Genomic DNA, 144,179 nt, shown 5'->3' on the forward strand with positions numbered 1-144,179 from the left:
AACATTTCTCAAATCTGACTCCATGTCAGGGAAATTGCTGTAGAATGGGCTCTGTTCCACTTAGAGACAAAATTTCAACTCCTATAGAAACTATAGACTGTTTTCTATCCAATAATAATAATAATATGCATATTGTACGATCAAGGATTTTGTGGGAAGCCGTTTAAAAAATTAGCCACATTAGCATAAATAGTCTAAACAGCGCCCCCATCCCCAACAGGTTAAAAGAGCTTGGCTGATTTTCTTTTGTGGCTGGCAGTTGGCATGAACCAATTTATTGCGTAAATTGCGACCTCTCCTATACACAATAAGTGGTGGATTTTTAAATTCAGCCGGCAAAGCTGGGTCCAATGATAAAACATGCCAGTGTTTCTTGACCATACCACTTTCTCAAATTCAAAGTATATGTAGTTGTGAACATTATGGAGTGTTCTTTAGCTTTAGCGGGTCTTTTTTGTAGCAGTTCATCTCGTGTTTTTTCCAATGACAAATGATGAGCTTCATCCACACATTGTGACGAATAGCCTCTTTTTAGAAACCTCATGCGCATCTCCGCTGCTTTTTCTAGATAATCCTCTGTGGAGTGGCATATACGGCGCAGTCTAAAAAATTGGCTTCTTGGAAGTCCTCTTTTTAATGGCTCAGGGTGGAAGCTGTCCCCTTGCAATAGAGTATTTCTGTCCGTTTCTTTTCTATACAGAGTTGTAAACAGGGTTCCATTTGATTTCTCAATCCACATATCGAGATAATGAACACATTGAGTGTCACGTTCAATAGTGAATTTGAGATTGGGGTCAATGTCATTGAGTAGTGCCATAAAAACTGACAGCTCTTTTTCAGTTCCTTCCCATATACAAAAAAATGTAGGCAATATATCGATACCACTTCAGGACTTTATTCAAAAATGAATTTTTGTTTTCATTATTAACAAAACGTTCTTCAAAAAGACCCATATAAAGGTTAGCATAGCTCGGAGCGAATGTGGAGCCCATCGATGTTCCATTCATTTGGAGGTAGCATTCATCATCCAACCTGAAATAGTTATACGTCAAAACATATTCAGCCAGCTCTAGAATGAAGTTTGTTGGTGGATATTCATTAGTATCTCTGTCTCCCAGATAGTGTGCTAGTGCTGCCAGCCCCCCCCCACATGGGGAATGCTGGTATATAGACTCTCGACATCTAATGTGACCAAAATACAGTCTTCTTTTAAACCCGTTATTGGTGAGATCTTGTTTATGAAGTCTATAGAGACTTTTACATATGATGGCAATGATTGCACATGATATTTAATAAAAGAGTCTACAAAGTTCGACAATGGCTCTAGCATTGAGCCTATTCCTGCAACCACTGGTCTGCCTGGATAGTTGCCTTGCTGTGTTTTAGGTTTGTGTAATTTCTGTAAAATGTACAAGCATGGACGTATGGCACATTTGCAGCAAAGATATTCATATTCAGGTTTTGAGATAATGTTGTTTAATAGGGCTTGCTCCAGATTGGAGCATATATCCCTTTGGAACACCTGTGTGGGATCAACACTCGTTGATTTTCTATAGAAACATTACTGAGTTGTCTCTGAATTTCTTCTTTATATTTTTCATAGTCTAAAACAACCACAGCACCCCCCTTGTCTGCAGGTTTTATAACCAAAGATTAATCTTTCATTAATTCATTGAGTGCCTTTTCTTCTGTTCTAGTGAGATTCTTCTGAATGTGGTTTGTTTGTCTCGTATATACTGACATGGCTTCTTGTTCGACTAACCTACAATAGGTATAAATCGAGGAGTTGTTAACCATGGGACAGAATTTGCTTTTGGGCTTAAAATGGGTGCCAGTTCTTTGATGTGTTACTAGGCCCGAATCAGTGTTTTGCAAAAACACATGCTTAAGTTTAATCTTGCGAAAGATTTTAAACAGATCTACTTTCGTATCAAATGGTTTATCTGTACAAGTAGGTACAAAAGAGAGGCCCCTTAGATAAGACTGAGGCCCTTAGATAAGCGTTCAGTTGCCCCCATGGCATCATCCTTGGGTTCATTTATGGTCTTTATCACCCCTCATAGAACTCTACAAGAGAAGTGTGTGTGTGTGTGTGTGTGTGTGTGTGTGTGTGTGTGTGTGTGTGTGTGTGTGTGTGTGTGTGTGTGTGTGTGTGTGTGTGTGTGTGTGTGTGTGTGTGTGTGTGTGTGTGTGTGTGTGTGTGCGTGTGTGTGTGTGTGTACGTGTGTGTGTGTGTGTACTGGAGAACAAAACTGCAGAGGAAGCTAGTGCCAGCGGCACTATTACAACCTGTTGAAAACAACTACTGTGCTACTCAGGCAAGGTGTGTGTGTCAGGAACTGCACACATACAAAAACAGCCAGAGACTATTCATTTTCATGAAGTCAGTTATCATTATCCTTCTATTGTCAAACTACAGGTGTGGAGATAGCGTTCATAATTCACTACTGCCATCTACTGGCCAAATATGAATACTACAGAAGTAGTCCATAGCAGAGATACAGTACCAGTCAAAAGTTTGGACACCTAATCATTCAAGGGTTTTTCTTTATTTTTACTATTTTATACATTGTAGGATAATAGTGAAGACATTAAAACTATGAAACGACACATATGGAATCATGTAGTAACCAAAAAAGTGTTAAACAAATCAAAATATATTTTATGTTTGAGATCATCCAAAGTAGCCACCCTTTGCCATTATTACAGCTTTGCACACTCTTGGCATTCTCTCAACCAGATTCACTTGGAAGGATTTTCCAACAGTCTTGAAGGTGTTCCCACAAATGCTGAGCACTTGTTGGCTGCTTTTCCTTCCCTTTCCAACTCATCCAAAACCATCTCAATTAAGTATAGGTCGGGTGATTGTGGAGGCCAGGTCATCTGATGCAGCACTCCATCACTTTCCTTATTGGTCAAATAGCCCTCACGAAGCCTGGAGGTGTGTTGGGCCATTGTCCTGTTGAATGACAGTCAAACTAAGCACAAACCAGATGGAATGGCGTATCGCTGCAGAATGCTGTGGTAGCCATGCTGGTTAAGTGTGCATTGAATTCGAAATAAATCACAGACAGTGTCACCGGCAAAGCACCCCCCACACCATCATACCTCCTCCTGGAAGCTCATGGTGGGAACCACACATGCTGAGAAAATCCGTTCACCTACTCTGCGTCTCACAACGACACAGCGGTTGGAACCAAAAATCTAAAATCTGGACTCATCAGACCTAAGAACAGATTTCCACCGGTCTAATGTCCATTGCTCCTGTTTCTTGGCACAAGCAGTCTCCTCTGAACAGTAGATGTTGAAATGTGTCTGTTACCTAAACTCTGTGAAGCATTTATTTGGGCTGCAATCTGAGGTGCAGTTAACTAACAAATGTATCCTCTGCATCAGAGGTAACTCTGGGTCTTCCTTTCCTGTTGCGGTCCTCATGAAAGACAGTTTCATCATATTGATTTATGGTGTTTTCGACTCAACTTGTGGAAACTATCAAAGTTCTTGACATTTTCTGGACTGACTGACCTTCATGTCTCAAAGTAATGATGGGCTGGCATTTCTCTTTGCTTATTTGAGCTGTTCTTGCCATAATATGGACTTGGTCTTTTACCAAATAGGGCTATCTTCTGTATACCACCCCTACCTTGTCACAACACAACTGATTGGCTCAAATGCATTAAGAATGAAAGAAATTCCACAAATTAACTTTTATCAAGGTACACCTGTTAATTGAAATGCATTCCAGTGTAACGGTTATTCTCCTCCTCTTCCTCTGAAGAGGAGGAGTAGGGATTGGACCAAAGCGCAGCATGGAATGTGGACATAATGAAATTTATTAAAGTAAAGACGAAACACGAAAACACTTCAACAAACTACAAAATAACAAACGACGTAGACTGACCTGAACAAGAACTTACATAAACACGAAGAACGCATGAAACAGGAACAGACTACCTAAAACGAACGAACAAACCGAAACAGTCCCGTGTGGTGCAACATACACAGACACGGAAGACAACCACCCACAAACAAACAGTGTGAACAACCTACCTTAATATGGTTCTCAATCAGAGGAAACGTAAAACACCTGTCCCTGATTGAGAACCATATCAGGCTAAATAACAATGAACCTAAACATAGAAACACATAACATAGAATGCCCACCCCAACTCACGCCCTGACCAACTAAACACATACAAAAACAAGAGAAAACAGGTCAGGAACGTGACATCCAGGTGACTACCTCATGAAGTTGGTTGAGAGAATGCCAGGAGTGTGCAAACCTGTCATCAAGGCAAAGGGTGGCTACTTTGGAAAAATTCTCAAAGTTAAAATATATTTTGATTTGTTTAACACTTTAACACTTTGTTTAACACTAACACTTTGATTACTACATGATTCCAAGTGTTATTTCATAGTTTTGATGTCCAGACTTTTGACTGGTACTTATATATATAATGACGGGATGTTCATGTCTCCGCCCTAACAAAGAGAGTTGTTGTCCCAAAGGGGGAAGGCAGGCGACAAGCTTAGGTCCAAAATAAGCTTTGCCTTTTTTTCTCATTCCATACACACTGATCAAAATATGAAGAGATTCTCAAATGCATTTCCTTGAGAGGTCTCTCCCCTCTAACCTTCTCATCCAATTGGCTTTAAGCAGAAGGAGAAGAGAAAGGAAGCGAGGAATCAAAGAAATGCAATTGAGATTCTCCATTTGTTTTTCCCCCACCTACTGGTTTAGGTAAGGATTTGAAGGTTAACCAATGCCAGATCTGTGCCTATAGAGGCAGCTTTGACCCAGAGCCCAGTGAATGGTTTGTAGTCAGTCAGTCTCGACAAATGTACCAGTGCTAAAAACCCATTCAGCCATAGTCCCGTCGGTACTAGATTGAACATTGCGGCCCCTCCTCCCTGTGGGGAAAACAACCTGTAGTTACCTAGGTTACCCCATTGGCTCACAGCAAAAACTTTTTCCTCTTTGCTGACCTTTTTCAAATGCAGTTTTCTTGTTGTTTGCTTGTCAATTACAAAACTACATTTAAGAAAAGTAAAACATGTCTAAAGATTACTTTTCAACATTGCCAGCTCCTGAGCTTTGTCACCACTTAGTAAAATGTAATAATGTAGGGCTTCCCTCATGCCCCATTTCATGAAGGTGCAAGCAGCCAAGTGAGTGAGTGCTAGCTAGCTACCGACCGGAACATTAATCTAGCCAAGACCAACAACACAAGCAAACGCACTATAAAGCTACAAGTAGTGAGTGGAGTTGCAAACGGATTATACTAAACAAGTTAAATGTCTTACCTACGTTGAAATCCCAGGACGGTTCTAGGGAGAGAACAGCTCATAATAATGGCCAGAACAGAGCAAATGGAATGGCATCAAACTCCTGGAAACCATGCGTTTGATGTATTTGATACCATTCCACCAATTCCGCTCTAGTCCTTACCACGAGCCTGTTCTCCCCAATTAAGGTGCCATCAATATCCTGTGGATGAAATGTTATCCACACATAGGTACGTGTAGCCGTGCAGTAAATAGTCCGGTGGCCACTTGATTAATTGTTCAGAAGTCTTAGCAAAGGTCCCCCTTCCAACTTTGCTCTCTTATTTGAAAAGCCCAACACCGTCTGGGCATACTTCTGAAGTTTCTACTTCTTTAGCATATTCACAAGGGTCACTTTCGCAATGATTTGCTTGTTCTTCTGTTTCCTTGCATTTTTGTATTTTGTTTTGATATCTTTAATGAGAGATGTGTGAAAGAGAAGAGCCCTCTCAATAGGTACTATTACTACTACTTAATAGTCACATTCTTACGTCTCATTAATGCTTTGACTGTTGAACGAGGCGATACCGATGCCTGTTCTCCCCTAATCCTTGCATACCTCTTCCTGTATTTTTCCTCTTATTTGTCACTTCTGATTTTAAATGCTCTCTCTTTTTGGAGACTTCTGTGAGTTTTTTTATAATGCGTTCCCCTTGCTGGCGTTGCCCAAAACACATTAAATGCATAGTTAGGATTGTAGGGGTAGTCAGAGATAAAGTTAAGGATAAGGGTTAGTAGATCGGGATTAGGGTTATGGTTAGGGCTTACGGTTAGAGTTACAAAGTTTAGCAACTAATAATCTGAAATGCCTTATCTTTAGCATATGCTAACCTTGAAGGCCCAGGCTGATTTTCAGGACTTGAGGTGGGTGTTTGGGACTGCAGCAACGCACTAGCCTTGGCCCTGGCTCTGAGTATCCTTTTTGAATCTCTGTCACTGAGTTCAACTATTGCCTTCTTCTTCCCTGTCTCTTTATCTTTCCTCCATTTCTCCTTCTCTTTCCCTAGATGCTCTCTCCTCTCTGGGTCAGCATTACATTGTTCTCTGTATTGCCGCTGTCTTTCAGCTGCACTAAGAGGAGGTGAAATTCCTTCAGAGAGACCTGATTCAATTGATATTTATTATTCTTAAAAATACTATACATGCTGTAATTATGTAATACAATTTATGAACAAACACATATTTTGAAACACATTACTGCAAGATATCCATTTGTCCACCCTTTTGAGGACATTTGTCCAAAAAGTATGATCTTTTTCCCAATGTTCAGTTGCAAACCGTAGTCTAGCTTTTTTATGGTGGTTTTGGAGCAGTGGCTTCTTCCTTGCTGAGCGGCCTTTCAGGTTATGTCGATACAGGACTTGTTTTATTGTGGATATAGATACTTTTGTACCTGTTTCCTCCAGCATCTTCACAGAGTCCGTTGCTGTTGTTCTGGGATTGATTTGCACTTTTCGCACTAAAGTACGTTCATTTCTAGGAGACAGAATGCGTCTCCTTCCTGAGCGGTATGACGCCTGCGTGGTCCCATGGTGTTTATACTTGCGTACTATTGTTTGTACAGATGAACGTGGTGCCTTCAGGCGTTTGGAAATTGCTCCCAAGGATGAACCAGACTTGTGGAGGTCTACAATTGTTTTCGGAGGTCTTGGCTGATTTCTTTTGATTTTCCCAGGATGTAAAGCGAAGAGGCACTGAGTTTGAAGGTAGGCCTTGAAATACATCCACAGGTACACCTCCAATTGACTCAAATGATGTCAATTAGCCCATCAGAAGCTTCTAAAGCCATGACATCATTTTCTGGAAATTTCCATGTTGTTTAAAGGCATAGTGTATACAAACTTTTGACGCACTGGAATTGTGAAACAAGTGAAATAAGTGGAATAATCTGTCTGTTAACAATTGTTTGAAAAATTACTTGTGTCGTGCACCAAGTAGATGTCCTAAAAGCTTCTTGATGATAGGGTGCAGAATTTTCACTTAGGGAAAAATAGCGTGCACAATTTCAACTTCGTGCTACTCATCCCCAGAATATAAGATATGCATATAATTAGTAGATTTGGATAGAAAACAATCTGAAGTTTCTAAAACTGTTTGAATCATATCTGTAAGTATAACAGAACTTATATAGCAGTCAAAACCCTGAGGACTAACTTTTTTATTGTTAAGTTCCTCTATGTTCAATGGATTGTTTTGGGCAAACCAGAATTCTAATCAGTAAATGCGCAGTTTCTACTGCTTCCACTGGATGTCGCCATTGTATGGAAAATGGTTAAGGTTTTTTCTTAGTGAGGTGAACAAGATATTGACCCGGAAGTGGAGGGACGTCGTTTGTTTATGTTTGAGATTTGGGCAAGACGTGAAATGTTCCGTGAGTTTGTTGATATCCTGTATTGAAAACAGATTGACCTGTCTTCAATTTGATCCATTATTAACGTTTACAAATACCTTAAGCTGTATTACAAAAGTACTTTGAAATGTTTTGGCAAAGTTTAGAGGTAATTTTTTTTAGATATTGTGTCGTGATTTTGTTCAAATTGAACGCTGTTTTTCCTGGTACAACGGCGCCAAATAAATGGACAATTTGGATATATATGGATGGAATTAATCGAACAAAAGGACCATTTGTGATGTTTATGGGACATATTGGAGTGCCAACAAAAGAATCTCGTCAAAGGTAATGCATGTTTTATATTTTATATTAGCGTTTTGAGTAGCGCTAGCATGGTTGAAATAGGCTACACTCTCTTGTTTACATTGGGCTATCATCAGATAATAGCATCTTATGCTTTCGCCGAAAAGCCTTTTTGAAATCTGACATGTTGGCTGGATTCACAACGAGTGTAGCTTTAATTTGATATCTTATATGTGTGATTTAATCAAGTTTAATTTTATATAATTTTTTTGAATTTGGCGCTCTACATTTTGACATGGCTGTTGGGACGCAAGCGTCCCATCTATCCCAGAGAGGTTGTCCTAACCGACTTGCCAAAACTATAGTTTGTTAACAAGAAATGTGTGGAGTGGTTAAAAAACAAGTTTTAATGACTCCAACCTAAGTGTATGTAAACTTCCAACTTCAACTGTATATGCTCCCTTCCCATAGTCAAAAAGAAAAAGTCATTGGTTAGGCCATCAGAAGGTAGATAGAAGGCTTCTGCCTTCTAACTGTACTAGTGCAAGATTTGGTATGGCAGTGGACTTAACCAATCACATTAACTTGGAATGGGTAGGAACGTTAACATTTTTCTTTTTACTCATTAAACTTCTTACTTCTCAAAGGCTAACAGGTCACTGCCCAATAGCGAGCAGAAGCAAAGAGGATGTTGCTAATTTTTTAGCTTCTACCTTTTCAAGAATAACTTTCAACAATAAGTAAAGCTTCAAATAATCGTGGAACTGGATTTTTATTGCAGTTTGCATGTGCAAAGCATTGTTCCATTTAAACTTTAGGTCACCGGTTACTTTGTGTGCTAAATGTGGAATGTTTTTTGCAATGGGACATAATAATTGTACATTTCGATTAGGAAATGCTAAGCCTAAGGGTTGGGTTTCGGTATTTTTATGACTGGGACCTACTGGCTTATTATGTCAGAGGGAATGGACTGCTTATCCTTTAACACCATGCTGTGTGTGACTGCTGTCTTACCATCACTTACCAACACTATGCAGTGTTGTCTGGAGAAGTGGGTATACTCAAATTTCTCTAAAAAGTTCAAACGGCCCGCCCAGCGAAGGAAAGCACCCTGTGTCAAATATCCTATGTTTTTGTTATCCTGTATGTTTAGGGCTGACGGCATGGGCCGATGGTAAGACAGTCACACACAGCATGGTGTTAAGCAGTTCATTTGAATAATGTTGCCGGGGGGGGGGGGGGGTTGCTGATGTTTTTTCACATTGGTTGTAACTCATTTGTGACTCACAACCTGGATTTGTGTTATGTAACAACATTTGAATTTCTGTTTTCTTACATTGGATAAAAGTAGAGACTCCGATCTACAAAATGGCATAGCATACACTGCATTGGAGGAAATTATGGGAAAGTAATTCTGCTTTGAAAGTTGATCAACTTGGAAACTCACTTTTGAAAAAAACGTCTTTCAATGTGTTGGTACTACTATTGGGAGAGCCCTTCTTTGTCTATACCCATTCAGTATTGTTCACACCCTCTTAAGCCTTAGCCTCACCTATCTCTTTAAGGGTTGATCTGTGCATTCTGTACTAACTTGTCAGCTACTTCCAGACATATAAGAGAGAGAGAGAACAGCTCACTGAACATTACTCGCCCTAGCAGAGCTTGTTAGACTGTTACAATATGTTATCCAGAGCATTGGTGACTGCAACTGTGCTGTCAGATTGTTCCTTGGTAAATTCAGAGCGTTTTGCGTTCAGAGCGCACACTGAATAAGTAGGCCAATAAGTAGGATTGTTCCGAAAGCTCTGACCTCACAACGACAGTCAAGCACCCATTGGCTAACATTGGCTAGCTACTTCCAGACAGATAATGAGACACCCCACAGTGACCATTTTACTCCCCCTAGCAGAGCTGGATAGGCAGCTTTCATGTTATGCAGAGCTTTGGTGGTTAACAGTGCTGAAAAACAATTGAATTACGCTTTCTTGCTGACATTAACTGACACCGGACATATTCAATGGGTGTTGAGCTTTCAACAATTCATCAGTTGTACTGCGCTCTGGCACACTTAACGCAAGAGTCTTTTTGTTAAGAAATGTAGCTAGATAGCTAGCTAGGTAAACAATGAATCCCAATGCATTATGTAATGTTAGTTAGCGAGCCAGCCAGCTAACGTTAACTAGCTAGCTAATAGTGCACTAACTTGAAATTAAAATACATTGTCAAAATTAGAGTGGAGTCTTTTGTTAAGACATGTAACGTACGCTAACCCCATTCCGTACAAATGTGCACAACCGCAACATTCACATGCATGTGAAACATATGTCTTCGGTCTGATTGAACCTGCATTCATATTCATATTCATATTCATATTCATTCATTCATTCATGCATAGACAATATATGGTTTATGTTTAGCCGGGATAGACTGCCTGGAGGAGCAGATTAAAGGCCTCAGTGTTCCTAATTATCCTGGCATCTGGGAAGCTAAGACAAAGTGGGTTTAAAAATAACACCAGAGGCAAATAACCAGGAGATGAACCCAGAGTGGTTTATGGTGCTCCCCAATCTATATGGGATGGAACCAAGCATTCTAGGTATTAGCTATATAAACTTTGCATTGTCTGTAAAGGGAAGGTTGTCAGCCTAACAGTCAGTCAAGATTGTTGTGCTGATGATTTCATTATTGCAATAATTAAATCGATATTAAATAAAGATGATTGTTTGAAGAAATGACCAAGTCTTTCTCAGTACTGAATTTCTACACTGGCTAGCATCTTCACTGACATTTTTAACCTCGCCCTGATCGAGTCTGTAACACCTACCCATTTCAAGCAGACTACAATGGTCCCTGTACCGAAGAAAGCAAAGGTACCCTGCCTAAATGACTACCACCCCGTAGCACTCACGTTGGTAGCCATGAAGCGCATTGAAAGGCTGGTCATGGCTCAAGATTCAGTCATCCAGGAAATCCTTGACCCACTCCAATACGCATACCGCCTCAACAGGTGACGCTATCTCAATCGCACTCCACACTGCCCTTTACCAACTGGATGAAATGAACACCTATGTGAGAATGCTGTTCATTGACTACAGTTCAGCGTTCAACAACACCATTTCCACAAAGCTCATCACTAAACTAAGGACCTTAGGACTGAACACCACAATCTGCAAATGGATCCTGGTCTTCCTGACGGGCAACCCCCAGATGCCTGCATAGGATATTCTGATGAAACTAGGCTGTGTGTGTGGCACCCATATCAATATATATTTCACATGCTTTACAATTGTGTAGGTTACTTGGTGCATGATTTCTCTATTGTTATACATAATTTATAGGCAACAACACATCTGCCACGCTGATCCTCAATACGGGGGCCCCTCTGGGGTGCATGCTTAGGTCCCTCCTGTACTCCTTGTTCACCTACAACTGCGTGTCCAAGCAAGACTCCAACACCATCATTAAGTTTGAAGACGACAAAACGGTGGCAGGCCTGATCACCGACAACGATGAAAGCCTACAGGGAGGTCAAAGACCTGGCAATATGGCCAAATCCTAACCCGGACGACGCTGGGCCAGTTGTGCGCCTATGGGACTCCCAATCACGGCCGGTTTGGATACAGCCTGGAATCGAACCAGGGTCTGTAGTGATGCCGCTAGCACTGATGCAGTGCCTTAAAAAAAAATTCTACCTTCTCCTGCCTAGGCTGTTTTCCTATCCTGTCCCAATCCCACTGAAACTCAAAATTCTGAATTTATTCTGTAATCCATAGGTTGCATTATCAAAGTGCAAGTCTCTCGCCTAAGCATGTGAAAATACTGCTATAACATTCCCCCTGCTGTCTCGTACTTGATGCCCATATGAGAACTTGGTAGAAAATGTGTGATCCACAAACGGTACGGTACGGTATTTTTTTTAAACAGAGTTGGTCTCTGTTACGATACCTTAATATTTAAACTATTTCCACTCTTTATTTCCCCGTTATTTAGAAGTGGATCTGCCATCTGTATAATCAACTCAATTTAGCCAAAAATAGGAGATATGTCTTTAGTTGAAGGAGGTTATCTAGCAAGCTTGGCAACTTTGGTAAGTTGACTTTTGACTGCAGTTACAAAGCTTGTATGATTCGACAACCTTATACTCGGGGTGCACTCTGTGCATCCTGAGCTCGCTCAGTGTCGAGAGAGCCAACTTGTGTGTGTGCTTAAATGTGCTGAATTAATTGGGGATAACTCTGAATTTATGAAAGGCCTGGTTCGCAATTCACAACATCATTGTCGATCAAAAATGGTTACGCCATCATTATTAAATATCAGTTTAAATTGCTCTGAAATCTTTCTATTGTGGTGCAGTGTCCCTCTTTATTTAGGGAGAACCCTGGCATAGTGACTATCCTGGTTTTAAAATACTTAAAAAATGTGGAGTTCCTGGTTCACCCGGGATAAAAATGATTTATTCCCGGTTGAAATTTTATCGATATTCAAGAAAATGTAAATCCCTACTACATAGCTTACTCTGGTTATAAAGTGATGTCATGAACTCAATATTGAGAGGTGAGAAATAAATTATATGCTCACTGAAAGCTGTGAGTAATCAGTCTTTTTCCTGCAATTGCATTTTGTGCAAAGGTCATCGGAATGCAGGCTTATCGGAATGCATCTCTCCCTCCTCCGTGCGCGTACTCAGATCAAATCCAATTTTATTTGTCACATGGGCCGAATACAACAGGTTGAGTGAAATGCTTACTTACAAGCCCTTAACCAACAATGCAGTTAAGAAAAAAATGTAACAAATAACAAAAATAATTAAGGAGCAACAATAAAATAACTGTAGCGAGACTATATACAGGGGGTTCCGGTACAGAGTCAATGTGCGGGGACACTGGTTAGCAAAGTTAATATGTACATGTAGGTAGAGGTAAAGTGACTATGCATGGATAATAAACAGAGAGTAGCAGCAGCGTAAAAATGGGGGGTGGGGACAATGCAAATAGTCCAGGTAACCAGGACTATCCCTCAGGGATCTGACAGAAGAACACAGGGCCGCAATAAGTAATAGCACTCCATTCAGACCTCTTCAAATCTAAATGACACAGTAGGTGTAGCAAGCCTGTTTGGAAATTTCTGATCAAGTAAATGAGAGATCTTTTCGTGTGTGACCAAAACTGTTGATTTTGTTTAAGGTTAGCTATATATTTAACCTCTCTGGGGTAGGGGGCAGTATTTTGACGTCCGGATGAAAAGCATGCCCAAAGTAAACTGCCTGTTACTCAGGCCCAGAAGCTAGGATATGTATATAATTAGATCTGGATAGATCTGGATAGAAAACACTCTAAAGTTTCCAAAACTGTTAAAATAATGTCTGTGAGTTTAACAGAACTGATATGGCAGGCAAAACCCAGAGGACAAACCATCCCAAAAAAAAGTACATTTCAACTTACCACTATTATCAATGGCTAGTATTTTAATAATAAGGCCAAGTCCTCATAGATTGCAGCTCCTAGGGCTGCCACTAGATGTCAACAGTCTTTAGAAAGAGTTTCAGGCTGGTTTTTGGAAAAATGACCCAGAAATTGTAGGTGGCTCCCATTTTGGCTGTAGTGTTTCCAAGCGCGTGGAGGAAAGCTCGTTCTTTCTTATTTATCTCTGATAATGAGCATACTATTCTCAATCTTAAATTTTAGCGTTTATTTGCAAATTAGGATACCTAAGTTTTTTTTTTACTTGTTTGGAAAAGTTTATTAATAACGTTTGCGATTAATTTTGTATGCATTTTGATGGAGGGAAACTGAGTGGATTATTGACTGAAGCGCGCCAGCTAAACTGAGTTTTTATGGATATAAAGAAGGACATTATCGAACAAAAGGACCATTTGTGATGTAACTGGAACCTTTTTGAGTACCAACAGAAGAAGATCATGAAAGGTAAGGCATTTTTTATATTGCTATTTCTGACTTTTGTGTCGCACCTGCCTGGTTGAAATATGATTTCATGTTTCGTATGCGGTGCGCTGTCCTCGGATAATCGCATGGTTTGCTTTCGACTTAAAGCCTTTTTGAAATCTGACAAAGCGTTTATTTCTGTTGGTGCGACGCACAAAGAATCATGGTGGCTCTGACAGCATATCCCGAGAGAGCCATGTTTCCGTGAAACAGAGTATGTTACGATACCTGATGTCTCTCTGGAAAGCAATCCTTGCCCTGATTTTGTCTATCTTATTTTCTAGAGACTTGACATCAGCAAGTAATATACTTGGAAGCGGTGGTTGGTGTGCGTGCCTCCAAAATCTGATCAGAAGGTCGCTCCGTCTACTTCTTCTGCAGCAACATTGTTTTGGGTCAGCCTCTGGAATCAGTTCAGATGTCCTGGGTGGTTCGGACAAAGGATCCACTTTCGGAAAGTCGTATTCCTGGTCGTAGTGCTGATAAGTTGACGTCGCTCTGATATCCAATAGTTCTTCCCGGCTGTATGTAATAACACTTAAGATTTGCTGGGCTAACAAAAAAATAATACAAATACATAATAAATAATACATAAAAAAACGAAATACTGCAAAGGTTCCTAAGGACAAGAAGCGAGGTGGCCCTCTCTTTTGGCACCATCTGTAACGGCTTTCTTCCTGGGGTGAAGGAGAGGACCAAAATGCAGCGCGGCTAGTGTTCAACATGATTTAATAAAGAAGAGACAATAACGTGAACACTATACAAAATACAAAATAACAAATGTGAAAACCGAGACTGTCCTATCTGGTGCAGAACACAAAGACAGAAGACAACCACCCACAATCCCCAACACAAAACAAGCCACCTATATATGGTTCTCAATCAGGGACAACGATTGACAGCTGCCTCTGATTGAGAACCATATTAGGCTGAACACAGAAACAGACAAACTAGACACACAACATAGAATTCCCACCCAGCTCATGTCCTGACCAACACTAAACAAGCAAAACACATAAGAACTCTGGTCAGGACGTTACAGTACCCCCCTACTGAGGTGCGGACTCCGAACGCACCCCTAAAACTCAAGAGGAGGGTCTGGGTGGGCATCTGTCCGCGGTGGCGGCTCCGGCGCAGGACGAGGACACCACTCTACCACTGTCTTTGTCCCCCTCCTTAGCGTCCTTTGAGTGGCGACCCTCGCCCCCGACCTTGGTCTAGGAACCTTTACCAAGGCCCGCCCTATATAGAGGAGATAGCTCAGGACAGAGAGGTAGCTCAGGACAGAGAGGTGGCTCAAGACAGAGAGATAGCTCAAGACAGAGAGGTAGCTCAAGACAGAGAGGTAGCTCAAGACAGAGAGGTAGCTCAAGACAGAGAGGTAGCTCAAGACAGAGAGGTAGCTCAAGACAGAGAGGTAGCTCACGACAGAGGGGCAACTCCGGACTGAAAAGCAGCTCCGGACAGAGAGGCAGCTCTGGACTGAAAAGCAGCTCCGGACAGAGAGGCAGCTCTAGACTGAAGGGCAGCTCCGGACTAATGGCAGCTCCGGACTGAGTGGCAGCTCATGACTGGAGGGCAGCTCATGACTGGAGGGCAGCTCATGACTGGCGGGCAGCTCATGACTGGCGGGCAGCTCATGACTGGCGGGCAGCTCATGACTGGCGGGCAGCTCATGACTTGCGGGCAGCTCATGACTGGCGGGCAGCTCATGATTGGAAGGCAGCTCATGACTGGAAGGCAGCTCATGACTGGAGGGCGGCTCCTGACTGGCTGGTGGCTCTGGCAGATCCTGACTGGCTGGCGGCTCTGGCAGCTCCTGACTGGCTGGCGGCTCTGGCAGCTCCTGACTGACTGACGGCTCTGGCAGCTCCTGACTGACGAACGGCTCTGACGGCTCGGGACAGACGGGCGGCTCGGGACAGATGGGCGGCTCAGATGATGCTGGGCAGACGGATGGCTCAGATGGCGCTGGGCAGACGAGCAGTGCAGGTGGCGTTGGGCAGGCAGGCAGTACAGACGGTGCTGGACAGACGAGCAGTGCAGGCGGCGTTGGGCAGACGGCCGACTCTGACCTGCTGAGGCGCACAGTAGGCCTGGTGCGTGGTGCCGGAACTGGTGGTACCGGACTGGAGACACACACCTCAAGGCTAGTGCGGGGAGCAGGAACAGGGCACACTGGACTCTCGAAGCGCACTATAAGCCTGGTGCGTGGTACCGGCACTGGTGGTACCGGGCTGAGGGCACGCACCTCAGGGCGAGTGCGGGGAGAAGGAACAGTGCGTACAGGGCTCTGGAGACGCACAGGAGGATTCGTGCGTGGTGCCGGAACTAGAGGCACTGGGCTGGAGACACGCACCATAGGGGGAGTGCGTGGAGGAGGAACAGGGCTCTGGAGACGTACTGGAAGCCTGGTGCGTGGTGTCGGCACTGATGGTACTGGGCTGGGGCGGGAAGGTGGCGCCGGATATACCGAACCGTGCAGGCGTACTGGCTCCCTTGAGCACCGAGCCTGCCCAACCTTTCCTGGTTGAATGCTCCCCGTAGTCCGACCAGTGCGGGGAGGTGGAATAACCCGCACTGGGCTGTGTTGGCGAACCGGGGACACCATGTGTAAGGCTGGTGCCATGTATGCCGGCCCGAGGAGACGTACTGGAGGCCAGATACGTTGAGCCGGCTTCATGACACCTGGCTCAATGCCCAATCTAGCCCGGCCAGTGCGGGCTAGATTGGTGGAGGTGGAATAATAACCCGCACCGGGCTATGCACACGTACAGGAGACACTGTACGCTCTTCCGCATAACACGGTGTCTGCCCGTACTCCCGCTCTCCACGGTAATCACACACCTCAGGGCGAGTACCGTGTATACTACGCCAAACCAACATCTCTCTCTCTTCGCTCTCCTCCAATATCACCAACAACTCATCAAATGTCTCATAATCTCCCATCCTTTCACTTTCCTCCAATCTGTCCAATAACTCCTCCACATTCTCCGACTCCTACCTCAATTTAGCCAACTGCTCCGTATGGTAAGCACGGGAACTGGCTCAAGTCTCCCACTTGACCCAGCCACACTCCCCGTGTCCCCCCCCAAGAAATTTTTGGGGGAGCCTCTCGGGCTTCCAGCCACTCTGCCTTGCTAGCTCCTGCTGCTGCTGCTGCCGCTGCTTCCCGTAGCCACGCTGCTTGGTCCGAGTTTGGTGGGTGGTTCTGTAACGGCTTTCTTCCTGGGGTGAAGGAGAGGACCAAAATGCAGCGCGGCTAGTGTTCAACATGATTTAATAAAGAAGAGACTACTAATAAAGTGAACACTATACAAAATACAAAATAACAAATGTGAAAACCGAGACAGTCCTATCTGGTGCAGAACACAGAAGACAACCACCCACAATCCCCAAGACTCATCTTTATCCTGACCCTCGGTGCAAGCCTCGGGCTCCGAGAACTTCACCACACCTACCACCTCCAATACTTTGCCCTCATTCACTTCCATTTCTCCTCCTGCCTTCAAATCACTCTGCTGATACTTTAGACCATTCTTCTTCAACAAACCATCTCCCTTTTTTCCGCCATCCATTTTTAACTGACTCAAGCTCATTGTCTTCCTCCCTCTTTCTCTTAGACCTCCTCGCCTCTCCTTTTCCCTCCATTCCTCCTCCGTATTCCAAGTATACGTCTCCTTATGATAATACAGCACTTCTCCTGACGTACATCTTGTTCTTGCTTTCTCAAGGGAAGCCATTTATACGGCTATCACAATCTCCGTACAATCAGCACGGACCACTTGGGATGTATCGCTCAACAGTGCCTTCCACTTATAAAGCAGCTGCTTCGTCTTGATGTTAGTCTTTATTAAAAGCTACCGCAATATTTTTTCATTTCAAACAAGCGCACTTCGATTGGTTCAAATGTATTGCTAGTTAGCCTATCAGCGCTCCGCTATGATGCTCTTGTTAGGTGGCGAAGCCTTTTAGAATTGTCTATTTTTTAGCAACTAATTGGAGCTGGCTGGTGTTTGTTGAGGTTTTTGCGTTGTAGTAGTAGTTTCCCGCAGGCAGCTTTTGTGGGAGTTCTGCATAATACGTTTTGCAACAGGACTGTACTGTCTCTGGTTTTGCTTTCTTTCACAAGATCAGGGTCACGTTCAGTTGCAAACGTTGCAGGTAGAAAACCATGAATAGAGCCGACGTGGCTCCATATTCTGAATGTCGGAGAGGCGCTTGCTCTACATAGCATATTTCTGAAAATATCATTTTAATTAACAGAAATCTGTATATAATGACAAGATGCTTACGTCTCCGCCCTAACAATCGGAGTCATTGTCTCAAAGGTGGGAAGGTAGCACAAGCTTAGGGTCCAAAATAAACCCATTGGAACGCATTGAGCTTGAGAGTTCTGCTCTGATTTTAACCACAGCATTTTTAACCACAGCATTTCTAAACACAGAGGGACAACATAATGAGACTTCTGGGATGGCTTGTGCAACAGATCAAGCAGACCAGGCCGCGGTTTGGGGTTTGAGAAGTCAAAGAGAAAACAGAAAAAGTATTCCTTAGTTGTTAATTTTCTCAAAATCTAAAGCTTCAACCTAGATTCGAGCCAATGTCTTAAGTAGCTGAACATGTTTTCTTCAAAAACAGCTTCATAACGAAGGAGTGCCTTTGATTTGACGGCCTGCACAACGACCGTTAGACCCAATGCCGTGTTTCTGCGCATGAGCTTAGCTAGTCAATGTCGCCATGATATCCCCTACAACAAGCATTACCTGGTGATTTTGCCAAGACAGACAGATATTTACCTACACAGCACCCTTAACCTTTTTTTAACTGACTACAATTTTTGTTGATTAAATCTGACTTTATAAGTGTAATGAGTAATCCAGGAATGCCATGAGTTAATTGACATGATAAAACTCAAAATTATTTCGGACAAGCTCCAATCTTTTGGAAAAGCAGTTTCTGCCTATATATTTTTTTACTGTTGAAACACTCCTATTTGAAAGTCAAATTTATATTACAAAAAGTTCCTAGGGTTCTTTGAACAAATTTCATGTGCTATAATTATTTTGCATTAGAAAGAAAGGGTTAGAAACCACTAGAAACCTTTTAATATCTCGCTCTCACTCGCTCTCATATCTCTTTCTCATATTACACACACAGGAAGTGAGTATATGCTCATAACAGTATACCTATTTCCTCATCATGGCCATTTGCATCTCAGCTACAGCAAACCTGTCTTGTCTTCTCTTGCCTGACGCTTCTTTCGCAGATAGAAAATGGTGAGTAGCCTACAGGCCTAAAAAGGTTTTCTTTACTATCTTTACTGTCTCTTCTCTAGAACTAGTCTCTTCTCCAATCTCTTAATTTATCTATCCTTTATTTATAGAAATAATATACAGTCAGGTCCATAATTTTTTGCACCCTTGATAAAGATAAACAAAAAGACAGTATAAAAGAAATACAAATACTGAGTTATATTGCATGCTCAGAAAAAGGAAATTATATTATTTTATGCTAATACAATTTCTCAAAGAAAGAGATTTTTCTTAACATGTAATACAAATTATTGGCACCCCTGTCTTCAATGGCAGGGATAATGACACTGAGTCTTTTTCAAAAAATGTTTTATGAGATTGGAGAACACGTTGGGAGGGATCTTAGACCATTCCTCCATACAGAATGTTTCCAGATCCTTAATATCCTTTGTCAGCTATTATGGACTGCCCTTTTCAATTCAAACCACATTTTTAATGGGGTCAAGTCCGGAGACTGAAATGTTGATTTTGTGGTCAATTAACCATTTTTTGTGGATTTTGATTAGTGCTTGCGGTTATTGCTTTAATGGAAGATCCACTAGCGGCCAAGTGTCAGTCTCCTGGCAGAGGTAACCAGGTTTTTGGCTAAAATGTCCTGGTAATTGGTCAAATTCATGATGCTGTTGACCTTAGCAAGGGCCTCAGGACCATTTGAAGTAAAATAGCCCAATAACATCAAAGATCAACCACCAGATCTGTTTTTCAATGCCAAACCCACTACTGGTGTGCGTGGAAAAATAGCTCTATGTTCATGTCATTTGACCATAGCCCCGGTTCCAATCCAAGTGCCAATGCCGTTTATCAAACTGCAGACGGTGCTATGGTCAGATGACATGAAAATAGAGCTCGTTGGCAACAACAACAAAAAATAAAAATAAGCAAATGCACAAAATGACCTCAAACTTACGGTAAAATGTGGTGGTGCATCTTTGATGTTATTGGGATATTATGCTTCCACTGGTCCTGTGGCCCTTGTTAAGGTCAACGGTAATTAACTTTACGAAGTACTTTACTTTTTAAACAAAATATTGTATTAGGATAAAATCACTAAAAACATATATTTTTTGGAGCATGCAAGATATTTGGCACCCTATTCTGTACATGGTGCATTACTTTTTAACAGGGCCTGTAGTACTCTTGTCAGAAGTAATGCACTACATAGGAAATAGGGTGCCATTTGGGGAGAAGCCTGTGCCTACCTCCTCGTGTCTGAATAGCCAAAGAGTTATCCCTGTCTGTCTGATTGGTTCCACATTACTTCGCTCTGCATCTGCTCTGTCTGCGTAAGACTTTGGTCAAAAGTAGTGCACTATATAGGGAATAGGGAGCCATTTGGGACTCACATTCACCCTTCTGAACAGAACGGATTAGTATTACTATAACATCATACTGTATCTGGAGACTGTAATTGTTTAGTAAAAATATACCCCTGTTTTCTTATAGCATCATCTATGTTTCGTAGGCAGAGGCGTGTGTTTTAGCCTTGGATAATAAACTATAATCGCACACACACAGATACACACACACACACACACACATAGAACACACACACATAGTGGTGGTCAGTGCCGTTTAAGATTAGGGAGGACAATTTGTATTTTTTATGAGCATGGCCTTATTTCTATTACAGCATATTGAATGACTGTCATTCATGTTCCATTCACCCAGTTCAATGTTACATCGCTAGGTTTATGCTACTATATGATACTCATGAGGTTGCTACAACCTAGCCTATGAATAAAAAGTTACAATGTAGGTGCACACAGGTCGAGAGAAAATATTGAGGTGACAGACAGTGACGCATGGACAGACATTCAATACCGCCTTGCACACTCTAGACTGCATCTAGCTGATCTAAGGTGTAATCATTAGTCCAAAAGTTGAAAATGAGAGTTTATATTGGACAAAGTCAGGTATGTTTATCCCCTTTTCGTTCCGTTTGCTTCCGTTTAAGAAACGTTTTTCAACAGAATCGGCGGAACGAATACACCTCTGGTCACACGTAAACACAGTTCACATTCATAGCAGCCACCTTGTATTCCTTCTCGCATCTATGCACACTCCTCCTCTCACCCTTTCCCTTCATTTGTGGACTTCAATGCACAACACATCAGCTCTATGTGATCAAGCAAAAAAAACTTTCCAAGCCAAACCATATCTTAACTGCTACACACAGCCTACATCGTTGTCACCATATTAGCTAAAGTAACATCATAGTCAGCATAGCTAATAGGACTAATGCGTTAGTAAACCTGCTACAATCATGCACTAACTTTACAGTGCATAGTCAGATAGCAGTTTAGCAGTTACACCGGCAGGCCCCATTGGCAAGACATTTGTAAAACCAAAAACGTACCTTTCCTTGGAAAACTCCCAATGTTTTGTTGGATAGTCATAGCCAGCTAGCTAACATAGCATTCCTCTCTTTGAGCGGAGTGTTTTGAGTATGCTAAACTATCTAGCTGCATTTGCTAGCTAAGTAAGTGACACTGAAAGTGAAAAGAAATGACAATCTTTCTCTTGCTTCTCCTTCATTTAAAATGTTTTATATGTTCAAAACTCTTCAAGTATTGTCTTTCTCTAGTCAACTACTCACCACATTTTATGCACTGCAGTGCTAGCTAGCAGTAGCTTATGCTTTCAGTACTAAATTCATGGGGCTCCCGAGTGGTGCATCGGTCTAAGGCACTGCATCTCAGTGCTAGAGACATCACTACAGACCCTGGTTCGATTCCAGGCTGTATCACTATTGGCTGTGATTGGGAGTCCCATTAGCCGGTGCACAATTGGCCCAGCATCGTCCGGGGTAGGCTGTCATTGTAAATAGGACTTTGTTCTTAACTGACTTGCCTAGTTAAATAAAGGTTAAGTAAAATAATGTAAAATATTCATTTTCTGATCCTTTGCTTGTGTGGACAACATGTCAGTTCATACTGCAAGGGCTCTGATATCTTGGAGGACATCCTCCAGAAGTTGTCATAATTACTTTGTAAGTTATGGAAGGGGGTGAGATCCTAGGTTTTGTATTGAAGTCAATGTACCGAGAGGAGGACGGAAGCTAGCTGTCCTCCGGCTACACCATGGTGCTACCCTAGTGCTGTTGAGGCTACTGTAGACCTTCATTGCAAAACAGTGTGTTTTTAAATATTATTTGGTGACATGGGAATATATTTAGTATAGTTTATCTAAAAATGATAACTTTTTATTTTTATGAAATTCATTGAGGAGGATGGGTCCTCCCCTTCCTCCTCTGAAGAGCCTCCACTGCACACACATTCAAACCAAATACATTTCACATGTGGATGCAGTTATCCATTAGAACACCCTGACACACTGTTGCCACTGTGAACTATCCTTTATTGAGCTGTATTTCATCTGTCAAATTATCCAACACACACACACACACACACTTCATCACCTATCAAAACACATCCTGGGTTTCAGGTCAGTTCTCTGTAATAACATAGACGGGAATAAACGCCTTGACTTTGTGCCAGTTCAATTATGTGTTATAGACATGCTCTGGCAGTGAGAAAGCCAAGAAAGCCATCGTTTTTTTTGTACTTGTAAGTGAAGGTAAGTGATGTGAAATGTTTCCTAGTACTCATAGTTATCTAAACGTACTTGGTGATGTTGTGAAGCTTAAAATGCCAATCGAATTTCCCAAGTTTGGGATAATAAAGGTCTTCTAGTCTAACTTTGTAAATCTTTTTTCTCACTTTCTTGTAGTAGCCTAATATTGTAGAGCATGCAAAGGCAGAGAGAGTAGGTATTGGTTTTACAATGTATCATAGAAGACATGCTCTGGCAGTGAGAAGCTCTTATAAAGTCAGACATTCAACCACAGTAAAAGACTGAAGAACAAAGCCAAACGGTTTCTCTTTCATCTCTGATCTAAATAAAACTGCAATTCCTGTCAGTCTGTCATGTGACTCACTGACTTCCTGGAACCTTGACAGCTGTGGTGATTGGCTGGCTCGCAGTGGGTTTCCAAACTCTGTCTTTTTCACGCACAACACACATACACACTGGTTGTGGTTTCCAACCACTGAATTTTCCCAACCCTACTCTAGTCTGTGATGTTAGAAACACATGAACACACAGACAACATAAACTTAAACTTGAACAGTGGTGGAAAAAGTATCCAATTGTCATACTTGAGTAAAAGTACAGATACCTTAATAGAAAATGACTCAAGCAAAAGTGAAAATCACCCGGTAAAAGTAAAGATCATTTGAAATAGCTTCTTAAGCAAATCAAACAACAAAATGTTTTTCTTTTTTTAATCTACAGATAGCCAGGGACATACTCCAACACAATTTACAAATAAGCATTTCTGTTTAGTGAGTCCGCCAGATCAAAAGGCAGTAGGGATGTCCATGGATGTTCTCTTGATAAGTGTGTGAATTGGACCATTTTCCTGTCCTGCTAAGGAATCAAAATGAGTACTTTTGGGTTTCAGGGAAAATATATGGAGTGAAAAGTACATTATTTTATTTAGGAATGTAGTGAAGTAAAAGTAAAAGTTGTCAAAAATATAAGTAGTAAACTAAACTACAGGCACCCCAAAAAACTACTTAAGTAGTACTTTAAAGTATTTTTACTTTAGTACTTTACCCCCCTGAACTTGAAGTCAAAATAAATAAAAAATAATGTAACTGTGTACCACAATACAGCTCTTAGCTCCCAAATGTGTACAATAAACTCAAACTAAATGTGTCTTTTGGATTTTTATTTTTTATTAACAGGTTCCAATGGAGGTATTGAATGGGGTCCAGAAAGTTCCAGAACCCAGTCCAGAAAGGGTGAGCCTGAAGGTTCTAGATCCCAGCCCAGACAATGAAAGAACCATTCACTGTTTCGCCCACACCATGGCTGAAGACATAATGTACTCAGCTACATATGAGTCCTCATCCGGGTGTCCTCCAGTCCAGGAGAGACTGGCAGAGAAGTTAGCCTCTCTGGCCATCACAGCTGCCTTGAAGGAAGCAATTAGAAGTGAGATCTTTTGGTCTAATACAAGATCTTGGTCATACTCCAACCCCATCCCATCCTCAGATAGAAGGGAGCAGGGACTACACAATACAAGACATGGGGAGGTTCATATGCACACAGAGATGAGTGGCAACGGTGAGAAACCTCAATATAATCCCAATGTGACCATCAAGTCCCACAGCTCTGGATCATCCACCTCCACTTCACAACCCTCCAAGCACACCCACTCCTACTGCTCCTTCTTACCCCAGTCAGGGCTTCCTACAGTGGGATCACTGGACTACCCAGATGCCCCCCCAACCACCCCTCTTTTCCCAGAGATGGTCCAGAGCAGGGCTAGCTTTACCCAAAAACTAAAGGGGCGTTTGGCTAAAGAGTTCCTCCCCTCTCCCCCTCCCCCTACCCCTAAGGAAAAGCACAGAGAGGGGGGGCTCGCATTGGAGACTGTGGGGGAGATTGAGGACAACCGGGAGGGGGAGGATTTCATGGGGCGTCTATGGAGCTCTCTTTCTCTAGAGTGTTCTGAAAGAGAGGAAGTTTGGAAAGAAGAGGAAGAGATTGATTTACCAACAGGTATTTTGATGGACGGTTATGAAGAGCGAGGACCCCATGGAAGGAGAGCCAAGCTGATGGCATTTGTGGATGCACTATATGTGGATGCACTCTCTGATGAGATCACCACCTGGATGACAAATAACATGACAAATATTGACAACCTCTCTCTGATATGTGATCAAATGGTTGATCAAATCATCACATCCTCCATGAGTGAGGTGAGGCTGAGGAAGTACGTTGGAAGGCTGGTCTCAGATGCACTCTCCCTGGGATGGGAAGCGCAGAAGGCGGCCTCTCTCCATGACTCCCTGGTTCTCCGGCAGGAGCAGATAGGGAGAAGGGAACCAAACCCAATGGACCCTGAGGCTCATCTAATTGTCTATCCCTATCCAACCAATCCCAACCAGTCATCCAGCATCCAACTTTGTTCACCCAAAACCAATGAGATGGATCTGGATCTGACCACCAACACAGCCCACCCTCCAGCCCACTCGCCAACCTCTGTAATCAGTCAATCCTATGCTGAAGACTTGGCCCGAGCTGTGGTGAGGTGTTGAGTAATGGAAGCCTCCAGGAAGCAGTGTATGTAGCTCTCCAGGGTTGCATCCCAAATTACACCCTACTCCCTGTATGGTGGACTACTATTGACCAAATCTCTGGTCAAAAGTAATGCACTATATAGGGAATGTATGTAGTTTTCCAGGCTGGTTGGACAGTGTTGGACGGCCTGGTGGTAAAAAAAACCTAACTGACCCCAAGAGGGCGACATTAGAGTAATAAACAGCTCCTGAAGAAAGTGTTGGCGATGGAAAACAGTTGGTAATGTCAAAACTGATGACCTTGATGTAAGACACAACCTTAAACCCACAATTATGATTAGGTTTGTTTACATGACCTATAGACCTAATTAGGAATGGACTTTGAATTTGCTAACTTCTGATGATATTGCCACAAGGTTGGAGTTAGTGGTCAAAATGACATGCTACTATTGCCAGAACCGATGAGGTTGATGTACATGGACTATAACCTAAACACAAAATTAAGAATGCATTGTTTATGTATATTTGCTTTCTGACAATATTCCCTGCCACAAGGTTAGAGTTAGTGGTCAGACAATGTTGTCGTGCACGTGAACCTGAACCATAGCTTGAACTGAAAGAGAAAATTGACAATGTTTGCCTCTTCATTAATTCACATAGAAGTAGTCCATTTCACCCCCTTCAATATGCATACTATAAACAGACCAATCTCATCTTGTCACCTCTTATTATCTTTGGTTGATGCAAAAAAAACAAGCATGTCGGAGTGCACAAACTACCCATCACCGGATTACTTTCGATTTCTAGAAATTGTTTTACTCAATTATTTCGCTCACCCATGATGTGATTAATTATAAATAGTAATTGCTAATAGCTAATTCATTTTGTAGTTTCTGTCAGCCGAGAGTTCTAAAAATATGACCACTTGTGATATATCAATCTTTCCTCAGTTAGCGCTAGGACAAATGTAGCCTACATTTAACCGGTTTGGATGATTGTGTTCTGCTGTAGCTACTTCTGTGAATGTCTGAACATTGCATCCAAAAATAAACTGTTCACATTCTGGACATAACTTTGTAAGGACTGTGTTTGTGTAAACAGTTTCTGAAAAAAAGTGTGGCCAGCTTGTTGCGTGATTCGAAATTTGAGTTTCCAAATAGGTGTTCTAATCACACCGGTTTGATTGTATGCTACAGGGAAGGTGGAAAGGTTAATAACAGTAAATACAAAATGCTTAATAAATATGTGACTGGTGAATTGTATGAGTCAGTGCCTGGTCCCAAGCACGTACTGGGCACAAATATACTGTATTATAATAAAAAATGTATCACACCACACAATGTTCAAAATACACCAAAGAGAATAATCTAGCCACAGAGGGTCAAAAATAACTGTGGATTAAGTTTTATTACAAGCACGTACAGGTATCAGCCAAAATTAAGAAAACAACAAGTGTCTTAAAAGGGTGTTGCGCCACAACAAGCTGCCAGAACAGCTTCAATGCACCTTGGCATAGATTCTACTAGTGGATCTAAGCCATGCCAGGAAAATACACCCCACTTCTATTAAAAAAAAGAAGCCCCCTGGTTTATGATTTCTTAACCCGGCCCTGGGAGAGAGTGGGAGTAAGGATGAGGTCAGCGTGTGTTTTTTTTCTCTCTGTTGAGCTTGTGTTAGGGTGTGTGTGTGTGTGTGTGTGTGTGTGTGTGTGTGTGTGTGTGTGTGTGTGTGTGTGTGTGTGTGTGTGTGTGTGTGTGTGTGTGTGTATTTGGGTGGAGAAAGGGAGGCATATTGAGACGACAAGAAAACTCTGACTAGAAAAACAAGTGATTTTAGTGTGAAATCCAAACTCCTGGGTTGCAGTTGAATCAGTTAAGTTAACCTGTAGTGGACTTGTGATATTCGTTTCTGTTTCTTCTGACCAGAAGTAGCAGGCGCTCCGTGTCACGCATCTTGGGTCAATATCTGTTTTTTGCTTTGCTCTAAGGAATATGGGCACCTTTGAAAGGAGTGATTTCTGGGGTAGTCTTAAGTCCCATTCTCCTTATAATACGAGCTTTGTTTCCAGAAGGTATCAACATCATCAATAAATGATACACTTACAGAGCTGCAATAGTCTCGTAGCCAGTTATGGAGTGCTAAAAGTCTGCTGAACCGTTCAATGCCACGATTTAGGGAGGGCAGGGGGACAGATATGATGGGGCGTTTGTTGGGGGTCAAACAGTTACCCAATCAGTAATTTAAAATCCATCTTCAGCTGTTATGAGCTGCCCTTCATAATGTCATTGCATCAAACATGAACTATGATTGATTCAGTTTCCTGATGCTGGTTTAAAATGTTTGGGAACAGCTTATTGATGTCCTGTACTTTTGCTTCAGGGACTAAGACATTTCTCACTATTGAATTGCCCAATACAACTGCCAGAGAAGGGAATGGCAAAATCCGCCCAGTCCCACCTCTTACACAATTAGTTGAGTTTTTCACGGGCCCACGAGAAGCAGGAAAGTGTACGCGCGCTGCTCCCGGCGAAAGGTCCAGACCTCCCACTGCAGGTAGTGCCCCGTCAGATCCAGAGAGAGGAAAAGGAGCCCAACCCGACAACGAAGCCTCTGCTGGAGTTGGAGTCAGCACCACCATCCAGACACAGGCAATCCCAGCAACTTCCGGCTCCGACAGAGATGGCCGCCTTGCTTCGCGTTCCTAGGACACTATGCAGTTTTATTACATACATCCGGAAGGAACTATTGGAGATAAGAGCAACGTCAACTCACCAACATTACGACCAGGAATACGACTTTCCCGAAGCAGATCCTCTGTTTGGTCCACAACCCCTGACAATGGATCGGATTCCAGCCGGCAACTCAAAACAACGGCGCCGCAGTTGGAGCGGTCTTCTGGTCAGGCTCCGTGGACGGGCACATCGCGCACCGCTCCCGAGTACACTACTCGGCAATGTCCAGTCTCTTGACAACAAGGTCGATGAAATCCGAGCAAAGGTTGCCTTCCAGAGAGACAGAGATTGTAACGTTCTTTGTTTCACAGAAACATGGCTCACTCGGGATATGTTGTCAGAGTCGGTACAGCCGCCTGGTCTCTTCACGCATCGCGCTGACAGAAACAAACATCTCTCTGGTAAGAAGAAGGGCGGTATACATTATAATTAACGGGATGTGGTGTGATCATAACAATATAAAAAAACTCAAGTCCTTTTGCTCACCTGACCTAGAATTCCATACAATCAAACGCCGACCGCATTATCTACCAAGATAATTATCTTTGATTATAATCACAGTCGTGTATATCCCCCCAAGCTGACAAATCGACGGCCCTGAAAGAACTTCATTGGACTCTATGTAAACTGGAAACCACATATCCTGAGGCTGCATTTATTGTAGCTGGGGATTTTAACAAGGCTAATCTGAAAACAAGGCTCCCTAAAATTTATCAGCATATCGAATGCGCAACCCGGGCTGGTAAAACCCTGGATCATTGTTATTCTAACTTTCGCTACGCATACAAAGCCCCCCCCTGCCCTCTTTTCGGAAAATCTGACCACGACTCCATTTTGTTGCTCCCAGCCTATGCTCAGGTCTGTTCAACGCTGGTCCGACCAATCGGATCCCACGCTTCAAGATTGCTTCGATCACGTGGACAGGGATATGTTCCGCATAGCGTCAGACAATAACATTGATGAATACGCTGATTCAGTGAGCGAGTTAATTAGCAAGTGCATCAGTGATGTTGTACCCACAGTGTCTATTAAAACCTTCCCCAACCAGAAACCGTGGATTGATGGTAGCATTCGTGCAAAACTGAAAGCGCGAAGGCGACCGGAAACATGACCGAAAACAAACAGTGTAGCTATTCCCTCCGCAAGGCAATCAAACAAGCTAAGCGTGAGTATAGAGGCAAAGTAGAGTCACAATTCAACGGCTCAGACACGAGAGGTATGTGGCAGGGTCCACAGTCAATCACGGACTACAAAAATAAAACCAGTCCCGTCGCGGACCACAATGTCTTGCTCCCAGACAAACTTAACAAATTCTTTGCTCGCTTTTAGGACAATACAGTGCCACCGACACGGCCCGCTACCAAAACCTGCGGGCTCTCCTTCACTGCAGCCACCATGAGTAAAACATTTAAACGTGTTAACCCTTGCAAGGCTGCCGGCAAAGACGGGATCCCTAGCCTCGTCCTCAGAGCATGCGCAGACTAGCTGGCTGGTGTGTTTACAGACATATTCAATCAATCCTTATCCCAGTCTGCTGTTCCCACATGCTTCAAGAGGGCTACCATTGTTCCTGTTCCCAAGAAAGCTAAGGTAGCTGAGCTAAATGACTATCCCCCGTAGCACTTACTTCCGTCATCATGAAGTGCTTTGAGAGACTAGTCAAGGACCATATCACCTCCACCCTACCTGACACACTAGACCCACCCTGGGTCTCGACCCCGCCCTGTGCAACTGGGTCCTGGAGTCCTGACAGGCTGCCCCCAGGTGGTGAGGGTAGGAAACAACATCTCCACCCAGCTGATCCTCAACACTGGGGCCACACAAGGATGTGTTCTCAGCCCTCTCCTGTACTCCCTGTTCACCCATGAATGCATGGCCATGCACGCCGCCAACTCAATCATCAAGTTTGCAGACAACACTACAGTGGTAGGCTTGATAACCAACAATGACGAGACGGCCTACAGGGAGGAGGTGAGGTCCCTCGGAGTGTGGTGTCAGGAAAATAACCTCACACTCAATGTCAACAAAACAAAGGAGATGATCATGGACTTCAGGAAACAGCAGAGGGAGCACCCCCCTATCCACATCGATGGGACAGTAGTGGAAGGTGGAAAGTTTTAAGATCCTCGGCGTACATATCACGGACAAACTGAAATGGTCCACCCACACAGACAGCGTGGTGAAGAAGTTGCAGAAGCGCCTGTTCAACCTCAGGAGGCTGAAAAAAGTTGACTTGTCATCAAAAACACTCACAAACCTTTACAGATGCACAATCGAGAGCATCCTGTCGGGCTGTATCACCGCCTGATACGGCAACTGCTCCGTCCACAACCGGAAGGCTCTCCAGAGGGTAGTGAGGTCTGCACAACGCATCTCTGGGGGCAAACTACCTGCCCTCCAGGACACCTACACCACCCGATGTCACAGGAAGGCCAAAAAGATCCTCAAGGACAACAACAACCACCCGTGCTGCCTGTTCACCTCGCTATCATCCAGAAGACGAGGTCAGTACAGGTGCATCAAAGCTGGGATCGAGAGACTGAAAAACAGCTTCTGTCTCAAGGCCATCAGACTGTTGAACAGCCATCACTAACATTTAGTGGCTGCTGCCAACATACTGACTCAATCTCTAGCCACTTTAATAATAAAAAATTGGATGTAAAAAATGTATCACTAGCCACTTTAAACAATGCCACTTTATATAATATTTACATAACCTACATTACTCCATCTTATATGTATATACTGTACTCTATACCATCTACTGCATCTTGCCTATGCCGTTTGGCCATCGCTCATCGAAATATTTTTATGTACATATTCTTAGTCATTCCTTTACACTTGTGTGTATAAGGTAGTTGTTGTGAAATTGTTAGATTACTTGTTAGATATTACTGCATGGTTTGGAACTAGAAGCACAAGCATTTCACTACACTCGCTTAAACATCTGCCAACCATGTGTATGTGACAAATAAAATTTGATTTGATTTTTGACTTGATGATGGCGCAGGTAGATCAGGCACCGGTGCAGCTAAGCTATTATTTTTGATGTCAATCTGCTCCGAACCTCTCACAGTTACTCCCGTCTGCTTAGCAGCATGCTGCTTCCTTCGGTTTCCTTGGCAGGCAAGTTCCAGGTAGCACAGGCCATTCAGATAGGGACAGATGACAAGGCGTCATTGAGAAAGACAAACATTTTTCTCCATAAATTTGCACAGAATTGAGATTTGTGTTTTAAGCATAGCCGCATTGGAACTTCGGATTGTTAATACTGTCCTGAACAAGTGCGTAATAAACAGAGCTTCTACAGTGCTGGAAATGTTCGTTAGCTATTCCAGGCTAAGCGGGCTCCATTGCAACCTAGCTATGGCCGGCCGGGATATCGTTGTCCCATTGCTCACTAGCGACTCCTGTGGTGGGCCGGGAGCATGCATGCTGACACGGTCACCAGTTGTACAGTGTTTCTTCTGACACATTGGTGAGGCTGGCTTCTGGGATAAGCGAGTAGTGTGTCAAGAAGCAGTGCGGCTTAGCAGGGTCGTGTTCTGGAGGACACATGGTTTTCGATATTCGCCTCTCCCTAGTCAGTACGTGAGTTGCAGCGATGGGACAAGACTGTAACTACCAATTGGATATCATGAAGTTGGGGAGAAAAGGGTTAAAACATGTATACAATTATTTCCCTTCACTGGAACTAAGGGGCCTAGCCAAAAACAGACTATTATTCCTCTTCCACCAAACTTTACAGTTGGCACTATGCATTAGGGCAGGTAGCGTTCTCCTGGCATCCGCCAAACTCAGATTTGTCCATTGGACAGCCAGATGGTGAAGTGTGAGTCATCACTCCAGAGAATGCTTTTCCACTGCTCCAGTCCAATGGCGGCGAGCTTTACACCACTCCGACCGACGCTTGGCATCCGACGCTTGGCGCATAGTGATCTTAGGCTTGTTTGCAGCTTAGGCTTGTTTGCAGCTGCTCGGCCATGGAAACCCATTTCATGAAGCTCAATACGAACAGTTATTGTGCTGACATTCTTTCCTGATGCAGTTTGGAACTTGGTAGTGAGAGTTGGAACCGAGGACAGAAGATGTTTTATGCGCTATGTGCTTCAACACTCGGTGGTCCCCATTCTGTGCGCTTGTGTGGCCTACCACTTCACTGCTGAGCCGTTGTTGCTCCTAGACATTTCCACTTCACAATAACAGCACTTACAGTTGACCGTGGCAGCTCTAGCGGGGCAGACATTTGAAGAACTGATTTGTTGGAAAGGTGGCATCCTATGATATTGCCACGTTGAAAGTCACTGAGCTCTCCAGTAAGGCCATTCTACTTCCAATGGAGATTGCATGACTGTGTGGTCGATTTTATACACCTGTCAGCAACGGGTGTGGCTGAAATAGCCAAATCCACTAATTTGAAGGGGTGTTCACATACTTTTGTATATATTGTGCATGCCATGTTCATTTGATATCGCAGTGAGAGTGACTAACAAAATCAATGGGGGCCCCCTAGAGGTCAGGGTCTTGTGTGTCTGGTCAGTAATTCAGCCATGATTACTAGAAGGTTTAGATTGCTGGCTAGACTAATTTACCTAGCAATCTATAAAGTGCTGACATGGGCTAATTGAGTGACTGTCAGTGACTGACATACAGTCTAAAGAGAAAAACTGCTGATGCACTACCAAATTTCCAAATTGCACGTTGTGTATTCTACTATACTAACTAACAGTAAGCTGAAAATACTTTTTGAGTTGGGGGGCCCCCTAGCTGTAACGGCGATCCTCCTCCTCTCCATCTTCGGAAAAGGAGGAGTATTGAGGGAACCAAGGCGCAGCGAAGTTTGAACACATATTTATTAAACAAGGCGAAAACGAACACGAACTACACTTGAAATGATTCAAAATAACAAACGACGTAGACTGACCTAAACATGAGAACTTACATAGACACGAAGAACGCACGAATAGGAAACAGACTACATAAACCGAAACAGTCCCGTGTGGTACGAAATAACATACAGACACGGAAGACAATCACCCACAACGAACACTGTGACAACGCCTACCTAAATATGACTCTTAATTAGAGGAACGCCAAACACCTGCCTCTAATTAAGAGCCATACCAGGCAACCCAAAACCAACACAGAAACAGAAAACATAGAATGCCCACCCAACCTCACGTCCTGACCAACTAACACACATAACAACTAACATAAATAGGTCAGGAACGTGACATTACCCCCCCCATAAGGTGCGAACTCCGGGCGCACCAGCACAAAGTCTAGGGGAGGGTCTGGGTGGGCATCTAACCACGGTGGTGGCTCAGGCTCCGGGCGAGGTCCCCACCCCACCATAATCCATCCTAGCTTCCTCCCTCTAAGAATGTCCACCCTCCTTTTACCCCCACAAAATCCTCTTAATAACATCACTGATAGGGACAGCACCGGGACAGAGAGATAGATCAAGACAGAGGGATAGATAAGAATATAGAGGTAGATCAAGATAGAGAGGGAGATAATGATAGAGGGGCAACTCCGGACTGAAAGGCAGCTCCGGACAGAGAGACAGCTCTGGATTGATGGGCAGTTCTGGGTATCTAGCCGTTTAAGGCTGAAGGGCAGCTCATGGCTGACTGACGAATCTGGACGCTCATGGCAGGCTGACGGCTCTCGACGCTCATGGCGGGCTGACGGCTCTCGACGCTCATGGCTCTCTGACGGCTCTGGCTGCTCATGGCTCGCTGGCGGCTCTGGCTGCTCATGGCTCGCTGGCGGCTCTGGCAGATCCTGTCTGGTTGGCGGCTCTGGCAGATCCTGTCTGGTTGGCGGCTCTGGCAGATCCTGTCTGGTTGGCGGCTCTGGCAGATCCTGTCTGGTTGGCGGCTCTGGCAGATCCTGTCTGGTTGGCGGCTCTGGCAGATCCTGTCTGGTTGGCGGCTCTGGCGGATCCTGTCTGTTTGGCGGCTCTGGCGGATCCTGTCTGGCGGGCGGCTCTAGCGGCTCCTGTCTGGCGGGCGGCTCTAGCAGATCCTGTCTGGCGGACGGCTCAGTAGGCTCATGGCAGACGGGCGGCTCTGCAGGCTCATGGCAGACGGGCGGCTTTGCAGGCTCATGACAGACGGGCGGCTTTGCAGGCTCATGGCAGACGGATGGCTCAGACGGCGCTGGGGAGACGGATGGCTCAGATGGCGCTGGGGAGACGGATGGCTCAGATGGCGCTGGGGAGACGGATGGCTCAGATGGCGCTGGGGAGACGGATGGCTCAGATGGCGCTGGGGAGACGGATGGCTCAGATGGCGCTGGGGAGACGGATGGCTCTGGCCGGATACGGCGCACTGTAGACCTGGTGCGTGGTGCCGGAACTGGAGGCACCGGGCTAAGGATAAGCACCTTCCTACTAGTGCGGGGAGCAGGGACAGGGCACACTGTATTCTCAAAGCCCACTCTATACCTGATGCGAGGTACCGGCACTGGTGACACCGGGCTGAGGACAAGCACATCAGGATTAGTAGGGGGAGAAGATACAGTTTGTACAGGGCTCTGGAGACGCACTGGTAGCTTAGTGCGTGGGGCCGGAACTGGAGGCACCGGGCTAGATACACGCACTACAGGGAGAGTGCGTGGAGGAGGAACAGGGCTCAGGATACGCACTGGTGGCCTAGTGCGTAGTGTAGACACTGTAGGTACTAGGCTGGGGCGGGGAGGTGGCGCCGGAAATACCGGACCGTGGAGGCGTACTGGCACTCTTGAGCATTGAGCCTGCCCAACCTTACCTGGTTGAATACTCCCGGTTGCCCGACCAGTGCGGGGAGGTGGAATAACCCGCACCGGGCTATGTAGGCGAACCGGGGAAACCATGCGTAAGGCAGGTGCCATGTATGCCGGCCCGAGGAGACGCACTGGAGACCAGACGCGTTGAGCCGGCCTCATGACACCTGGCTCAATACCCAATCTAGCCCTACCAGTGCGGGGAGGTGGAATAACCCGCACTGGGCTATGCACTCGTACAGGAGACACCGTGCGCTCTACTGCGTAACACGGCGCCTGCCCGTACTCCCGCTCTCCACGGTAAGCCTGGGAAGTGGGCGCAGGTCTCCTACCTGCCCTTGGCCCACTACCTCCTAGCCCCCCCCCAAGAAATTTTTGGGAGTTACTTACGGGCTTTTTGGGCTTCCGTGCCAGACGCGTTCCCTCATAGCTCCGGTTCCTCTCTCCGGTAGCCTCTGCTCTCCTCAGTGCCTCCAGCTGTTCCCATGGGAGGCGATCCCTACCAGCCAGGATCTCCTCCCAAGTGTAGCAACCCTTTCCGTCCAATATATCGTCCCATGTCCATTGCTCCTTCTTTTCCTGTCCCTTACTCCGTTGACTCCGCTGCTTGGCTCTGGTATGGTGGGTGATTCTGTAACGGCGATCCTCCTCCTCTCCATCTTCGGAAAAGGAGGAGTATTGAGGGAACCAAGGCGCAGCGAAGTTTGAACACATATTTATTAAACAAGGCGAAAAACGAACACGAACTACACTTGAAATGATTCAAAATAACAAACGACGTAGACTGACCTAAACATGAGAACTTACATAGACACGAAGAACGCACGAATAGGAAACAGACTACATAAACCGAAACAGTCCCGTGTGGTACGAAATAACATACAGACACGGAAGACAATCACCCACAACGAACACTGTGACAACGCCTACCTAAATATGACTCTTAATTAGAGGAACGCCAAACACCTGCCTCTAATTAAGAGCCATACCAGGCAACCCAAAACCAACACAGAAACAGAAAACATAGAATGCCCACCCAACCTCACGTCCTGACCAACTAACACACATAACAACTAACATAAATAGGTCAGGAACGTGACACTAGCGGGGTAGCTGCTTATGTCGGTTATGCCTACAAACGCACTGTGTGCGTCCGGTGTGTGTGTGTGTGTGTGTGGCTAAGGTATGTTTTTTTGTGTGTGTGTGTGTGTGTGTGCACGCGCATGTTTGGCTGAGATGTGTTTCTGCCTGCCTGCAGTGCATGCGTGCGCGCGTGTGTGTCTGATGTATTACCCCAACTCAGATATCTAACATGGCAGGAATGTAGATTGTGAACTTTTGCCTCCCACATTTGGCCACGGGCAGCCCCTTCCGCGGGACACAATACGGACAGGAACATACACACACACATAGGCAGAAACATACACACATGCGAAATATATATACAAAGAGGAAATATAGACGGATACATGCACAGAGTTTCAGAAGCGTAGTCTTCAACAACGTTGATTCAACAAGTGTGTACCCAGTGGATAGTGTAGTGGTAGCCTATCTACTGTGCAACTGGGACTGCAGAAAATTATCAATGTATGTAATCCACATGTGTTACTATACAGACAAAAAGGAGTAAACTGCCTGGATGGAAAAATAGGTGATTGCAAAGTTAAACAAACCATACAACTCTATGCACGAGGTACAGATACAACGTTTGGTAACAAAATGATGGCAGAAACAGCACAAACCTTCCTTCTTACCGAACTTTGCATGTGCACTGTTCAAGTAAATGTTTTTTTGTTACATTTTCCGTGGAAATTATTAAAGGTAGTCCTTGTGCATAGAGTTTTATGATTTGTTTAACTTTGCAATCATGCGTTTTTGTTTGACATACATTTTAAAGGGTAAAATCTGAGTCTCAGTATCACTCTGTTACTGTGGAATTGCCCAGTAGAGCAAGCAAGCACTTCTCTCACTCACTCACTCACTCACTCACTCACTCACTCACTCACTCACTCACTCAGGTATACATTAAAAGCCTGACTCAAGAAAAGGTACATTTGTCTCTCAGAGACATATACTGTATATAATTTCATCTCTGTAGGTCATTGGTTGAAACATGTTTTTTTTTTCCCGAGTCCCCCTATCATTTGAATCAAATGATTGCAGCCAGCTCTGTCATATGAATGTCTGAATGGTTTATTGTTCCTCTTCAACGCAACCATGTTGAACATCTCTGTGAAGAGTTTATTTCTCCTTTGACATCAGCAGCAGACCTGTGGTTTCACCTCTTTACAGGGATGGGAGCATCAAAGCGACAGGGCCTTCCTTCCCCTGCTTCCAGGAATTATGAGAGAGAGATGTCACACTAATTTGGAGAGGTAGAGAGGAATAGGCCAGCCATACTTGTTTGGAAAAGGGATCACCACACATCTGTGCCCTACTATGAAGTGTACGAATCAAAGTACCTGTGCCAAACTATTTGGGCGAGAAAACACCCAAAACAACTGACCTTAGATTAGTAAGTGTCTGTGTCTGGATATGATTTATTCATAAACCTAGGCTACTCCCTTTCTCCCAGGGCTCTGTTCGGTCAGTCGGTCGTATAACAACGTTTGAGGGGGAGAGGTCCTCAGTATCAGGGCTGTCTGTCTGGCGGGGTCCCAAAACCACTGTCTCCCCCACAATCTGTCTCCCATTTCAACATAGAGCATACACTCATGGAGCAATGAGACAAGCAGTGGTCCCCTTGGCTCACACATGACGACACAGCTGTAGAGACGAGAGACAGAAAGTGGGAGAGACGGAAAGGAAATCAAGATTATTAATAAAGATAGTCAGACATATTTACAGCGCTAAAAGCAGTCACTTATCTGTTCCCATCTATCTGCTTCTTTTACAGTCATTTCAAATGCAACTTAATGCATCTTCATTGGGAGTTTGTGTTTGAGATGAAAGTTGTTTATTTTACCATAAACGCTTCCCTTTTAGTTTCACAAATGTCATCTATTCTTAATAATAAATATAAGTCAGATGAAAAACACTTTAGTTAGGTTTGAATTTTTCATGATAAAAAAAAGTACCATTCATTTCAAATACACATTTCCATAGCCATACTAACAATAAAATAGACGATTGCCAAGGGAAAGTTCAAATATTTAATCAAGGCTCAGTTTTCTAGAGTTTTGGCTAAATATTTGTCCTATTCTGTTCAGTGCAGTGGCGGTGGACTCGCTCAGGAGGTAACTGAGAGGTTAACACCACGCACGCATCTCTGTTTGAAGGAACTAGAGCGGAGGCAGGCTGCGCACACTCTCTGTCTGCAGGGTTGGAACGTGGTTACCCCAGTCAACTTTCTCTCAAGTCGTCGGGGCAAAGAGGAAGGAATACAAGGAATAGGATAAAAGACTGGAGTGGTTACCCTCCTTCTCTCCCTCCCACGCTAAATTGAATGAAGGGGCTCTTTCCGTCTCGAAAAGTAGGAGACAAGCTCATGTAGCGTGGGCATTGATTTAATATACCCGTCCCGTCCTTGACTTCGTTGTTGTTTTTCACGGATACTCATGTGTCAGGAATGCTACCATGGCCACGCCGAACAGTCTTCAGCAGCAGCAGGATTACTTCAGAAGCGTCAGCAACGAATCCACAACGTATATGATGGTCCCGGCCACGGCGGCTGCGGTAAACGCGCGTCGCGATGCCGCGCCATCCAAGATGTGGATCGCAATGGTGGTTATTGTGGTGATCGTTCTACAGATTGCCTCGACCACCGGACTGTTCGTGTACCTAAATATGTCAGTATCACAGGTAAGGAATTGGTTTTTGTTCAGTGGATTGGAGAAGGAAGAGGGAGAGAGGATGGTGTTAGGTTGGCCGCAGCAGCAGTGCAGTTTTGGAGTTTAACGAACACTTTGAATAAAGTTTCATGGCGAGACGTGCTTGATGATATTCCAACACTGTTGTGGACGAACTTTATGCACGATTTGACAAAGTTTTAGGAAATCGTGTGACTGAAAATGTTAACTGGCATGTCGCCTGTCTGACAACAGGGACCAACCATGTTGTTTGTGTTAGATTGTGCATCAATAATGTAACAGTTGTGGAACCCTGGTGTAGCCTTACACATTATTTGTGGTTTTATTTAGCACTCACGTTTTCTGACCCCCCAAAAATAGTACCAGTCAAAAGTTTGGCCTCACGTACTCGTTCAAGGTTTTTTTTTTTTTTTTTTTAAACCATTTTCTACATGTAGAATAATCGTGAAGACATCAAAACTATGAAATAACACATATGGAATAATGTAGCAACCAAAAAAGTGTTAAACAAATCAAAATATATTTTCGATTATTCAAAGTAGCCACCCTTCGCCTTGATGACAGCTTTGCACACTCTTGGTAATCTCTCAGCCAGCTTCATGAGGTAGTCACCTGGAATGCATTTCAATTAACAGATGTGCCTTGTTAAAAGTTCATTTGTGGATTTTCTTTCCTTCTTAATGCGTTTGAGCCAATCAGTTGTGCTGTGATGTGGTAGGGTTGGTATAATGAAAGCCCTATTTGGTAAAAGACCGAGTCCATATTATGGCAAGAACAGCTCAAATAAACAAAGAGAAATGACAGTCTATTATTACTTTAAGACATGAAGGTCAGTCAATCCGGAAAATTTCAAGAACTTTGAAAGTTTCTTAAAGTGCAGTCACAAAAACCATCAAGCGCTATGATGAAACTGAATCTCATGAGGACCGCCACAGGAAAGGAAGAGCCAGAGTTACCTCTGCTGTAGAGGATAAGTTCATTAGAGTTACCAGCCTGAGAAATCTGCAATTAACTGCAGCCCAAATAAATGCTTCACAGTTCAAGTTACAGACACATCTCAACATCAACTGTTCAGAGGAGACTGCGTGAATCAGGCCTCCATGGTCAAATTGCTGCAAATAAACCACTACTAAAGGACACGAATAAGAAAAAGAGACTCGCTTGGGCCAAAAAACACGAGCAATGGACATTAGACCGGTGGAAATCTGTCCTTTGGTCTGATGAGTCCAAATGTTCGATTGTTGGTTCCAACCGCCGTGTCTTTGTGAGAAGCAGAGTAGGTGAATGGATGATCTCCGCATATGTGGTTCTCACCGTGAAGCATGGAGGAGGAGGTGAGATGGTGTCAAGTTGCTTTGCTGGTAATTCAAGGCACACTTAACCAGCATGGCTACCACAGCATTCTGCAGCGATACGCCATCCCATCTGGTTTGTGCTTAGTGTTTCTATCATTTGTTTTTCAACAGGGCAATGACCCAACACACCTCCAGGCTCTGTAAAGGCTATTTAACCAAGAAGGAGAGCAATGGAGTGGTGCATCAGATGGCCTGGCCTCCACAATCACCCTACCTCAACCCAATCGAGATGGTTTGGGATGAGTCGGACCGCAGAGTGGAGGACATGCAGCCAACAAGACTGCTGGAAAAGCATTCCAGGTGAAGCTGGTTGAGAGAATGCCAAGAGTGTGTAAAGCTGACACTGAGGCAAAGGGTGTCTACTTTGAAGAATTGAACACTTTTTTGGTTGCTACGTGATTCCATATGTGTTATTCTACAATGTAGAAAGTAGTAAAAATAAAGAAAAACCCTTGAATGAGTAGGTGTGTTCAAACTTTTGACTGGTACTCTGGAACCCCGTATGGTGTAATTTATGAATTAAGGCTACTACTAATAAATATTGTTTTTTTTAGCCAAGAATATAATAGAATAAACATACATAATGGAGAAAAAGACCAGCATATTTTTTTTATTTCATTTTCATTATATGTTTGGAAGTATGCTCTGGTGGCCTGGGTGGCATCCCTTTGTTTGAATGATGGCCCATGTCAATCTTGGTAACAACTCTGACTGACTTCTTTATGGAACAGTACATTTTGGGTGGTTGCCTGGCTGGTTCCTGAGAATACAAAGAAAGGAGCAGAAGCATGAATTAGTATACCAAAATGAAGAAAAAATGCTGCGTAAACATATCATTATGATGTAGAAGAACAATTTGCATGCAGCTGTTGTCAGCAGCAGCCAAAAGAGATCCTCTGCCTCTGATAGTTAGGTTACTGCCAGACTGAGAAAAACATAGATTGTGTGTTAAAAGTCAATTCATGATTAACTAGGCTATTGAATCACCAAGACTTATTATAGCATATATAATACTGTAATAAATCATTTAAATACATACCTCCTCTCAGTCATCCCACTGGCCATCACGTAAGTTCAACAGAGGTCAGCAACAGTCTTCTTTGACTTCAAGAAAATAGTCCCCTCACTGAAATACTCAAATAAAATGAACAATTAGCTAATTTCCAATGTCAGGCTGGGTCTGTAGCTTTATTTTTCATATTCCATCATTTAAAAAGTTAATTTATTTGTAAGAGTAAGCTAGCTAGCTTGTAAAGTGGTTTATTAAAGTAGCCTAGCTTTTTCGGCTAGCTAGCTAGCTAGCTAGCTTACAAATGGTGCACAAATTCTAATACAACATTATCTATCTAGCCCATAGTTCATCATATGACTTTGGCTTCATATATTTGAATTAAATAATCAACTTTGTTTACCTTTTAATAAATTGAAAAATAGTATATTTGCAAGTTCAACCACCTTCCTCTTGCGTCTTCATGCTTTTATGGCAGTTGGTTTTCGATTCTGAAGGGAAGTTAAAATTTGAAATGATCACAAAGGTTCTATGTAGAACCCCTTAATTTGTATTTATTTTAAAGCAAGAGGAAATCATGTGTTTATAAAAGCTAGCATTTAGTTTGCAACAGCGCAGGTTTGTATGAATCTTTCTCTATGAACCTTGCTGTTTTCCACTCTGACCTCGGTAACAATTTTGTAAAATACAAATTCGATCTCCCCCTGCCATAGAGAGTTAAGGTGTCGGATGTCCGCTAGCCATTTCATGATATCGACAATGTCTAACAAGGTTTAGCTTTTGTTAGCTGTTTGCAAAAATCCACATTACACTCTGGGGTAGGGGTAAAACCCTCAAGGTCTTTGCCCTCATGGGGTATATAAATGTATAACCTTTTTTAGTGAAGTCAACTTTAATATCATCCAAGAAGCCAAAGGGTTCTATATAGAACCCCAAAATAACAATATTTTCTAAGAGTATAGGCTACATAGCCAAATAACAGCGTAAGGTTGCCTATTCATAGAGCATCTACAGATGGACTATCAGTAACATTTCAACTAGCTATCTACTAACCCTAACCCTTTTCTAACCTAAAACTTAAACCTAACCCTTACCCTAAGCCCTTTTCTAAACCTAACACTAACCCAGAGGTTCCCAAACTTTTTGGGCCTACGACCCAATTTTGATACAAGAACTTTCTCGAGAGCCCAACCACGTGAAAGAAAATTATGTAATTAACAGTGAATAAAAAAAGTTATGGCAGTCAATTGAAAAACATTCTAACTCTACTTCTGATTGTATTCTCAATTCACCATCATATACTTATGTGGGGCTATGACATTCAATTGCAAATTAGTCTGACATAATTTCTCTTATCTCACCACCACAACTGAGATGGGTGTGCTTGATGCATGTCGCATCGGAAATTCTCAAAGTCAGGAGGCGTGGTCGACAGTGCGTACCTCGTACGTGCCGTTTCTTGCTCGGGAATCGTGAGACAGAACAATATGTCTTCGTGAATAGCATCCGCCAACACGTAGCAAACAAAAGTCAGTGTATCTTGGCCCTCACAGCTAACATCCATTTGGAGAGCATAAGGTGGGGAGTTTGAGTCGTTCCTCAGTTTCCTTTTGATTGCTAGCTATATCATTAATTCTTAGTTTGACAGTATTATCGGACAAAGGTATTGATGTGAGTTTCTATGCCTCTGCCTCCCCTCACATTGTTTTCACCATATCAATTGTGGCCGGTAATATCAAAGTCTTTGCAATAGTGTGTGGTTTGTCGTGGAAATTCATACTGAGACTTTGTAATTTCTTCAAACAATCATCTTTATTTAATATCGATTTAATTATTGCAATAATGAGACTAGGCAACCCAACACTCTTGACTGTTGGGCCGAGCAGACCCCCACCTGGCTTAGTCTCCCAGATGCAAGAATGATTTTGAGACAGTTTAGGAGTAGAACAATCCCTCATTATCTCTGGTGAAATCCATTCTTGACCATACGACCAGATTAGCTGCAGGGAGCTTGAGTGGAGTCCATAAAACACAGCTTTAGTAGAACAGAAATGTCTTACTATTTGTTATTATACATTTTTAACCATTAATATCAAATAAATCAGGTAAGTATGTAATCTTTCTATCACAGGTTTCATAGCGTAGCGGGCTTAGCCATTAACTAGCAATACTAGGCTGTTTGAGATGCAAATAAGATTACTACACAGATTGCTTGCTAGCTAACAGTTCGCTTGCTAGCTAACAGTACGCTTTAATTTACAATGAAAACGACTATCTGACAAAATTAGAAACTTATAATATCTGAAAATATAGTTAGTCTTACCCGTCCATATATATGGATGAACACTTCACGGGAGCGTGTCTTTTCCATTTGGTTTGTAGCTAGCTAAAACTTGTTTGGCCGTTGTGTCACGTCATCCCGGTTCACACTGATCGTGTGCAGAAAGTAGACCATCACAATTTGTTCCCACTGATCTTCAGGGCAGCAATATTGTTGAGAGCAGTAGCAACACTTTACAGTTCTCCATGGTTAACACTATATATTTAACATGTTATAGACAGAAGCGTGCTACATGGCAGACCAACCTGAACTAATCTCTTGGCATGTCCAGCCCATCCATTATCTCAGTCAATCACGGTTAGTGGGAAGGTTCGTGGCTTTTTCCTGGAAACTACGCTCGTAATTTAACAATTTTATTCATATTTACAGATGGCATACAAATTTGTTATTAAGGCACATGAAAGTTCACATGTTCCAGAAGGCAATTCTGCCAAAAACCCATTTTTGTAAAAATAAAAACATTCAAATGCCTCTCCTGTGTAGTAGTGACGTGCGACATTGGCCTAGCTTCTTGAAACGGGTCACATGTTATGTTTTATATATACAGTTGAAGTCGGAAGTTTACATACACTTAGGTTGGCGTCATTAAAACTCGTTTTTCAACCACTCCACACATTTCTTGTTAACAAACTATAGTTTTGGCAAGTCAGTTAGGACATCTACTTTGTGCATGCCACAAGTAATTTTTGCAACAATTGTTTACAGACAGATTATTTCACTTATAATTCACTGTATCAGTATTCCAGTGGGTCAGAAGTGTACATACACTAAGTTGACTGTGCCTTTAAACAGCTTGGAAAATTCCAGAAAATTAGGTCATGGCTTTGGAAGCTTCTGATAGGCTACAGTAAAACGAGTCCTATATCGACATAACCTGAAAGGCCGCTCAGCAAGGAAGAAGCCTCTGTTCCAAAACCGCCATAAAAAAGCCAGATTACGGTTTGCAACTGCATATGGGGACAAAGACCATACTATTAGGAGAAGTGTCCTCTGGTCTGATGAAACAAAAATAGAACTGTTTGGCTACAATAACCATTGTTATGTTTGGAGGAAAAAGGGGGAGGCTTGCAAGCCGAAGAACACCATCCCAACCGTGAAGCACGGGGGTGGCAGCATCATGTTGTGGGGGTGCTTTGCTGCAGGAGGGACTGGTGCACTTCACGAAATAGATGGCATCATGAGGTAGGAAAATTATGTGGATATATTGAAGCAACATCTCAAGACATCAGTCAGGAAGTTAAAACTTGGTCGCAAATGGGTCTTCCAAATGGACAATGACCCCAGGCATACTTGCAAACAAAGTTGTGGCAAAATGGCTTAAGGACAACAAAGTCAAGGTATTGGAGTGGCCACCACAAAGCCCTGACCTCAATCCTATAGAAAATGTGTGGGCAGAACTGAAAAAGCGTGTGCACGCAAGGAGGCCTACAAACCTGACTCAGTTACCCCAGCTCTGTCAGGAGGAATGGGCCAAAATTCATCCAACTTATTGTGGGAGCTTGTGGAAGGCTACCCAAAACGTTTGACCCAAGTTAACTTCTACTTCATCACAATCCCGAATCCGGAAGCACCCCCATCAGTAAAAGAACTGACTAGCATAGCCTAGCATAGCGTCACAAGTAAATTCTAGCATCTAAAATCATTAAATCACAAGTCCAAGACACCAGATGAAAGATGCACATCTTGTGAATCCAGCCATCATTTCTGATTTTTAAAATGTTTTACAGGGAAGACACAATATGTATTTCTATTAGCTAACCACGATAGCAAGACACAACTTTTTTCCCCCACCATTTTTTTCCTGCATAGGTAGCTATCACAATTTCGACCAAAATTAGATATAAATAGTCACTAACCAAGAAACAACTTCATCAGATGACAGTCTGATAACATATTTATTGTATAGCATATGTTTTGTTAGAAAAATGTGCATATTTGCCACCGAATCGCTTGTTCACAGCCTCGAGCACTTTTGTTTTAACCCCACGGTCTGTGTTGGCAATTCTGTTGAGCAGGCGTTTTGATGCCATGACAGGGTATCCCGTCTGCTGAAGACGCAGTTGAGTCAGTTGTTCGAATGGAGCTAGGAGTGTTCATATTTCCAAGTTTCAAACATGTTCTCAAATGTCATTTGAAATGGCAGCAGCGGTATGAGAACCTGCACATTCTTGAGCTTTCCTCAGTATGAAATCCTCATCGACCCACTGTGCTGTCAGACTCATAATGCTCATGAGGCTGACACCGCTGGTCCAAATGTCAGTCGTGAAGCTAATAACAGTGACGCTCATGGATGTGAGTTTCAACAATACTGTATAACTCCGGTTGGGCAACATCTGAAAAATAGTGTGTACTGGGGCTCGACCAGTCGGCGAAAGCCAACATCATCCGCGACAGAGCACTGTTGGTTGTCAAGGGCAATGAATTCCATTATCTTGGCACTAATGGATTTCGCCTTTGAGTTGTCTCGTTGGAATGTTCTTACTCTTAAAAATGACTGCTCGAATTGAACTTGTTTAGTTGTTGGTAGTGTGCGCTTAGTATTTTTCTGCCTTTGTTCTGTGTAGCGCTGTTTTTTTTTGTTACGTCCTCTACTTACGTTATATAGGTGTGCACGTCAGCTTTGACATCAGTTTTGCCCATCGGCGTTAAACTAGACATCGGTCCGATGCCGATGTTGACATTTTTAGCTAATATCGTCCGATTCTGATATGCTCACCGATATGTTGCGCATCCCTATTAATAACATAGAGCTGGCAGGTTATACACTCTATCGGCAGGATAGAACAGCAGCCTCTGGTAAGACAAGGGATGGCGGTCTATGGATATTTGTAAACAACAGCTGGTGCACGATATCTAAGGAGGTCTCGAGGTTTTGCTCGCCTGAGGTAGTGTGGTCTACAGCTTAGCATGAGATACTCTATCTACCTAGAGTTTCCATCTGTATTTTCCATAGCTGTCTACATACCACCACAGCCCAATGCTGGCACTAAGACCGCACTCAATGAGCTGTATACCGCCATAAGCAAACAGGAAAGCGTTCTTCCAGAGGCGGCGCTCATAGTGGCCAGGGACTTTAATGCAGGGAAACTTAAATCAGTTTTACCTAATTTCTATCAGCATGTTAAATGTGCAACCAGAGGGAAAAAAACTCTGGACGACCTTTACTCTACACACAGAGACGCGTACAAAGCTCTCCCTCACCCTCCATTTGGCCAATCTGACCCTAATTCTATCCTCCTGATTACTGCTTACAAGCAAAAATGATAGCAGGAAGCACCAGTGACTCGGTCAATAGAAAAATGGTCAAATGAAGCAGATGCTAAACTAGCACAAACTGGAATATGTTCCTGGATTCTTGCGATGGCATTGAGGAGTACACCACATCAGTCACTGGCTTCATCAATAAGTACATCGATGACGTCTTCCCCACAGTGACTGTACGTACATACCCCAACCAGAAGCCATGGATTACAGGCAACATCCGCACTGAGCTAAAGGGTAGAGCTGCCGCTTTCAAGGAGCGGGACTCTAACCTGGAAGCTTATAAGAAATCCTGCTATGGACACTGGCACACTGGCAATTCTGACTTCCTCCCTGTAGGCTGTCTCATCGCCGTCAGTGATCAGGCCTACCACTGTCGTGTTGTCAGTAAACTTGATGGTGATATTAGAATTGTGCATGGCCACACAGTCGTGGGCGTACAGGGAGAACAGGAGGAGACTAAGCTCACACCTCAGAGGCCCCTGTGTTGAGAGTCAGCTTGGCAGAGATGTTGTGGTCTACCCACACCACCTGGGCCTGTCAGGAAGTTCAGGATGCAGTTGCAGAGGGGAGTGTTCAGTCCCAGGGTCCCGAGCTTGGTGATGAGCTTGGAGGGGACTATGGTGTTGGATGCTGAGCTGTAGTCTATGAACAGCATTCTTATTAGGCCTGGGAGGTATCCATATTTTCATGTTGCTATACCATTCTTCTCTCGTACCGGGATTTACGGTATTACCGGCATAGCACACAAGGGGGCGATTAAAAAAGTAAGAAATGGCCATTGGGCCTCTCTTACGAGAATGCTATAAACATTTGCACAAACTAATAGCGAAATCACATAGATATTGTTGGCTAAATGCTAACAAGTAAAAACGGCCATAAACTAATTGCAAAGAGAGGCAAATCAAGCACATAAAGTGATACAAGCATAGCTAATAGCAACTGAACTAGACATTTTTTTCAAATTAACATAGTTGTGACGTATGCTTTTCTGAAGGAAGAGGGAGAAGAAAAAAACGGGGGGAAATGGCAGCTTTACAGAACTCATCCAGAGCTCTTTGACTTCTGACAGAAAGCCGTTGTAAGATATCTGATTGCAAACATTTTGTAGTGAATTGCGTACAATTGTAACTTCATCACCTCATGTGCGCCACACAACAGAGACTCGCCGATAGATATAGAAGCTATGGACTCACCGGCTCTCGCTTTCTCCCGTTGTGCTATTTAGAAATAAATGCGTGACAGGCTCAACTGTTCTGGGTAACTACGGTAAGCTTCATGATGTAAAATAATGTGACTGGTGAAATGAAGAACGCAATCTGCTTCATCTCCTAACATATTGCACGAGTTGACTGCAGGTATTAACTTAAAAGGTAGCTACAAATATTCAAATTTATTGAAAAAATTCAAAGAAATTGTTTTGATATTGACGGTATTGAATAACCATCCTGTGGCTTTTTCCAAATACCCTCGGTTTATGATATATACGGTATACCGCCCAAGCATAATTCTCACATAGTTATTTTCCCTCTTGTCCAGGTGGGAGAGGGCTGTGTGAAGTGCAATTAAGATTTCACCATCTGTGGGTCTGTTGGGGCGGTATGCGAATTGGAGTAGGCCCAGGGTGTCTGAGATGGTGTTGATGTGTGTCATGACCAGCCTTTTAAAGCACTTCATAATTACAGATGTGAGTGCTACAGGGCGATATAGGCATGCTACATTGGAGTTCTTGGGAACAGGGACAATGGTAGTCACCTTGAAACATGTTGGGATTATAGACTGGGACAAGGAAAGATTGAAAATGTCTGAAGACACTTGCCAGGTTGTCCTTGCATGCTCTGTGAACGGGCCGGTCCTGGTATTCCATCTAGCCCGGAGGCCTTGCAGGCGTTAACATGATTTAAAAGTTTTTCTCACATCCCATGGAGAGTGAGATCACACAGTCATCTGGAACAACAGAGGCTTTCATGTTTTCGCCAAGTGAGCATGAAAGGGATATAACCTACACTACTGGTCAAAAGTTGTAGAACACCTACTCATTCAAGGATTTTTCTTTATTTTACTATTTTCTACATTGGAGAATAATAGTGAAGACATCAAAACTATGAAATAACACACATGGTATCATATAGTAACTAAAAAAGTGTTAAACACGTCCAAATATATTTGAGATTCTTCAAATAGCCACCCTTTGCCTTGATGACAGCTTTGCACACTCTTGGAATTCTCTCAACCAGCTTCACCTGGAATGCTTTTCCAACAGTCTTCAAGGCGTTCCCACATATTTTGAGCACTTGTTGGCTGCTTTTCCTTCACTCTGCGGTCCGACTCATCCCAAACCATCTCAAATTGGTTGAGGTTGGGGATTGTGGAGGCCAGGTCATCTGATGCAGCACTCCATCACTCTCCTTCTTGGTAAAATAGCCCTTACACAGCCTGGAGGTGTGCTGGGTCATTGTCCTGTTGAAAATTCAAATGATAGTCCCACTAAGCCCAAACCAGGTGTGATGGTGTTTCGCTGCAGAATGTTGTGGTAGCCATGCTGGTTAAGTGTGCATTGAATTCTAAATAAATCACTCACTGTGTAACAAGCAAAGCACCCCCGCACCATCATACCTCCTCCATGCTTTACGGTGGGAACCACACATGCAGAGACAATCCGTTCACCCACACAGCATCTCACAAAGACACAGCGGTTGGAACCAAAAATCTCCAATTTGGACTCATCAGACCAAAGGACATATTTCCACCTGTCTAATGTCCATTGCTCATGTTTCTTGGCCCAAGCAAGTCTCTTCTTCTTATTGGTGTCCTTTTAGTAGTGGTTTCTTTGCAGCAATTCGACCATGAAGGCCTGATTCTCCTTTGAACAGTTGATGTTGAGATGTGTCTGTTACTTGAACTCTATGAAGCATTTATTTGGGCTGCCATTTCTGAGGCTGCTAACTCTAATGAGCTTATCCTTCGCAGCAGAGGTAACTCTGGGTCTTCCATTCCTGTGGCGGTCGTCATGAGAGCCAATTTCACCGTAGCGCTTGATGGTTTTTGAGACTGCACTTGAAGAAACTTTCGAAGTTATTGGCACACCTGTTAATTGAATTGCATTCCAGGTGACTACCTCATGAAGCTGGTTGAGAGAATGCAAAGAGTATGCAAAGCTGTCATCAAGGCAAAGGTTGGCTATTTGAATACTCAAAATATATTTTGATTTAACACTTATTTATTTCATAGTTTTGATGTCTTCACTATTATTCTACAATGTAGAAAATAGTACAAATAAAGAAAAACCCTTGAATGAGTAGGTGTTCTTAAACTTTAGACCGGTAGTGTAATTGATTTTGTGTATTGATTTAAACTGAGTAAACTTTAACACTAGACTGGTCAATATCATGGTGATACAGACAAGCCTTTATAATGTAGTTTCTAACTGATGATGCAAGGCTATGCTCGATCCAGCAGAAAGGGAGAAGGAGAAAGTGGGAGTTGGAGAAAGAGACACAGAGGGGAAACAACACACTTTTGGGAAAGACTTTGGAAAGATCAACATACTTTAATTGTCTCCTATAGTATAAGATTAGTGTGTGTGTATATATGTGTGTGTATATATACTAATCTTTTAGCGGTTTATCTTAATAGCACAATGCATGACATTTCCCTCAAAGCTACTATAATAAACCTCACACACATTCTCTTCTGCCAAAGTGCACACACTATCTCTTTGTTTCTCTCTTTCCTTCTCACTTATTTTCCTATTTCTCTCTCTCTCTTTCTCTCTCTCTACCCATCTTTCCGCTCCTTCTCGCGCTCTCTCACCCCTCTCTCTTTCTTCTCTCTCTCAATTCATTCTCTCCTGCCAATGAGTGTTGTGCAACTGACTTGCATAACGCAAACCTTTTTATATACAGTTTTTGTGCGTTATAGAGAGAGCAATAGGTCAAAATCAGTCAACAAATGAGCGGGAAGAAGAGAGGATAGTGTCACTGCTATAGATTGTGTCAGCGTGTACTACAAATATACAGAGATGGAAACACACACGCACACCCTATGGCCCCTTGGTCAAAAGTAGTGTGCTTTATAGGGAGTAGAGTACCATTTGGGATGCGTAACACTGCATGTGAGACAGTGAGTGGGTCGGTCTGTCAGTAGGTAGGTCAGTCGGACTGATGGGCTGGCAGACGGATACACACACACTTCTGGCAGACGGATACACACACACTAATATATATATACACACACACACTAATCTTCCCAATTTGTACTTGGCTTCCTAGACTAGCGAATCTCCTTTCCCACAATTCTGCGTTGTGAACACACACACACACTCCATTCACTTGAAAGACATTTACAATAGGGGGAAAACAACTGTAGCTCTTGACAAATACTAAATAAAGATCATATGAGAACACTTTTCCATCAAGCAATTATCTCTGCAGTTCATATAAAACACTGCATCAATCAGAATGAGAGCATGAGAGCACATTCTTAAAATAAAGTGGTGATCCTAACTGACCAAAGACAGGGCATTTTTACTTGGATTAAATGTCAGTGAATTCAAGGTTTCAAAGACCTCTCTGATGAGGATAGGCTACCCGTTCTGTTGCGGGAGGACGCAGAGAGCTGTGGGTTGACAGCGCACTACATTGCTGCCTGCCATAAGTTGAGGGACAGTGTCTGACAGACCAATCAACCTGCACATGTACTCTACTGTATGGTTATTGTTGAATGTATGGTTATTTTGACCCTTGGTTATTGTTGTTACTGTTGTCCCATTGACAATTTTGATTCTTATTTTTATATTGAAAATATCCAAAATAAGCTTTGGCAATATGTACATTGTTACGTCATGCCAATAAAGCGAATTTAATAGAAAATTGAGAGAGAGAACCTTTAATTTGATTTGACCTTGAGATTGACACACTCCAAAGCAAAATAAATGTAGAAATTGGACCCTCCTGTCCCACAGTCAACTCTCATTTCTCGAGCTATTAATTCAAGCTACTGGAAGAACATTCCCCTCTTTTTCTCCTCTCTCGCATTCTTCTTCTCTCTCTCCCGACTCGAGGCCTCTATTTCTCTTTACCCTCCTTTTCCCCCTTCTTCGTTCTCCTTTCTGTACTCTATCGCTTCTACTCCCGTCTCTGCTGTCCTCTACCCTCTTTCCTAACCTCTTTATCGCCTCTTCCTTCTCTCTCTGCTCTCACTCCCTTCTGTCTTCTCCCCTTTCCCTTACCCCCTCCCACACCTCTTCCCTATTTTTTTTTAAACTTCCCAATCTCTCTCCCTAAAACATATTTTCCCACTCACTCCTCCATGACAAAGAATCCAGTGGCTTCAGGCTGTTCTATGAAAATTATCCTAGCTCTTGTGTTCCTTAGCAGGAGGTTCAGATGAGAGGTCAGAGGTTAGAGACAACGTTAGCGTCTTGGACGCGCTAGGCGTTTGGAGGCGGTAGCCAATTGGATGCATGAGCGATTTTGGACACAGTAGAATGCGATGAGTCATAGATGGAAGTGGAACCCTGGGACAGAACCCAGGAAGCAGCGGGTTCTGTCTGTTAGTTGGCTGAACTGAAGCCCCATATTGTTCTGATGTAGGAATATATTACCATAACTGCTAACCTTAACATTTGTGGCAACGCCAAACTGACCGTGAGATCAGCAAGGGAATCATTGAAATAACACACATAGAACAGATCTGCCGCTTCCTAGACTTGCTTTAAATAAGATTGACAGATCTGTAACTCACATTTCTATGTGAATTTGGTCAAGTCGCCCAAAAAGTTACAAATTGCAGCTTCAAATTAACCCTGGTTTAAAGTGAATGAAAATCTGTAATCACCTGTTCTACTTAATGTGTGTGTGTGCTTCATTGTGTTATCGTAGCTAATCATTACAGCATGTGTTTAAAAGAACAAGAACAATGTTCTCAAGGACATGAGAAGGGGACCAGGGGAATGGAGGGAGGAGACAGGGAGGGAGAGAAAAAATTACTCTTGGCTGTTTGGTTACCATTCTGTTTCTGATTTATACAATGACTGTGTCCCAAATGGCATCCTATTCCATACACAGGCCAGTTTTATTGCTTCTTTAATCAGGACGACAGTTTTCAATTGCAGAAGGGTTTTGTAATGATCAATTAGCCTTTTAAAATAATAAACTTGGATTAGCTAACACAACGTGCCATTGGAACACAGCAGTGATGGTTGCTGATAATGGGCCTCTACGCCTATGTAGATATTCCATTTAAAAGAATCAGCTGTTTCCAGCTACAATAGTCGATTACAACATTAACAATGTCTACACTGTATTTCTAAACAATTTTATGTTTTTTAATGGGCAAAAAATGTGCTTTTCTTTTAAAACCAGGACATTTCTAAGTGACCCCAAACTTTTGAATGGTAGTGTATATCTTTTTTTAAATCGTTGGACATAAATGACTGTAAAAATGCCAGCAAATCAGCTCCGAGTGGTTTTAGTTTTGGAAGTATTCCCAATCGTAATAGAGAGATATACACTGTGTGTACAATTCTTTCCATAACATAGACTGATCAGGTGAATCCAGGTGAAAGCTATGATCCCTTATTGTCAGGTGAAAGCTATGATCCCTTATTGTAAGTTCTTAAATTCACTTCAGTCAGTGTAGATGAAGAGGAGGAGAGAGATTTAAAGAATGATTTATAAGCCTTCAGAAAATTGAGACATGGATTGTGTGTGTGCCATTCAGAGTGAATGGACAAGACGAAATATTTAAGTGCCTTTTGAACAGAGTATGTTAGTAGGTGCCCGGCGCACTGGTTTGAGTGTGTCAAGAACTGCAACGCTCAACAGTTTCCTGGAGTTAACATGGGCCAGCATCAGGTTTGAAATGATTATGTTTTAGTCAAATATGTGTGTTTGGGCTTCTTGCGCTCAATTTGCAGTCTACAAATTATTTGTAATTATGTTCCAGCCACCTGACCATAAGCTCAAGAAAATAATCAGTCTGAGGCTGAATCTAGTTGATGATGGCTGAACTTGGCTGAACTCCTACACTCCTCTTTTTCCTACCTCCTTTTCCTCCTTTGCGCTCTTGTACTAACAGTGTAGGGAGGAGTGAAACACACTTACACACTTACAAAATGTAATGTACAGAAGCGCTTAAACATAGACACATACATGACACACACAGACACACTCCCTCACGCACACACACTCCAGGTCTCTGGGCCCGGATTTGAGTTACATGGCTGGCCTCTCTTCCATAATCACCTTTAATAAGACTTGGTAAAATCCTGCGTTGTGAACACACACACACACACACACACACACACACACACACACACACACACACACTCCCTGGGCCATGGCCGGTGCTTGGTGTCCGGGTCTCCGGAGGTAACACTGCTACATTGTTCCCCACTTCCTTGATGGCGTTCCTGAGATCTGTGGGGCTTTGTCGATTTGTGTGTGTTCCTGTCCTCTCTGACCCCTCCACCTGGCTATGGGAAGAGTTAATGACATATTAATCCTGTAATAGGTTTTTTTCTAACGGGAGGGAAGGATTACACACACACACACTTGCACACACTGCAGTCTCCACTTCCCTGCTGTAAACATCTGTTAAAATAACTGTACTTTAAGACTTTTTAATTATCCCATTATCTCTTCAGTGCCCTCAAGTAGATATTATCTCTATTATAATAATGAGGTATGGATTCACACACACACACACACACACACACACACACACACACACACACACACACACACACACACACACACACACACACACACACACACACACACACACACACACACACACACACACACACACACACACACACACACACCCACACACACCAATCCAGCCACTCCCTAACTAGCCCTGTCAAAACTAATACCCCTTAATAACAAATAATTTGGCCATGGCCTACAAAGACACCAATAGCCCACTTTTACTTTTTCTCTTTCATGCCATGCACACTCATGCACGAAACATCAACTCTCACTGATATCACAAAGACAATGCAAAGTCAGCAGTCCAGCCAGACATATACTTTTGAGATGCACCCTAACGTGGCGTCCTTTTCCTTATTTTCCTCGTCTCCTCTTCTACATTAGCACTCATCTGAAAACACAGCAATACGGTGAAAATATTTTAAAAAGCAATCGCTCTTGTATTTTTACAAATTAGTCATGCACTTTAATAACGTTTTAGACTAAGAAAAGGAGATGAGAGGATGCTACTGTCAAGAGTATGGAGATGCACCCCATGTCTGGCTATATTGGATTGAGGCGCAGCCAGCCACTGTTTTGGAGAACCCAGACACTTCCCGTAAGTAGAATGTGCCAAAATCTTGTTTTATACTAGTGATTCCTCATGAAACACAGACCATGATTTTGAGGATTTTCACAAAATGTAATCCATGTAATCCATGGAGAAAGCATTGTTGACATATATTTGACATTTGTATCTAAAAGCATAATTGAGAAATAATTTATAAAAGTTGGCATATTTATGACATTTTGGCCTTACCCGGGCCTCTTAAGACTCCATAGTGTTTAGTCTGTAAGTGCTACATAGCAAACATTTGTGTCATATGGAACTTTTAGAGTAAGCATTACCAACAGAGTGAATGTGAAAATGGATTCAAAATGGCCGCCGTCTGCTGGTGATTTACAGAATGTGCAATGATACAAGTAAAAGGAGGGCTGTGATTGGATACATTGTCTAATATACTAATTTCTGTTTATAAAATGGGCCATAACTTTTTAAAACTAGCAAAGATCCCACTCTGGAACATTGATATGCCCGTAGAGTATATTGTGTTAAACAATATATTGATAATTTTGCCAAATCCAAATGGTATATTTTCTATATTTATGTTTCTATATTTCAATATTCATAAATTAACCTTTTCACGTGTGAGTTCCAAATATCTCCAATGTGATGTCAGAATGCACTCAACCGTTCAAAATGTGATTGTTACGCAACATGAATGTTAACCCACCCTGCCCTCAAACCAAGACACACGCTGCCTGCAAATTATCTACAGGCTATATTTAAACTTGTCAATTTGAAATTATTTTACAACAAGTTTTATCTTCTAACAACAGTTTGAATTTACATATGTTCCGCCTCCTCATTATTTCAAATAGATGTAGCCCATTTCACTGTTGTGGACAATTTTTTTGAAGCTCCCACAACAAGTTGGATGAATTTTGTCCCATTCCTCCTGACAGAGCTGGGGTAACTGAGTCAGGTTTGTAGGCCTCCTTGCTCGCACACGCTTTTTCAGTTCTGCCCGCACATTTTCTATAGGATTGAGGTCAGGGCTTTGTGGTGGCCACTCCAATACCTTGACTTTGTTGCCTTAAGCCATTTTGCCACAACTTTGCTTGCAAGTATGCTTGGGGTCATTGTCCATTTGGAAGACCCATTTGCGACCAAGCTTTAACTTCCTGACTGATGTCTTGCTGTTGCTTCAATATATCCACATAATATTCCTACCTCATGATGCCATCTATTTTGTGAAGTGCACCAGTCCCTCCTGCCGCAAAGCACCATCATAACATGATGATTCCACCCCCGTGCATCACGGTTGGGATGGTGTTCTTTGGCTTGCAAGCGTCCCCCTTTTTCCTCCAAAACATAACAATGGTCATTATGGCCAAACAGTTCTATTTTTGTTTCATCGGACCAGAGGACATTTCTCAAAAAAGTATGATCTTTGTCCCTGTGTGCAGTTGCAAATCGTAGTCTGGCTTTTTTATGGCGGTTTTGGAGCAGTGGCTTCTTCCTTGCTGAGCGGCCTTTCAGGTTATGTCAATATAGGACTTGTTTTACTGTGGATATAGATACTTTTGTACCTGTTTCCTCCAGCATCTTCACAAGGTCCTTTGCTGTTGTTCTGGGATTGATTTGCACTTTTCACACCAAAGTACGTTCATCTCTAGGAGACAGAACGCTCCTCCTTCCTGAGCGGTATGACGGCTGTGTGGTTCCATGGTGTGGTTCCATGGTGTTTATACTTGCGTACTATTGTTTGTACAGATGAACGTGGTACCCCCAGGCATTTGGAAATTGCTCCCAAGGATGAACCAAACTTGTGGAGGTCTACAATTTTTTTGTTGAGGTCTTGGCTGATTTCTTTTGATTTTCCCATGATGTCAAGCAAAGAGGGACTGAGTTTGAAGGTAGGCCTTGAAATACATCCACAGGTACATCTCCAAATTACTCAAATGATGTCAATTAGCCTATCAGAAGCTTCTAAAGCCATGACATCATTTTCTGGAATTTTCCAAGCTGTTTAAAGGCACAGTCAACTTAGCGTATGTAAACTTCTGACCCACTGGAATTGTGATACCGTGAATTATAAGTGAAATAAACTGTCTCTAAACAATTGTTGGAAAAATTACTTGTCATGCACAAAGTAGATGTCCTAACCAACTTGCCAAAACTATAGTTTGTTAACAAGACATTTGTGGAGTGGTTGAAAAACGAGTTTTAATGACTTCAACCTAAGTGTACGTAAACTTCCGGCTTCAACTGTATTTACTGTTTTCATAATGTATTTACGTTTTCAAGTTCTTGTGGCAAATCATGCATTCCTATTCATGCATAGATTGTAATGGACACATATGATGTGTGTAAAATACTTTTTTGAAGGTTGTACTGATTATGATGAGCTAATGCTAATCTATATGCCAGGTATGTGGGGCGCCATGTTTGTTGACATTATACAATGCATTCTGGTTGTCACGTAAACATCTGTCAAACCAAAGATGTTATAACAAAATGAGGTGAGGGATGGTTCACTCATCTTTCGAGTAAACTTCCGGAAGTGAATGACGGGAAGTGAGTAATGGTAGACGACACACCCCCTTCAACATGCGTACCGCAAACAGATCAAACTCATCTAGTCTCATTTTTTATCTTTGGTTGACCAGAAAAATGAAACATGGCGGTGTCCACAAACTACCCATCGGATTACTTTCGATTTTTGGAAAGAGTTTTATGAAATTATTTCCATCAATGGTAAACTCACCCGTAATTTCTATTGTCTAATTGAAATTATGATTTCTGTCAGCCGAGAGTTAGTTGAATATGACTGCTTGTGTTTAGGTCAATCTTTCCTCAGTTAACGCTAGGACTAATGTGCCCTTCATTTTCCGGTTTGGATGATTGTGTTATGCTGTCGCCACTTCTATTTGCATCCACAAATAAAGTGGTCACATTTGTAAGGACTGTTTGTGCAAAGTGTTTGTAAAAAAACAGTGTTGCCAGCTCAAACGCTGACTGTTGCGTCAATTGAAGCTGGACGTTCTTAATACATTGTAGTCACTGGGGTTTGAGTGTACGCTGCAGGGACCACTGTAGAATGATCACACCCTGTTTTGGTACGCGTCAAATTCATGTAAAAAAAAGTTTTCTTGAAATCAAAACGGATGAAACATTATGGAGTCCTGGGAAGGCCAAAATGTCATAAATATGCCAACGTTTATCAATTATTTCCCAATTATGCATTTAGATACAGTATATATGTTAACAACATGCATTTAGATACAGTATATATGTCAATCATGATTTGGGGATTTTTCATGAAATATAATCCATAGATCTTTTTTTTGTTAACTGGGTTTCGTGAGGAATCACTCCTATGTCTCCTCCCTCACTCCCCTTTTATTAGGAGGATAGAGAACCATTCAAACGTCAACAATAGGTCTGAGAGAATGTGAAGAAAGCAACCCCCCCACACAATCACCCACATACACACATATATACTGTATACTCGCATGCACACACACCGCAGTCATACCCCGCAGTCATACCCCTGTTGGGCCTTGTTAAAGAGTCAATAGTACAACCCCCCCCAACCGTGATGCTGAACGGTTCCATACCCCTGGCCACAAATTACACACACACTCAATTACATACAAATTACACACAGACTCAAACGTAATACAGAAATTAACTCAAGAGTCTCAGATGGAGAGAAAGACAAAAAGAGAGCAAGAAAAGAGAGACATTTTGTATTTCCTGTGTGCCCTGGAGGAGTGGTTGGTTTATTGGCCCATTAGATATCTGGGGATCTGGGTGTATGTTCGAGTTCATTCCAGGAGAATCAAACCGCTAGTTAAGCAGTCTGTGAATGTCATTGAAACTGTTATTAAGGACAACACATTCCAGACATAATGAAAGCACTAACATTCATAAAATGACCGATCCTTTGTTACAATCTTGTTCTCATCTTGCTGTTGGTCTGCCATCATCGACGGAATCGCTCATTGATTGTGACATTCAAAGTGCCTATGAATGCCATATGTCACACTTATAACACTTACACTACCTCTCCTAAAATATGTTTTCCCTGTTCCTTCCCTGTAGGTGCGTAGCCAGGGCATAACAGAGGATCTAAAGTTTCTGTCTGTTGAATGCTCTATATCAATCTATGCATTGCTTATATGGCTTTATGTCACTCTAAGTCTTTTATATTCTCTCCTCCCTGTAGATGCATCACATTCCAGGTCAAAAAGCCCTTATACAGCCTGGATGTGTGATGGGTCACTGTCCTGTTGAAAAGCAAATGAAAGTCCCACGAAGCACAAACCAGATGGGATGGTGTATAGCTGCAGAATGCTGTGGTAGCCATGCTGCTAAAGTTTGCCTTGAATTCTAAATAAATCACAGTGTCACCAGCAAAGCACCATCACACCTCCTCCTCCATGCTTCACGGTGGGAACCACATATGTGGAGATCATCCGTTCATCTACTCTGCATCTCACAAAGACACGGCGGTTGGAACCAAAAATCTCAAATTTGGACTCATTAGACCAAAGGACATATTTCCACTGGTCTAATGTCCATTGCTCGTGTTTCTTGGCCCAAGCAAGTCTCTTCTTATTATTGGTGTCCTATAGTGGTGGTTTCTTTGCAGAAATTCAACCATGAAGGCCTGATTCACGGACTTGAGGTCGGGTGATTTTGCAGAGGCACGTAGCCTAGTAGTTAGAGCGTTGGGCCAGTAATCGAAAGGTTGCTGGATCGAATCCCCGAGCTGACAAGGTAAAAATCTGTCGTTCTGCCTCTGAACAAGGCAACAACCCACTGTTCCAAGGCCATCCTTGTAAATAAGAATTTGTTCTTAACTGACTTGCCTAGTTAAATAAAGGTGAAATACACTCTTTTTTTCCCGCCAGGGCATTACAGAGCAGTTGAAGTGTATCAGTCTGCTGAATGCTTTGTTACTGCTACGTACGCTTATAACACTTATACTATCTCTCGTAACTCAATTGTTTCTATTCTCTCCTCCCTTTAGGTGCGTAGCCAGGGTGTAACAGAGGAGCTGAAGTGTCTCAGTCTGTTAAATGCTCTGGATAAAGACCAAGACATCCCAGAGAACCTGGCTCAGCTGTTTGGAGAGCCCTGCATCAAACTGGCCGAGGGCATCAAGGCCTACATCTCTAAGGTAAGAAGAACACAAATGTAGTTCTCAATGGCAACCTATTCCCTAGATAGTGCACTACAATAGGACCCTGCATCAAACTGGCCAAGGGCATCAAGACCTACAGTACCTGTCAAAGTTTGGACACACCTACTCATTCAAGTATTTTTATTTATTTTTTACTATTTTCTACATTGTAGAATGATAGTGAAGATATTAAAACTATAGTTTGCCCTGAATTCTAAATAAATCACAGAGTGTCACCAGTTAAGCACCATCACACCTCCTCCATGCTTCATGGTGGGAACCACACATGCAGAGATAGTCCATTCATCTACTCTGCTTCTCACAAAGACTGTTGTTAAATTTGAACTCATCAGACATATTTCCATTGGTCCATTGCTCGTGTTTCTTGGCCCAAGCAAGTCTCTTCTTATTGGTCCTTTTATTAGTGGTTTCTTTGCAGCAAATCGACCATGAAGGCCTGATTCACGTTGTCTTCTCTGAACAGTTTATGTTGATGTCTGTTACTTGAATTTTGTGAAGCATTTATTTGGGCTGCAATTTCTGAGGCTGGTAAGTCTAATGAACTTATTCTCTGCAGCAGAGGTAACTCCGGGTCTTCCTTTCCTGTGGCGGTCCTCATGAGAGCCAATTTCACCATAGCGCTTGAATGGTTTTTATGACTGCACTTGAAGAAACGTTCAAAGAACGTTTCCCGCATTGACTTTGCTTATTTGAGCTGTTCTTGCCCTAATATGGACTTGGTCTTTTACCAAATAGGGCTATCTTCTGTATACCACCCCTACCTTGTCACAACACAACTGATTGGCTCATACGCATTAAGAAGGAAAGAAATTCCACAAATTAACTTTCATCAAGGCACACCTGCTTAACTCGCGTGTTTTCCATGTTTTTGTTAATTACCCAATGTTCGCGTGTCTGATGGACGCACAACATTATTGGGTTTTTAAAACAATACAGCCATAACAATTTACGTAAAAATACTGAGATGTTGACTGATATCAATTACAAGAAATATAGACAGCATACATGGTTAATATTTGCCATTTACCTCTGCAAGATTCACATTTATCAATAAAAGCGCTATTAATTTATTTCAAATTAAAAAACGTATAATCAAGACATCGGTAGAATAAATCATGTTTATCTTGAACATATATAAATGAAACAAGGTTTTCATCACTATTGATGTTTATTGCTTGGAACTGAACTAACTGGAAGGACACATTTTACATACAGTATTTTATGGAAATTATAAATGAGCCCCATTGAACACAAATTAAGGCCTGTCTACATACCACATGAGGGACAGAGTTTTTTACTGTGTGTGTTACGAATGTTGTTCTTGCACTTGATGCATGTGTACTGTCTTCCTGTCCTTCTTGGGTCCACACACATCACAGCGCTTCTTGTTGTTGCTACAATCTAGAATGATGAAAACACTTCAGGAATTTTACTAACATCTCACTCACATGTATAGTTACTTCAGGCCAAGGTAAGAGAGTCAGACACACACACATGCAACATCACTCACACTTTCTTCCGGTATTGGAGGTGTTGTTTCTATGGGGCACCAGCATCCTCCTCCTGAATCCTCCTCACGATGGCTGCAGAAGCTGGGGTCCTTGGGATATGTTGCCTCTGAGGTCTTACCAATGCCTTGCCCAGCTCATCGAGAAAGAGCAATATCCTCTGGAGCTTCCCTCTGCTCCAATCTTGGTTCAACGCCATCCAGATGACAAATGTGTTGTACGCCGAGATGTCCAAGATATTGAAGAATATCACAAGTGGCCAGCGTAGGGTTCTTCTTTTGCAGCTGTAGCCAGTCACCAGCTTGTCTAAATTGTCCACCTCTCCTTTTGTGACATTGTAATCATTATGATTTCTGTTTTTGATCTCGCTGAGTACATATTCTCCTATTCCTATGCAGCGTACTCATGACTACCTCATTTTTGCCTTTTTTTGGTACGCTGGACACTAGGGACGTGTAGGCCGTGAACACAAACTTAGAGGAATTATTCAACCTGTTCCGTGTATTCAACAGCTGAGGTGTGAGCTCTGGCTTGTTTTTTTGTATGGTTCCTACCATCGTCAGCTTCCTCTTGAGGAGCTGCTGTCCCAGCTTGTGCGAAGTAAAACAGTTATCACATGTGATGTTGTGGCCACAAAGTCCCTGTGTCATGTCCAGGACTACCGCATCCCTTGGTTCTTCTCAGGGGCTTCTCCATCTGGCTTCCCCGTATACACTTGCAAGTTCCACGTATATGATGAAGCAGCATCACAGGCAGCCCAGATCTTGATTCCATATTTTGCGGGTTTAGACGGTATGTTCTGCCTGAAGCGGCCACTAAATGGCATAAGCTGCTCTTCAATTGTAACGTTGGGCCCAGGGTTGTAAAACAGGGGAAGGCGGTCCACCCACTTTTCCCACACTGACCTGATTGCAGCTAGCTTGCCTCTCTGCCGTCAAGCTGGTCTGGTGTCTCGGTTATCGAATCGGATAATCCTGGAAATAATGTGGAGGTTTTCCAGAGACATTGTTGCACGGAAAAGTTCTCTGCCAGTTGCTGCATCCCACAGGGATTCTGTGGATTTCCCATTGGATCTGAAAACACCAGCAAGGATAAGAATACAAGATGGCGCCAGAGGGAAGGGCTGCTGTCTTATCGGCTCTTAACCTGTTGAGGATAGAGGGCGCTATTTACACTTTGGGGGAAAATCGTGCCCAATTTAAATGGCCTCGTACTCTATTCTTGCTCGTACAATATGCATATTATTATTACTATTGGATAGAAAACACTCTCAAGTTTCTAAAACCGCTTGAATTATATCTGTGAGTAAAACAGAACTCATTTTGCAGCAAACTTCCTGTCAGAAAGTGAAGAATCTCAAATCGAGGCTCTGTTCCAGGCCCTCCCTATCATTTTGCTTGAGATTTATGACTATACATGCGCTTCATACGCCTTCCACTAGATGTCAATAGGCTGTGAGAGGTGAAATGGGGTCTTAATCTCTTTCTCTTTCTATGAACGAATTCGTTTGTTCAGGAAGCGCATAAAGGTCACCAGTATTGGCTTCTGAAAAGCAATCGTTATAGACGTCTTATATCTTCGGCTTTGATTTCATTTGATAAATGTGAAGATATCATCGTAAAGTATGTTTTTTTCAATATAGTTTTATTAGATTATTGAAATTTTTTCGGGAATTTAGACGTGTTGCGTTCTTTGCGTTTGGTGACGAAGGAGAGCTTAGCGCCACTTGGCTAGTTTTGCTTGCTCATTCGAGAGGGAAAAATGCCATTCTAAAACCAAACAACGATTGTTCCCGACAAAGGACCCCTTGTACAACATTCTGATGGAAGCTCAACAAAAGTAGGACCCATTTATGATGTTATTTCATATATCTGTCGAACATGTTTACTATTAGTTTGCGCCCAGATTTTGGGCGCTCTCTCGCCATAACGTAAGCTGCATGTCGTAATAAAGTTATTTTTAGAATTCTAACACGGCGATTCCATTAAGAACTAGTGTATCTATCATTTCCTATACAACATGTAATGTTTATGAATAGTTATTTGGTCAGAATAGGTGTGTCAGAGAAATATCCGGACATTCTGGGAAAAAGATGCTAAGTTTTCAGAATGTATAACCACGGATATCAGCTCTAAATATGCACATTTTCGAACAAACCATATATGTATTGTGTAATATGATGTTATCTTCTTATGGCTGCAAGGCAAAGTGTTGAGTAGCCAGTGAAATCGTGCCAATTTCAAACGGCCTCCTACTCAAATCTTGCTCGTACAATATGAATATTATTATTCTTTTTGGATAGAAAACACTTTCTAGTTTCTAAAAGAGTTGGAATTATTTCTCTGAGTGAAACAGAAGTCCTTCTGCAGCACTTTTCCTGACCAGGAAGTGAAATGTTAGAAATCGATGCTCTTTTCAACTTGATGCCTATACATGGTCTTAACACTTAGGAGTCTGCTGACACTCTCCATACGCCTTCCTATTGGTGTAAAGAGAAATTTTTGTGCTCCTCTTGGTCTGTGGTGGAAAAAAAACTATTTCTTTGACGTGACCGTCCACTTCCGGTACTCTGAAGGAAGTGGGATTGACTTCTGTTTTGCCTTGGTAACGAACGGCTAACGTCTCCGGCTCGAATTTTTTTTTATACATGTGACCATATCATCGTAATGTATGTTTTTTCAATATAGTTTAATCAGATTATTGAAACTTTATTCGGGAGTTTTGCCGTGTTCCGTCCTCTGACTGTGTTTACGTTGGAGAAATTTATGCCACTCGGCTAGTGCCAATGCTAATTGAAGAGGGACATTTGCCATTCTGAATCGAAACAACGACTCATCTGGACAGAGGACACGTTCTTCAACATTCTGATGGAAGATCAGCAAAAGTAAGACCCATTTTATGATGTTATTTCATATATCTGTCGTGCATGTGAACTGGCCGTGGGCGCCCAATTATTTCTGTCTATTGTAGCTACGCTAATATAGCGATACATTTTGTTTGCGCTGTAAAACATTTAATAAATCGGAAATATTGTTTGGAATCACAAGATGGCTGTCTTTCAATTGCTGCAGACTATGTATTTTTCAGAAATGTTTTATGTTGAGTAATTAGCTATTTGACGTTGGTGTCTGTAAATATTATGGCTGCTTTCGGTGCAATTTCGGATTGTAGCTGAAATGTAAACTATGGTTTATACATGAAATATGCAAATTTTTCGAACAAAACATATGCTATACAATAAATATGTTATCAGACTCATCTGATGAATTTGTTTCTTGGTTAGTGGCTATTTATATCTTTATTTGGTCGAATTTGTGATAGCACCTGATGGAGTAAGAAACTGATGGAGTTAGAAAAAGTTGTGTCTTTTGCTAACGTGGTTAGCTAATAGATTTACATATTTTGTCTTCCCTGTAAAACATTTTAAAAATCGGACATGTTGGCTTGATTCACAAGATGTGCACCTTTCATCTGCTGTCTTGGACTTGTTAATGTGTGAAAGTTAAATATTTAAAAAAAATAGATTTTGAATTTCGCGCCCTGCACTTTGAGCTGGATGTTGTCATAAGTGTACCGGTGTCGGGCTGCCCCCGTAAAAGGTTATAGGACTGTCATCTGATGATGAGGTTAGTGAAAAAATGTATATCTTTTGCTGGTTTATTCGCTATCACTAACGTGCCTATTGCTATCGCTAACGTGCCTTGAATGAATGAATGAATGCGGTTGTGTGGTAGGCTATTGTAGTAAGCTAATATAATGCTATATTGTGTTTTCGCTGTAAAACACTTAAAAAATTGGAAATATTGGCTGGATTCACAAGATGCTTGTCTTTCATTTGCTGTACACCATGCATTTTTCAGAAATGTTTTATGAGTATTTAGGTATTTCACGTTGGTCTCTATAATTTCTCTGGCTGCTTCGGTGCTATATGTGACGGTAGCTGTGATGGTAGCTGCAATGTAAAACAGATTTATACCTCAAATATGCAAATTTTTCAAACAAAACATAGATTTATTGTGTAACATGTTATAAGACTGTCATCTGATGAAGTTGTTTCTTGGTTAGTTTGGTTGGTTCTTGGTTAGTTTGGTTGGTTTTGTGCATGCTACCTGTGCTGTGAAAAATGGTGGTGAGCTAACATAAATATACGTGGTGTTTTAGCTGGAAAACTTTTAAAAAATCGGACATGTTGACTAGATTCACAAGATGTTTATCTTTCATTTGCTGTATTGGACTTGTTAATGTGTGAACGTTAAATATTTCTCAAAAATAATTTGTGAATTCCGCGCTCTGCCTTTTCAGTGGAATGTGGGAGGAGTTCCGCTAGCGGAACCCCGGGGCTAGACAGGGTAACCAACCTTGCTATTTAAATTAATTAGTTTGTTTTGTACATAATGTTGTGCTACCGTCTCTTATGACCGAAAGAGCTTCTCGACATCAGAACTGGGATTACTCACCTCAAATTAGACAGAGTTCTTCAATGAGTAGGACGCGAGGGATATACAGTTGAAGTCGGAAGTTAACATACACTTAGGTTGGAGTCATTAAAACTCGTTTTTCAACCACTTCACCAATTTCTTAACAAACTATAGTTTTGACTAATTGTTTACAGACAGATTATTTCACTTATAATTCACTATCACAATTCCAGTGGGTCAGAAGTTTACATACATTAAGTTGACTGTGCCTTTAAACAGCTTGGAAAATTTCAGAAAATGATGTCATGGCTTTAGAAGCTTCTGATAGGCTAATTTACATAATTTGAGTCAATTGGAGGTGTACCTGTGGATGTATTTCAAGGCCTACCTTCAAACTCAGTACCTCTTTGCTTGACATCATGGGAAAATCAAAAGAAATCAGCCAAGACCTCAAAACAAATGTGTTGACCTCCACAAGTCTGGTTCATCCTTGGAGAAATTTCCAAATGCCTGAAGGTACCACGTTCATCTGTACAAACAATAGTACGCAAGTATTAACACCATGGGACCACACAGCCGTCATACCGCTCAGGAAGAAGGCGCGTTCTGTCTCCTACAGAAAAATTTACTTTGGTGTGAAAAGTGCAAATCAATCCCAGAACAACAGCAAAGGACCTTGTGAAGATGCTGGAGGAAACGGGTACAAAAGTATCTATATCCATAGTAAAACAAGTCCTATATTGACATAACCTGAAAGGCTGCTCAGCAAGGAAGAAGCCACCTCTCCATAACCGCCATAAAAAGCCAGACTACGGTTTGCAACAGCACATGGAGACAAAGATCATACTTTTTGGAGAAATGTCCTCTGGTCTGATGAAACAAAAATAGAACTGTTTGGCCATAATGACCAATGTTATGTTTTGGAGGAAAAAGGGGGAGGCTTGCTAGGCGAAGAACACCATCCCAACCGTGAAGCACGGGGGTGGAAGCATCATGTTGTGGGGGTGCTTTGCTGCAGGAGGGACTGGAGCACTTTACGAAATAGATGGCATCATGAGGTAGGAAAATGATGTTGATATATTGAAGCAACATCTCAAGACATCAGTCAGGAAGTTAAAGCTTGGTCGCAAATGCGTCTTCCAAATGGACAATGACCCCAAGCATAATTGCAAGCAAAGTTGTGGCAAAATGGCTTAAGGACAACAAAGTCAAGGTATTGGAGTGGCCACCTCAAAGCCCTGACCTCAATCCTATAGAAAATGTGTGGGCAGAACTGAAAAAGCGTGTGCGAGCAAGGAGGCCTACAAACCTGACTCAGTTACACCAGCTCTGTCAGGAGGAATGGGACAAAATTCATCCAACTTATTGTGGGAAGCTTGTGGAAGGCTACCTGACACATTTGACCCAAGTTAAACAATTTAAAGGCAAAGCTATCAAATACTAATTGAGTGTATGTAAACTTCTGAACCACTGGGAATGTGATGAAAGAAATAAAAGCTGAAATAAATCATTCTTTATACTTTTATTCTGTCATTACACATTCTTAAAATAAAGTGGTGATCCTAACTGACCTAAGACCGGGAATGTTAACTATGATTACGTCAGGAATTGTGAAAAACTTTTAAATGTATTTGGCAAAGGTGTATGTAAATGTCAGACTTCAACTGTACTACGGACTCCCGACCAGGCCCAGACCTCCGTAATTCGCCGGAAAATGAAACATTGGTTTTGCGGAAAGATATCAGGATGCCTTGGGGGATCAGGAGACGATTTGCTAATCTGCCCTTGCCTTCCGTTCTGCTCGCTAATGTTCAATCGCTGGAAAATAAATGTGACAAACTGAAAGCACGTATATCTTACCGACGGGACATTTAAAACTGTAATATCTTATGTCTCACAGAGTCATGTCTGAACGAATACATTAAGAACATAACACTAGTGGGTTATACACTATCGGCAAGACAGAACAGCAGCCTCTGGTAAGACACGGGGCGGGGCCTATGCATATTTGTAAACAATTGCTGGTGCACGATATCTAAGGAAGTCTCAAGGTTTTGCTCACCTGAGGTAGTGTGGCGTACAACTTATCATGAGATACTCTATCTACCTAGAGTTTTCATCTGTATTTTTCTTGCTGTCTACATATCACCACAGACTGAGCCAGGCACTAAAACCGCACTCAATGAGCTGTATTCCAGCCACAAGCAAACAGGATAATGCTCATCCAGAGGCGGCGCTTCTAGTGGCCGGGGACTTTAATGCAGGGAAACTTAAATCAGTTTTACCTCATTTCTATCAGCATGTTAAATGTACAACCAGAGGGAAAACAATTCTAGACCACCTTTATTCCACACACAGAGATGCGTACAAAGCTCTCCCTCGCCCTCCATTTGGCAAATCTGACCATAACTCTATTCTCCTGATTCCTGCTTACAAACAAAAATGAAAGCAGGAAGCACCAGTGACTCTGTATATAAAACAAGTGGTCAGATGAAGCAGACGCTAAACTACAGGACTGTTTTGCTAGCACAGACTGGAATATGTTCCGGGATTCTTCCGATGGTATTGAGGAGTACACCACATCAGTAACTGGCTTCATTAATAAGTACATCGAGGACGTCGTCAGCAGGCAACATTCACACTGAGCTAAAGGGTAAAGCTGCCACTTTCAATGAGCAGGACTCTAACCCGGAAACTTATAAGAAATCCTGCTATGCCCTCCGACGAACCATCAAACAGGAAAGCGCCAATACAGGACTTAGATGGAATCGTACTACACTGGCTCCGACGCTCGTCGGATGTGGCAGGGCTTGCAAACTGTTACAGATTACAAATGGAAGCAGCGCCGAGAGCTGCTCAGTAACACGTGCCTACCAGACGAGCTAAATAACTTATATGCTCGCTTCGAGGCAAGTAACACTAAAACATGCATGAGAGCATCAGCTGCTCTGGATGACTGTGTGATCACGCTTTTCGCAGCCGATGTAAGACCTTTAAACTGGACAACATTCACAAGGCCAAACGGATTACCAGGACGTGTACTCCGAGCATGTGCCGACCAACTGGCAAGTGTCTTCACTTACATCTTCAAACTCTCCCTATCTGAGTCTGTAATACCAACATGTTTCAAGCAGACCACCATAGTTCCTGTGCCCAAGAACACCAAGGTAAACTCCCTAAATGACTACCGACCCGTAGCACTCACATCTGCAGCCCTGATTTTTTTTGAAAGGCTCACATCAACACCATTATCCCAGAAACCATAGACCCACTCCAATTTGCATACCGCCCCAACAGATCAACAGATGATGCAATCTCTATTGCACTCCATTCTACCCTTTCCCACCTGGAGAAAAGGAACACCTATGTGAGAATGCTATTCATTGACTACAGTTCAGCGTTCAACACCATAGCGCCTTCAAAGCTCATCACTAAGCTAAGGACCCTGTGACTAAACATCTCCCTCTGCAACTGAATCCTGGACTTCCTGACAGGCCACCCCCAGGTGCTCAGGATAGGTAACAACACATCCGCCACGCTGATCCTCAACACAGGGGCCCCTCAGGGGTGAGTGCTCAGTCCCCTCCTGTATTCCCTGTTCACTCATAACTGCACGACTCCAACACCATCATTCAGTTTGCAGATGACACAACAGGGGTAGGCCTGATGACCGACAATGACGAGACAGCCTATAGAGAGGAGGTCAGAGATGTGACAGTGTGGTGCCAGGACAACAACCTCTCCCTTAACATGATCAAGACAAAGGAGTTGATTGTGGACTTCAGGAAAAGGAGGACCGAGCACGCCACATTCTCATCGACAGGGCTGTAATGGAGCAGGTTGAGAGCTTCAAGTTCTTTGGCGTCCACATCACCAACAAACTAACATGGTCCAAGCACACAAAGTTAGTCGTGAAGAGGGCACGGCAAAACCTATTCCTCTTCAGGAGACTGAAAAGATTTGGCATGGGTTGTCAGATCTTCTAAAGGTTTTACAGCTGAACCATCGAGAGCATCCTGACGGGTTGCATCACTGCCTGGTATGGCAACTGCTCGGCCTCCGACCGCGAGGCGCTACAGAGGGTACTGCGTTCGGCCCAGTACATCACTGGGGCCAAGCTTCCTTCCATCCAGGACCTCTATACCAGGCGGTGACAAAGTAAGGCCCTAAAAACTGTCAAAGACTCCAGCCACCCTAGTCGTAGACTGTTCTCTCTGCTACTGCACGGCAAGCGGTACCGGAGCGCCAAAGTCTAGGTCCAAGAGGCTTCGGAATAGCATCTACCCTCAAGCCATATGACTCCTGAACAGCTAATCAAATCAAATAGAATGTATTTATTTAGCCCTTCTTACATCAGCTGATATATCAAAGTGCTGTACAGAAACCCAGCCTAAAATCCCAAACAGCAAGCAATGCAGGTGTAGAAGCACGGTGGCTAGGAAAAACTCTTTAGAAAGGCCAAAACCTAGGAAGAAACCTAGAGAGGAACCAGGCTAAGAGGGGTGGCCAGTCCTCTTCTGGCTGTGCCGGGTGAAGATTATAATCAAATGGTTGCCCAGAGTATTTGCATTGCCTCCCCCTTTTACGCTGCTGCTCTCTGTTATTATCTATGCATAGTCACTTTAATAACTCTACCTACATGTACATAATTACCTCAATTACTTTGACACCGGTGCCCCCTGCACATTGACTCTGTACCGGTACCCCCTGTATATAGCCCCACTAATGTTATTTACTGCTGCTCTTTAATTATTTGTTATCTCTTACTTTTTTGGGGGGATTTTCTTAAAACTGAATTGTTGGTTAAGTAAGCATTTTACTGTATGGTCTACACCTGTTGTATTCGGCGCATGTGACAAATAAAGTTTGATTTGATTTGAACCCCAAAGTGTGCATGTAAATGAGGCTGGTCCTGGGGCTCGCTGCTGACGGGGAGGTCCTGGGGTTGGCTGAGGGTCAATCTCATCCTCTTCTTCCAACTCACTGTCAGACTCCGAATTGACAGAGATATGGTCCTCATATTCTGAAAATTCTTCATCTTCCAAAGTGGGAGACGCTCCTTCCACACAAGCTTCTCTCTTTGCAAAAATATTTCTCAGGCCCTCTGAGCAGAGATTATTTTTGCCATACCGATTGATTGTGGTAAGGACCCACACATGCAAAGTATTTATTTGTTGTGTCCCTCCCCCAATTTGCACCTGGCTGGGGTAGAGTGTGGGAAATGCAGAATTTTTTACAATGTATCGAAATAATGTATTGTAATAAGTGTGCAGGTTCCCCAAAGACATTTGTGTAATTTCACACACTACAAAGGGTAAAGAGTGCGAGAAGCGGAAGACAGGCAGACAGGCAGGGAGTGAGACAGGTTCTTGGTGCTATGTTGAAACAGCAGGCCCAGAGAGGAGGAAGACAGAGTGAAGGCAGACAGAAATCCTTTTTGTTTCATTTTTACTTGTTTTAACCTACACACACACTTTTCCACAGTTTCAGAACTTTTATTTCCGTCCAGTGGACCCGAACACCACATATTTAATGTAAATATGTAGAGGGGTGCACAGTGTGCACTGAATGACGATGTGTTATTTTACATGTTATTCACAGAAAATTAGCCAAGGCCAATGCGTCTCAGGTTGAAAAAAAACGTTTTACTTTAGTAAACATTGAAAATTGGTCCCACAGACCCGAACAACACACAAGGGTTAATTGAAATGCATTCCAGGTAACTACCTCATGAAGCTGGTTGAGAGAATGCCAAGAGTGTGCAAAGCTGTCATAAAGGCAACGGGTGTCTACTTTGAAGAATCTCAAATATATTTTCATTTGTTTAACACTTTTCTGAGTTACTACATGATTCCATATGTGTTATTTCATAGTTTTGACTACAATGTAGAAAATTGTACAAATAAAGAAAACCATTGAATGAGTAGGTATGTCCACACTTTTGACTGGTACTGTACATCTCTAAGTTAAGATGAACACAGACGCACCCTATTCCCTAGATGGGGCCCTGTATCAAACTGGCCAAGGGCATCAATGCATACATCTCTCATACAAGGTAAGACCTCACAGATATATGCTATGCCCCCTATCCCTACAGATGTTTAATGTCCCCTATCCCTACAGTAGATATTTAAGCAATAAGGCCCAAGGGGTTGTGGTATATGGCCAATATACCACGGCTAAGGGCTGTTCTTAATCACGACGCAACGCTGAGTACCTGGATACAGCCCTTAGCTGTGGTATATTGACCATACTGTATACCACAAACCCCTGAGGTGCCTTATTGCCATTATAAACTAGTTATCAATGTAATTAGAAGAGTACAAAGTAATATTTTTTCATACCCAATCATTCAGGGCTCGAATCACCCAGTTTATAATAGATCATGTACTACTTTGTGAATGAACATCCCAATAGCTAGCACAGCCAATAGAATGGTTAGATAAGAGGACATTCCATATTTAAAAGCAATATACCTTGGTACAGTGCATTTGGAAGGTATTCAGACCCCTTGACTTTTTCCACATTTTGTTAGTTTACAGACTCGTTCTAAAATGAATCTAAAATGTGTTTTCTTATCAATCTACACACAATACCCCATAATGACAAAGCAAAAACAGGTTTAGAAATGTTTGAACCCCCCCCCCCCCCCACACCTTTGGCAGCGATTAGAGCCTCGAGTTTTCTTGGGTATGACGCTACAAGCTTGGCACACCTGTATTTGGGGAGTTTCTCACATTCTTCTCTGCAGATCCTCTTAAGCTCTGTCAGGCTGGATGGGGAGTGTCGCTTCACAGATAATTTCAGGTCTCCAGAGATGTTCGATCGGGTTCAAGTCCGGGCTTTGGCTGGGTGACTCAAGGATATTCAGAGACTTGTCCCGAAGCCACTCCTGCGTTGTCTTGGCTGTGTGCTCAGGGTAGTTGTACTGTTAGACTAGGGCAAAGGTTCACCTTCCGATGTCCTGAGCGCTCTGGATCAGGATTTCATCAAGGATCTCTCTGTACTTTTCTCCGTTCATCTTTCCCTTGATCCTGACTAGTCTCCCAGTCCCTGCCGTTGAAAATATCCCCACAGCATGATGCTGCCACCACCATGCTTCACCGTAGGGATGGGGCCAGGTTTCCTCCAGACCTGATGCTTAGCATTCATTTTATGCCTTTGTCATCACCTGTAAAAAAGAAAATATATATTTTTGAATTCTATCACGCCAGAGTTCTATTGTGCGGCCAAGTCAAAGGACTGTAAATAATCATGTAGATTGACACCTGTGTTCTACAAATACATAGTGGATTGGTCTGAGAAAGTGTGTGTGTTTGTGTGACATGAAGCGGTAAATAGTTCTAAATTATACATTGTACAACTGACGAGACAAATACAAGGTGCAGATTGGCTGACTCAGACCAATCCACTATTTATTTGAAGAACACTGGTGTTCAGGGAACATTCCACTGGCTGTCAGCATGAAGGTTCTCTACATACATTCCATTCTGTGTGAGAGCACAGCAAATTTACGGGTGTTAAATCTAAGTGTTAGGGTGAAAAGTGTTTTGAGTGTTGTATCTGAGTGTTGATTCTAGTGGGGTTTCCACCAGTGGGATTGAAATCGACACCACCTGCAGTGAATAAGTTAAGTGTTATTTGAATCACAGTGGAATCACCACTAACTCGACTGTGTTGAGTTAATTTACGTTAATTCTTTGATTTTGGAAAAGAAATGAGAGGCACCTCATTATCACATAAATCAACTGTTATCGGTTGCATTCACATGCTTTGTATTTTGCAGATGTTACTGCTGGTGTAGTGAAATGCTTGTTTTTCTAGCTCCAACAGTGCAGAAATATCTAACATTACACACAACTATCTAAGTAAAAGAATGGAATTAAGAAATATGGAAATGTTAGGACCAGCAATGTCAGAGTCCGGAGTGTAAATATATACAGTGCATTCAGAAACTATTACGAAAGTATATACAGTATACCGGGGTATTTGGAAAAAGCCACGGATGGTTTTTCAATACCATTGAAACGATTACTTTTTGATATTTGTAGGTACTTTTAAGTAAATAACTGCAGTCAAGTTGCGCAATACGTTAGGAGATAAAGAACATTGCGTTCTTAATTTCACCGGTCACATTATTATGAAGCTTAAAGTAGTCCCCAGTCACGTGGTGTTTGTTTACAAGCACACAAAGGCGAGAGACCGGAGCCTTCTGAGTCACTCATTGTTGTGCAGCATGCGCCAGGTGATCTAATTACAGTATGGAATTCACAACTAAATGTTTGCCATAAAGATATTTTATAGCTATTAAGTTAACTGTCTAAAATGTACTAAATGCTTTGCAGTTGTGCATTTGGTTTGCTAATTTAGTAGCTAGTTAGCTTTCTAGCTAAGGGTTAGCGTCTTCCAAAATCAAGCATTCGCTTGCTGACAGCAAAGAATCCGCTCCTGGATCAGGAGCCTTGCTGGCAAATTTTTATTTATGCGTGCAGCAAACTGTGTAGCATTTTTGAATTACTTGTATAGTTTAGGTCAGAAACTGTACAAAATGTTTGCAATGCGCTCGTTAGCATTTAGTTAGCATTCTTTATGGGATGTTACATGTATTTGTTACTCTGTAATCCGAAGGATAGCAATGCTATCAGTGGGGTTCGAAAACAGCGCCCATTGTGTTCAATGCCAGTATTACAGCATATCCTGGTATGGCACAAGGTTGGTATGTAGGTATGACAATCTGGATACTGCCCAAGCCTATTAGGTAGTCTTATTTATAAATCTTTCCTACCTTGGCAGTCATTCTAACTGCAGTTGCGGGTGATTTTTAAAGTTTCAATTGTTGGCTATCCTAACTCTGGCTGGATTCCAATAGGAATTATATAACACTTTGTCAGCCAGTATAATGTGACTTGCTGAAACTTCTGGTTTGCAGGCCACATCAAACAACTGTGTTAGGGTAAAGCTAGGCTGTCAAAGTATAGTATTGTAAAAAAATATATAAATAAATGTATTGTCATAAATAATAAAATATTTATGATAAAATATTCACTTAGGCACTCACTTGGTTAAGGCTACAGGTTGAAAGCCATCGCATGCAACAATCATGTCTCTGTCACGAGCAAACATAGTCATGGGTGGAACTGGTACCTCTAAAATTCACTCTAAAGGCACCCTAGGAAATAAATGCAAATTTACACCCCAAAAAAGTGTTAAAACAACACCCCAAAAAAGAGTTACTGTAACACCACATTTTTTGATTCAGTAACACTGAGAAAGTGTAACAGCATCAGCTCCAATGATTTGAAATGTGTAACACCCATTGTATTATCTTCCCAAGACTCTTGGGGTGTTGGTTTATCACAGTATGAAATGGTCACATATTATTTCTAAGAAAGTGTTACATTTAACACTGTGGGTGTTAAAAATCTGATCGCAAATTTAGTGTGAGGAGAGCATTGGGTTTGACAGCATTGGGTTAAAGTGTTTGGATTTAGTTCTGTTTTTGTCATGTTTAGGGTTCCTTCATAAAGCAATATGGTGTCTTCCATTTAATGGGGTTTTCAACACCCACGTAACATGTACATGTGAACAAGCGCGCGCACACACAGTCAAAAGCCACACATAACTACACACTCGGTTGAGCTCCCTTGCCCCTAAACTATGGGGCACCATTCACAGAGTCTGACCATCATAGATCAACACAACCTAAATCAGCCATCTCTCGTAGTACAATGAGTCACATAGATCTCGGGCCATCTATATCGGAGATCAGTTTTGCCTTTTAGATCACAATGAATATCATTACATGGACAGGCAGGACCATATCCTAGATCAGGACTGCTTGAGACATATGGACCCTGGGTCACATAGGTCTGCTTTTGGTTCAGATTACCTTGATTTCTACTGAGTCAGTGAGTTTAATGAGTCATAGTCTGTACCACACAATACCTTAACACAGACACCACCACAGGCATTCCTCATCTGTGTTGGTATCTGATTATTTCTGCATCCCCCTCATTTCCTTACTTCTCCGCTTCAATACAGACACACACACACACTCTGACAGTCACCATTCCACCACAATTATACAATTGTCCTATCGCCAGTACTGTCGCCAGTTGTAATAGAAATGGAATGTCTTATTTCTTGTGGTGTAAATTTACTTGGATAGTGTGCATGTATATATTTGTTTGTGCATTCATGCGTGTGCATGTGAATGTATGTGCCTGTTAATTGACTTGGATTGAGGATGTATGAGACTGAGCTTGTCCAAAGCGAACCCCCTGAGACTACACAATGTCTCGTTCAGATTGAACATCTGCCTGACTGCACACACTGTATTGTAGCCCAAGTTCTTGGAGAAGAAAAGTAGATACTTGTAAAATCATACTTTCCCTCTTGAAAACTGTATTGTATATTGCTCTCCGTTACAATTTTTTTATAAGGACATTAGCTGAGAATACATGATCCCAATTTTAGCTTCAAGACGCAGGCAATATGAAAAACCGAAAAGGTATTTTGTGCTGATTTATTGGCACATTGAACCATGTCGCGCAACGTAGTTTACAAACTCAGTGGATAGTACCAAAACAATGTCGTCATATCTGAATTCTGCCCTCTTTATGCACATTTGACATTATGCCCTTACCTAAGGAACGTTTAGGGGCTCTATGCAACGCCCTTAAAGTGGAACTGACAGCGTGTTAACTACTTTGCAGATATGAAATAGACAATTATAATATTTGTTAAAAATATGAAATTCCCAGCTTATGCTTCAAAACTAACTTCATAAGAGGTTTTAAAAATAGGTTATATTTGACAAAAAATTCCAATGACATTGTTGGCAGAATGTGGATGCAGTTCAATACATGATTAATATAAATTGTGGAGTTTAATATAAACTCAGCAAGAAAAGAAACGTCCCTTTTTCTGGACCCTGTCTTTCAAAGATAATTTGTAAAAATCCAAATAACACAGATCTTCATTGTAAAGGGTTTAAACACTGTTTCCCATGCTTGTTCAATGAACCATAAACAATTAATGAACATGTACCTGTGGAACGGTCGTTAAGACACCAACAGCTTACAGATGGTAGGCAATTAAGGTCACATTTATGAAAACTTAGGACACTAAAGATGCATTTATACTGACTCTGAAAACACCAAAAGAAAGATGCCCAGGGTCCCTGCTCATCTGCGTGAAAGTTCCTTAGGCATGCTGCGAGGAGGCATGAGGACTGCAGATGTGGCCAGGGCAAAAAATTGCAATGTCCGTACTGTGAGACGCCTAAGACAGCGCTACAGGGAAACAGGATGGACAGCTGATCATCCTCGCAGTGGCAGACCACGTGTAACAACACCTGCACAGGATCAGTACATCTGAAAATCACACCAGCGGGACAGGTACAGGATGGACACAACAACTGCCCGAGTTACACCAGGAACGCACAATCCCTCCATCAGTGCTCAGACTGTCCACAATAGGCTGAGAGAGACTGGACTGAGGGCTTGTAGGCCTGTTGTAAGGCAGCTCCTCACCAGATATCCCCGGCAACAACGTTGCCTATGTGCACAAACCGACCATTGCTGGACCAGACAGGGCTGGCAAAAAAGTGCTCTTCATTGACGAGTCACGGTTGTGTCTTACCAGGGGTGATGGTCGGATTCGCATTTATCATCGAAGGAATGAGCGTTACACCGAGGCCTGTACTCTGGAGCGGGATCGATTTGGAGGGGGAGGTTCCGTCATGGTGTGGGGCGGTGTGTCACAGCATCATCGGACTGAGCTTTTTGTCATTGCAGCCAATCTCAATGCTGTGCGTTACAGGGAAGACATCCTCATCCTGACATGACCCTCCAGCATGACAATGCCACTCACCATACAGCTCGTTCTGTGTGTGATTTCCTGAAAGACAGGAATGTCAGTGTTCTTCCAAGGCCAGCGAAGAGCCCGGATCTCAATACCATTGAGCATGCCTGGGACCTGTTGGACCCCCCCCCCCCCAGAATGTCCAAGAACCTGCATGTGCCTTGGTGGAAGAGTAGGGAAACATCTCACAGCAAGAACTGGCAAATCTGGTGCAGTCCATGAGGAGGAGATGCGCTGCAGCACTTAATGCAGCTGGTGGCCACACAAGATACTGACTGTTACTTTTGATTTTGACCCCCCCCCTTGTTCAGGGACACCTTATTCCATTTCTGTTAGTCACATGTCTGTGGAACTTGTTCAGTTTGTCTCAGTTGTTGAATCTTGTTATGTTCATACAAATATTTACACAGTTTTCTGAAAATAAACGCAGTTGACAGTGAGAGGACAGTGAGTTTAATTCACCAATACATTTCTTGGTTGTCACAAAAATATTGCTATCAGGTTGTAAATCACAGCTGGCCTTGTTTACATTGTTTGCTGCCTCCACCCATTTGGGATGCACCGTTTCAGCATGACTCAATATTTTGAAGAAAAATGGACGACTGTACCTAAGGCTGGGAATGTCAATACAATCAAACTAGCAAGGGCAATGATCACAAGTCAGTCATAACATGGCTAATAGGCTAGCACACGTGTAAAACACAAGGCCCCGCAGGCCGAATAGAACACACAAGCGAGCATAAATGAGTCAACGGTTGAGTCATCTACTATATGAAATTACAGCCTGATGCGCACGTATCTGTGTATGGAAACTTAAATGATGCTGCTTTTGTTTGTCCCATTTACATCATGCAGCGGGGGGGAAGTGTACATGCGATAGTACTAGCTAGGCTATGAAAATGTTGCAGTCTGGCTTCGGGTTTAAAAAGTTTGAGTGGGTTTATCTCATGTTCCCTGGTTAGATTTTAGCTTATCTCTCTCTGTCTAGCATTAGTTGGTGATCTCGTAGTTCGTGTGTATAGTTAGCTGAGGGGGAGAAAGCCTACCTTTTCATTGTTCTTTGATCAATAGAACTGTGAAGTTACCGAACGTGGTATTCACATATTTGCTGATATCCATGCAGGTGGCTTTTGGCAAATGCGTTCTAATGAGCTGAAGTCAAACTGTTGCTACTGCCTGTAAACACACATTCCAGTTCAAATGATTGATTTCAGGCCCTTGTGGCAAATGTCTTATTTGCATATAGGCCTATTGTAGCTATGATTGGCTATGGCACACCGGTCTGCCTAGACTCCGGTCCTGGACAAGACAGATGTTTATGTTAGGTTTTATTTACTGCAGTGTCTATTAATTGTCCAAACGCATGGCCGCTTTCCCACTCTACATTGCTGTTGAATTTTCGCAAATGCCTTACTATAAGTCATTCCCAAACATTCTATGAATTTATGAAAACTTGAAAGTGTTCGCTTGTCATAAAAATAAAAAAGTGCCTTATTCTTCCTGTGTGTATATGAACAGATTTTATGTTGCTAAATCTCTGTCAGTTCCACTTTAAACAATTCCCTTAGGTATGGGGAAATTATTCCTGAAGGTAAATCCTTAAGGGAAACACTTAATGTTCTTTGCAACTGGGGCAATTCTTAATTTTTTTCAATTAGGGTTAACAAGTGTTAGGCTATGCTAGGCCAAATGGCTAACATTAGGTCAGCGTAAGCCAAACCCAGCACTTGGCTTGCTCTTTCTGCTCAGTGTTCTTGCATGAAAATACTCAGGCTAATAAGTGCCGATGGTTTTCTGTGGGGCTTTGGCTGGTCTGTGTTAGATTCTGTCGTTGTATGAAACACTTGAGCTGAAAAACTGGCCTAGCTTTAACTTTAACCAAACTGTTTTGCCTGCGCCCTCACATAGCCACTGTTAATATGGAATATATTATATCTCCCTATCCAAGATACACATTTGAGCAATTGAGTGAGCGGATGCACACAATCACACATACGCACTTTAGCTTCCACTCTCGATAGCTGTCATTAAGACACAGTGTAATGCATTGCGTCCTTCCGTCCCGTCCGTCCGTCCGTCTGTATGTATGTATGTATGTATTTTGGGGTTCTCCCACATACGCCCACACTCACACTCCCAGTGGATCATCAAATCTGTGTGCTAATTGAGAGCGGCTGTAGTCCATTATCTGTCAGCAGAGACAGAGGCATTCTAGATCCTAATGTGAAACACATGGACCACAACACACACACACATACTATATGCATATACACGCATATATACACTCGCGCACACACACACTGCGGGCACACACAATCACACTTCGGAGACATGAAGTGTATTAACATAGACCCACGGAATGCTGTGGTTAGGCCTATTGCCACAACGATGAATAACGCGATTATAAATCTGTCCTCGTACTTGATGATGGAGAGGGAGGGTAGAGAAAAAGAAAAGTGAGTGATAGATGAAGAAAGCTGGTAGAGAAATGAGGGAGGTTAATCAATGGAGAGAATTAAAATAAGAGATGGATGGATGGATGGATGGATGGATGAAAAGAGGAGAGGAGAGATAAATGGAAGAGTCTGGGAATGATGGATAAGCGAGAGAGAGGGAGAAGAACAGAGGAGGGAAATTGAAAAGGAAAAAAAGAGAAAGAAAAGACTCATTACCTACTTTTCACGAAGGCATTCCATTTTTTAGAACATGTAGCTGACACACCTGGTAGTAGTTAACACAGGGAGAGAGAATATGACGTAATCGAATTCCTGACCGTGGAACACAGACTTACTGACTGTATGGAGAGGAACAGAGGGGGATGGAGAGAGAGCAGAATGGAGGGGAAAGAGAGGAAGACTAAGGAATGGAGACACCTATTGAAAGGGGACAGTGTTTTTCGTGTCCGCTGGACCCCCTGTGTGTGTTAGGTATTCTCTCTCTTTTTACATCTCTCTCTCTTTTTTTACATCTATCTCCTTCTCTCTTTCATGCATTGGCTTTGTGATGTGGTTCCAGGTGTGGGGTATGTAGAGAGGGCTGAACAGAGGGAGAGAACGAGAGATATTAGATTAGAATTTTAATAGTCACATGTACAGGGTTGCAGGTGCAATTACAGGGAACATCTTAAGGTCCGAGCTCCAACAATGAAGGTCAAAATGAAATAAAAGCAATACATGTAATATTAAATAAATAATTCTATAAAGAAAATATTGGTGTTTTCTTGGAGGACAATGGTGCGTTCGGCTGAGCGTACCACCCACTGTGGTGCCTTGCGATCCGCGGCGATGGAGTTTCTGTACCAGGCTGTGATGCAGCACGACCGTATGCTCTCAATGTTGCTCCTGTAGAACACTGAGGACCCTCTGGGACAGGCAGAATTTCTTCAGCATCCTGAGGATGAAGAGTCGCTGTCCTGCCTTCTTCACCACAGTGTCCTTGTAATTTGACCATTTCAGCTGCTTGGAGTTGTGTACGCCGAGGAACTTGAAGTTTTTGCCTGTCTCCCCGTTGATGAGTATGGCGCGTGCCCAGCCTGGTTCCTCTTGAAGTTCACAATCCACTACTTTGTTTTGCTGACGTTGAGGGAGAGGTTGTTTACGTGGCACCATGCCGTCAGAGTGCGTACCTCCTCCCTGTAGGCCGCCTCGTCGTTGTTGGTAGTCAGGCCTACTACTGTCATGTCATAAGCGAATTTGATGGAGTTGGAACTCTGAATTTGATGATGGAGTTGGAACTGTATGAGGTCACACAGTCGTGGGTATACAGAATTGGACTGAGGACGCACCCTTGTGGGGCCCTGGGTCGAGAATCAGTGTCGAGGAGATAATGTTACCTACCTTCACCACCTGGTGGCGGCCTGTCAGGAAGTTCAGGACCCAGTTGCATAGGGAGGAGTTCAGACCCAGGGCCGTGAGCTTTGTGGTGAGCTTTTAGGGCACTATGTTATTGAAGGCTGAGCTGTAGTCGATGAACAGCATCCTCACATATGCATTCCTTTTTTCCAGATTGGTGAGAGCATCTGGAAAAGGTTGAAAACTTTTTGTGCTCCTGACGATTAGTTGTTTAGCTGAATCAGATGTGCTAGTGTAAGCCTGCATACGGTAGCTCTCCTGTACCAGGGTTGGAGACCATTAAAGACCAATGCTCCATTGCTAGACACCCTTCATGGGAGCTACTAAAGGGCAGTGACACTGACGCTTCACTGTAAAGAGTACAGTAATGTCAACTAGAAGGGAACTGTCACGTTCGTCGTCTGAAGATGAGGAATCATCAGACCAAAGCGCAGCGTGGTAAGTGTTCATGTTAACTTATTAAAACAGAACACTAAACAAAATAACAAAGAGAATGAACAAAACGAAAGAGTCCTGTCTGGTACAGACACAAAGACAGAAAACAACTACCCACAAAACACAGGTGGGAAAAGGCTACCTAAGTATGGTTCTCAATCAGAGATAACGATAGACAGCTGCCTCTGATTGAGAACCACACCCGGCCAAACACACAGAAATAAAAAACATAGAACACAAAACAAAGAATGCCCACCCCAACTCACGCCCTGACCAAACCAAAATAGAGACATGAAAAGGATCTCTAAGGTCAGGGCGTGACAGGAACAAGTTAGGTCAACTTGAAGATAAACAAATCGTCAAATTCCCCCTCTTCAAAGGGGAGACACTCAAGACCCACACTGTTACAGACCTATATCTATCCTGCCCTGCCTTTCTAAGGTCTTCGAAAGCCAAGTTAACAAACAGATCACCGACCATTTTGAATCCCACCGTACCTTCTCTGCTATGCAATCTGGTTTCCGAGCTGGTCACGGGTGCACCTCAGCCACACTCAAGGTCCTATACGATATCATAACCGCCATTGATAAAAGACAGTACTGTGCAGCCGTCTTCATCGACCTGGCCAAGGCTTTTGACTGCCTCGCCTGGTTCACCAACTTCTTCTCAGATAGAGTTCAGTGTGTCAAATCGGAGGGCCTGTTGTCCAGACCTCTGGCAGTCTCTATGGGGGTGCCATAGGGTTAAACTCTCGGGCCGACTCTTTTCTCTGTATACATCAATGATTGTCTCTCTTGCTGCTGGTGATTCTCTGATCCACCTCTACACAGATGACACCATTCTGTATACTTCTGTCCCTTCTTTGGACACTGTGTTAAACTAACCTCCATACGAGCTTCAATGCCATAGAACTCTCCTGCCGTGGCCTCCAACTGCTCTTAAATGCAAGTAAAACTAAATGCATGCTCTTCAACCGATCGCTGCCCACACCTGCCCGCCCGTCCAGCATCACTACTCTGGACGGTTCTGACTTAGAATATGTGGACAATTACAAATACCTAGGTGTCTGGTTAGACTGTAAACTCTCCTTCCAGACTCACATCATGCATCTCCAATCCAAAATCTAGAATCGGCTTCCTATTTCGCAACAAAGCATCCTCGCAAAACATACCCTCGTAAAACTGACTATCCTACTGATCCTTGACTTCGGCGATGTCATTTATAAAATAGCCTCCAACACTCTACTCAGCAAATTGGATGCAGTCTATCACAGTGCCATCTGTTTTGTTACCAAAGCCACATATACTACCCAACACTGTGACCTGTATGCTCTCGTTGGCTGGCCCTCGCTTCATATTCGTTGCCAAACCCACTGGCTCCAGGTCATCTATAAGTATTTGCTAGGTAAAGTCCCGCCTTATCTCAGCTCACTGGTCACCATAGCAGTACCCACCTGTAGCATGCGCTCCAGCAGGTATATTTCACTTGTCACCCCCAAAGCCAATTCCTCATTTGGCCACCTTTCCTTCCAGTTCTCTGCTGCCAATGACTGGAACGAATTGCAAAAATCACAGAAGCTGGAGACTCATATCTCCCTCACTAACTTTAAGCATCAGCTGTCAGAGCAACTCACAGATCACTGCACATAGCCTATCTGTAAATAGCCCATCCAACTACCTCATCCTCATATTGTTATTTATAAAAAATGTTTTGCTCCTTTTCACCCCAGTATCTCTACTTGCACATTCATCTTCTGCGCATCTATCACTCCAGTGTTTAATTGATAAATTGTAATTACTTTGCCACTACGGCCTATTTATTGCCTTACCTCCCTTATCCGACCTCATTTGCACACACTGTATATAGATTTACTTCTATTGTGTTATTGACTGTATGTTTGTTTATTCCATGTGTAACTCTGTGTTGTTTGTGTCGCACTGCTTTGCTTTATCTTTGCCAGGTCGCAGTTGTAAATGAGAACTTGTTCTCAAGTGGCCTATCTGGTTAAATAAGGTGAAATACAAAATGTAAAAAACTTGAAGGGAACAAGTATGTCAGGTCAACTTGAAGAGAACACTGATGTTCCTTCATTCATTCTAATCTCTTAGGCACCATGTGGCTTTAACCAGACATGGCTGGTATAATCTATTATTAACACCTTAGAGACAAGGAGACCATACAGCACTCATAGTCCTTCTCATTCATTCCACTCATCTGACCCATAGTCATCCTCGTATCTCATCCATCCTCGTCCTTCTCTCCACCATCAATCTGACCCATAGTCATCTACATTCCTCATTCATCCACCTCTTCTATCCTTTTATTTCTCCTCCTGTTCCTCCTCCACTCATCTGACCCATAGTCATCCAAATTGTTAATTTATCCATCTCTCCTCTGTTCCCCCCTCCTCGGCTAGCCTTCTCCAAACGTTGTAGATAATCCTCACTATCCCCTCTTCCGGTGCCCAGTCTCAATGGCTTGTGTGTCCGCCCTCCCTCCCTCTTCCTCATTCCAATCCTTTCTTTTTAACCCCACCCTCCACCCCACACACACACACAAATCGCTGGTTAATTTCGGAAGTTTCTTGTCCTCGGGCATGGGTTGAAGGGAGGGAAGGATGTAAATAGAGGGGGATATGTAATAACTGTAGATAGATTTTGTCTAGATCCTGGGTACTGTAGATACATTGTTTAACCATCTAACACATCAAAGAGCACACATGAACACACTCATCAAATTGTTATTTCTCACATTCGCCGAATACAACAGGTGTATATGTGCATGTGTGCTCTTTGTGTTATTTTCTTCCTTTCCTCCCTTCAACACCTGCCCGAGGATGAGGAGGTATGGGACGTGTTGTGTACCAACAAAGTGGGCTATATTCCACAGGATTAAAAATGAATAACGATTGACGGCCAGGTGTGGGGGTCACAAAAGTCTTAGTGTTAGTCTAATTTCTACCAGAAAAACAAACACAAAAAGGCATCTGTGTGTCTAGTTCTCTACCCCTCTCCTTGCTCTCCATCCGTTCCTCCATCGTCCCTTGCTCCCTCCATCCCTCTCTCCGTCCTGGGTCAAGGTTTGCGTTCCACCCAGTTCGGAGTTGTCTGTCTGTCCGCCCTTTGTGTCTTTAAAAAAAGGGGAAAAAGGAGAAAAAGGAGAGGAAGAAATAAAGGGGGAAAATATTATCTTCGAGTGTAGCGTGCTATGGGGGTCTTGCTCTATAACCTGTGAACAGAGCAGACTGTTTGGAAGAGGAAAATAAAATAATGGAATGATTGAGAGGGAGAGAGAGAGAGTGGAAAAAAAGGTAGAGTTATAGGGACAGAGAAAAAGAACAAGGAAGCAGAGTGTGTAGAGAGGGAGAGGGAGAGACGGAGGCTGGTTGATAAAGTAGCTAAGGTCAAGTTGGTATAGGGGGGGGTTGTGGTGGTAGTCCTGCAGTGAACTCGTCTCTCTCTCCCCCCTCTCTCTTTCTCTCTCTGCCAACAATGTGCAGCAGCTCAGTCAGAGCTGGTATGGCTGAGAGTCAGGTTACATACTTAGGTTACGGTGCAGTGGAGAGGACAGAGCAAAGAGAATATTGCACGTAGGAACACACACTGAGTATCATGCACACACACACTGAGTACACTGCATCTACTCAGTGAGTGTGAAAAACACTAGCGTTGTAGTTCTTGACACAAACCAGTACACCTGGCACCTACTACCATACCCATACCAAGTACTTATATACCATACCAGGTACTTAAATATTTTGTCTTGCCCATTCACCCTCTGAATGTCACACAAACACAATCCATGTCTCAATTGTCTCAAGGCTTAAAAATCTGTCTTTAACCTGTCTTCTCACTTTCATTTATGCTGATTTGAAGTGGATTTAACAAGTGACATCAATAAAGGATCATAGACTGACCAAGTGAATCCAGGTAAAAGCTATGTCATGGAAAGAGCAGGTGTTTACATCTTTCTATAAACTAGGGTGCCAGTGAGGATTCCCTACACTGGACAACTTGTTACAGCTGCTGTTAAGTCATTGATAGTAATCTGCCAATTGTTTTCATGCCATTACATTAAGATATAAGGATGGATCATTGCTATTTTCAATCAAATTCACAAGTTGATTTAAAACCTATGTTTAACCCTTTATCATGGTTGGTGTCTTGACAGATTTGTCCAAAATCATGTGACGTAAAACAACATACTTTTCTGTCCTTGCATTAATGGCAATTACTTACTATATCAAGCTTTAACCAGTTGAATTAGCCATTGAACTTGAACCATGTAAGAATCCTGGATCTAGCTGTCCTACTGTTTTTTTGTTGTTGTAGAAATCCCAGAAATGAAGTGTAACTACATATAATTTTGTGTTTCCTTATGTTATTGGGTGAAAACTGTTTTCATGGGCACACAAATCCAAAACAATGTATGCATTGCAGAAATCGAATGCTTCTAACCGAGTCACCATACCTTGATACGTAAAACCTAAATTGATGCTGTCGTTAACGTGGTTCTTCAATAATTATACATACTACTTGTTGGATGCCATTTGGTGTCCAGCTGATTTAGTTGCGCCATGATATTTTCACACATCATCATCTGATCCAGGAAGGAATTTTCAGCTGTTGTGATAGCGCCTGCGATGCAACCACAGGCCAAGTGCTGGGGAAAAAGGTGTTCATTATTAATGTTCAGAATATCTTGGTGTCTCATTCAGTATCCCGTTGAAGACAGTTGTGCCTGGACCCATGGAGCTAATATCCCTAGAGAATTGATGTTGATCATCTGTTTGCAATAACAGTGTCACGTTCCTGACCTATTTCTGTTATTTTGTTATATGTGTTAGTTGGTCAGGACGTGAGTTTGGGTGGGCATTCTATGTTTTCTGTTTCTATGTTGGTTTATGGGTTGCCTGGTATGGCTCTTAATTAGAGGCAGGTGTTTGGCGTTCCTCTAATTAAGAGTCATATTTAGGTAGGTGTTTTCACAGTGTTCGTTGTGGGTGGTTGTCTCCTGTGTTTGTGTATGTCGTTGCGCCACACGGGACTGTTTTCGGTTTGTTTGTTCTTCGTTTATTTATGTGTAGGCTATATTCCCTGTTCGTGCATTATTCGTGTTATGTGAGTCCATCGTCCAGGTCTGTCTACACCGTTTGTTATTTTGTTAGTTTATCCAAGTGTATTTCGTTTCGTGTTTTTCCCGTCTTGTTTAATAAATTATGTCTTCACAATCCGCTGCATTTTGGTTCAATCCCTGCTCCTCCTCTTCTGATGAAGAGGAAGAGGAAAGCCGTTACAAACAGTAAATAGTCACACACTACATAAACGCTTCCAGTAATTACATTTTGGCATCACTGTGCCTTCAAATCAAATTTCAAATAGATTTATATAGCCCTTACATCAGCTGATATCTCAAAGTGCTGTACAGAAACCCAGCCTAAAACCCCAAACAGCAAGCAATGCAGGTGTAGAAGCACGGTGGCTAGGAAAAACTCCCTAGAAAGGCCAAAACCTAGGAAGAAACCTAGAGAGGAACCAGGCTATGAGTGGTGGCCAGTCCTCTTCTGGCTGTGCCAGGTGGAGATTATAACAGAATAGGGCCAAGATGTTCAAATGTTCATAAATGACCAGCATGGTCAAATAATAATAATCACAGTAGTTGTCGAGGGTGCAACAAGTCAGCACCTCAGGAGTAGCTTTTCATAGCCGATCATTAAGAGTATCTCTACCGCTCCTGTTGTCTCTAGAGTTGAAAACAGCAGGTCTGGGACAGGTAGCACGTCCGGTGAACAGGTCAGGGTTCCATTGCCGCAGGCAGAACAGTTGAAACTGGAGCAGCAGCACGGCCAGGTGGACTGGGGAAGGCAAGGAGTCATCAGGCCAGGTAGTCCTGAGGCATGGTCCTAGGGATCAGGTCCTCCGAGAGAGAGAAAGAAAGAGGGAATTAGAGGGAGCATACTTAAATTCACACAGGACACCGGATAAGACGGGAGAAGTACTCCATATATAACAGACTGACACTAGCCCCCCGACACATAAACTACTGCAGCATAAATACTGGAGGCTGAGACAGGAGGGGTCAGGAGACACTGTGGCCCCATCCGATGATACCCCCGGACAGGGCCAACAGGCAGGATATAACCCCACCCACTTTGCCAAAGCACAGCCCCCACACCACTAGAGGGATATCTTCAACCACCAACTTACCATCCTGAGATAAGGCCGAGTATAGCCCACAAAGATCTCCGCCACGGCACAACCCAAGGGGGGCGCCAACCCAGACAGGAAGATCACGTCAGTGACTCAACCCACTCAAGTGACGCACCCCTCCTAGGGACGGCATGGAAGAGCACCAGTAAGCCAGTGACTCAGCCCCTGTAATAGGCTTAGAGGCAGAGAATCCCAGTGGAGAGAGGGGAACCAGCCAGGCAGAGACAGCAAGGGCGGTTCATTGCTCCAGAGACTTTCCTTTCATCTTCACACTCCTGGGCCAGTCTACACTCAATCATATGACCTACTGAAGAGATGAGTCTTCAGTAAAGGCTTAAAGGTTGAGACCGAGTCTGCGTCTCTCACATCGGTAGGCAGACCATTCCATAAAAATGGAGCTCTATAGGAGAAAGCCTTGCCTCCAGCTGTTTGCTTAGAAATTCTAAGGACAATTAGGAGGCCTGCGTCTTGTGACCGTAGCGTACGTGTAGGTATGTACGGCAGGACCAAATCGGAAAGATATGTAGGAGCAAGCCCATGTAATGCTTTGTAGGTTAGCAGTAAAACCTTGAAATCAGCCCTTGCCTTAACACAAAGCCAGTGTAGGGAGGCTAGCACTGGAGTAATATGATAATTTTTTTTGTTCTAGTCAGGGTTCTGGCAGCCGTATTTAGCACTAACTGACGTTTATTTAGTGCTTTTTCCGGGTAGCCGGAAAGTAGAGCATTGCAGTAGTCTAACCTAGAAGTAACAAAAGCATGGATTAATTTTTCTGCATCATTTTTGAACAGAACGTTTCTGATTTTTGCAATGTTACGCAGATGGAAAAAAGCTGTCCTTGAAACAGTCTTGATATGTTCGTCAAAAGAGAGATCAGGGTCCAGAGTAACGCTGAGGTCCTTCACTGTTTTATTTGAGACGACTTTGCAACCATCAAGATTAATTGTCAGATTCAACAGAAGATCTCATTGTTTCTTGGGACCTAGAACAAGCATCTCTGTTTTGTCCGAGTTTAAAAGTAGAACGTTTGCCGCCATCCACTTCCTTATGTCTGAAACACAGGCTTCTAGCGAGGGCAATTTTGGGGCTTCACCATGTTTCATTGAAATGTACAGCTGTGTGTCATCCGCATAGCAGTGAAAGTTAACATTATGTTTTCGAATGACATCCCCAAGAGGTAAAATATATAGTGAAAACAATAGTGGTCCTAAAACGGAACCTTGAGGAACACCGAAATTTACAGTTGACTTGTCAGAGGACAAACCATTCACAGAGACAAACTGATATCTTCCCGACAGATAAGATCTAAACCAGGCCAGAACTTGTCCTTGTAGACCAATTTGGGTTTCCAATCTCTCCAGAAGAATGTGGTGATTGATGGTATCAAAAGCAGCACTAAGTTCTAGGAGCACAAGGACAGATGCAGAGCCTCGGTCTGACGGCATTAAAAGGTAATTTACCACCTTCACAAGTGCAGTCTCAGTGCTATGATGGGGTCTAAAACCAGACTGAAGCATTTCGTATACATTGTTTGTCTTCAGGAAGCAACAGCTTTTTCACATTTTTTTGAGAGGAATGGATGATTCGATATAGGCCGATAGTTTTTTATATTATCTGGGTCAAGGTTTGGCTTTTTCAAGAGAGCCTTTATTACTGCCACTTTTAGTGATTTCTTCATCATTGTGCCTTCTTCAACCTGAAGAAGGCACAGTGATGCCGAAACGCTCATGGTTACCCAATAAATAACTGGGAGTGTCACGTTCCTGACCTGTTTTCTGTTGTTTTTGTATGTGTATGATGGTCAGGGCGTGAGTTTTGGGTGGGCAGTCTATGTTTTCTGTTTCTATGTTGATTTTGGGTTGCCTGGTATGGCTCTTAATTAGAGGCAGGTGTTTTGCGTTTTCCTCTAATTGAGAGTCATATTTAGGTAGGGTGTTCTCACTGTTTGTTTGTGGGTGATTGTCTTCCGTGTCTGTGTAATTGTTTGCACCATACGGGACTGTTACGGTTTGTTCGGTTTGTGTAGTCTAATTGTCCTATTCATGCGTTCTACTTGTTTTATGTAAGTTCGTCGTTTAGGTCTGTCTACACCGTTTGTTATTTTGTTAGTTTATTCAAGTTCGTGTTTTTTCGTTAATAAAATGTCATTTCACTACGCTGCGCCTTGGTTCCCTCAATACTCCTCCTCTTCCGAAGATGAAGAGGAGGAGGATAGCCGTTACAGGGAGCTTGTATATATTGTGACTCTATTTATTTATTTTTTATAACATACAGTTTACTCGCCATTAGTCGTCACCTCTATCAACTTTTTGGGGGTGTGCGCCATCTCATGCTTTTTATTATAAGATCGTCTGTTTTCTGCTTGATTTATAGCAGGGTCTCATGAGATCTAACAGAGAAAGCATCAAGGTAATGAGTTGATGTTTTAATACGTTTTTGTGCCTCCGATTGGACACCGAGTCTGCTGTGAGCAATTGGGTGTAGGATAGACTATTGCACAACATTACAAAGCCATTCCTATTCATTATTATGGATGTAATGACAACAGCGATTTTGAACGGTACAAGGGGCTTGAAGTAACCTGGTTGAACTTGAATTTGGAGCTCAGATAACCAAGTACTGGAATAGGCCTACCTTGAAAATCAAGTATTTATTCAATTTGGTGCTTGAAAAGTTATTGTAATTATTGTAGCCAATTTATGTTCTCCTTTATAATTATCTGGGATTTTTGTGAGATGTGGCCACCTTCGTTTGTTTCCTGCTGCTTCAATTGAAGTGTGTTGATGCTCTTTTTGCGGTAAAACCATGTGCGTTTATTATGAGGACGACAACATCTAATATTGGCTTCAACTTGGCTTTTTATACAAGTACTTCCATTAAAAAACAAAGCTGGTTTTTGGTCAAAAACAGTGATGGTTAGATTAATGCTACCGCTATTCATGGCTTATCTATTCATGGCTTATCTCTGCCTGCGTCGGACACTTAGGCTACAGAAAAATTACCACGCATGCATCAAATCTATTTCGTCAGGCAATGTCCACATTATTCTCACATTTTATAATGTAATAATAATTACATTATCAATACATTGGCAAGGCCTAAAAAAGTGTTGGCGTCTTAAAGTCATTGTAAAATGAGAATTTGTTCTTAATTGACTTGCCTAGTTAAATTAAAGGTTCGGAAAAATAAATAAAATAAAAAATAGATTTTTTAACTCTTTTTGCATGCTTTTTGGGGGGAGGGGTTCTATATTAGGCGTTATATGTACTATACAATTGTATAACATTTCGGTCCTTGAAAATTACAAGTAAGTGCTTGAAAAAGTCCTTGAATTTGACTTCCCAATGTTTGTATGAACCCAGCTTAAAGGATATATAGGCCTATGTTGTTGTATAGATGGCGTGAAACTGCATGAATATATGACAGTCATAGTAAACAAGATTCTATGCCCTATTTAATGCACTACGTTTGACCAAGGCTTATAGGGTTCTGGTCAAAAGTAGTGCACTATATTGGGAAATAGAACCAGAAGATTGTCAAACTGTGAACTCTGGACAAGTTAATCCTAAACTTTAAGAGGTGAGATATTTACAGACTTTTATCATAACATGTGTTCCAAATCGCACCTTATTCCCTTTGTAAAGCATCCCTTCTGATTAAGGAACGTCTTTTAATGGATTGTGTGTATATGGAGCGGTACATCCAGGGATTACGTGTGTGTGTGTGTGTGTGTGTGTGTGTGTGTGTGTGTGTGTGTGTGTGTGTGTGTGTGTGTGTGTGTGTGTGTGTGTGTGTGTGTGTGTGTGTGTGTGTGTGTGTGTGTGTGTGTGTGTGTGTGTGTGTGTGTGTGTGTGTGGCATCATTCAACCACAGAGCAGTACAAACTCCCCATTGTGAATGATATAAGCCTGATAATTCAAGTCTGGTTGCTGGACAGGTAAACGTGTGTGCGTGCCAATGTGATATAACAGTGAATAATGTAGAGGAAGAGTTTCTTAGTCTGTTTCTTAGGCAATACCTCCAATAAATACGAACAATTTAGGGTAGGATGTGTTAAGATTATGTTTACTCCCCATGCTAGAGGGAAAATACTCTTGATAGATTTAATTACATTTAAGCATTTATAACATTGGAGATCAGTTCAGACTTGAGAATGCTAATCTTTTGAAGTTTAAATGCATTGCCTTCATATTCTACCAGTCCAGACACATTTCTATGCTCAGAGGGTTTCTAGTGAAATGAAACCAGCGGATCAAGGCAACTGGTTGAACAAAAGTCTAAATTCTTAGGTGTTATTAGGTGTGCATGCAGGTACTAATAAAACTTTTTTTTGCTGGTGCTAGTGGAGGTGCTATGCCTATTCTAAAGAGGGCTTCAGCACTGTCTTGCCCCTCCCTGGCCCATGAATGCAGGTGAAGCATATTTAGGACTGGAAACTCCAGTATAGGGGTTATCATGAGATTGGATGTCTGGCATGAAATCGATGGCTGTGGTTGCTCCACAGTGCCCTACAGAGAAAAAGTCACAATAGAGGCGATACCATGTTGTGTTTGTGACTGTCTGAGATCATAGAAAAAAAATATAGAATGCATTTTAGATATTTTTGTAACGGATTTCCTCTTCGTCTGAAGAGGAGTAGCAAGGATCGGACCAATGTGCCGCGTGGTAAGTATCCATAATGAGATATTTATTAAATCAACAGAACACTTAACAAAAGTACAAACAAGCAACCGAAACAGGAATCAACCACCCACAAAACACAATAGAAAACAGGCTACCTAAATATGGCTCCCAATCAGAGACAACGACTGACACCTGCCTCTGATTGAGAACCATACTAGGCCAAACACATAGAAATATAACAACAGAACAAAACATAGAAAAACAACATAGAATGCCCACCCCAACTCACGCCCTGACCAACTAAAATAAAGACATAAAAAAGGAACTAAGGTCAGAACGTGACAATTTTAGGCTGTGAATGATTCTGTGTTTGTGAACAAGGTGGTTGTTTTGAAAGGGTCGAATTTTTACTAACAACATGCCACTTTGAGTGAAGCCAGTGTGTCTATGTATGCGGATGATAACACTATACACATCAGCTACTACAGTGATGGAAATGACTGCAACACTTAACAAAGAGCTGCGGTTAGTTTCAGAATGGGTGGCAAGGAATGTTAGTCCAAAATATTTAAAAAAACGAAAAGCATTGTATTTGGGACAAATCATTAACAAAACCCTAAATCTTGTAATAAATCATGTGGAAATTAAGCAAGTTGAGGTGACTAAACTGCTTGGAGTAACCCTGGATTGTAAACTGACATGGTCACAACATATTGATACAACAGTAACTAAGATGGGGAAAGTCTGTCCATAATAAAGCTCTGCTCTACCTTCTTATCAGCACTATCAACAAGGCAGGTCCTACAGGCCCTAGTAATGGCACACCTGGACTACTGTACTGTAGCTTAACTGGCGCCTCCAGAGATGCAACCTCTCTCATCGTCACTCAATGCCTATTTTTACCACCACTGTAATCGCACCCTTCTCTGTACACTATGCCCTGAATCTATCCTACCACGCCCAGAAATCTCCTCCTTTTATTCTCTGTTCCCAAAGCACTAGACGACCAGTTCTTATAGCCTTTAGCTGTACCCTCATCCTACTCCTCCTCTGTTCCTCTGGTGATGTAAAGGTTAACCCAGGCCCTGTGTGTCCCCTGGCGCTCTCATTTGTTGACTTCTGCAACCGTAAAAGCCTTGGGTTCATGCATGTTAACATCAGAAGCCTCCTTCCTAAGTTTGCTTTATTCACTGCTTTAGCACACTCCACCAACCCTGATGTCCTAGCCGTGTCTGAATCCTGGCTTAGGAAGACCACCAAAAATTCGGAAATTTCCATCCCCAATTTCATTTTTCGTCAAGACAGAACTGCTAAAGGGGGTGAATTGCAATCTTCTGTAGAGAGAGCCTGCAGAGTTCTGTCATACTATCCAGGTCTATGCCCAAACAGTTCGATCTTGTACTTTTAAAGATCCATCTCTCCAGAAATAAGTCCCTCCCTGTTGCCGCTTGTTATGGACCCCCCTCAGCTCCCAGCTGTGCCCTGGACACCATATGTAAATTGATGCCCCCCCATCTATCGTCAGAGTTTGTACTGCTAGGTGACCTAAATTGGGATATGCTTAACACCCCGGCCATCCTACAATCTAAGCTAGATGCCCTCAATCTCTCACAAATTATCAAGGAACCTACCAGGTACAACCCCAAATCCGTAAACATGGGCACCCTCATTGATATCATCCTGACCAACTTGCCCTCTAAATACACCTCTGCAGTTTTCAACCAGGATCTCAGTGATCATTGCCTGCGTCCTTTATGGGTCCGCGGGCAAATGACCATCCCTCATCACTGTCAAATGCTCCCTAAAACACTTCTGCGAGCAGGTCTTTCTAATCGACCTAGCCCGGGTCTCCTGGAAGGATATTGACCTCATCCCGTCAGTAGAGGATGCCTGGTTATTCTTTAAAAGTGCTTTCCTCACCATCAGAAATAAGCATGCAACCTTTCAAAAAATGTAGAACTAAGAACAGATATAGCACTTAGTTCACTCCAGACTTGACTGCCCTTGACCAGCACAAAAACACCATGTGGTGTACTGCACTAGCTTCGAATAGTCCCAGCGATATGCAACTTTTCAGGGAAGTTAGGAACCAATACATACAGTCAGTTAGGAAAGCAAAGGCTAGCTTTTACAAACATTTCTCTATGGCTGGCCATGCTTTCCACCTGGCTACTCCAACCCCGGCCAACAGCTCCACACGCCCCTCAGCAACTGGCCCAAGCCCCCACCCCGCTTCTCCTTCACCCAAATCCAGACAGCTGATGTTCTGAAAGAGATGCAAAATCTGGATCCCTACAAATCAGCTGGGCTAGACAATCTGGACCCTCTCTTCCTAAAATGATCAGTCGCCATTGTTGCAACTATTACTAGTCTGTTCAACCTCTCTTTCATATCTTCTGAGATTCCTAAAGATTGGAAATTGGCCGCGGTCATCCCCCTCTTCAAAGGAGGAGACACTCTAGACCAAAACTGTTACAGACCTATATCCTTCCTGCCCTGCCTTTAAAAAGTATTCGAAAGCCAAGTGAACAAACAGATGACCGACCATTTCGAATCCCACCGCACCTTCTCTGCTATGCAATCTGGCTTCCGAGCTGGTCACGGGTGCACCTCAGGCACGCTCAAGGTCCTAAACAATATCATAACCGCCATCGATAAAAGACAGTACTGTGCAGCTGTCTTTATCGACCTGGCCAAGGCCTTTGACTCTGTCAATCACCACATTCTTATCGGCAGACTCAACAGCCTTGGTTTCTCAAATGACTGCCTCACCTGGTTCACCAACTACTTCTCAGATAGAGTCCAGTGTGTCAAATCGAAGGGCCTGTTGTCCGGACCTCTGGCAGTCTCTATGGGGGTGCCACAGGGTTCAATTCTCGGGCCGACTCTTTTCTCTGTATATATCAATGATGTCGCTCTGGCTGCTGGAGATTCTTTGATTCACCTCTATGCAGACGACACCATTCTGTATACTTCTGTCCCTTCTATGGACACAGTGTTAACAAACCTCCAGGCGAGGTTCAACGCCAACGTTCAACAGTCCTTCTGTGGCCTCAAACTGCTCCTAAATGCTAGTAAAACTAAATGCATGCTCTTCAACCAGTCGCTGCCCGCACCCGCCTGCCTGACTAGCATCACTACTCTGGATGGTTCTGACTTAGAGTATGTGGACAACTATAAATACCTAGGTGTCTGGCTAGACTGTAAACTCTCCTTCCAGACTCACATCAAGCATCTCCAATCCAAAGTTAAATCTGAATCGACTTCCTATTTCGCAACAAAGCCTCCTTCACTCATGCTGCCAAACATACCCTTGTAAAACTGACTATCCTACCGATCCTTGACTTCTCGCTGCATATTCGTCGCCAAACCCACTGGCTCCAAGTCATCTATAAGTCTTTGCTAGGTAAAGCTCCGCCTTATCTCAGTTCACTGGTCACCATAGCAACACCCACCTGTAGCATGCGCTCCAGCAGGTATATTTCACTGGTCATCCCCAAAGCCAACTCCTCTTTGGCCACCTTTCCTTCCAGTTCTCTTCTGCCAATGACTGAAACGAATTGCAAAAATCACTGAAGTTGGAGTTTTTTTTTCTCCCTCACTAACTTTAAGCTTCAGCTGTCAGAGCAGCTTACCGATCGCGGCATCTGTAAATAGCCCATCTGTAAATAGCCCATCCAACCAACTACCTACCTCATCCCCATATTTGTTTATGTTTTTCTGCTCATTTGCACACCAGTATTTCTACGTGCAGATCATCTGCACATATATCCCTCCAGTGTAAATTGCTAAATTGTAATTACTTTGCCACTTTTGGCCTATTTATTGTCTTACCTCCTTACATAATTTGCACACACTGTATAAAGATTTTTCTATAGTGTTATTGACTGTACGTTTGTTTATCCCATGTGTAAGTCTGTGTTTGATTGTGTCTCACTGCTTTGCTTTATCTTGGCCATGTTGCAGTTGTAAATGAGAACTTGTTCTCAATTGGCCTACCTGGTTAAATAAAGGTGAAATAAATAAAAATGATTAAAGGTGCCACAAGGAGGGACTTTAGAAAATTACAATTGTCTCAGATGGCCCTTGGATGTACACAGAGAGCAAACATTAATAATATGCACGTCAATCTCTCCTGGCTCAAAGTGGAGTAGAGATTGACTTCATCACTACTTGTATTTGTGAGAGGTATTGACTTGTTGAAAGCAACGAGCTGTCATTTTAAACGACTGGCACACAGCTCAGACACCCATGCATACCCCACAAGACATGCCACCAGAGGTCTCTTCACAGTCCAGAACAAACTATGGGAGGAGCACAGTATTCCATATAGCCATGACTACATGGACCTCTTTTCCACATCAAGTAACTGATGCAAGCAGTAGAATCAGATTTTTTTTTAAACAGATAAAAATACACCTTATTGAACAGCGGGGACTGTGAAGCAACACAAACAGACACATGCATACACACACATGATAACAGACACACTATACACAAGTACACATGGATTTTGTGTTGTAGATATGTGATAGTGGAGTAGGGGCCTGAGGGAACACACTTAGTGTGTTGTGAAATCTGTTTTGAATGTATTGTAATGATTTTTAAATTGTATAACTGCCTTAATTTTGCCGGACCCAAGTAAGAGTAGCTGGGAATCCATAATAAATACAAATACAAATTCAATCTACTATATTTCTATTCTATACCTATAGGAGGGTATAAATTGCTTATTACATCATTGGCCCTGCTGAAATACAGAAACGATAACTTCTTAGAGTATATTAGTACTAGATAAGATTCGGCCAATGTAAGACCACTAGCTCAGATCTATATATCACTCAGACTGTGACCATTCTACTGTATTTCTAGAACTGTGTCTTAAAGGAGGTATAAGTTACTTATTAATGTTAACTCCTGCTGAAAGAACGGGAAAACAGTAACTTCTTAGATTCGATCAGACCTAGATAAGGTTCCCTGTCCGTTCCATAGATGTCACGCCCTGGCCTTATTATTCTTTGTTTTCTTTATTATTTTAGTTAGGTCAGGGTGTGACATGGGGAATGTTTATGTTTTGTTGTTTTGGGTGTTTATTTGGTAAAGGGGTTAATGGGTGTAGTATATGGTTTTGTGTTGAGTGTAGATGTTTAGCATTGTCTATGGTGGTTAGTTATCTAGGAGAGTCTATGGTTGCCTGAATGAGTTCCCAATTAGAGACAGCTGATTTCGGTTGTCTCTGATTGGGAGCCTTATTTAGGGTAGCCATAGGCTCTCATTGGTTGTGGGTAATTGTCTATGTAAAACGTTTGTAGCCTGTATGTATGTGCACAGCGTTTGTAGCTTCACGGTCGTTTTGTTGTTTTGTTAGTTTGTCTAGAGTTTTGTGTCGTGTTCATCTTCGTGGTGTTAATAAAGAAGATGGCTTATTTTCCAACTGCTGCATTTTGGTCCGTTAATCCGCCACACGATCGTGACAGAATTACCCACCATAGGACCAAGCGGCATGGAAGGCGGCAACAGGACCTACCTACACAGGATCTCTGGAGTTGGGAGGACGAATTGGAAAGAGATGGACCTTGGGATCAACCTGGAGAATATCGCCTCCCTCGTGAAGAGCTGGAGGCAGCGAAAGCCGAGAGGAGGCGATATGAGGAGGCAGCACGGAGACAAGGCTGGAAACCCGTGAGTACACCCCAAAAATTTCTTGGGGGGGGCCTTAAAGGGAGTGTGGCGAAGTCAGGTAGGAAACCTGCGCCTACTCCCTGTACTTACCGTGGAGAGCGGGAGTACGGGCAGACACCGTGTTACGCAGTAGAGCGCACGGTGTCTCCTGTACGCGTGCATAGCCCGGTTCGGTACATTGCAGCTCCACGTATCGGCCGGGCTAGACTGAGCGTTGAGCCATATGTCATGAAGCCGGCCCAACGCATCTGGTCACCAGTGCGTCTCCTCGGGCCGGCGTACATGGCACCAGCCTTACGCATGGTGTCCCCGGTTCGCCTACATAGGCCGGTGCGGGTTATTCCACCTCCCCGCACTGGTCAGGCGACGGGGAGCATAGAACCAGGTAAGGTTGGGCAGGCTCGGCGTTCAAGGGAGCCAGTACGCCTGCACGGTCCGGTATTTCCGGCGCCACCTCCCCGCCCCAATCCAGTACCACCAGTGCCTCCTCCGCGCACTAGCTATATGGTGCGTGTCTCCAGCCCTTTACCACCAGTGTCTAAACCACGCACCAAGCCTCCTGTGTGTCCCCAGAGTCCTGTGCGTCCTGTTGCTGCTCCCCGCACTAGCCCTGAGATGCGTGTCCCCAGCCCGGTGCCACCAGTCCCGGCACCACGCACCAGGCCTACAGTGCGCCTCAGCCGGCAGGAGTCTGCCGTCTGCACTGCAATGACTGAACTGCCCGTCTGCCAAGCGCCATCTGAGCCATCCGTCTCCCCAGCGCCATCTGAGCCATCCGTCTCCCCAGCGCCATCTGAGCCATCCGTCTGCAATGAGCCTGCAAAGCCGCCCATCTGCCATGAGCCTGCAAAGCCGCCCGTCTGCCATGAGCCTGCAAAGCCGCCCGTCTGCCATGAGCCTGCAAAGCCGTCCGCCAGACAGGAGCCGCTAGAGCCGCCAGCCAGACAGGAGCCGCTAGAGCCGTCCGTCAGACAGGATCTGCCAGAGCCGCCAACCAGACAGGATCTGCCAGAGCCGCCAACCAGACAGGATCTGCCAGAGCCACCAACCAGACAGGAGCAGCCAGATCAGTCAGCCAGCCATGAGCAGCCAGATCCGTCAGCCAGCCATGAGCAGCCAGATCCGTCAGCTAGCCATGAGCAGCCAGATCCGTCAGCTAGCCATGAGCAGCCAGATCCGTCAGCTAGCCATGAGCAGCCAGATCCGTCAGTTAGCCATGAGCAGCCAGATCCGTCAGCTAGCCATGAGCAGCCAGATCCGTCAGCTAGCCATGAGCAGCCAGATCCGTCAGCTAGCCATGAGCAGCCAGATCCGTCAGCTAGCCATGAGCAGCCAGATCCGTCAGCTAGCCATGAGCAGCCAGATCCGTCAGCCAGCCATGAGCAGCCAGATCCGTCAGCCAGCCATGAGCAGCCAGATCCGTCAGCCAGCCATGAGCAGCCAGATCAGTCAGCCAGCCATGAGCAGCCAGATCAGTTAGCCAGCCATGAGCAGCCAGATCCGTTAGCCAGCCATGAGCAGCCAGATCTGTCAGCCAGCCATGGGCCGTCCCTCAGTCCGGAGCTGCAGTCCCTCAGTCCGGAGCTGCAGTCCCTCAGTCCGGAGCTGCCATTCCTCAGTCCGGAGCTGCCCCTTACCCTGGAGCTGCCCCTTACCCTGGTGCTGCCCCTTACCCTGGTGCTGCCCCTTACCCTGGTGCTGCCCCTTACCCTGGTGCTGCCCCTTACCCTGGTACTGCCCCTTATCCTGGTACTGCCCCTTATCCTGGTACTGTCCCTTACCCTGGTACTGTCCTTTAGTCCGGAACTGCCCCTTAATGCAATGGGGTTAATGTGGAGGGGGGTCGTTTGGAGAAAGCCTAGGAGGTGGTTAGGTACTGTGGTGACGAGGGGACTACGACCAGAGCCGGAGCCGCCACCGTGGAGGGGAGCCCACCCAGACCCTCCCCTAGACTGTGTATGGTGCGCCCGGAGTTCGCGCCTCAAGGGGGGGGTTATGTCACGCCCTGGCCTTATTATTCTTTGTTTTCTTTATTATTTTAGTTAGGTCAGGGTGTGACATGGGGAATGTTTATGTTTTGTTGTTTTGGGTGTTTATTTGGTAAAGGGGTTAATGGGTGTAGTATATGGTTTTTTGTTGAGTGTAGATGTTTAGCATTGTCTATGGTGGTTAGTTATCTAGGAGAGTCTATGGTTGCCTGAATGAGTTCCCAATTAGAGACAGCTGATTTCGGTTGTCTCTGATTGGGAGCCTTATTTAGGGTAGCCATAGGCTCTCATTGGTTGTGGGTAATTGTCTATGTAAAACGTTTGTAGCCTGTATGTATGTGCACAGCGTTTGTAGCTTCACGGTCGTTTTGTTGTTTTGTTAGTTTGTCTAGAGTTTTGTGTCGTGTTCATCTTCGTGGTGTTAATAAAGAAGATGGCTTATTTTCCAACTGCTGCATTTTGGTCCGTTAATCCGCCACACGATCGTGACAATAGATCCAGATCTGTATATCACATTTCTATATCTGTCTTTTAAATGAGATATAAGTTACATATTAATCATCAGCCCTGCTGAAGGAACTGAGAGACGGTAACTTTTTTTGAGTAGATTATGGCAAGATAAGTTTCCCTTTCTGTGCCACAGAGCTATGGAGAGCTTAGACTGGCCCAGACCTGCACCACACACACACATATTAAGGGATTGGGTTTCCATCTTCTGCTAAGCTCCCAGAGTAGTCCAAATACTTGTTCATGTGCATACTTGTCTTTCCTTCTTCCCTTGTTTTCCCTCTTTACTTCTTCCCTTTTGACAAGCCTTTCCAGTGAATAACGAGGGCATGGATTCAGTAAAACATTCTAGAGAAAAAAATCCAAGAAGCTTCATAACAAAAAAAAATCAAATAAGTTCTTAAGGAAGTTATGAGGTACATGCAAATCTGCAGAATCGTAAGAACTTTCTCAAATTCCTCCTTAAGAATGTTTAGTGAATCAAGACCCTGTTTATCAGCTCTTTCTGAAATCAGTGGCCATATTCACAATGCATGACGGTGTAGTTCTGCTGATCTAGGATCAGTTTGGCCTTCATAGATCGTAATTAATAAGATTGCATGGGGAGGGAGGGGATTGATCCTAGATCAGCACTCCTAGTTTGAGTCGCTTTGATTACTGGCCCCAATAAGGCTCTGTGCAGAGTCATCTTAAGAACTTTTTCAAATTCATTCTTAAGAACTTTAAAGGGATAGGTCAAGATTTTGGCAATGAAGCCCTCAATCTACTTCCCTAGTCAGATGAACTCGTGGATACCATTTTTAGGTCTCTGCATCCAGAGATTTCCAGTCATTGCGCTAACGCTAGTTAGCATTGGCTCGCGAAACGACGTTTAACTTCCTTTATGCTGGACGCAGAGATATAAAAATGGTATCCGAGTTCATCTGAAATTTTTCTCTACGGGGTCTGTACTGTACTAGGGCCTCTGTAAAAAGGGTGAAAGGTTGAAGACTTAGTTTGTTTGTTGTTATTGCAGCTGGTGGTTTTACTGTTATGGTTGGAGTCGGTGCTCAAACTTTAACCCTGGTCACATTTAGAACACAGCTCTTCGTGCTATAAACCAAAACTCCAGTGTGAAAGCAATTTTCTTGTGCATGTGTGTTTTATGTATGTATGCGTGTGTGCACTGTAAAATAAAATGTTATCAATGTACAATTGTAAGGTAACCAGTTGCAATAGGATTGTGAGTTTGCTCAACATTTGGGCATGTAGCTGAACCAACATACACTGAACAAAAATATAAACGCAACATGTAAAGTGTTGGTCCCATGTTTCATGGAACTATCCCATTCTTCTGAAGCCATTCCAACATTGCTTTGGTTATATGCTTGGGGTCATTGTCCTGTTTTGTTCTACCCGCAAAACACCAGTCTCAACGTCGACAGTGAAGAGGCGACTCTTGGATACTGGCCTTCTAGGCAGAGTTGCAAAGAAAAAGCCATATATCAGACTGGACAATAAAGAGAAAATAATAAGATGGGCAAAAGAACACAGACACTGGATAGAGGAACTCTGCCTAGAAGGCCAGCATCCCGGAGTCACCTCTTCACTGTTGACGTTGAGACTGGTGTTTTGCGGGTACTATTTAATGAAGCTGCCAGTTGAGGACTTGTGAGGCGTCTTTCTCAAACTAGACACTCTAATGTACTTGTCCTCTTGCTCAGTTGTGCACCGGGGCCTCTCACTCCTCTTTGTATTCTGGTTAGAGCTAGTTTGCGCAGTTCTGTGAAGGGAGTAGTGCACAGCATTGTATGAGATCTTCAGTTTCTAGGCAATTTCTCGCATGGAATAGCCTTCATTTCTCAGAACAAGAAAAGACTGATGAGTTTCAGAATGTTTTTTGTTTCCGGACATTTTTAGCCCGTAATCGAACCCACAAATGCTGATGCTCCAGATACTCAACCAGTCTAAAGAATGCCAGTTTTTTATTGCTTCTTGAATCAGAACAACAGTTTTCAGCTGTGCTAACATAATTGCAAAAGGGTTTTCTAATGATCTATTAGCCTTTTAAAATTATACACTTGGATTAGCTAACACAACGTGCCATTGGAACACAGGGGTGGTGGTTTCTGATAATGGGCTTCTGTGCGCCTATGTAGATTTTCCATTTAAAGAATCCGTCGTTTCCAGCTACAAAAGTCATTTACAACATTAAAAATGTATACACTGTATTTCTGATCAATTTGCTGTTATTTAAATGGACAAAAAAAACATGTCTTTCAAAAACAAAGACATTTCTAAGTGACCCCAAACTTTTGAATGGTAGTGTACATAGACGGACAGACAGAGAACAGGGTCTTTCTAACAACAACAAATGAAACTTTATTTGTCAACTGCACCGAACTTACCTTGAAATGCTTACTTTACAAGCCCTTAACCAACAGTGCAGTTCAAGAGGAGTTAAGAAAATATTTACCAAATAAACTAAAGTTAAAAATGTTTTTAAATGTAACACAATAAAATAACAATAACAGGGCTATATACACATACCGTACACACAAAGTACAGAGTACAGTTTGAAATATCACTGGTTGTTGCTGCCAATTGTCAGCATGTATTGTGTAAATACCATCACACTGGCTTTCCTGCTATGTTCTCCTACAATGTCTATATCCGTCTTTCCACTGCCCTACATGTATTGTGTAAATACCATCACACTGGCTTTCCTGATACGTTTTCCTACAATGTCTATATGCCAGTAGCAGAACTTCAGCAATGCATCTTGAATCTAACCCACAAACACACTCTGCCCAACAAATAAGTGATATCTCGTTGGATCTTTTTATTTTGTTTGTTTATCTTTCGCACGTACCCACCAAACCTCCGTAAAAGGAGTAGTGTCTTAAGTTTGAGTAAGTCAAGACTACATAGTAACATGCCAGAGAAATGGCATAAGGGAGAAGCTAAACCACAGCACGTGACTGATAGTGATGAAGATGAGGATAATGATGATGCTGGTTGTGTTTTTTTAACTTTCGATGTCTATACCTGTTGTATTGGAAGTTTATATCATAAAGATAATGACGCTGATCTAGTCTCTGCCAGCACCAATGCCACGTGTTCTCATACGACATCTTTATCTTCATTTTATAGGTGACAGAGAACATAATCTCAAAGCAGACGTTTGAAGGTGAGTCAATCTCTCAAATACTGTACCTGTCTGTATGACCGTTGTGTGACACTCAGTAACAATGACAACAATTTCAAACTCCATCAACCGAATACCTATCCCCTATCATACTCTACCTGCATGAACTATTGTGTGACTAAAAAACAATGACAAACCTATCTATACATATAGTACATGTATACCCCCCTATCGTGGTGTTGAATCTGGAACATTTTGTTTTTACATTTTGTTTTTATCGGTCATGACCTCGATAGTGGTGGTGATGATGGTAATGATGATGATGTCATGTTTATGCGTCTCTCTGTCAGAAGCGAGAACGTTACCTCACACCTTCAACACGTCGGGGTCAAAGTTCGCTACCTCTGTGCCCCAGCGGCCGTCAGCCCACCTGACCCTCAGAGACAGCAGCACTCAAGGTGAGTGTGTGTATGTCTCTCTGTCTGTGCTAGTGTGTGTACCAGACCTGGGTTCAAATACAATTTAAGGTATTTACTTTTCTATTTACTTTTCAGTTACTTTTACATTTGTAATTTAGATATTTGTTGTTTGAAAAGACAGCTAGTTTAATATTTGAATGTATTTGGAAATACAATTGGAAAGTAGTTGAAAATACTCAAATACACTCTGAAGTGTTTACCCAGGCATTTGAAAATACTTTCAAATAGTCGGCTATTTATGGGAAATTATTTGAAATGCTACAGCAGGTTGTAGTCAGGTTTGGCCTGCGTTTCTGGTGTTAATACCATCAGCTCTAAAGCAGTAGAGGCTGCTAAGGGGAGGACAGCTCATAATAATGTCTGGAATGGAGTAAATGGAATGGTATCGAACACATGGTTTTCATCTGGTTGATACAGTACCATTCCATTTACTCCATTCCAGCCATTATTATGAGCCGTCCTCCCCTTAGCAGCATCCACTGCTCAGAAGGGCACTAAGGGCATGGTTCCCCTTTTTCTCTCGCTCTCTCTCTCTTTGCTAGCCATCCAGGCCAAGGCCTGTCTCTTTGTTAGTCAACAGGGGCGGCAGGTAGCCTACTGGTTAGAGCGTTGGGCCAGTAACCGAAAGTATTCTAGATCGAATCCCTGAGCTGACAAGGTAAAACTCTGTCGTTCTGCCCCTGAACAAGGCAGTTAACCCACTGTTCCTAGGCCATCATTGTAAATAAGAATGTGTTCTTAACTGACTTGCCTACTTAAATAAAGGTTAAATAAAATAAATAAAAAACAGTCAGTAGGGAGGAGGAAGAGGGAATCAACTTTTCTCATAAGGAAATAATTTGCTTTAATTCCTTATGAGTGCCAGAAGTTTATCCTGATCTGGAAGGTCTCCTGTCTTGGCAAAACTCCTGGCTCTTCTTGTAAGGCAATAAGGAAGTCCATTCCAGACCAGCCAAAAAACCCTGCGTGACATTACAGGAATGTACACATGCATGCATGCACGCACACACGCAGGCGTGCATGCACACTTACACACACTTCAAAGGGCTTTGTGTTTTACCTCATCGCCTAGCGCTATTAGTGTGTTTGTGTGTGCATCCATGCAAGCACGTTTGTGTGGTTTAACGAATAGGAACATTAGGAATCAGTTTGTTCAAATTAAAGACAGCACCCTATTCAGTGCATTCAGAAAGTATTCAGAGCCCTTGACTTTTTCCACATTTTGTTACGTTACAGGCTTATTCTAAAATGTATTCAATCTTTTTTTTTCTCTCATCAATCTACAAACAATACCACATAATGGCAAATCAAAAACACAATCCTGCTTGGTTTTCGCTAAACTGTGGGACCTTATATAGCCAGGTGTGTGCCTTTCCAAATCATGTCCAATCAATTTAATTACCACAGGTGGGCTCCAATCAAGTTGTAGAAACATCTCAAGGATGATCAATGGAAATAGGATGCACCTGAGCTCCATTTCGAGTCTCATAGCAAAGGTTCTGAATACTTGTGTTAATATGGCACTTCTGTTTTTAGTTTTTTTTTTTTAACTGTTTTCCCTATTTCATTATTGGCTATTGTGTGCAGATTGATAGGGGGGGGGGGGGGGGGGGGGACAATTGAATCCATTTTAGAATAAGGCTGTACCATAACAACATTTGGAAAAAGTCAAGGGGTCTGGGGAAGAAAAAAAATCCAGTCAGTGGCAGTCGTGTTGGTGAAAACAGCTCATTGATGAGAGAGCTCGAAGGAGAATGGCATGAATCATGCAAGCTAACAGGCGGGCCACAAACAGGCAAGTAACGGCGCAGTACAACAGTGGTGTGCAGAACGGCATCTCGGAACGCACAACTCCGTCGGTCCTTGTCACGGATGGACTATTGCAGCAGACGACCACACCGGGTTCCACTTTTATCAGCTAAAAACAAGAAGAAGCTGTTTCAGTGGGTACGCGATCACCAACGCTGGACAATTTAGGAGGCGATGAATCCCGGTTCCTGTTGTGTCATGCTGATGGCTGAGTCAGGATTTGGTGTAAGCAGCATGAGTTCATGGTCCCATCCTGCCTGGTGTTAATGGTATAGGCTGGTGGCGGTGGTGTAGGTCCCTTGACACCAATTGAGTAACGTTTGAACTACACCTTGTAGAATCCATGCCATGAAGAATTCAGGCTGTTCTGGAGGCAAATTAATAAATAGGTGTACCTTTATAAACGTCCAATAGAACTTAATAGGGAATAGTGTGCCATTTGGGACACATGCACACTTATCTGATATATATTTTCCTGCAGAAATATTACTTGTCTGTTTGGTTACTCCTCCTATACTCACTTCTTTTCTGCCTCTCCCTCCCTTTCAACCTCGCTTCGTTTTTTTTCTCTGTGCCCGCTGCTGCCCATTTTTCTCCTTTCCTCGCTCTCTCTCTCTCGCGCACTCTCTCTCCAACAGGGTCTCCCGTGTATCCCACCCCCCAGCCCGACCTGCACCAATCATGTCGCCACCCAGTCCGCTCGTGGACCAATCAGAGCTTCGGAGCCCACCTTCACAACATGACCTTAGCCGATGGGAGGCTGCGTGTGCCCCAGGATGGGCGTTACTACATGTACTCTCAGGTAAACACATTTGACATTGAAGTATACTGTATAAGGGCGGCAGGTAGCCTAGCGTTTAGAGTATTGGGCTGGTTAAGGTAGCTAGTTTGAATCCCCAAACCGACAAGGTGACAAATCTGCCGACATATCCTTGAGCAAGGCACTTAACTCTAATTGCTCCAAGGTTGCCATTGATAATGGCTGACTTTTGCGTTGACCCCACTCTCCAAGGTTGTCCGAAGGAGAGTTCGGATATGCAAAAAACACATTTCCAATTCACACGTGTATTAATACACACAGTGCATGTACAGTGGCTTGCGAAAATATTCACTCCCCTTGGTATTTTTCCTATTTTGTTGCCTTTACAACCTGGAATTAAAATTGATTTTGTGGGGGGTTTATATCGTTTGATTTACACAACATGCCTACCACTTTGAAGATGCATATTTTTTTTGTGTGAAACAAACAAGTAATAAGACAAAAACAAAAGAACTTGAGCGTGCATAACTATTTATCCCCCCCAAAGGCAATACTTTGTAGAGCCTAATTTTGCTTTAAGTCTCTATAAGCTTGGAAAATCTAGCCACTGGCATTTTTGCCCATTCTTCAAGGCAAAACTGCTCCAGCTCCTTCAAGTTGGATGGGTTCCGTTGGTGTACAGCAATCTTTAAGTCATACCACAGATTCTCAATTGGATTGAGGTCTGGGCTTTGACTAGGCCATTCCAAGACATTTAAATGTTTCCCCTAAAACCACTCAAGTGTTGCTTTAGCAGTATGCTTAGGGTCAATGTCCTGCTGGAAGGTGAACCTCCAACCCAGTCTCAAATCTCTGGAAGACTGAAACAGGTTTCCCTCAAGAATTCCCCTGTATTTAGCACCATTCATCATTCCTTCAATTCTGACCAGTTTACCAGTCCCTGCCGATGGAAAAACATCCCCCCCCGGCATGATGCTGCCACCACCATACTTCACTGTAGGGTTGGGTTTCTCTGGGTGATGAGAGGTGTTGGGTTTGCACCAGACATAGCGTTTTCCTTGATGGTCAAATAGCTCAATTTTAGTCTCATCTGACCAGAGTACCTTCTTCCATATGTTTGGAGAGTCTCCCACATGCCTTTTGGCAAACACCAAATGCGTTTGCTTAATTTTTTCTTTAAACAATGCCTTTTTTCTGGCCACTCTTCTGTCGCTTGCTTCGTGGTGCCCTTTGCTTAGTAGTGTTGTAGACTCTGGGGCCTTTCAGAACAAGCGTATACATACTGAGATCATGTGACACTTAGATTGCACACAGGTGGACTTTATTTAACTAATTATGTGACTTTTGAAGGTAATTGGTTGCACCAGATTATACTTATGGGTTTGATAGCAAAGGGGGTGATTTCACTTTCATGTCACCAATTTGGAGAATTTTGTGTATGTCCATTACATGAAATCCAAATAAAATTAAAATAAATAAATGACAGGTTGTATTGCAACAAAGTAGGAAAAACACCAAGGGGGATGAATACTTTTGCAAGGCACTCTATAATTGTGGGACCAAGTATGAGACTCAAAGTTTTTTTTAAATATAGTGAGCATCATATGCGATGATAAGACATTATTAAGTGGTGATACATGCTTAAGACAAGTCTTCTACTGCATTATAATCACATCATAATGCATTTTATCACGTTGAGTCATATGTATATCTCTCTCCCTCCATCCCGCCCTCATCCCTCCATCCCTAGGTCTACTTCCGCTACCCATCGCCCAGTGAAGGGGACCAGCCAACAGCCAGTCACCAGCTGGTCCAGTGTGTCTACAAGAAGACGTCCTACCTCCGGCCCATCCAGCTGTTGAAGGGCGTAGGCACTAAGTGTTGGGCCCCAGAGGCAGAGTACGCCCTCCACTCTGTCTACCAGGGAGGGCTGTTTGAGCTGAGGGCCGGGGATGAGCTCTTCGTCTCTGTCTCTTCCCCCACCATGGTTCATGCAGAGGAGTCATCAAGTTATTTTGGGGCGTTCCGTTTGGATCTGTAAAGATGGATGGAGGGGGAGATGGAGGAGAGAGAGAGGGGAGACCACTGCCAGAAGAGGGTATGGGGTGGGATGAAAAGGAGAGGGTGAGGAACGGAGGCAGGGTGAGGACACTGCCAGAGTGAGGAATTAGGGGGTGAAAGGAGGGATTAGAGGAGGGAAGGGTGAGACCCCAAGGACTAACTCCCCCATTCTTTCCAAAGTGAATTGTAAATAGATCTGTAGATTCTACATGTGAAGGAGGGAGTTATGAACCTGAAAACATTGGATGGACACAGAGGATCAAAAGGACAGAAGAATGTATTCATTTATAATTCACATCATATAATGTGGAACTGTGGAACAGAACGGTAGCAGAAAAAAAGGACAAAGAAATGTATGTGATGATGTGATAGCCAAGACTGGTGCAGTATGCTGGCTTTATCTGTGTCATTTATACATACATTACATACTGACTGTATAGAAAGGAGTTGAGCACAGAACTAGAATGAGTTATATTCTGATCATTCTATTTCTGTGAAGTTGACTGTCTGTTCCAAGGGTTCTAACTGGACATTCGGCGGTTTGGGAAATTAGAAGAAAATACTAATATGTTGTATACAAGACCATTTAGAGAAAGAAGAAGAGTGGATGACTTTTTCTCACTGCATCATTGAGGACTTTTAAACTTTGGAAGAGGACTCTGTTTCGTTGTTGTTTAAACGACATTGGACACTGTTGAACACAGTTATGGATTGAATAAAGGAGAAGAAGAGGAGGATAAGGAAAGGGCAGAGGAATTGAACAGACAGTACGAAGAAAGGACATAGAGAGAGAGAGCGAAAGAGGGGTATGCAGCCCTACCAGTCTCTTAAGTAAACTTTGTCTCTCTTGCTCTGTCTCTTTCTTTCTCTCTCTCTCTCTGAAATCTCAATCTCTCTCTCTCTGGAATCGCTCTGGTCTCCACCTGTCTGTCCAGTGTAACCTGTGGAACAGCATACTGATGCCGGGAAACACACACACACACACACTGCCGTACCTACTCTAAGCCCATGCCAGTCAGCAACAGTCGTCAGAAAGTAAACGCACATTAATCTAAACACAAACCATACAGAGCACAGCACTGCTCCCTGCCCTACAGACACACTTCACTTCTCTCTCTGAGACACACACAACGCCTCCCTTTGTCGTCTGGTAATTGTCAGTGCACAAGCGGAGGGTGTGTGTGTGTGTCTTCAGTGTTCATTGGCTCCGTGGTTGTCTCGGAGGAAAAGTTAAACAAACATACAGCAGGGTTTGTTTGGGGGCGCGCCTGCCAGCTTTGTATTCTTTGTTTTACAGAGACATGCAACACACAAACACTTTCTGTCTCTCAAAGAGGCACACGCAATACACACACAGACACAAATACTTTCTCTCTCTCAAAGAGGAACACGAAATACACCCACGCACACAGTCAGACACACGAGAGGGACTCCTGCAGAACACGAGACACATGCAGAAAAACACACAAACACACAGACGCACAAGAGGGACTCCGCAGAACACGCAAAACATTTAAATGCATAGACATACACATGATAGGGACTCCGCAGAACATGCAACCCACACGCTCTCTCTTACACATACACACGCACACACATAACACACAAAACTGGGTGACATACAATTTAACCTCTGCTTCCGAGAATCTGTGGTGGGTAGTATCTGTGTTTATAGTGTATGTACAGATGTAGGATCTTAATTTGATCCAGTTTGCTACAACGGGAACATAATCCTGCAGCAACAGTAAATGTGAATTATTATAATTATATTATAATTCATGGACATTTATGGGGGGATTGATACATTTTTCGTAAGGGAAAATCAAGTCTGAAATTTCAAAGTGGAAATTACAAACTTCAGAAGACTTTTAAACCTCAAATACACAACAATTTAGAAATTTCTTGCACTGCAAATTAGGAGCCTCAATCTGTATATTTCTTATACTATGTAAAGTTGAGGGAGAGGGTGGAGACACCAAGTGAACCATCAATTGGTTGTTTTTTCTCACAAGTGTGACAGCCATCTTTATTTGTTTGGTTGCTGTTTTAATCCTGTCACTTCCAACATTTTTTTACCTTGATCAAGTTCTCTCACTGGACCCTCGCTCACACAGACACTCCTACTAGTTGCAAAAATATCGCAAGGAGCCCCAAAAAAACACTACACCCCACTAATGGTACCAAGCCACCTGCCAGTTGAGTTAATTCTGATAACTTTCCCAAAATGTTGGAAGATTGCTACAATTAGACGGGAATAAGCAGGAAACCTGGGAATCCTAGCACACTATGCCATTTAGCAGACGCTAGCTGGCACAGCCACAAAGTCATACAACCTTAAATTAAGACACAAAAGCTAATTTTAGTTTTCATGCAGTTTTACAATCTAGACAATTTTGACTTTGCAGCTGATCTAAGGGGAAATCACTCAGTTCTGCCTCCAGGATAAGACTCATGTCAACCTGGTACATTTTCCTATTAGTAGCTCCAACGTGAATAAAACCCATGAGCCTGGTATTGCTAGTGTCAATGTTTTACCAACTGTGCCACACAGGACCCCAACACGTATTTTTTGATAACCTGAGAATTTGGGAAAATAACTGTAATTTTGCAACCGTAACCGTAGTATGTTATAGATACATTGTTCCCCAGCATGTTCTGTTCCTCTTTGGGTTGATATATCATTGTTGTTCTGTTTCATACAGTGTGTGTGTGTTGTACTACACAATGTTTCCCAACACACAATCTGACAACAGTTATGAACATGGGACCTATAGGCTTAGATATAACACACACACATTGGAGCTGTATGTTTATTACATTCATATTCAGCAAATTAAATTTCTCTACTTTGTAGCATGTTGGTTATGTGAATATGCAATTTTTTGTGTTACAGAACAGTTGTTCCCAAACTTTTATAGTCCCGTACCCCTTCAAACATTCAACCTACAGCTGCGTACCCCCTCTAGCACCAGGGTCAGCGCACTCTCAAATGTTGTTTTTTTCCCATCATTGTAAGCCTGCCCCACCCACACTATGTGATACATTTATTTAACATAAGAATGAGTGTGAGTTTTTGTCACAACCCGGCTTGTGGGAAGTGACAAAGCGCTCTTTTTAGGAACAGGGCACAAATAATAATAATCAATGATTTTGCTCTTTACATATAAAACCTTAATTTGTTCATTGAAAATTGTGAATAACTCACAACAGGTTAATGAGAACTCTGCAATGTTGGGTTGTATTGGAGAGAGTCTGTCTTAAATAATTTTTCACACAGTCTCTGCCTGTATTTAGTTTTCATGCCAGTGAGGGAATCCACTCTCACATAGGTACGTGGTTGCAAAGGGCATCAGTGTCTTAACAGTGCGATTTCAAAAGGCAGGATACTCTGAGTGCAGCCCAATCCAGAAATAGGTCATTGGCTTCTGATTAAATTCAATTTTCACAGAACCGCTTGTTGCAATTTCGATGGGGCTCTCTTGTTCAGATATCGGTAAGTGGACTGGAGGCAGGACATGAAAGGGATAACGAATCCAGTTGTTTCTGTCATCCGTTTCGGGAAAGTACCTGCATAATTGCACACCGAATTCACTCAGGTGCTTCGCTGTATCACATTTGACATTGTCCGTAAGCAAAAATCATACAATGATGGAAAGTCCTGTGTGTTGTCCTTCTTAATAAAGACAGAGAAGAGCTCCAACTTCTTAATCATAGCCTCAATTTTGTCCTGCACAATGAATATAGTTGCGGAGAGTCTCTGTAATCCTAGATTCAGATCGTTCAGGCGAGAAAAAACATCACCCAGATAGGCCAGTCGTGTGAGAAACTCGTCATCATGCAAGCGGTCAAACAAGTGAAAATTATGGTCAGTTAGGAAAACTTTAAGCTCATCTCACAATTAAAAAAAAAAAGCGTCAATATTTTGCCCCTTGATAACCAGCGCACTTCTGTATGTTGTAAAAGTGTTACATGGTCGCTGCCCATATCGTTGCATAGTGCAGACAATACACGAGAGTTCAGGGGCCTTGCTTTAACAAAGTTAACCATTTTCACTGTAGTGTCCAACAGTTTTTTAAGCTGTCATGCATTCCCTTGGCAACAAGAGCCTCGCGGTGGATGCTGCAGTGTACCCAAGTGGGGTCAGGAGCAACTGCTTGCACGCGCGTTACCACTCCACTATGTCTCCCTGTCATGGCTTTTACACCATCAGTACAGATGCCAACATGAGCAGCAGCTACATTTGGCTACATACGGACCGTTATTGGAATTCCCGCGAGAGAGTTAATGTAATTGGATGTTAATTATTTGACAAAGCTACCTGTATTTGACATTGTGTTGTTTTCGCTGAACACTAGGTGGTTTAATTTTATTTTTGGCAGTGAAACGAGGCTACTCATGCGAGGGGGGGGAAAAAATGTATAGCCCTCGTTGGAAAATCTAAATGGACTGTTAGAAAATGTGATTAAGAAATAAATGGGGTCGGGGGGGTAAGCATTCCCAGTTTGGGAATACCCGTTATAGAAGATTTGCACCTTGGGTCCTGTGTGTGTTTTTATATGTAAATATGCCTTTGAAAGCCGGAATTGATACACTATAATCACAAATGTAGTCACTGCCAGATACTATGTTGGTTACTTTCAAAGTCTCTCCCTGTCCTTGAAAAAGATACTGCGTTCATTGTAACAGTTCAGTTGTAAAATTACAGGTTTTTTTTTTGTTCATGGGAATATGGTTCAGTGAACTCTAGGTGTGCGTGCGTGTACGCATGGGTGTTAAGAGAGGTGTAGCAGCTGCATGTGTAAGGGATGGGTGTGAAATATGACAAAGGCAGATCTTATTCTACATAGCTGTACTGCACTCTCTGTGTCAATCTCTCTCTCTCTGTCTGTGGTGTGTATACGAGAAACCGATAGAGGAGAAAACCGTTATAAAACCAAAGGGCACATTCTCAGAACAAAAAGGTGTATTTTTTTTTTTTACATGCTTTAACCACACGTTCTCTCCTAGACTGTGTCCTGAATCGCACTCTATTCCCCACGTGTGCAACTTCTGACCAGGCCACTATTGGCCCTGATCAAAAGAAGTGCACTAAATTGAAAATTGTGTGCCATTTGGGAAACAATCCTATCCTACACTGCTTTTACAAATGTTTTTCTGTTGTAACTCGTTTGATAATGATCGGCCACTTATGGAACGTATGTACATGTATACATTGTATTCTGATGTTCCTTTGACTATGATGTGAAACGTGTGTTAAATAAAGTGCTGAATAATGGTAATACTGTAATGGATTGGATTACTTATTACCAGAGTGGTATACTACAAAACCGGATCAATTTGTTAAGACTAGATTCTATCAGATCCACGCTTGCTCACAGCCACATAGTGGTTGTTTTGGTGGTGTCGGAGGGGGAACTCTGTTAGAGCTGTCAAATCCACAAGCAGCCCCGTGTGTTACCTTATCGGTAGCCATTGGATGCAATGACACACTTTCGATCGCCGTTTTTGAACTTCCAACGCAGTAGCTGTCATACGGAAGGGAGTGGTTTGTGACACACACGAGCAGCCGCTCACCTATTTGTCAGCTCATACCGCAGTTACACCTCCAAACATGGGTTAACGATCTCTGCACCAAGTCATGAACCAACAGGACCCTGAACAGCTTCTACCCCCAAGCCATAAGACTACTAAATACAATGAACAAAAATCTAAACTGAACATGCAACAATTACAAAGATTTTACTGAGTTACAGTTCATATAATGTCATAAGGTGAATGCACCAATTTGTAAGTCGCTCTGGATAAGAGCGTCTGCTAAATGACTTAAATGTAAATGTAAATATAAGGAGAAGTCAAGTACATGATCTTAGGCGTCTTAGGCGCATTGGCAAACACAATGGAAGTAATTCAATGTATGTACCCCTAATACATCTGTTTATCCTACAGCTATTGTAAGCAGTAATCATGAGCCTATAAACCAGTTACACTGTTAGCGGTGTGCACAAGTAGGAAGACCACTTTATGCAGCTCACGATCAGCTCCAATGATGTAAATAACATGAGTAGGTCTACCTCTGATAAGCTTCCCAGTAAAGATTTAAAACAATCAAGCATCCCAGAAAAGTGCTAAAAATAGCCCATATTAACATATTGTAATGACCTGACTAGATCATAAAGGAACAATTGTCCAGACAGAGGATTGAGTTTACGAATTGACAGTTTATTAACCTGTCTAGGATCAGCGTGGCGCTAGCGGCACACCCCCCCCCCCCCCCCACTGAAAAACCAGTGCCGCGAAATTCAAAAAATATATATTTTTAAAATATTTAACTTTCACACATTAAAGTCCAATACAGCTAATGAAAGACACAGATCTTGTGAATCCAGTCAACATGTCCGATTTTTAAAATGTTTTACAGGGAAGACACAATATGTAAAGATGTACATCTATTACCTAAAAACACATAACCTAAAAACACACACAACCTAAAAAGCATAATCCACCATCTTTTATTTGTCCACCAACACCAGTAGCCATCACCAATTCGGCTAAACTAAGATATTTATAGCCCCTAACCAACAAAAAAACTCATTAGATGACAGTCTGATAACATATTTATGGTATGGGATAGGTTTTGTTAGAAAAAAGTGCATATTTCAGGTAGATGGCATAGGTTACAATTGCACCCACCGTCACAAATGGAATAGAAAAACTACTTAGAGCAACGTGTTTACCTACTTACTAATCATCAAACATTTCGTAAAAATACACAGCATACACGAATCGAAAGACACAGATCCTGTGAATACAGACAATATTTCAGATTTTCTAAGTGTCTTACAGCGAAAACACAATAAATCGTTATATTAGCATAGCACATAGCACATAGCAGCCCAGCATTGATTCTAGCCAAAGTGAGCGATAAAAGTCAACATCGCCAAAAGATATTAATTTTTTCACTAACCTTCTCAGAATTCTTCCGATGACACTCCTGTAACATCATATTACACATTCCATATAGAGTTTGATCGCAAATGTTTATATTTAGCCACCAAAATCATGGTTAGACAATGTGAAATGTAGACAAGCTGGTCAGAAAAAGTCCTTGCGCCACTTAGACAGTGATCTACTCTTATACATAAATACTCATAAACGTGACTAAAAAATATAGGGTGGACAGGGATTGATAGACAATTTAATTCTTAATACAATTGCGGAATAACATTTTTTAATTTATCCTTACTTTTCAATACAGTTTGCGCCTAGCGAAGCTACGTCATAAAACATGGCGTCCTAAGCCACTAAAATGTTTCGACAGAAACACGATTTATCATAATAAAAATGTCCTACCTTGAGCTGTTCTTCCATCAGTATCTTGGGCAAAGGATCCTTTCTTGAAAGCAATCGTCTTTTGGTGGAAAGCTGTCCTCTTGCCATGTGGAAATGCCTACTGCGTTCGGGATGAACTGAAAAGCGTGCCCAACTATTCACATCGTTGCAAAAATAAATGTCCCAAAATCGCACTAAACGGATATAAATTGCTATAAAACGCTTTAAATTAACTACCTTATGATGTTTTTAACTCCCATAACGAGTAGAAACATGACCCGAGTAATATTACCCCCTTCACTAATGCTTGGAACAGGAGCGGGCCGGTGTCCTCTAGGCGCATGACGCAGCTCCAAAAGAATGACTAGCTTCAGGGTTTTTTCATTTGTAGGGCCTGTGAACGCGCAATCGACCCCATTGGAATCGTCATCACGTAAAGGCATCCAGGGGAAGACGTAAGAAGTGTCCGTATAGTCATAGCAATATCAGTGCCGTTTTAACTGACTTCAGAACAGTGGCCAACATTTCTGAAATCTGAATCCATGTCAGGGAAATTGCTGTAGAATGGGCTCTGTTCCACTTAGAGACAAAATTTAAACTCCTATAGAAACTATAGACTGTTTTCTATCCAATAATAATAATAATATGCATATTGTACGATCAAGGATTTTGTGGGAAGCCGTTTCAAAAATTACCCAATTAGCATAAATAGTCTAAACAGCGCCCCCATCCCCAACAGGTTTTAACCCAACTTTACACAGGCTACTATTTGGCTGTAGCCCATGCCAAATAAATGAAAGATAACCCACAAGCCAACCGTGACCTCTTGTGAAGGCCAGACGTAAGAGAGAGAACAAAGGCTAAACCTGGTCTTAACTTCCAATGCTCCATCCCCCTGCCCAACCCCCCTCCACGCCACTCCGCCAACTGCCAGGATGCCCGGCATCAGAACATTCCAGGCATTCCCGTGATTGGCAGATAGCAGGTTGATTGGCATGTCGGACCCCGCGAACACTGGGTACTGGTAAGTACAACACAACCACCTCCTAGCCTAACACATAACACAGCTGTCTCTGCGGGTCGCCTCAATATGTAGCCTAAGAAACAAGGTCCATGAAGTCAATAACTTGCTTGTAACAGATGACATTCATATTCTGACTATCTCTGAAACTCACTCAGATAATACCTTTGATGATACAGTGGTAGGAATACATGGTTATAACATCTACCGAAAGACAGAAATGCCAACGGAGGCGGTGTTGCGGTCTATATTCAGAACCACATTCCTGTAAAGCTTAGGGACGATCTAATGTTAAATAGTGTTGAAGTAATATGGCTACAGGTTCATCTGCCTCTCCTAAAGCCCATTCTTGTGGGAAGCTACTATAGACCACCAAGTGCTAACAGTCAGTATCTGGATAATGTGTGAAATGCATGTGATGTCAACAGAGAAGTATATTTTCTGGCTGATTTAAAAATTGACTGGCTATCATTAAGCTGCCCACTCAAAAACATTTATTTTAACTGTAACCAGTGCCTACAATCTGGATCAGGATGTCAGTCAACCTACCAGGGTAGTTACAAACAGCACAGGAATTAAATCATCAACATGTATTGATCACGTCTTTACTAATGCTACAGAAATTTGCATTAAAGCAGTATCCAAATCCATAGGATGTAGTGATCACAATATAATAGCCATATCTAGGAAAACCAAAGTTCCAAAGGCTGGACCTAATATAGTGTATAAGAGGTTATACAATACGTTTTGTAGTGATTCATATGTTGATGATGTGAAGAATATTTGCTGGTCTGTGGTGTGTAATGAGGAGCAACCAGACACTACACTTGACGCATTTGTGAAACTACTTATTCCAGTTACTAATAAGCACACACCAATTAAGAAAATGACTGTAAAAAGTGTTACATCTCCTTGGTTTGATGAGGAATTGAAATATGGTATGGTTGAGAGGGATGAGGCAAAAGGTATGGCAATTAAGTCTGGCAGACCTTCTGATTGGCAAACGTACTGCAAATTAAGAAATCATGTGACTAAACTAAATATAAATAAACTGTACTATGAAACAAAGATAAATTATATAAGTAATGATAGTAAAAAAGCTTTGGGGCACCTTAAATGACATTTTGGGAAAAGAAATCCAACTCGGCTCCATTCATTGAATCAGATGGCTCATTAATCACAAAGCCCACTGATATTGGCAACTACTTTAATTACTTTTTCATTGGCAAGATAAGCAAACTTAGGGATGACATGCCAGCAACAAACGCTGACACTACACATCCAAGTATATCAGACCAACTTATGAAACACAAGAATTGTACTTTTTTGAATTCCGTAAAGTCAACGTGGAAGAGGTTAAACAATTATTATTGTCTATCAACAATGACAAGCCACCGGGGTCTGACAATCTGGATGGAAAATTATTGAGGATACTAGCAAATGATATTGCTACTCCTATTTGCCACATCTTCAATTTAAGTCTACTAGAGAGCGTGTGCCCTCAGGCCTGGAGGGAAGTTAAAGTCATTCCGCTAAATTTGACCAGATACAATGCTATTTCACAGTAAACAAATTGACAACAGAATTTCAGCACGCGTATAGGGAAGGACACTCAACAAGCACAGCACTTACACAAATTACTGATGATTGGCTGAGAGAAATTTATGATAAAATGATTGTGGGGGCTGTCTTGTTAGACTTCAGGACAGCTTTTGACATTATCGATCATAGTCTGCTGCTGGAAAACACTTGTGTTATGGTTTTAAACCCCCTGCTATAATGTGGATAAAGAGTTGTCTAACAGAACACAGAGGGTGTTCTTTAACTTATTTGGTATAGGGGGCAGCATTTTCACTTTTGGATGAATTTCGTGCCCATAGTGAACTGCCTCCTACTCTGTCCCACATGCTAATGTATCCATATAATTATTACTATTGGATAGAAAACACTCTGAAGTTTCTAAAACTGTTTGAATGATGTCTGTGAGTATAACAGAACTCATATGGCAGGCAAAAACCTGAGAAAAAATCCAAACAGGAAGTGGAAATTCTGAGAGTGGTCGTTGTTAAAGTCATCGCCTATTCAATTCCCTGTAATATATGGATCTGTTTGCACTTCATACACCTTCCACTAGATGTCAACAGTCAGTAGTTGTGCTGTGGTGTGGGACCGGATGGGAGGGGAATGAGTCAGTGGTCTGGCAGATTGCCAGTTCCTGGACATGCGCTTTCCTCATGTTGTCGTCTTGCGTTCCATAACTTATAGAGACTGAAAAGAATTCTCCGGTTGGAACCTTATTGGATATAAATGATAACAACATCCTGAAGATTGATGGGTTTTGTACCCACTTTTGTTATTTTGTATATTTTGGTTTTTTGGAGTTTTGTCAGCACTTATTAAACCTGTTAAGGCTAGGGGGTGCTGTTGTCACTATTTATGGAAATCGTGTAATTTTTGAAACGGCTTCCTACAAAATTCTTGATCGTACAATATTCATATTATTATTATTATTGGATAGAAAACAGTCTATAGTTTCTATAGCCGTTGAAATTTTGTCTCTGAGTGGAACAGAACTCATTCTACAGCAATTTCCCTGACATGGAGTCAGATTTCACACATTTTGGCCCCTGTTCTGGAGTCAGTTTTAAGGCCACTGTTATTGCTATGAGTATACGGACACTGCTTATGTCTTCCCCTGGATGCCTTTACGTGATGACGCTTTGAATGGTATCGATTGCCCAATCACAGCCCCTATAAAACAAAAACACGTGTAGGTAGGAACTCTTTTCTAGGTGCGTCAGGCGCGCGGAGGACACCGACCTACTGTTTTTCCAAGCATTAGTGTAGCCAGTTATATTTCTCTGGTCATGTTTCTACTCGTTATAGGAGTTAAAAACATCATAAGGTAGTTAATTTAAAGCGTTTTATAGCAATTTATATCCGTTTAGTGCGATTTTGGGACATTTATTTCTGAGACACTGTGAATCTCTGGGCACCGTTCCAGTTCATGCCGAACGCAATGTGCATTTCTACATGGCAAGAGGACAGCTTTCGACCAAAAGACGATTAGACCCAAGAAAGGATTCTTTGACCAAGATTCTGATGGAAGAACAGCTCAAAGTAGGAACAATTTATTATGATAAATCGTGTTTCTGTCGAAAAATGTTAATGGCTTAGGACGCCATCTTTTTTGACGTAGCTTCGCTGGCGCAAACTGTATTGAAAAGTAAGGATAATTAAAAAAATGTAAATCCGTGATTGTATTAAGAATTAAATTGTCTATCAATCGCTGTCCACCCTATATTTTTTAGTCACATTCATGAGTATTTATGTATACGACTAGATCACTGTCTAATGTGGCGCAGGACATTTTCTGACCAGCTGGGCTACTTTTCTCATTATCTAACCATGATTTTGGTGGCTAAATATGCACATTTTCGAACAAACTGTATATGTATGTTGTAATGTGATGTTACAGGAGTGTCATCTGAAGAATTCTGAGAAGGTTAGTGAAAAAAATTAATATATTTTGGCGATGTTTACGTTATCGCTCTCTTTGGCTAGAATCAATGCTGGTGTAATGTTTGCACATGTGCTATGCTAATATAACGATTTATTGTGTTTTCGCTGTAAGACACTTAGAAAATCTGAAATATTGTCTGTATTCACAGGATCTGTGTCTTTCGATTAGTGTATGCTGTGTATTTTTACGAAATGTTTGATGATTAGTAGTTAGGTAAACACGTTGCTCATTGTATTTATTCTAGTCCATTTGTGATGGTGGGTGCAATTGTAAACTATGACATCTACCTGAAATATGCACATTTTTCTAACAAAACCTATCCTATACCATAAATATGTTATCAGACTGTCATCTGATGAGCTTTTTTCTTGGTTAGTGGCTATCAATATCTTAGTTTAGCCGAATTGGTGATAGCTACTGGTGTTGGTGGACCAAGAAAAGATGGTGGATTATGCTAATGTGTTTAGCTAATAGATTTACATCTTTACATATTGTGTCTTCCCTGTAAAACATTTTAAAAATCGGACATGTTGGCTGGATTCAGAAGATCTGTGTCTTTCATTAGCTGTATTGGACTTTAATGTGTGAAAGTTAAATATTTAAAATAAAAATAAAAATTGAATTTCGCGGCTCTGCCTTTTCAGTGGGCGTGGGGGGGGTGTGCCGCCAGCGGCACCCCGGGGCTAGACAGGTTAAACGACTCCGTTTATACCAAGTTCGTTTTCCTGCACCTGACTTCCCTGCCACCAACACGCACCCCTTACAGATCCATAATAAATACAAATACAAATTTAAATAAATTCATTTGGCACTAATCTATGGACTTCACATGACTGGAAATACAGATATGCATCTGTTGGTAGGGGCATGGATCAGAAAACCAGTCAGTATCTGGTGTGACCACCATTTGCCTCATGCAGCGCGACACATCTCCTTCGCATAGATCAGGCTGTTGATTGTAGTCTGTGGAATGTTGTCCCACTCATTTTCAATGGCTGTGCAATGTTGCTAGATATTGGCGGGAACTGGAATACGCTGTTGTACATGTCGATTGCGAGCATCCCAAACATGCTCAATGGGTGACATATCTGGTGAATTTGCAGGCCATGGAAGAAGTGGGCCATTTTCAGCTTCCATGAATTCTGCACAGATCCTTGCAACATGGGGCCATGCATTATCATGCTGAAACATAAGGTGATGACGGCAGATGAATGGCACGACAATGGGACTCAGGATCACATCACAGTATCTCTGTGCATTCTAATTGCCATCGATAAAATGCAATTATGTTCATTTTCTCTAGCTTATGCCTGCCCAGACCATAAACTCAGCGCCTCCATGGGGCACTCTGTTCACAACGTTGACATCAGCAAACCGCTCTCTCACACGATGCCATACACACCGTCTACCATCTGCCCGGTACAGTTGAAACCGGAATGCCAGTAGTCATCGAAGGGAAGCATTTTCCCACTGAAGTCAGTTAGGACACCGAACTGCAGTCAGATCAAGACCCTGGCGAGGACGACGAACAAGCAGTTGAGTTTCCCTTAGACGGTTTCTGACAGTTTGTGCAGACATTTTTCAATTGTGAAAACCCATAGTTCCATCAGTTGTCCGGGTGGCTTGTCTCAGGTGAAGAAGGTCCTGGGCTGGCATGGTTACACATGGTCTGCGGTTGTGAGGCTGTTTGGACGTACTGACAAAATATTTATAACAACGTTGGTGGTGGCTTATGGTAGAGAAATGAACATTCAATTCTCTGGCAACAGCTCTGGTGGACCTTCCTAGCAGTCAGGCTGCAAATTACATCCTTTTTTTAGTAACTCTTTTGACTCAACACAAAAGCTGCTGCTACTGTTTATTATCTATCCTGTTGTCTAGTTAATTTACCCCGACCAATACGTACATATCTACCTCAATTACCTCGTTCCGCTGCATATCGACTCTGTACTGGTACCCCGTGTATATAGCCAAATTATCTTTACTCATTATGTATTTATTCCTAATTTTTTCTATTATTTTTCTATTTTTCTCTTTGCTTTGTTGGGAAGGGCCCATAAGTAAGCATTTTACTGTTAGTCTACACATGTTGTTTGCGAAGCGTGTGACACATTTTATAGATTTTTATATAATTTGATCTGATTATATCGAGGCCTTAGCCAGCTTATATTGATAAACAGCCAGAAATAACTATAGATTTTGTGATTTAATTAAGAAATCCAATATTAAATATGTGTTTTTAGTTCTTAATTTTAATTAATTATATGAAGAGTGCCTTGGTCCTCCTTTTTGATGTGTTTTTAGTTGTTGAGTCAATTAGACCATGCTCATTTCAAACTTATCTTTAAAAAAAACTATTATTTCAGAATATTTAAGTAATTTAGCTGTCTCATGCGTTGATCCTGCTTTGTAGTATTGGACCCCTCTGGTTCTCAAAGTATTTTCAAAGATTATTTGACAAACTCACCTCATCTGCTGACAATGTACTTTCATGATATTACATTTCTGTATTTATCTATCTTTATGTAACCATGGTGATCTCACTAAGAATCTTTATGCAAAAATATTTTATGAGAGATCAGAAATAAGCAGTAGACAGTGGCCATGCCAACCCAGACAGCAGATGTGTTGTGTTTCAACATTGAGTCATCTCCACCTAGTGATACCATTCAGCTGTTGCGCTGTGCCCCATGGTCTGTTCAAGAAGTAAAAAAATTGCATCTTTCCATCCTTCCCTAACACTTGCCTTACACAATTGGCGTCAGACCGAGGCTCTGCATCTGTCCTCGTGCTTCTAGACCTTAGTGCTGCTTTTGATACCATCGATCACCACATTCTTTTGGAGATTGGAAACCCAAATTGGTCTACACGGACAAGTTCTGGCCTGGTTTAGATCTTATCTGTCGGAAAGATATCAGTTTGTCTCTGTGGAGGGTTTGTCCTCTGACAAGTCAACGTGTACATTTCGGTGTTCCTCAAGGCTCCGTTTTAGGACCACTATTGTTTTCACTATATATTTTACCTTTTGGTGATGTCATTCGGAAACATAATGTTAACTTTCACTGCTATGCGGATGACACACAGCTGTACATTTCAATGAAACATAGTGAAGTCCCAAAATTGCCCTCCCTGGAAGCCTGTGTTTCAGACATAAGGAAGTGGATGGCGGCAAATGTTCTACTTTTAAACTCGGACAAAACAGAGATGCTTGATCTAGGTCCCAAGAAACAAAAAGATCTTCTGTTGAATCTGACAATGAATCTTGATGGTTGTCTCAAATAAAACTGTGAAGGACCTCGGCGTTACTCTGGACCCTGATCTCTCTTTTGACGAACATATCAAGACTGTTTCAAGGACAGCTTTTTTCCATCTATGTAACATTGCAAAAATCAGAAACTTTCTGTCCAAAAATGATGCAGAAAAATGTATCCATGCTTTTGTCACTTCTAGGTTAGACTACTGCAATGCTCTACTTTCCGGCTACCCAGAAAAGGCACAAAATAAACTGCAGTTGGTGCTAAACACGGCTGCTAGAACCCAAAAATTTGATCATATTACTCCAGTGCTAGCCTCTCTACACTGGCTTCCTGTTAAAACCTGTTGAGGACAGAGGGCGCTGTTTTCACTTTGGGAGAAAATCGTGCCCAATTTAAACGGCCTCGTACTCAATTCTTGCTCGTACAATATGCATATTATTATTACTATTGGATAGAAAACACTCTCTAGTTTCTAAAACCGTTTGAATTATATCTGTGAGTAAAACAGAACTCCTTTTGCAGCAAACTTCCTGACGGGAAGTGGAAAATCTGAAATCGATGCTCTGTTCTAGGGCCTGCCTATTAAAGTCCTTGATATTTATTAGTTTAGATGCACTTCATACGTCTTCCACTAGATGTCGACAGGCAGTGAGAGAAGAAATGGAGTGTGTAACTTGATCTGGTGTCGAATAATAGCTCTCGGCATGACGTGTCACCAGTTTCCTGTTTTCTGGAGAGCGCGTGAAGGGACCTGGATTTGCCTTCTGATAAGATGTCGTTATGGACTACTAATATCTCCGGCTTTGATTTTATTTGATACATGTGACAATATCATCGTAAAGTATGTTTTTTCAATATAGTTTAATCAGATTATTGAAATTTTTTCGGGAGTTTTGCCGTGTTCCGTTCTCTGAGTTTGTTGACGATGGAGAGATTCGCACCACTTGGCTAGTGTGCTTGCTAAATCGAGAGGGAAAAAGGCTGTTCTAAAACCAAACAACGATTGTTCTGGACAAAGGACCCCTTGTACAACATTCTGATGGAAGATCAGCAAAAGTAGGACCCATTTTATGATGTTATTTCATATATCTGTCGTACATGTGAACTAGTAGTTTGCGGCCAGGTTTTGGGCACGCTCTTGCCATAACGTAAACTGCATATCGTAATGAAGTTATTTTTAGAATTCTAACACGCCGATTGAACTAGTGTATCTATAATTTCCTACACAACATGTATTTTTTAGTTATGTTTATGAATAGTTATTTGGTCAGTATATGTGTGTCAGAAAAAGTGTCAGAAAAATATCTGGACATTGTGGGAAAAAGATGCTACGTTAGCACAATGTATAACCACTGATTTCAGCTCTAAATATGCACATTTTCGAACGAAACATAAGTGTATGTATAACCTGATGTTATAGGACTGTCATCTGATGAAGCTTATCAAGGTTAGTCAAAAATTATATATCCAGCTGGTTTATTCGCTATCGCTAACGTGCCTATTGCTATCGCTAACGTGCCTTGATGAATGAATGCGGTAGTGTGGTAGGCTATTGTAGTAAGCTAATATAATGCTATATTGTGTTTTCGCTGTAAAACATAAAAAATCGGAAATATTGGCTGGATTCACAAGATGTTTGTCTTTAATTTGCTATACACCATCGATTTTTCAGAAATTTTTTATGATGAGTATTTAGGTATTTGACGTTGGTGTCTGTAATTACTCTGGCTGCTTCGGTTCTGTTTCTGAAGGTAGCTGTGATTGTAGCTGCAATGTAAAACTGATTTATACCTCAAATATGTACATTTTTCGAACAAAACATAGATTTATTGTATAACATGTTATAAGACTGTCAAATGATGAAGTTGTTTCTTGGTTAGTTTGGTTGGTTCTTGGTTAGTTAGGTTGGCTTTGTGCATGCTACCTGTGCTGTGAAAAATGTCTGTCCTTTTTTGTATTTGGTGGTGAGCTAACAAATATATGTGTTGTTTTCGCTGTAAAACATTTTGAAAAATCGGACATGTTGACTGGATTCACAAGATGTGTATCTTTCATTTGCTGTATTGGACTTGTTAACCTATTGAGGACAGAGGGCGCTGTTTTCACTTTGGGGGAAAAACGTGCACAATTTAAACAGCTTCGTACTCAATTCTTGCTTGTACAATATGCATATTATTATTACTATTGGATAGAAAACACTCTCTAGTTTCTAAAACCGTTTGAATTATATCTGTGAGCAAAACAGAACTCATTTGGCACAAACTTCCTGACCAGGAAGTGGAAAGTCTGAAATCGAGGCTCTGTTCTGGGTCCTGCCTATAAATGGGCATGACATGTATTAGTATACATGCACGTCATACACCTTCCCCTGGATGTCAAGAGGCGGGGAGAGAAGAAATGGAGTGTTTATCTTGGTCTGAAGTGGAATAAAAGCTCTTGGAATGACGTATCACCCATTTCCTGTTTTCATGAAGGCGCGAGAAGGAACCGGGGATTGCCTTATGAACAGCTTTCGTTATAGGCGACTACTATCTCCGGCTTTGATTTTATTTGATACATGTCACCATATCATCGTAAAGTATGTTTTTTCAATATAGTTTAATTAGACTATTGAAATTTTTTCGAGTTTTGCCGTGTTCCGTTCTTTTCCGTTTGTTGACATGAAGAGATTCGTGCCACTTGGCTAGTGTGCTTGCTAAATCGAGAGGGAAAGAGGCCGTTCTAAATCCAAAACAACGATTGTTCTTGACCAAGGACCCCTTGTCCAACATTCTGATGAAAGATCAGCAAAAGTAGGAAACATTTTATGATGCTATTTCATATATCTGTCGTACATGTGAACTAGTCGTTGGCGCCCAGCTTTTGGGTACTCTCTAGCTATACCGAAGCTGGATGTCGTAATGAAGTTATTTTTAGAATTCTAACACGGCGATTTCATTAAGAACTAATGGATCTATCATTTCCTATATAACATGTATTTTTTCTGTTATGTTTATGAATAGCTATTTGGTCAGAATATGTGTGTCAGAAAAAGTGTCAGAAAAATATCCGGGCGTTGTGGAAAAAGTAGCTACGATAGCAACATGTATAATCACTGATTTCAGCTCTAAATTATGCACATTTTCGAACAAAACATAAGTGTATGTATAACCTGATGTTATAGGACTGTCATCTAATGAACCTTATCAATGTTAGTCAAAAATTATATATCTTTTACTGGTTTGTTACGATCGCTAACTTTTGCTACTGGGGAAGGGCTTGTGTTTCTGGCTATTGTGGTAAGCTAATATAACGCTATATTGTGTTTCGCTGTAAAACACTTAATAAATCGGAAATATTGGCTGGAATCACAAGATGCCTGTCTTTCATTTGCTGTACACTATGTATTTTTCAGAAATGTTTTATGATTAGTATTTAGGTATTTGGCGTTGGTGTCTTTAATTATCTGTCTGCTTTCGTTGCAATTTCTGATTGTAGCTGCAATGTAAACTATGATTTATACCTGAAATATGCACATTTTTCAAACAAAACATAGATTTATTGAATAACATGTTATAAGACTTTCATCTGATGAAGTTGTTTGTTGGTTAGTTTGGTTGGTTCTTGGTTAGTTAGGTTGGCTTTGTGCATGCTACCTGTGCTGTGAAAAATGTCTGTCCTTTTTTGCATTTGGTGGTGAGCTAACATAAATATACGTGCTGTTTTCGCTGTAAAACATTTTAAAAATCGGACATGTTGGCTGGATTCACAAGATGTGTACCTTTCATTTGCTGTATTGGACTTGTTAATGCGTGCAAGTTAAATATTTAAAAAAAAAAATCTTTTGAATTTCGCGCTCTGCCTTTTCAGTGGAATGTGGGAGGAGTTCCGCTAGCGGAACGCCAGAGCCAGACAGGTTAACTTCTCTAGGATAGGGGGCAACATTTTCACTTTTGGATGAATTGGTGCCCAAATTGAACGGCCTCATACTCTGTCCTAGATCATATGATATGCATATTATTATTACTATTGTATAGAAAACACTCTGAAGTTTCTAAAACTGTTTGAATTATATCTGTGAGTAAAACAGAACTCATATGGCAGGCAAACTTCCAAACAGGAAGTGAAAATTCTGAAATGGGTCGCTGTGAAAGTCATCGCCTATTCAATTATCCTATATTTATGGATCTGTATGCACTTCATACGCCTTCCACTAGATGTCAACAGGCAGTAGAACGTGGAATGAAGCGTCTAGCTTGATGTGGGACCGGCTGAGAGCCATTGGAGTGACTGGTCAGGCAGATTGCCAGTTCTTGGTCACGCACACTGGGCATGTGATGTCCTTCTCTGCCATGGGTTATATAGACATGAAGAAATGCTCCGTTTGGGACTTTATTGGATATATATGAGAAATACATCCTGAAGATTGATTCTCAACTGATTTTGACCAGTTTATACGATTTGTAATATCACTTTTTGAAGTTTTCGTTCATTAGCGTAAATTTGTATAGACACGTGAATTACACATGCTAGCCAAAGTTGCGAATTCGACAGAAGTAATGGACATTATAAAACAAAACAACGATTTATTGTGGAACTAGGATTCCTGGCACTGCATTCTGATGAAAGTTCATCAAAGGTAAGGGAATATTTATGATGTAATTTTGTATTTCTGTTGACTCCAACATGGCGGAGAATGGCTGAGCGCCGTCTCAGATTATTGCATGGGATGCTTTTTACTAAAGTTATTTTTTAAATCTAACACAGCGGTTGCATTAAGAACCAGTGTATCTTTAATTATATGTAAAACATGTATCTTTCATCAAAGTTTTATGATGAGTATTTCTGTATTTCACGTGGCTATCTGTAATTACTCTCGCTATTTTGGAGCCCTTTCTGAACATGGCGCCAATGTAAAACCACGATTTGTGGCTATAAATATGCACATTATCGAACAAAACATAAATGTATTGTATAACATGATGTCATATGACTGTCATCTGATGAAGTTGTTCAAAGGTTAGTGATTAATTTTATCTCTATTTGTGGGTTTTGTGAAAGCTATCTTTGCTGTGAAAAAATGGCGGTGTGTTTTTGGATATGGTGGTGAGCTAACATGAATATATGTTGTGTTTTCGCTGTAAAACATTTTAAAAATCGGACATGTTGGCTGGATTCACAAGATGTTTATCTTTAATTATATGTACAACATGTATCTTTCATCAAAGTTTTATGATGAGTATTTCTGTATTTCATGTTGCTCCCTGTAATTATTCTGGCTATTTTGGAGCCATTTCTGAACATGGCGCCAATGTAAAACCACGATTTGTGGCTATAAATATGCACATTATCGAAAAAAAAACTACTGTATTGTATAACATGATGTCATATGACTGTCATCTGATGAAGATGTTCAAAGGTTAGTGATTAATTTTATCTCTATTTGTGGGTTTTGTGAAAGCTATCTTTGCTGTGAAAAAATGGCTGTGTTTTTTTGGATGTGGTGGGGAGCTAACATAAATATATGTTGTGTTTTCGCTGTAAAACATTTACAAAATCGAACATGTTGGCTGGATTCACAAGATGTTTATCTTTCATTTGCTGTATTGGACTTGTGATTTCATTATATTCTATTATTTACCTGTGGCGCTATGCTAGGCTATGCTAGTCAGCGTTTCTGATGACAATGATCCCGGATCCGGGATGTTAGCGTTCAGAGAGGTTAGCGAGGGCTGATTTCAAGGTTTTACTGCTAACCTACAAAGCATAACATGGGCTTGCTCTTACCTATCTTTCCGATTTGCTCCTGCCGTACATACCTAAACATATGCTATGGTCACAAGACGCAGGCCTCCTTACCGTCCCTAGAATTTCTAAGCAAACAGTTGGAGGCAGGGCTTTCTCCTAGAGAGCTCCATTTTTATTGAATGGTCTGCCTATCCATGTGAGAGACGCAGACTCAGTCTCAACCTTTAATTCTTTCTGAAGACTCATCTCTTCAGTAGGTCCTACGATTGAGTGTAGTCTGGCCCAGCAGTGTGAAGGTGAACGGAAAGGCACTGGAGCAACGAACCGGCCTTGCTGTCTCAACCGGGCCGGTTCCCCTCTCTCCACTGGGATTCTCTGCCTCTAACCCTATTACAGGGGCTGAGTCACTGGCTTACTGGTGCTCTTCCATGCCGTCCCTGGGAGGGGGGTGCATCACTTGATTGGGTTGAGTCACTGACGTGATCTTCCTGTCCGGGTTGGTTGGTTGGTTGGTTGGCTCTCTCTCTCTCTCTCTCTCTCTCTCTCTCTCGACCTGAGCCCTAGGACAATGCCTCAGGACTACCTGGCCTGATGACTCCTTGCTGTCCACCTGGCCATGCTACTGCTCCAGTTTCAACTGTTCTGCTTGCGGCTATGGAACCCTGACCTGTTCACCGGACGTGCTACCTGTTTCAGACCTGCTGTCTAGAGACAGCAGGAGCGCTAGAGATACTCTGAATGATTGGCTATGAAAAGCCAACTGACATTTACTCCGGAGGTGCTGACCTGTTGCACCCTCAACAACCACTGTGATTATTATTATTTGATCCTGCTGGTCATCCATGAACATTTGAACATCTTGGCCATGTTCTGTTATAATCTCCACCCGGCCCAGCCAGAAGAGGACTGGCCACCCCTCATAGACTGGTTTCATTCTAGGTTCTGGCCTTTCTAGGGAGTTTTTCCTAGCCACCGTGCTTCTACACCTGCATTGCTTGCTGTTTGGGGTTTTAGGCTGGGGTTCTGTACAGCACTTTGTGACATAAGCTGATGTAAGAAGGGCTTTATAAATACATTTTATTGATATCAGATCAGTGGTCATATCAATTCAGTGGTTACTTCAATAAGGGAGGAAGGATGCGTTTGTTTTGGAACAAGACCAATTTAGTCTTCCTAAAAGCCACAGATTGTCATCATTCAGTGGGGAAGCATACATTGGATGTTTTATTTGGTTGCACTTTTCCTGAAATTATATGAACAAAATTGAAAACAGAAAGATAAAGACGCAAATGCCTGGTGACGCCAATCCAGTGATCTCGGCCGGCCCACTGTGGTCAACCGGTCAGAGTCATGCCTACAGGCCAAACCGTTGGAGAATATTCTGACCAAGGCTCTAACCACTGACCTCTCGCTCCTATAGTAAACATCTCATCATATCAATCATATCAATACCACATGAAAAATGACGGCGGGAATAAGATCGATTTATGATGTATTAATGTATCTGGCACACACACACAACTCCAGGTTTCTAACCTCAAGGGTCTTTTCCTGGGGTCTCTAACCTTGCCAACAAACAAAGAGTTGTGAATGGGAACATCAGGTGACGTCTTAAAAACGTCTTTAGGGAGGCCCCCGGAGCAAGCCGGGAACTAGACAAAAACCTCCAGGGGACCATGACAGAATGTCATATGTTTAAAAACTTCTTTAGACACAGGAATGTTCTTGCAACGTTTCAATTAAACTTGTCTAGAACAATATCTTATATTCGGAGAATATAGCAGCCATTTTCTGTGTATGTTTGGTGTGACATTGATGAAATAGTCGCCTAACCCTCAGAAACCTGGACACACAAATGTTCTTGCAACATCTCATGAAACGTGTCTAGAAGTAAACATAGGATATTCTGAGAACATGGTAACCACATTCTGGGTAAGTTGTGTTTGACATTAAGGAAATGTTTCTAACTAACACCAAAACGTGCTAAATAGGTTCTCAGAAGATTTTTGCTAACATGGAAGGTTCCCATAACTAATGGAAAACTGGACCCTCAAAGATCAGGGTAACATTACAAAAACATTTTATTTTCCTAGAATTGTTAGCTGAGTTTACCAGTCTTTTCCTACCGATTCTCATCAGTCAAAGGCGTGAAGTCAAAATGAGGGCCAGTGTGTTGTCAATTATGTTGTCTAAGCACTTCCAGTCCTTCACAGGTTCAAATGTTGTTCTCTTTTAAGTAGGCCTTTGAGAAACCTCGCTCATTCGATTGAGATGGGAGAAGTTAGGTTGGGACTATTCAATTGGTTCCATTGCTGCCTAACATAATACAAATGGTGTTCTGACTGTTCCCATGGCTGACCAAATGCATGGAAGCGTGTCCCTCATGTATGGCCAAGGCTACGTACTCTATGTATAAAATAATCTTCTCCCCTTAGATTTGTGATGTGTAAAGCCCAATGCCTATATGATTCCATGATCTATGCAGCAGTTACAGACGACGTGCCATTTGGGACACATCCACAGTTGCTCTGCGATATTATAAATAGTATTCTGTCTATTTTCATGGCTGCATTAGATGTACTGCATGTATCAAACCAGTATCAAACCTTTTGTCTGCTTTGAACTCAAAGTGTGTGCGTGGCATGCAGTATGTATCAAACCAATATGTATTGTGTCATTTGTCCGCTTTGAACTTGTGGAGACTCGACCATCATCTGGTTTGGCTGCTGGTCTGTATTTGTTTTAGTACAAAAGCAGAAACAGATACGAGCGGCAGGATACCTCACATAACAAGTCCAATATTAAGATATCAACTTTATTTAAACCAGGATGTCCTATTGATGTGGACAATCTGCCTTTCAGGGTTGACCTAGTAGAGGCTGGCACGCAAGGCTGCCCAGAGTATACGGTTTTCCACTATTGAAGCCAGCTACACCATATTGTAATTGCCACCCTAACTTTGGTTTTGTTCTCAGCTTCTTATTTTTGCTTTATTTCACTGGGTTCAAACAACTTCTGTTACACTGGCGCAGTATGGAGAGCAGAGAGGGAAGCCAAATAAATGACTAAAGTCCTAAACTGTAGTAGAGGAGAGAGGGAAGAAGGGAGGTGGAGAGAGGGAAACTATGTATTAGAGTGCTGACCCTGGCCTGTATAGACTAGTCCTTATAGTCGTGGTTAGAGGGAGAGAGGATTCCACCCTGGCCTTGTGACTCGAATGACACACATTCCTATCGGTCACTCAGTGTTTGTGAGTCCAATGTGCTGAAGGAATTTGTGTAAGTCGAGTCGTGTGTGTGTGACCACACCTTTGCCTCATAACTGTGGGACATTTGATTGATGGAATGGTTACAATTTTTCTCGATTGCTAAGACACTTTTAATGAAACTGGGGTTGACTTGATCTCCATCATAACCTAATGAGCACAACAGTATTATTTTTAGCAAAACTAAGTCATTTTTCATTGCTCTCACACACTATGAAAATGCTCTACAAAATACAGGGTTGGGTAGGTCACTTTCTAAAAGTAATCCGTTACTGTTATTATTCCCTGTCCAAAATTGTAATCAGTAACAAACTTTTTGGAATACCCAAACTCAGTAATGTAATCTGATTACGTTCAGTTAGTGTTAGATTACTTTCCCCTTAAAATGCATTAGAAGACAAATATGTATGTTACCAATTGAACAACATCTATTGGAGGATAAATCAATGTTAAAGTTTTCATAGCTGGCTTTCTACTACATATAATAATACAATTAAATTATATCATTACATAAAAAACCAAAGTCTATCAGAATTCCAGTCATTCCAATAAATCTTATACCCCTTGATCTTCAAGAATAGGATTTTGAAATATGGAAGTTATAAAGGCACAAGGCGAGACCCAGATGCAGACACAGAAGGCAGATGGTTAGAGTCCAAGATGTTTATTAACCTCTCTAGGGTACGTGGGACGGTAGCGTCCCACCTCGTCAACAGCCAGTGAAACTGCAGGGCGCCAAACTCAAAACAGAAATCCCATAATTAAAATTCCTCAAACATACATGTATTTTACACCATTTTAAAGACACACCTGTTGTAAATCCAGCCACAGTGTCCGATTTCAAATAGGCTTCACGACGAAAGCAAACCAAACGATTATGTTAGGTGAGTGCCTATTCACAGAATAACACAGCCATTTTTCCAGCCAAACAGAGGATTCACAAAAAGCAGAAATATAGATAAAATTCATCACTAACCTTTGATTGTCTTCATCAGATGACACTCATAGTCATGTTACACAATACATGTATGTTTTGTTCGGTAAAGTTCATATTTATATACAAACATCTGAGTTGACATTGGCGTGTTACGTTCAGAAGTTCCAAAACATCCGGTGATTTTGCAGAGAGCCACATTTATTTATAGAAATACTCATTATAAATGTTGATGAAAATACAAGTGTTATGCATGGAACTTTAGATGCACTTCTCCTTAATGCAACCGCTGTGTCAGATTTCAAAAAAGCTTTACGGAAAAGCAAACCATGCAATAATCTGAGGTCGGCGCTCAGAGCCCAATAAAGACAAAAATATATCCGCAATATTGTGCAGTCAACAGAAGTCAGAAATAACATTATAAACATTCACTTACCTTTGATGATCTTCATCAGAATGCACTCCCAGGAATCCCAGTTCCACAATAAATGTTTGTTTTGTTCGATAATGTTCATCATTTATGTCCAAATTCCTCCTTGTTGTTCTAGCGTTCAGTACACTTTCCAAACTCACGACGCGCGGGCAAGTCCAGCGGAAAGTACGGACGAAAAGTTTCAAAGTTATTACAGTCCATAAAAACATGACAAACGAAGTATTGAATCAATCTTTAGGATGCTTTTAATATAATTCTTCAATAATGTTCCAACCGGAGAAATTCTTTGTCTTCAAAAGTGCGATGGAACAGAGCTCGCTCTCACATGAAGGCGCATGGTCAGAGCATGTTCAGGTCATGGTAGACCTTACTCAATCCCCTCTCATTCGGGGGATTGTAGAAGCATCAGACAAGGTTCTAAAGACTGTTGACATCTAGTGGAAGCCTTAGGAAGTGCAACATTACCAATATCCCACTGTATCTTCAATAGGAGCTGAGTTGAAAATCGACCACCCTCAGATTTCCCACTTACTGGTTGGATTTTTTCTCAGGTTTTTGCATGCCATATGAGTTCTGTTATACTCACAGACATCATTCAAACAGTTTTAGAAACTTCAGAGTTTCACATTTATTGTGGACCTGGGATTCCTGGTGTGCTTTCTGATCTAGATCATCAAAGGTAATGGAATATTTATCATGTATTTTATTGTTTATAGTACGACATCTTTGCAGCTGTGGTATGCTACTATTGAGCGCCGTCTCAGATTATAGCGTGCAATTATTTTTTGAAATCTGACATAGCGGTTGCATTAAGGAGAGGTATATCTATAATTCAATATGTATAACTTGTATTATCATCTATATGTATGATGAGTATTCATGTTGAAACGATGGGCTATTCAAAGTCTCTTGATGTTTTTGCATTTAGTGAATCATGTAGCCTCAATGTAAACTCAGATTTTTTAATATGAATATGAATTTAATCAAACAAAACATGCATGTATTGTGTAACATGAAGTCCTATGAGTGTCATCTGATGAAAATAATCGAAGGTTAGTGATTCATTTTATCTCTATTCTGGTTTTTCTGAAGCTATCTTTAGCTGTGAAAATAGGCTGTGATTATTTTTGGTTTTGTGGTGACCTAACACAATCGTTTGTAGTGTTTTCGCTGAAAAGCCTAATTGAAATCGGACACTTGGTGGGATTAACAACAAGATTAACTTTAAAATGATATAAGACACATGAATGTATGAGGAATTTTAATTATGAGATTTCTGTTTTTTGAATTTGGCGACCTGCACTTGGACTGGCTGTTGTCATATCGGTCCCGTTACCGGGACTGCAGCCATAAGAAGTTTTAACAATCCAAAAGGTGTAGGCAAGAGAATGGTCGTAGACAGGCAAAAGGTCAAAACCAGTTCAGAGATCCAGAATGGCAGGCAGAATGGTCAGGCAGGCGGGAATGGAGTCCACAAAACAGGCAAAGGTCAAATCCGGGAGGACTAGTAGAAGAGAATAGTCAACCACACTGGTTGACTTGAACACACAAGACGAACTGGCACAGAGAGACAGGAAACACAGAATAAATACACCAAGGAAAATAAGCGACACCTGGAGAGGGTGGAGACAATCACAAGGACAGGTGAAACAGATCAGGGTGTGACAGAAGTATAGATGAGCCAAATTGTTTTACCTGACCATAACCCCAAAACTAAGGACTTATTAGCCAGCCCTACTCTGTTGTTTAGGATTTTGTTGTCATGGAGGACTGATTGGGCTCATTGATTCGAGTTGAAAAACAAACGCTGCGCTCATGGAATGGCAAGCTTTAAGCACTACTGAAAAGTGCTATTTGCATGTGAAAAAATAAATGCCATATGCTGCATTTGCTGTAGGCATTTTGAATACCTTTTTGTTGGTGACACTTTGATATCTTGATAATATGCAGCTGTTTAAAGGGCAAATCCACAGATAAAACAATAACAAAATGTTCGCCCTGCCTCTGTTTTGGTAAAAATCTGAGGGATGGGCCTGGAGAAAGGTAACCACTCTCAGATTAATAGATAGACAATAATCAATGGATATATAAATACATACACTACAGTTCAAAAGTTTGGGGTCACTTAGAAATGTCTATGTTTTCCATGAAAACATACATGGAGTTGCAAAATGAATAGGAAATATAGTCAAGACGTTGACATGGTTATAAATAATGATTTTTAATTGAAATAATAACTGTCCTTCAAACTTTGCTTTCATCCATTTGCATCAATTACAGCCTTGCAGACCTTTGGCATTCTAGTTGTCAATTTGGTAATCTGAAGGGATTTCACTTCATGCATCCTGAAGCACCTCCCACAAATTGGATTGTCTTGATTAGCAGATTTGTTCAGATTTTCAAACTAGTTTTACTTTTAAAAGTACATGTGACTAATTTCAGGAAACAAGGCATATGTCACGCGTCACTACTTAACAGGAGAGGCAGGAACCTTTCCGCTAGCCATGATTTAGCTGAGCTAATGGATGGGCTGGTCATTCCCAGATGAGTTCGGATTGGTCTGCCATGTAGCCGGCTTCTGTCTATAACATGAGCTGCTCAGTATGTGTTGGTAATCCTTTCTAACGTGGCTTTTTTGAAAAAAGAACACAAAGAACTGCAGAAGTGTTGCTCTCCACTTTCTGGAGGACCGAGTGACAAAATCACTGGAAAGCCCGGTGGAAGCACAGTATGATAGCTAAGGAGATGGAGAAAATTCTGGCTTTTGATTGCAAATATGTGGAGGGAGTCAAAAAGAGAACATACTGAATGCTGTTGTATGAAACACCTGTCTCCGCAGTACATCTTTAAATTAACCTGTTGGGGATGGGGGCGCTGTTTAGACTATTTATGCTAATTGGGTAATTTTTGAAACGGCTTCCCACAAAATCCTTGATCGTACAATATGCATATTATTATTATTATTAGATAGAAAACAGTCTATAGTTTCTATAGGAGTTGAAATTTTGTCTCTAAGTGGAACAGAGCCCATTCTACAGCAATTTCCCTGACATGGATTCAGATTTCAGAAATGTTGGCCACTGTTCTGAAGTCAGTTAAAAGGGCACTCTTATTGCTATGACTGTACGGACACTTCTTACGTCTTCCCCTGGATGCCTTTACGTGATGACGATTCCAATGGGGTCGATTGCGCGTTCACAGGCCCTATAAATCAAAAAACCCTGTAGCTAGCAAGTCTTTTCTTGGTGCGTCACGCGCGTGGAGGACACCGACCCTCTCCTGTTCCAAGCGTTAGTTTAGCCTGTTATATTTCTCCGGTCATCTTTTCACTCGTTATAGGAGTTAAAAACGTCATAAGGTAGTTAATTTAAAGCGTTTTATAGCAATTTATATCCGTTTAGTGCGATTTTGGGACATTTATTTTTGCAACGATGTGATTAGTTGGGCACGCTTTTCAGTTCATCCCGAACGCAGTTGGCATTTCCACATGGCAAGAGGACAGCTTTCCACCAAAAGACGATTACTCCCAAGAAAGGATCCTTTGCCCAAGATACTGATGGAAGAACAGCTCAAGGTAGGACATTTTTATTATGATAAATCGTGTTTCTGTCGAAACATTTTAGTGGCTTAGGACGCCATGTTTTTGGACGTAGCTTCGCTTGGCGCAAACTGTATTGAAAAGTAAGGATAAATTAAAAAATGTAATTCCGCAATTGTATTAAGAATTAAATTGTCTATCAATCCCTGTCCACCCTATATTTTTTAGTCACGTTTATGAGTATTTATGTATAAGAGTAGATCACTGTCTAAGTGGCGCAAGGACATTTTCTGACCAGCTTGTCTACATTTCACATTGTCTAACCATGATTTTGGTGGCTAAATATAAACATTTGCGATCAAACTCTATATGGATTGTGTAATATGATGTTACAGGAGTGTCATCGGAAGAATTCTGAGAAGGTTAGTGAAAAAATTAATATCTTTTGGCGATGTTGACTTTTATCGCTCACTTTGGCTAGAATCAATGCTGGGCTGCTATGTGCTATGTGCTATGCTAATATAACGATTTATTGTGTTTTCGCTGTAAGACACTTAGAAAATCTGAAATATTGTCTGTATTCACAGGATCTGTGTCTTTCGATTCGTGTATGCTGTGTATTTTTACGAAATGTTTGATGATTAGTAAGTAGGTAAACACGTTGCTCTAAGTAGTTTTTCTATTCCATTTGTGACGGTGGGTGCAATTGTAACCTATGCCATCTACCTGAAATATGCACTTTTTTCTAACAAAACCTATCCCATACCATAAATATGTTATCAGACTGTCATCTAATGAGTTTTTTTGTTGGTTAGGGGCTATAAATATCTTAGTTTAGCCGAATTGGTGATGGCTACTGGTGTTGGTGGACAAATAAAAGATGGTGGATTATGCTAATGTGTTTTTAGGTAATAGATGTACATCTTTACATATTGTGTCTTCCCTGTAAAACATTTTAAAAATCGGACATGTTGACTGGATTCACAAGATCTGTGTCTTTCATTAGCTGTATTGGACTTTAATGTGTGAAAGTTAAATATTTTAAAAAAATATTTTTTTTGAATTTCGCGGCACTGGTTTTTCAGTGGGGGGGGGGGGGGGGTGTGCCGCTAGCGCCACGCTGATCCTAGACAGGTTAAGTGCAACCATAGCATACGTGACAGAGGGAGAAGTGTTCATCCATGTATACGGACGGGTAAGAGAGTCTAGCGAGTTACGTTTTCAAAAATTAAACGTTTCAAATTTTGTCAAAGTTGTTTTCATTGCAAGCTAAAGCGTACTGTTAGCTAACTAGCTAATGTTAGCTGGCTGGCTCGCTAGCTTAACCTTTTACGGGGGCAGCCCGACACCGGTACACTTATGACAACATCCAGCTCAAAGTGCAGGGCGCGAAATTCAAAATCAATTTTTTTTAAATATTTAACTTTCACACATTAACAAGTCCAAGACACCAGATGAAAGGTGCACATCTTGTGAATCAAGCCAACATGTCCGATTTTTAAAATGTTTTACAGGGAAGACAAAATATGTAAATCTATTAGCTAACCACGTTAGCAAAAGACACAACTTTTCTAACTCCATCAGTTTCTTACTCCATCAGGTGCTATCACAAATTCGACCAAATAAAGATATAAATAGCCACTAACCAAGAAACAAATTCATCAGATGACAGTCTGATAACATATTTATTGTATAGCATATGTTTTGTTTGAAAAATTTGCATATTTCATGTATAAACCATAGTTTACAATTCAGCTACAATCCGAAATTGCACCGAAAGCAGCCATAATATTTACAGACACCAACGTCAAATAGCTAATTACTCATCATAAAACATTTCTGAAAAATACATAGTCTGCAGCAATTGAAAACAGGCATCTTGTGATTCCAAACAATATTTCCGATTTATTAACTGTTTTACAGCGAAAACAAAATGTATCGCTATATTAGCGTAGCTACAATAGACAGAAATAATTGGTCGCCCACGGCCAGTTCACATGCACGACAGATATATGAAATAACATCATAAAATGGGTCTTACTTTTGCTGATCTTTCATCAGAATGTTGAAGAAGATGTCCTCTGTCCAGATGAGTCGTTGTTTGGATTCAGAATGGCAAATTTCCCTCTTCAATTAGCATTGGCACTAGCCGAGTGGCACAAATTTCTCCAACGTAAACAGTCAGAGGACGGAACACGACAAAACTCCCGAAAAAAGTTTCAATAATCTGATTAAACTATATTGAAAAAACATACATTACGATGATATGGTCACATGTATCAAAAAAAAATCGAGCCGGAGATGTTAGCCGTTCGTTACGGCAGCAAAACAGAAGTCAATCCCACTTCCTTCAGAGTACCGGAAGTGGACGGTCACGTCAAAGAAATAGTTTTTTTTCCACCACAGACCAAGAGGAGCACAAACATTTCTTCTCTCACATCCTCTTTACACCAATAGGAAGGCGTATAGAGTGTAAGTAGACTCCTAAGTGTCAAGACCATGTATAGGCATCCAGTTGAAAAGAGCATCGATTTCTGACATTTCACTTCCTGGTCAGGAAAAGTGCTGCAGAAGGACTTCTGTTTCACTCAGAGAAATAATTCCAACTCTTTTAGAAACTAGAAAGTGTTTTCTATCCAAAAAGAATAATAATATCCATATTGTACGAGCAAGATTTGAGTAGGAGGCCGTTTGAAATGGGCACGATTTCACTGGCTACTCAACACTTTGCCTTGCAGCCATAAGAAGTTGGTACATTTATGATCTGTATAGTAATATTATTCATATCTCAGTACCATTTGAATTGCTAGTCATAGCCTAATGTTAGCTAGCTAGCTAACATTGAACCTAGTTGGTTAGCTACCTGCAGATTCATGCAGGGTAGTAATGTTATGAGTTTGGGTTGTGGTTCATTGTTTAGCTAGCTAGCTTAACATAAAGACTCACGGCTAAACAAGACTCCATTATGCTAGTAACAATTTCACTGTACCGTTTACACCTTCTGTATCCTGTGCATGTGACAAATAAACGTAGATTTTATTTGATATAGTGCGTGTTTACCAGAGACGGTAATGTGAAGTCCAAGGTCTGTTTAGCACATGGCCTCGCATGTGAATCCTTAAAGAGATGGGTGGGGCTAAGGCTTCAGAGGGTTTGAATGATGCTGAATGGGTGTAAACAAAGAGCTCTCCAGTAGATGTTCCAAAACATTCAAGGGCCATTTTCTCAAAAGTGGGGTTACAAGTTCATCAACTTTCAAAGTACTTTCCCATTGTGTGTGTGTGTAGTGTATGATATACAATTTTCTAGTTCTGAGTATCTACTTCTATCCAATGTAAAAAACACAATTTTAAATGTTGCTACATAAGACCGAATCGAGCCAGTTGGTCACACATTATTATTATCAAGAGCAAACACCGTTTGGATGTGAACACCGTCCCTTTTTTGTCTATACTACGTCATCCAGTCCTGCAAAAAAAGTAATAGCGTGTGCGTGTGTGTGTTTGTTTGCATGTGTAAGCGTGCGTGCGCATGTGGTCCTCTTGGATGGAGCCAAATAGAGTTCCCCAGCAGTGTTTAGGTCAGTTCTAAAATATGGCCAAGTTCTAGAACTTACTGCCAAGTGGTTTAGGTCAATTATTCGTATTGTTCTGTATAACGCTTAACTCCAACTGGCCATTAGGAGTTCTTACTTCTGATCGACGTTTAGATAATTACAATTAGTGAAACAATTACATGATCCACAGAGTTCAAACAAGGCATGTCAATTACATGTAAGACATTGAACCGCATCATTCAATTTTTATGCCCACACGTGTGGTATGATTGAAGTGACCAGTGTTTCTTAGGGTCTTGTTTGACTAACCGTTCTCTTTTCCCTCCTCCCTCGTTCATTATTTTCTAAGGAGTGTGAACAAGGACTAATCCCTTTTTTAATCCCCCTTTTTTTTCCCCAACATCTCCCATCCTGCCACTCACACACATACACACCTCTCTCTCTCACATACACTCGCACACACTTTTTCATATCTACAACGTTGACATTCTCTCCATTCTCTCCAGTGTTATTAGTCTATAGAGTTCTCTGTTGTTCTAAAGGCCAGTCAGGAAATTGGCTTTCTAAGACTGGAGCCCACACCCCTCCACACTCCCTAAACCCTGTCTGTGGCCAGGTCTAGGAAACAAACCAACAACATCCTGGATAGACCAACTGGGGCCAGACAACTGTGTGTGTGTGGCTCAGATAGTGACACACACACACGCAGAACAATACGAGTGCAACGAGCACATTGCCCAGACTTCAGAGGAATTTGGACTCTTCTATAATTCTGGGAGGGACACGGAATTTTGGAATACCTCATAGGGCATGAAAACAATGCAACATTCCACATTCAGAATGAAAAATCATTAAACTTCTGATAAGGTTCTTAGGAAGTATGGAGGTGCTCATTGTAAGTACAGTCTCAGTGATCCATCTCAGTGATAAGGCTTTAAATCCCAGCCAAGCACACAAAGGTTGGCAGTAGCAGAGGAAGTGGCCCCTACAGTGAGAGAAGGAAAAACTGTCCAGTGCTCCGCTCAAAACCTGACCCAACCCTTTTTCTTATTGCACTTCCAGTTCCAAGATGAGAGAGAGAGAGAGGAGTCAAGCAGCTCAACAGGACAGGCAGCATTGTGAAATCATCTTTGGAATGTTTTGTCGCTTCGGAAGGAAGAGGCAGAGTAAGAGAGAGAGGGACGGTGGGGACAGTACAGAAGAGAGAGAGTTGTCTGAGGACAGAGACTGAGAGAACAAAAGAATAGAGATTAGGATGGGTGGATGGAGGAATGGGTGAGTGTGAGATTTAGTGCATAAAATGAGTGTCCAAGAACAGTGAACATGAGAATCACATTAAGATGGAGAGAGAAATGGGTGGACAAGAATCACAGCAGGTGCCAAAACAATCTCCTTGTGTCTTTATATCATTGTGTGATGATGAGGAAGATGGGGGAATAAACAGATTGAATGGGTGGATAGAGGGATGACAATAAAAAGGAATGACCAGGGCTTGCGTCCCAAATAGCAGCCTATTCGCTACATGCTGCACTACTTCCCTATGGGTCCTGGTCAAAAGTAGTGCACTATATAGGGAATATGGTGCCATTTGGCACACATTCCAAGATGGAAGTGAGCACGTGAGAGGGTTGGGTGGATAAACTGATGAATGACGGCAATAATGCCATAATAAAAAGGGAACAGTGAATATATGAAAGATGTGATTTAACCTGTTTGGGCTGCAGGGGCAGTATTGAGTAGCCAGATAAAAGGTGCCCATTTCAAACGGCCTCGTACTCAATTCTTGCTCGTACAATATGCACATTATTATTACTATTGGATAGAAAACACTCTCTAGTTTCTAAAACCGTTTGAATTATATATGTGAGTAAAACAGAACTCATTTGGCACAAACTTCCTGACCAGGAAGTGGAAAGTCTGAAATCGATGCTCTGTTCTACTTCCTGCCTATAAATGGGCATGATACGTATGAGTATACATACACGTCATACACCTTCCCCTGGATGTCAAGAGGCGGTGAGAGAAGAAATTTAGTGTTTATCTTGGTCTGAAGTGGAATACAAGCACTTTGTATGACGTGTCCCCCATTTCCGGTTTTCTGGAGAGCCTTTGCCTTCTGTTTAGCTGCCGTTATAGGCGACTACTATCTCCGGCTTTGATTTTATTTGATACATGTGACCATATCATCGTAAAGTATGTTTTTCAATATAGTTTAATCAGAT

At 42.2% G+C, this 144,179-nt stretch overlaps 2 protein-coding genes across 2 annotated transcripts; both read left to right on the plus strand.

Annotated features, from left to right (window-relative positions):
• Positions 1-19,118: 19,118 nt before the first annotated feature.
• Positions 19,119-26,520, plus strand: si:dkey-171c9.3 (uncharacterized). Its single transcript, XM_055937114.1, has 2 exons — positions 19,119-19,181; positions 23,966-26,520. The coding sequence occupies exons 1-2, from the start codon at positions 19,179-19,181 to the stop codon at positions 25,322-25,324; spliced, it is 1,362 nt and encodes a 453-aa protein (XP_055793089.1). The 5' UTR covers positions 19,119-19,178; the 3' UTR covers positions 25,325-26,520.
• An 11,552-nt stretch (positions 26,521-38,072) lies between these two features.
• tnfsf10l (TNF superfamily member 10, like) lies at positions 38,073-114,653 on the plus strand. Its single transcript, XM_055938558.1, has 6 exons — positions 38,073-38,607; positions 59,879-60,028; positions 104,271-104,307; positions 104,616-104,723; positions 107,192-107,355; positions 109,064-114,653. Exons 1-6 carry the CDS (start codon positions 38,383-38,385, stop codon positions 109,352-109,354), a joined length of 975 nt encoding a protein of 324 aa, XP_055794533.1. The 5' UTR covers positions 38,073-38,382; the 3' UTR covers positions 109,355-114,653.
• Positions 114,654-144,179: the final 29,526 nt, after the last annotated feature.

Source organism: Salvelinus fontinalis, chromosome 11 (genome assembly GCF_029448725.1).
Source record: "Salvelinus fontinalis isolate EN_2023a chromosome 11, ASM2944872v1, whole genome shotgun sequence".
NCBI classification, from domain to species: domain Eukaryota; kingdom Metazoa; phylum Chordata; class Actinopteri; order Salmoniformes; family Salmonidae; genus Salvelinus; species Salvelinus fontinalis.

Coding starts and splice junctions, on each gene's coding strand:
- tnfsf10l (XM_055938558.1), top strand. CDS start 38,383: ATGGCCACGCCGAACAGTCTTCAGCAGCAGCAGGATTACTTCAGAAGC. Junction 38,608..59,878: donor TAAATATGTCAGTATCACAG/GTAAGGAATTGG, acceptor TCCTCCCTTTAG/GTGCGTAGCCAGGGTGTAAC. Junction 60,029..104,270: donor TCAAGGCCTACATCTCTAAG/GTAAGAAGAACA, acceptor TTCATTTTATAG/GTGACAGAGAACATAATCTC.